Here is a 144,179-nt window from a genome sequence, read left to right as displayed (position 1 = left end):
AAATAAAAAAGACTGCATCCTGAAAGCAACTGAGGCTCCTGTTAATGGGCTGAAGAGCTAACTTCCCAGGAAGTCATCTGAACTAGCTGGAGATAGAGAAGAAAGCCTTTGGGGTGACTAATTTGAAGGCTTAGAACTTGAATATCCACAGGAGCGGGGGCGGGGAGAAACTCCTCTATTAACCCTCAACAATAACACACCTACTTTTCTTCTCAGTGAATCACCCTGAGTATTTTGCATCCTCCCATTTGATTCATTAATTCATTGTGGTGTCTGGTCTAGTAGTACACACAGTCCATACCTGTAATCCCAGCACTTTGGAGGCTAGAGCAAGACGGTCACTAGTTCTGTGCCAGTCTGAGATACCTTGTAATACACACACTCACAGAGAGACAGAAAGAGACAGAAACACAGAGCCTCAGAGAGACACAGAGACACAGAGAGAAAAAGATACTGAAAGACACAAGGAGGATGGGACAGAGAAAGAGACATAGAGACACTGAAATACATACACACAAGAGAGATACAGAAAGACACACACGGAGGAGGAGGAGGAGGACGAGGAGGAGGAGGAAGAGGAGGAAGAGGGAGAGAGAAAAAGCAGTAAAAATACACTGTCTGGCCCCTGTCCTTACCTCCCTACTGAAAGTTACAAAGCTGTCAGCACAGACCTGCAGTGCATGCTTCTTGGCATTTTTTTTTCTGAATTTCCAATTTAAGGATATAGTCTTCCTTGAGAATTTTCTCTTCTAGTCCATGCCATCAAGCTCTCTGCATTTTCTTTCTATTTCTCAGACTTTCAATCTTTAGTCTTCCCTAACTCCCTTCTCCCGTCTTCAAACTTGAAGCCAGTCCTAATTCAGATCTGAGATGCCTTACTAAAGCTTAGCCTCAGTCATAGCCTAGACTCCAGGCCCTCCAGTAGTGAAGGTAGATGTGCTGAAATGCCTGTGCAGTGTGAGGCAGGACTGGGAAGGCTAAAGTGAGAGAGAAAACTTAAATGTGTTTTCAGAGGACATAGGGTACAATGCTTCTACTAAAACAAAAAAAATAAATAAATAAAATTCTCTATAATTTCACTACTCAAGAGGCTAAGACAAAAGGACTGCCATGAATTCAGACCATCCTGGGTTGTACAGCAAGACCCTGTCTCAAAAACAAAGGGAGATCTTGGTGGAGTCATTATCTAGAATGTACAGTGCCCTGGGTTTGATCCCAAGCACCAAATGAATCTGGCATACAGGTACACAGACTGTAATTCATGCACTCAGGAGACAGAGTCAAAAGGATCTTTTGAAGTTTAAAGTTATTCTCAGTTACATCACAAGTTCAAGGCTATATGAGAGTGCATGTCTTAAAACAAACAAAACCCACAAAAAAAATGACTAATGATATAGCTAGGTGGTAGAACACTTGTGCAGAGTGCTCTGGATTCAATATGGAGCATCCTAAAAATAATTAATTACATAATTAATTAAGAATAAATGTTGTGCTGGGCAGTGGTGGAGCACACCTTTAATCCCAGCACTCAGGAGGCAGAAGCAGATGGATCTCTATGAGTTTGAGGCCAGCCTGCTCTACAAAGTGAGTTCTAGGACAGCTAAGGCTACACTGAGACACCCTGTCTCAAAACAAACAGACAAATAAATAAATAAATAAACAAATATTGTATGGGCTGGAGATATGGCTTGGTTGGAATGATTGCCCAGTATTCCTGAAGCTCTTGGTTCAAGCCCCAGCATCAGGTAAAACTGTAGTGGTGTAGGCACTATGAGTGTAAACAGATGTTTCCTGTCCCGACTGCCCAGTCCCAAATCACTGACTCAGATGCTGAATATAAATTATAAATGCTTGGCCTATAGCTCAGGCTTGTTACTAGTGAACTCTTACACTTAAATTAACCCATATTTCTATGTATGCTTTGCCACATGGCTCATGGCTTGTTACCTCATTTTTACATGTCCAACTTGCTTGGTGGCTGGCTGGTGTCTCCCCTAACACCACCCTCCTTCTTCCCATCATTCTCAGTTTGGCTTTCCTACCTAACCAACTTCCAGCATGTCAGCTTTTTATTAACCAATGAGAGTAATACATATTCATATTGTAGTAAAGGATTGTTCCACAGCAAGAGAGTAGCCATTGTTTCTTTGAGAATTTCAGACATGGTGTTTCTCCAAAGGCCAGGCTAGACAGAAAGAAATGATACTATAGTGAAACTAATTTCCACTATGTTAATGGTGGTGATAAATTCCACAAAGTTAGTAACCAGGTTGTAATAGTTACTAATCAAAGCAAGGTAGAAGTGATTACTCAGAGGTTTCAAATCTTTACCAGCCAGCAGGACACCCTATGGAATTTTTAGAGGTAACATCCTTACTACAGAATTTTAGTGGTAATGTAGCAGCTGACTACAGACAAAGTCGGTGACTAGAAAGCATAAGACAGACAGCCTCTACAGTTAAAAATTGCAATTGCAATCTTCTACCATTTAGATGAGACAGTGTCAACTACTGAAGAGGAGAATGACACCTTCTAAAGGAACATATACTATGCACACTACTGCAATAAGTATATGCAATAAGGTATCCCCAAATTCATTATGGAAAAGACCTATGGCCACTTGTCGTAGTAAATTGCTGGAGGAAAGAACTCTAACTTTTGCAGACTGGTTAGAAATGCAAAGGCTGAAGTGACAGAGCAACAAAGGCACATGAACTGCCCTGCCACTTCAGTGGAGCTCTTAAAGGTCACATGAATCCTACCAAAATCGGCTTCACAATGAACCCATAGATGAAATCTGGCATTTCCTCTGTCCTTGTGTGTATGACTGGGATAGCCATACTTTACAGCCAGCAAACACTCACACAATCCTCAGTTGTAAGGGAGGCCTTATTACATAAAAGATCAAGGCGAGGCTTTGAAGTCAGACATGGGGCTCACACCTATAATGCCAGCACTTGACAGGCTGAGGCAGGAGGGCTGATACCAGTTCAAGGCCAGCTGGGGATATATAGTAAGATCCTTTCTCAGAAACACAAAAATAAACCAGACGTGGTGGCATGTACCTGTAATCTCAGCACTTGGCACCTAAGGCAGGAGGATCATAAGTCGGGGCCAGCCTGGGCTACAAAGCAAAAACTTCTCTTAATAATAAACAACTATGTACATAAATATTTTTTAAATTAAGTTATGATTTCAATTTTCACATAGGTATATGTGGTATATTAAGCATAACTCCCCTATTCTGGCTTTCTCTCCCCACTATTTGTATCCTTTGTTCCACTAGACACTTTTGGAACTACATAAAATCCAGCAACCATAAATGAAAGACATCTAGGATATTTGTCTTTCTGCATCTTCCCTAATTTGCTTACTGTGATGGTCTCAGTTGCATCTATTTCCTCACAAATGATGTAACTTGTCATTCTTTCTGGCTAACAAAATTCCCATGTATGTGTCTCATTGTCTTTATTCATTTCCTCTGCTGTTCACTGTCTAAGCCCGGTTCTGTAACTTAGCTATTGTGCATAGTGCTATAGTAAACATTGATATGCAAATCTTTCTTTGGTATGTCAGCTAAGAGTCCTTCAGATAAATACACAGGAATGGTATAGCTGGATCATACGATAGATCTGCTTCTAGTTTTTTCCAGATCCTCCAAAATGATTTCAGTAGTGTCTAAATTAGTTTAAATTCCCACCAATAGTGTACAAAGGTCTCTATAGTCCTCATCCATGTCACTGTTATCAGTTTTCTTTTTCATTTTTTTAACTCTTTAAATGTGTGTGTATGTGTGTGTGTGTGTGTGTGTGTGTGTGTGTGTGTGTGTGTGTGTGGTTGTTATTGTTTTGTATACATGAGTGCGGGTGTCTACAAAGGCCAGAGCCATAGGATCCCCTGGAGCTGAAGTTAGAGGTGGTTGTGTCCCATGTGAATTCTGAAAACTAAACTCAGGTTGTCTATAAGAGTAGCAAATGGTCTTAACCGCTGAGCCATCTCTCCATCCCTGTGTTTGAACTTGTCAGTTGGTTGGTTTCCTTGAAACAAGGTCTTACTATCACTGGCTGGGTTGGAATTCTCATAGATCCAACTGCTTCTGCCTTCTGAGTGTTAGGTTTTGCCATCCTGCCCCGTTTGCCTTGTTTTCCTTTTTTTAGGTTTTTCAAGACAGGATTTCTCTGTGTAACAGTCCTGGCTGTCCTGGAACTTGTCTTGTTTTCTCTTCTGACTCCGACTGGAACAAGGAGGAATCTCGATGTCAAGGTTGATGTCTGCTTTGTTTTCTTTGGTTTGGTTTTTTGGTTCTTTCAGCTCATACAGATTTTCTCTCCTTTAATAACTATTTTGATTCTCATCTCCATAGGCCCCTTTCTAGACTGCTGTTAATTCATCCAGGATGCCACACAGACTCACAAAAATAACAGTTTCTTAATATACAATCATAGACACCAGCCCCTGATTCAAGGATCTCTACCTAAGCAACCATAGGATTAAAAGGGTCAGAGTTGGCCTTGGTTCCCCTTGACATCCTAATTCAGCAAAAAGTAGCCAGATCTGAGGACAATGTCATAAATCCCTTGGACCTCACCTCCCACTAACCCCTGTTCCATAAAGCTGTTTCTTTTTATGTAAGCAAAAGAGGCTGCTGGGCAGTGGTATCACTTGCCTTTAGTCCCAGCACTCAGGCAGGTGGATCTCTGAGTTCAGGGCCAGCCTGGTCTACAGAGTGAGTTCCAAGACAGCCAGGGCTACACAGAGAAACCCTGTCTCAAACAAACCAAAACAAAAGCTGGAATATCAGATCACAGATAATGTTGCTGTAGAAGGAATTACCCATTCAGTCTACAGCTTCTCTCCCACCCCAGGTAAAACAGGCAGGCTCCCAGCTATTACCGTCAGAATTGTCCAAACACAGGAAGAATGGGACCATAGAACCAGCTTCTCACTGCCCAGGCCCAAAATGACCTCCTTCATGCCCTTGTATCCTGTCGTACCTTTTCTAAGCTACCAGTACCTAGTGGCTCCAAGTCACATTATTCACCCTGTAATAAGGCCTTAGCTCTAGTCAAAGATCCTCTCCCTTTACAAGCATATGAAAGGAAGAAGTTTCTTTTGTTCTTCTGGGTTGTTGGATCTCCTATCCCAGCTGTGGGTGGCCAGCTTTACTAAAGGATATTCCACCTGAAATATAGCTCAGCATTCTCCTGTCAAACCTGAAAAGAATCGTTCTTTATTATGTAAAACAGGCTTTTTGCTTCCTTGGTTAGGTTGATGCCAAGATATTTGTTTTGAGCTCTTGTGAAGGCGATAGTTTCCTTGATTTCTTTCTCAGTGTGTTTGTCCTTGGTGTACAGGAAGGCTACTGACTTCTTATGTGTTAATTCTGTAACCCGACAGTGTTTCTCAACCTTCCTGATGCTGTGACCCTTTAATATAGTTCCTCATGTTGTAGTGATCCACAACCATAAGATTATTTTCATTGCTATTTCATGACTGTAATCGTGTTACTTTTGTAAACTGTAATGTAAATTTCTGTGTTTTCTGATGGCCTTAGGCAGCCCATACAAAAAGGTGGTTCAACCACCCCTCAATGGGTCGTGACTGCTTTGACAGGTCTCAGAGTTTTCCAGTGGAATCTCTCAGGTCTCTTACATAGAAAGCTATCATCCTGCAAATAAAGATACTCCACCTTCTTCCTTTCCTAGCTGTAGCCCTTATATTTGCCTCTATTACCATGTTGTTCTAGCTAATACTTCTAGCACTATACTGAAAAAGAGTGGAGAAAGTGGACACCACTGTCTTGTATCAGGTTTTAGTGGAAAGGCTTTCAGTTTAAAAAACAAAACAACAAGGTATTTAAACTAAGCTAAGATAGTTAATTGGAAGCAATACCGCACTCTTTTTTTCATTTTTCTTTATTAAGAAATTTTCTACTCCACATACCACCCCCAGATCCCACCTCCTCCCACCCCCCAGCCCTCTTTCCCAAGCCACCCCACATCCCCACATCCCCCAAATCAAAGTCTCCCATGGGGAGTCAGCAGAGCCCATCCCACTGAGCCTAGGCAGGTCCAAGCCCCTTCCCACTGCACCAAGGCTGCATAAGACGTCACACCACAGGCACTGGATTCCCAGAGGCCTGCCCATGCACCAGGGATGGATCCCGATCCCTCTGCCTGGGTACTCCCCAAACAGTTTGAGCCAAGCAATCGTCTTCCATATCCAGAGTGCCTAGTCCAGTCCCATGGGGGCTCCACAGCCACCAGTCCACAGTTCATGGGCTTCCACTAGTATGGCCGGTCATCTCTGCACGTCCTCCCATCATGATCTCAACCTCTGAAGAATCCTTCCTCTCTCTCATCAGTTGGATTCCTGGAGCTCAGCCTGGTGCCTGGCCGTGGATCTCTGCATCTGCTTCCATCAGTCACTGGACAAAGGCTCTATGATGACAGTTAGGTTATTCACTAGACCTGTCACCGGAGAAGACTAGTCCAGATACCCTCTGGACCACTGCCAGCAGTCCAAGGTGGGGTCATCCTTGTGGATTACTGAGAGCCTCCCCAGCACCCTGCCTCTTCCTATTCCCATGATATCCTCATCTATCATGGTATCTCCCTCCCTGCCCTCCCACTCTGTCCCTGTTCCAGCTTGACCCTCCCATTTCCCTATGTTCTCATCCCCCACTCCTCGCCCTCTGCCACCCCACACACACCCAGTCCACTCATGTAGATCTCATCCACTTCATACACTCCTCCACTGTTGGTGAGAATGCAAACTTGTACAGCCACTTTGGAAATCAGTATGGTGGTTTCTCAGAAAATTGGGAATAAGTCTTCCTCAAGACCCAGCTATACCACTCTTGGGCATATACCCAAGGAATGCTCAATCCTACTACAAGGACACATGCTCAACTATGTTCATAGCAGCATTATTTATAATAGCAAGAACATGGAAACAACCTAGATGCCCCTCAACTGAAGAATGAATTAAAAAATGTGGTACATATACACAATGGAGTATTACTCAACAGTAAAAAACAATGATATCACAAAATTTGCAGGCAAATGGATGGAACTAGAAAATATCATCTTGAGTAAGGTAACCCAGACTCAGAAGGACAAACACAGTATGTACTCACTCATAAGTGGATACTAGATGTGAGAGAAAGGATGGCCAGACTGTAACCCACAGCTGCAGAGAGGCTAGCTAACAGGGAAAGACCCTAGGAGGGACACATGGATGACCCTGCGAAAGAGAAGTGCAATATCACACTCTTAATACAGAGAAGAGGCAGGAACCATGGCTCTCATCATATAGCTAACATTATAAGAAGGTTGATTACCATGAAGTTACCAAATGAGAGCCTAAACTGTGTCTGTATCAGGTACATATGTTTACAAGAACCAATCACACCCTTTGATACAGTGGCCCATACATGTAGCTATAAACGTGCTGAAAACTGCTCTCTTGGATTCCCATCAATAATAACATTCAAAACTGAGAGTGGTGGTGGCATATGCCTTTAATCTCAGCACTCAGGAGGCAGAGGCAGATGGGTTTCTATGAGTTCAAGGCCAACCTGATCTACATAGTGAGTTCCATGCTACCAAGGCTATATAGTGAGACATTGTCACAATAGTAATAATAATTGTCTTAGTTAGGGTTTCTATCGTTGTAAAGAGACACCATGACCATGGCAAACATTTTCTTATAGATGAAAACATTTCCTAGAAAGAAAAACATTTAACTGAAGCACACTTACAGATAAGAGGTTTAGTCCATTATCATTATGGTGGGAAGCATGGCAGCAAGCAGACAGACATGGTGCTGGAGAAGGAGCTGAGAGTTGTACACCTGGATCAGCAGGCAGCAGGAAGAGAATGAGGCACTGGGCCTAGTTTGAGAATCTGACACCTTAAAGCCCACCCCTAGTGACACACTTCCTCCAACAAAGTTGCACCTACTCCAACAAGGCCACACTTCCTAATAGTGCCACTCCCTATGAGCCTATAGGGTCCATTTTCTTTCAAACCACCACAATAATGATGATGATAATAATAATAATAAACATTCAAAGCATTTCAAATTTATATGGAAAAAACAACAGTATACATGCACTGCCTTGTCCCAGAGCTGTGCTGTTTCTCCTGTTCTCTGTCAACCATATGCTGGTCTACTACATTGAAGACCTTGGAATGAACAGAAAGTGGTGAGTACTGGCATAATTGACCTAAGTTATATTGACATACTAAGACCACCTGTTCAGTAAGTCAGAGATTAAAAAAAAATACAAAGACTTGGGGCTTGCTACATAGTTAGAGACATGTTTGTTTTGTTTTGTTTGAGACAGGGTATCATGTTGCCCAGGCTGGCTTCAACTCATGTAGCCAACGGCAAGCACTCTACCAACCAGGTAACATTCACAGCCCTATTGTGTGTGTGTGTGTGTGTGTGTGTGTGTGTGTGTGTGTGTACCCACGCACATGTGTGACATCTGTGTTTATTATAAGCCCGTGGTCAAAATTTAGATATCTCTCTCTATCACTCTCCACCTATTTTTTAAGACAGTTTTTCTTCATGGAGTCTGAAGCTAGACTAACTGGCTAGCAAGTTCCCAGAATCTTCCTGTCTCTACCTCCCCACCATGGCCACTCAGTGCTAGAGCCACAGACTTGTGCTACCCCACTTGGCCTGTATGTGGCTGTTAGAGAATCCACATTCTGGTCTTGATGCTTACATGGCAATTGCTTCACTCCCTGAACCACGCCCCCCCCCTTTTCAGGGATTATTAAGGAAGCAATGATCTAACACATGTTGAGATACATCCACAAGCACTACAAAATGAGGAATAAACCACTGTGCCTTCTATACTTGCCACTAAGAAAAGTTGACACTTGATTGCTGCAGCAGATGCCCTCAGTCCATGCACCAGACACCATGCCCCTTTTCATTTTTGTGGGCAGAGGCCTGAATTCCTATATTTGTTTTTTTTTTTTAATTTTATTGCCACACAGTGGTGGTGCACACCTTTAATCACAGCACTTGGGAGGCAGCGGCAGGCAGAACTCTGAGTTCAAGGCCAGTCTGATCTACAGAGCAAGTTCTAGAGCTATACAAAGAAACCCTGTCTAGAAACACTCCCATCCCCTCACAAAAAAAGAACAGATTTTATTTATTTTTACCTTATGTGCATCGGTGTTTTGCCTGTATGTGTATATACTTATCGTATGCATGCATGGTGGCCAAAGATGTTGTAATTCTGGCCCTGGACTATGGAGAAAGCCATAATTACCAGGTAGTTAACACCTTCCAAGACTAACATTCAACTAGTAACTAAAAACAATTGTTGGTGGTCCCTTAACACTACATTAGGGTAAATCCTAAGAGCTGTAGTTCACAGACACTGTAAGACTTCTCCAGTAGAAATGTGCCTAAGTCACCTTCCTTGATCATTTGCTCGATTGATAGTGTTACCTTTATGAGATGAAACTCAGAGTTCTCAGAAATGCACAGCTGCTAATATCTGTGTTTGAAAAGGGAAAATATCTCAAATATCAATTCAGTGACTAAACTTCTGCCTAAAGTTAGCAAAGGGTTTGGAGATACATTTAGTGGTTAAGACCTGACTGATTCTCAGCACCCACATCAAGTGGCTCACAGCTACCTGTAATTCCAACTCCAGGGTATCTAATGCCCTCTTTGGCCTCATTAGGCAATGAAATCACATTCAGACATATACACACAGACACACACACATACATACACACGCGCACACACTCACACTATTTTTAATTATAAAATAAAATCATGTTTAGTGGTACACACCTTTAATCCCAGCATTTGGGAAGCAGAGACAGGTGGATCTCTATGACTTTGAGCCAGCCTGGTCTACATAGCTGGTTCCTGGCTAGCCAGCAATACATAGTGTCTCAAAAAAGTATAAAATAAAATCTTTTGATTTATTTTTAATTAAAATGGAATAATCCCCCCCTTTACTTTTCTCTCCCTACTCCTTCCATAAACCCTCCCCTTGCTTCCTCTCAAATTCCTGGTTTCTTTTTTATTGTTATTATTACATTTATATATAAATGCATAGATAGATAATTACAACCTTGGGAATCCATTTATGTGTTGCTTATATGTATCTGATTTTGGGGGTGACCACTTGGAATTGAATAGCAGATTAGGGGGCTTATCAATGCAGATGACTAATTCTCCCTCTGTTGGCAGTCTTTAATTGCCTGTAATCTGGGGTGGGGGGTCCCATGAGATTTCCCCCTTTCACAATAGCTTGTCAGTTGGTATTATCGTTCGTGAGGTTCTCTTTAGGCAGCAGTATTGTTGAGGTATGATAGGCGCAGCTTCTCTGTTGTTTCTGGAAGACTTGATCTCACCCCAGACTTCCTGTTCCTCTGGCACTTATCTTTTTGCCCTCTCTTCCCTGGGTTGTTTTTTGCTTGTTTGTTTGTTTAAAACTAGAAGAAAAACAAAAAAGAATGGGTGTGATAGTGCACACCTACAATCCCAGCACTTGGGAGGTAAAGGCAGGAGATGAAGGCATTCTGGGTCATCCTCAACTGCATACTAAGTTTGATGCCAGCCTGGGCTAAAGGAGATAAAAAGACAAAGTAGTAGGGAGGAAGAGGAGGAAGAAGAGGAAACTGGAAAACAAAGGAGCAAATGAAATCCCAAACTGAATAGAAACAAATACAACTGAGACTAGAAAGATCAGTAAAACTAGCAAAACTTTTACTTTAAATAAAGAACTGGAGGGGTTGGCGATTTAGCTCAGTGGTAGTGCAAGGCCCTGGGTTCAGTCCTCAGCTCTGGAAAAAAAAGAAAAAAAAAAGTAACTATGCTAAAAAAAGGAATGGAGAATGAAAGAGAGATCATAACTACCAACCTTTGAGAAATCAAAAGCATTTTAAGGGGCTACCATGAACAAACGTGTAACAACAAAGCAGACAACTTTCATGTACTATACCATTTTAGAAAACCATAAGGTATTTAGTTGTTCTTAATGTAAAAATACTCAACAAAATATTGGCAAACCAAATCCAAGAACATATCAAAAAAATTATCCACCATGACCAAGTAGGTTTCATCCCAGGGATGCAAGAATGGTTCAACATACGAAAAGCTGTCAATGTAATACACCATATAAACAAACTGAAAGAAAAAAAACCTCATGATCATCTCATTAGATGCTGAAAAAGCCTTTGACAAAAATCCAACACCCCTTTCATGATAAAGGTCTTAGAGAGATCAGGAATACAAGGAACATTCCTAAACATAATAAAGGCAATTTACAGCAAGCCAACAGCCACCATCAAATTAAATGGAGAGAAACTCAAAGCGATTCCACTAAAATCAGAAACAAGACAAGGCTGTCTACTCTCTCCATATTTATTCAATATAGTACTTGAAGTTCTAGCTAGAGCAATAAGACAACAGAAGGAGATCAAGGGGATACAAATTGAAAAGTTAATTAGTTGTTCAATGTCCAAGTGGAATTACTATATGACTCAGCAATGCCTATGTACTTACAAAGAATGAGATATGTACACACAAAAATGTGTACACCAGTGTTCCCTGTAGCTTCATTCATATGAATCAAAGTAGAAACAACTCAAATGCCTGTCAGTTAATGGATATAAAGCATAGTGCATATCCATATAAGAGTATACTTACCAATAAAAAGAAATGAGATGAACATGCTGTTGTCTGCCTATAAAAAAGACCAATAGCTGAAGGTCATCCTGGGTTACCTAAGACCTTGTCTAAAAACAGAAACAAACAAAACAGAAGAACAAGAAAAGAGATTGTACTATATAGCACAAACCACATGAGCCTAAAAACATTACGCTGGGTACAAGTAGCAAATAAGAAAAACCAAGTATCCCATTACTGTGTACAATGTGCTGGTGTGCCCATCCTAGTCTGATCCCCAGAGAAAGAGCTGATGAGAGCCTGTCAAAGTCCAGGCAGCTGAGGGAGCAGTGCGGACAAGGATTGCCAACAGGCATCAGGTTTCGGTTGGGGTACTGAAAACATTCTAAAGTTAGAGTGCAGTGACCTCATGCCTTGTGGCTGGCCATCTAGCTTCACAAACAGCCTTGCTGTGTCTCTGCCATCTTCTCTCACCTCTTCCTCTGCCTTGGTCCTTCTATGCCTTCCGTGCCTCAGTCCTGCTTTACACACAGACTCAAGCACAGTAAACGGCTCTCTGTCCCCTGTGTCCTCACATCGGAAGCATCCAGAGCAATAGGTACTGTTGTTTTCTCTGGACCTACCACCCAAATGACTCCTGTAGCCATATCTGTGGATATGCCCTTCAGAGCATGAACCACACATCTTCTCTGGGTCTCATATTGTTGCAAAACTCTTTCTAAGAACAGACATAAGTGTCTGAAATATGATGGACTTTGAACATTAGCCAAATTTTATCCCAATGTTAGGCCATGCCTGACTGGTAACTTAGTTCATACTCTTGGCCAAAAATTCAACTTTCTCTTATTCACTTGGTTATGGATTGTATTTGGGTCTATTTTTAATGACCTTTTAAATTACTTTATAGTAATAGTTATATAGACAGTGTTTCACTTTAATGAAAACAAGACTAAATGCATCATAGATAAGGTATGAAAGGTTTAATTTAATGCTGTTTTCTTTCTTTTAAAAAAAACTTATTTATTTTATGTGCATTGATGTGAAGTTGTCAGATCCCCTGGAACTGGAGTTACAGACAGTTGTGAGCTGCCATGTGGCTGCTGAGAATTGAACCCAGGTCCTCTGAAAGAGCAGCCAGTGCTCTTAACCACTGAGCCATCTCTCCAGCCCCTTAATGTTGTTTTCTGTTGCTGGAGGAGAATATTGGCTATAAATATCTGGTCTCCAGCAGTGTTGTTTTTTTTTTTTTTCTGCATAGAGCAACAGTCCTTTAGTGTGGATGATCTAACCTACAGGAAGCTATCTTTAGAGTTCACATTGGCAGGAAAAGGAGATAAGGACGAACTGATGGCACTGTAAGTAAAATGTCAGGAGTGAGTCTCACCAGGAGTGGCCGTCCTCTTAGAATGTATCACCTGTGTGACACTGGAAAATTTCCGGTTTGAAGCACAAAACGGTTTAGGTGACCAGTATCCCTTCATTGACAGGTGTCTTAGTTAGGGTTTCTATTACTGTGAAGAGACGCCATGACCACAGCAACTCTTATAAAGGAAAACATTTAATTGGGGCTGGTTTATAGTTCAGAGGTTTAGTCCATTATTGTTATGGCAGGAAGCATAGGGGCACGCAGGCAGACATGGTGCTAGAGAAAGAGCTGAGAATTCTACATCCAGATTAGCAAGCAGAAGGAAGAAACACTGTGAGCCATTAGACCTTGCTTGGGCTTCTGAGACCTCAAAGCCTGACCCCACAGTGACACACTTCCTCTTCCAACAAAGTCACACCCACTCCAACAAGGCCACATCTCCTAATAGGGCCACTCCCTATGGACCTATGGGGTCCATTTTTATTCAAACCACCACAACTGGTTACCATTAAGGAAACCATTGAAACCTATCTCTGCTTCATTTTTCATTTTCCTGAAAGACTGGTATTTGTGTTTGATAGTCTTTTTTTGTGTTTGTTTTTGTTTGTTTGTTTATTTGTTTGTTTGTTTGTTTGTTTGTTTGAGACAGGGTTTCTCTGTGTAGCTTTGGAGTCTGTTCTGGATCTCACTTTGTAGACAAGGATGGACTTGAACTCACAGAGATCCGCCTGGCTCTGCCTCCCGAGTGCTGGGATTAAAGGCATGTGCCACCCAGCGTGTTTGATAGTCTTAAGATCAAGAGACGGGTAAAGGCTGCAAAGATGGTTCAGAGGCTAAGAACACTTGTTGTTCTTCCAGGGGACCCAGGTTGAGTTTGTAGCACTCACATAACAATTCTCAACTGTCTGTAAATCCAGTTCCAGAGGCTCTGATACCCTCTTCCAACCTCTGTGATCACTAGGCATGTATGTGGTATGTATACGCACATGCAGGCAAAACACCCATACATATAAAATAAAGATAAGCAAATCTATAAAAGATTGGTCTGTAACCCTGAAAACATATCACTTCAGTTTTCATCCCACTCTGACACTTTGAATAAATTTAGAGGCCGAGGTGTGGCTTACTGGCAGATTGTGAGGACTTGAGTTTGAACATTAGCACCATAAAAATAACTAATCAATTAAAGAAACATCCAGAAAAGCTACTTCAAGCCTGTGCTTCCTTGTTTTCATTAGTAAAATGAGAACAGTGATTATCTATCACATTTAGTGGTACTGCAAAGATGAGTTGATGTGTTATGTGAACCAACTAGAACCACGCCAGGCAAAGAGCAGTAACTCAAGAAATACCAGATCTGTGGCAAGTCTACCCTTTGTAGGAGAGACCAAAGGTGTATAGAGTCTTGCTATGTACTGCACCCTGGCCTTGAACTGGAGCAATTCCGACTTCAGCATCCTCAGCACTGGGAATACAAAAACATACCACATGCCTATCTATGACTGTCACTTTATATCAACTAGAGGCTACTACTGTCCCTCAGGTTGTAACTGGTCCTCTTACTTCTTTGCTATCACACATTTTCAAGACCTTCATCATGCCTTCTCTTAGATGTCTGAATATTTCTTTGAGGAAAATATTAAATTGACGTTCAAGGAAAGCAAAAGACTAAAGAAAGCTAAGTTAAGAATCAGGATGCAGAGTCCCTTAAATTTTCTCTGTTACCAACTAGTTGTGGCCTCAGGTGATTTATACTCTCAGGATCTACATATGAAAACTGAGGGAGTATGTTTATTGTCTCTCAGGCCCCCCAGCTCAAACTTTCTATCCAATGAGACAACCCTTGACTCCATTGTCTTGAAGTAACTGTGACAGCATTTCATAAGAGAAATTTTCAACATGTATATTGACTGAAATATGTTATGCTCTTTTTACTTCTTTTTAAAAGTTTTAAAAATATTTATTTATTTTTATTTTATGTGTCTATATGTGCTGCATGTATGCCTGGTGCCCACAGAAGCCAGAAGAAGGCATCAGATCCCCCAAACCTGAAGGTGCAGATGGTTGTGAACTGCCATGTGAATACTGGTAACCAAACCTGGGTCCTCTGCAAGAGTGCTCTTAACCGAGAAGCCATCTCCCTAGCCCATCTTTTACTTCTTCTGAACCTCAAATCCAAGGTTTGTGTCAACCAAGCTAATCGGATCCATGAATATTGAACCAAGAATATAGTAAAATGCATTTTCCATCACAAATTCAAGGACACATAGTTGACTTAAAAAAAATATACCTCTTTCTGAAAAGATGTCTGCTGTGGGATGTTCTGTATGGCAAATGTGTTGCTGATTGGTCAATAAATAAATCACTGATTGGCCAGTGGCTAGGCAGGAAGTATAGGCGGGACAAGGAGGAGAATAAAGCTGGGAAGTGGAAGGCTGAGTCAGAGAGACACTGCCAGCCACCACGATGACAAACAGCATGTGAAGATGCCAGTAAGCCACGAGCCATGTGGCAAGGTGTAGATTAATAGAAATGGATTAATTTAAGCTGTAACAACAGTTAGCAAAAAGCCTGCCATGGCCATATAGTTTGTAACCAATATAAGTCTCTGTGTTTACTTGGTAGGGTCTGAGTGGCTGTGGGACTGGCAGGTGAGAGAGATTTGCCCTGACTGTGGGCCAGGCAGGAAAACTCTAGCTACAGATGTCTCAGTGGTTAAGACCACTTGCTGCTCTTGCAAATGAGCCAGGTTCAATTCCCAGCATCCACATGACAGCTCTCAACCACCTATAATTCCAGTTCCACAGGATCTGGCATCCTCTTCTGGTCTTTGCAGACCACAGGTACCCAGGTGGTACACAATCATACATGCAAGCAAAATACCCAAGCACATAAAATAACTTGAAAAAAAAATCATTTTAAAAAATTCAGTAGTGCAGAGCACATGGAAAATGAGAACTTCAGTTAAAACCTACCTAAACAAAAGAAACTGGGAGTGATGACAGACAGGTCTTACCACTAATGGAGACTGGAGTCTCACCTTGGAACATGCTTATGGAATCAGAGTTATCGTTGAGAGAAATCTATCACAGTGAGACAAAGCACTAGACTCGGAGAGACGACCACAAGAAACAAGTCAATTATAATTTTTAAATACTTTCTTGTTTATCTTTACTTGAAACGCATGAGTGTTTTATCTGCATGTGTATCATGAGTAAAGTGACTGCAGAGACCAGAAGAGGGCATCTGACCTCCTGGGGCCGGAGTTACAGGTGGTTTGTGAACAGCCATGGTACTGAGAACCAGCCTTTCATCCTCTGCAAGAGTAACAGGAGCCTTTACCTGTTGATCCATCCCTCCAGCTGTCTTAAAGACAGTTAGTTATCTCAAGGAAATATGCAAGCTTCTCTAGGAAGAAAAAAGTTCAGTGGAAAAAGGAAAAGAAAATTTAAATATGGAATTAAAAAGTGTTCCAAAATCCAACCCCAAATAAAAGATGAAGATGCTTTCCAGGGAAATAAGAGGATAGTGTGGAAGTGTGGGAGATAAAAGCACATGAATGGGGTTGGGGATTTAGCTCAGTGGTAGAGCACTTGCCTAGCAAGCACAAGGCCCTGGGTTCGATCCTCAGCTCAAAAAAAAAAAAAAAAAATGTGACTAAAAAAGCACATGAATGAAAAGCCACTTGCAAGGCACTTGACCAGTGTGGGGAAAGCCCCCGTCCAATTCCCAGTGCTACATCTTCCATCTGAAAAAATTAAGAGGAATAAGTTAGAGCCTAGAGACTTCAAAACATATGTCATGACTAAAAAAGCCAATGTGAGAAAACTGAACTAGATTAAAGAAAACTAAAAACAATGCATAAGCCACACTGGAACCCCAGATTGTAATAATTTGGTGTGGAGTATAGAGATACTGTATCTCTACAGTTTCTAAGAACAATAACAGTGTTGTAGTTATGCATTATTATTTGATGATATAAGTAGTGTTTAAAGACCAGTAAAGTCCTAGGATACTTACTGTCAATGAATTGAGAAAGAAAACATATTGTAATAAAGGACAAAGCCAGTCAATCCAAATTGACAATCCAAATGAAACACTCCTAAGTAGTCATTGTATCATATTGTCATTTGGTTGTAAGTTTGAGGTTTTAGAACTAAAATGTTTAGAGCTAGAGAGATGACTCAGCAGTTAAGAGTGTTTCTGGCCGGGCGGTGGTGGCGCACGCCTTTAATCCCAGCACTCGGGAGGCAGAGCCAGGCAGATCTCTGTGAGTTCGAGGCCAGCCTGGGCTACCAAGTGAGTTCCAGGAAAGGCTCAAAGCTACACAGAGAAAGCCTGTCTCGAAAAACAAAAAAAAAAAAAAAAAAAAAAAAAAAAGAGTGTTTCTGCTCTTCCAAAGGACCTGAGTTCAGTTCCTGGCAACTATGTCAGGTGTTGTGACCACCTGTAACTCCAGCTCTAGAGGATCCAATGCCCTCTTTTGGCCTCTTCCGGAACATAGACACATGTGGTATGCATTCACATATACATATACACACAAGTAAAAATAAAAATATTTTAAACACTAACCAAATAAAATGTAAAATGTTTTCCCAAAGTGAAAAACCTCACAAGGAATGAGCATGGGCCTAAAGTCCCAGCACTCAGAATAGTGAGACTAGAGGATCAGGAGTTCCCAGGCAGTCTGAGCTACAAAGTGAGACTCTATCTCACAAGAAAAAACCTCACATAACTGTTTAATAGGTAAGGTATATTGGGCATGCTAGTACATGCCTTTAATCCCAGCACTGAAGAGGCAGAAGCAGGCAGATCTCTGTGAGTTCAAGGCCAGCCTGATGTACATGGCAAGTTCAGGCCATCCAGACCTGTAAAGTGAGCCCTGTTTCAAACAAACAATAAGTAAGTTGTATACTGGCAAAAATTTAAAAAACCTCAACTATGTAACATACTAAGTTTTCAGAAGTGCTCCACATTTGTCCATATTCCTTCACCAGAGGGAAGGAGGATGCATGGGGGTGGGGGGTAATACTAATTATTGATGTATTCTGCTAATAAGAATGCAAGACCTTTGGGGGTTAGTGTTACTGTTCTAATAAGGACCACAGGGGTTCTCCCCTGTGAGTGTGGATAGGAGCAGTTACTTTGTGGTATCTATTGGGTAACATTGAGAATCAAAAATAGGAACCTCCAGATGCAAATTAAGCTTGTGGTTAAAAAAAGAAAAGAAGAAAAAGTTTAAAAACTTTTTTTGAAGTAAACTAGCCCAGGGGAATTTCTTTTCCTCAATTGAGGCAGCTGTGTGATTTCTTGAGGGGAAAAGCAAACAGGAGATTATGTGACAGGTACAGCAATTTATATCATGTATCTTAGGCAGATACGGTAGAGAATAAACTGATAGGTAGTCTGTCTCTAAAAAGAGAAGAAAGATGTATGTGTATGCTTCTCCAGTAGTCTAAAAGGTGTAAAACCATTTTTCTTTTTTATTATGATTATTAGCACATAAGGTAATGGGCTTCATTGTGACATTTTCATAATGTGTAACACAATATTTTTGCTTCCATTCACGCCTTACCTTTTTCTGCCCCCTCTCCCCCCTCTCCCATCCTCTTCCTCACCCCAAATAGCCCTCTTTTTGCCTTCATGTCTTTCATATGTGTGTATGTTTTGTTAAATGTAGTTTCCCATAAAAGCATATCAGTGTCTCACCCCTCCATCCCTCTCTGGTTCCCACCTCCATCTCCCTACGTCTCCCTCCACCCACACAGTGCCCCTTCAACTTTCATATCACATACATATTTTTTTAGATGGAAACCCTAAAAAGGAGTCTTCCCCCAAGGGAAGTAATTTCTATTAATGGGAAATCATTTACTATTATTTTAAATTATAATGAATAATTGCTAACCACGATAAGAAGAAATAGTAAGGCCAGAGAGCCATTACTGGATTCAGTGAAAACTGAGAAAGTACTTTGGGTAGACAATTTGGCAAGTGATTTCAAGAGTTACAATATCCTTAGCCGTTGATCACGTCTCACTGTTTACGCAGAGAGAGTGATGGGGCTGGCCAAACACAAGGGGAAGAAGCAAGAGGAAAGGAAGGAGGAGGAGACAGAGAATGAGCAATGCACAATGAGATGGTCATTCTGGCGTACTTACCGCAACAGAAAGGAAATACTCAATAATAAGGAAATGTTCCCTGTCTGCAAACCAGTACCAAACACACACAGTCCTCTTCAAACCCCAACACTGTGTAGAAAGAGAAAAGGCTAACACAGAGCCATGGGAGCCACAGCTGTACTTTGGCTCTACAGTGAGAAGGCTAAGCACAGAAGGCGACAATCTGCTGGCTTGTGTCTGACTCACTTGCTCCTACAGTCAGTAGAGCTGTAGGTCAGTGGCCTAGGACAGGGTGCAGCAAAGTCTACCAAACTGAATAAACCTTTCAAAGTGTCAAATACAAGTTCTCTCTTTACCTCTCTTGCATATTAACCACATCAAATTATTTTTAAATTAGTCCTCAGTTTAGTCGGGTATAGAAACATCTTTTCAAAGAATGACAATTACAGCTTTGAGATTATAAAAACTGCCTATGACAATTTGATGCAAGCAGTTATTTTTGGTCTGTATCTTTATTGTGCTTCTATTTATGGCTGTCCTTTAAAGGGATTAATTTTAGAAGAGCTACATTTTGTAGAGGGGCCTAGAATGAGGACTGGAGCATTATGTAAATTTGAGGTAAAATATCTTGCATCCTCTAGTTCTTGTGGGGGTGTCCTGTGTCAAGTTTCTTAATAATTCTCTGTACTTCTGACTCCCCATACGCAAAGTGAATACAAAAAGCATGCCTACTCTTTGAGATATCATAAAAATTAGATGAGTCAGCGTATGAGAAGTGTCTTCAGTCACATAGGTGACCATCAGGAATCATTGCTGTTTCTCTTTATTGTTTTTCATTTTTCACTACTGAGGACGGTGCCCAATGCCTTGCACCTGCAGGCATGCTTTATACACACTGTGCTACTGTCTACAGACACTGAACTACATCCCACATCCTGGTTCTTTTTAATATAGCACTTTTATACAACAAGGGTTTGTCTGTAGGGATGGTTAAATTAAGGCATGTCTTTTTTTTTGTTTTTTGTTTGTTTGTTTGTTTGTTTTTTTGTTTTTTCGAGACAGGGTTTCTCTGTGTAGCTTTGCGCTTTCCTGGAACTCGCTTTGGAGACCACGCTGGCCTCGAACTCACAGAGATCCGCCTGGCTCTGCCTCCCAAGTGCTGGGATTAAAGGCGTGCGCCACCACCGCCCGGCAAGGCATGTCTTTTTTATACTGTAGAAGGTGATTTTCTATTTAGATTTATTTCTGAAATAACCAGAGGATTCAGTGAGTAACATTCTTTGAAAAAATCTTCAATGCCTGGTTATATCACTATATAAAATATTATGTTAAACACTAAATAATAGGGTTGTGGGAATTTTTCCAGAAAAAACATGCAAATTTACAACCAGATACATCACATTGTGAGTCCCATAGATCATACAGGATTGAAACAAAGATGAAGATTAACTTCATGTCTTTTTGAGATGTGTCAGTAGTTAAAAACCACTAGTGGTTCTTGCAGAGGATCAGGGTTCTGTTCCCAGCACCCACATGGCAGCTTACAATCATCTGTAATTCCAGTTCCAGGGAACCTGATGCCCTCTCTGATCAGGCATGAATGTGGTACACATACATACCTGCAGGCAAACACTTATACACATAAAAATAAAATAAAATAAAATAAAAAGCTGAAAAGGCATTACTTCCTTAACACCTCTTACTTACTGTCCAAAAATTCAAATTTAGGGGTTGGAGAAATGGTGGTTAAGAGCACTAGCTGCTCTTCCAGGGATTTCCAGATACAATTCCCAACCCCCACATCATAGTTCACAGCCATCTCTGACCCTAGTTCCAAAATTCAAATTTGAGCTGTCCCAAGAGACTTTCAGACATTCCAAGTAATTATTTTTCTTTGCTTTTATAGAGAAACTAATTGTACAATCATTAATATGAATCAAAATTTTTCAGGGACATTGGTTTAACTTTCTAATGTAGGCATGATCAGGAAGATGAAGTGGGGACTTAAACATGATCGGGAAGTTGGGAGTAAAAAAATGTCTTTGGAATGAGCAGGAAGAATTCAAAAAGGACAAATATAAAGATGGAACTCCAGCCGGGCAGTGGTGGTGCACACCTTTAATCCCAGCACTTGGGAGGCAGAGGCAGGCGGATATCTGTGAGTTCGAGGCCAGCATGGTCTACAGAGTGAGTTCCAGGAAAGGCACAAAGCTACACAGGGAAACCCTGTCTCGGGGGGGGGGGGAGGGGGGGGGATGGAACTCCAATTTTACCCACCAAGCAACCATGGGCATTTGTAATAAACGAGTCTATGGTCAGACCCAGTATAGACCCAGGAGGCCCCACTTTTGCTTTCAGGTAGCTTACATATAATGTCACTTAAGAAAAAAGAGTCAGGGCTAGAGGGAAGGCTCACTGGTGAAGAATACTTGCTATCCTTTCAAAGTGCCTGGGTTCAGTTCCCAGCACTGACTGAAAATATAGTGGCTTAGAAATATCTATAACTCCAGTTAACTACAAAATTGGGTCATAGTTAAGCACAGTTCTTAATAAGATCCAAGTCATTAAAAGCTTCATTCTGGCAAGTATTATTTAGTTCTCACTGGTTCTACCAATAATAGCAAAGGTCTTGAACTTTCAACACTTCATTAACTCTTAAGACGAGACCAGCAATCACTGTGGGAACATGCCTGCTTTGTTTTCCCTGCTCTCTCTCTCTCTCTCTCTCTCTCTCTCTCTCTCTCTCTCTCTCTCTCTTTCTCTCTGTCTCTCTCTCTCTCACACACACACAGAGAGAGAGAGAGAGAGAGAGAGAGAGAGAGAGAGATATGCTGAGGATCAACCCAGGGCCCCCTGCACGCTTAGCAAGTCTCTACCACTAGCTACATCCCAAGGTCTGCCCTGGGTCTTATATCTCCCCATTTACCAAGGGTCTTTCTCTTCCCGTGTCACCTCACTCCCATCACTACATGAGGCTTTTTTTCCCCTTAATCTCTCCCAACCCCATCCCTCTCTACCAAGCACCTAGGACATGTGTTATGGGCATTCTGTATACCATTCTAGCTTCTGAAATGTAAAAACAGCCCCTTTTCTAAAAAAGCCCTTTTCATTTCTGAGAGGTCTGAATGGATTAATTGGACTCAGTAAAGTGTCCTTTGGAATACACCCTCTTGAATACATGTCTCTTCTATTTTACTTAATATCGTTGATGGAGGAACAGACGCATGTCTTTTACTTGCTCTGCTGTACAAATTCTAGATTTTATTTTATTATTTACTTGTTGGTACGGAGGATAGAACTCAGTCCTGATGTGAGCTAGAAAAGCTCTTTACCCGTGAGCCAAATCCCCAGCTCATAAGTAATTTCTTTAAAAAATCTTTCAGAAAAAAAAAATACCCATACGCGTAAATTAAATAAACACATTTTCGAAATCTTTCACAACTATAATGAATTTCACAATTCACTCTGTGTTTTGTATGTCTGTGTGGGGTGTGATATATGTATGATGTATGTGTGTGTATGTGTGTTCATTCATGTTCATGAGTGCCGGCAGATGCATGCCACAATGTTTGTGAGGAGGTCCAAGGACAACTTTCAGGGCTCAGTTTTCTCCTCCCACTGTAGTTCTAGGATTGAGCTGAGCCATCTCACTAGCAAAACCATAAAGACAGTTAAAGTCCTATTTATCTGTGTCAAAGAATTGAATCATGATTTAATTTATTTATAACTCTCTAATCGCTTTTTTTCAGAAGCCAGAAATGAATGTTCTAGTGGGCTAAAGAAGGAGATTGGTTATTACAGACACAAAAACCTAAATAAAGAAGAAACAAATGAACAAAAAGTAAGTTGGCAAGATGGCTCAGTAGACAAGGAGGCTTGCGCCAACTTTGACAACCTGAGTTCAAGCCCCAGAATCTGCATGGTGGAAGGAGAAAGTCAGCTGCTGCTAGTTGTCCTCTGGTTTCCACAGGTGAATGTCAGAATGTGCACAGGCACAGGCACACATAAATACCAAGTAGACAGATGAAAGATAGATAGGTAGATACAGACATACATACATACAGACATAGATAATTAGATAGATATATAAGTAGATAGTTAGATAATTAGATACATACATACACACATACATACATAATTAGATATATAAGTAGATAGATAATTAGATAGATACATACATACATACAAACACATACATAATTAAATAGATAGAAAATTAGATAGTTAGATAATTAGATAGATAGATAGATAGATAGATAGATAGATAGATAGATGATAGAAGGAGATATATAGATACATAGATGATAGATACAGAGATTCAGAGATAGATACATAGATGACAGATAATATAAAAATTTTTAAGTCAATTGGTCATTTCAATAGATAATATAAAAAATTTAAGTGTCATTTCAAAGTTACTTTTCTTCTAAAAGATGCAACAAATGTAATAATAAAAAATATATTAGTACTTGGGAGGCAGAGGCAGGCAGATCTCTGTGAGTTCGAGGCCAGCCTGGTCTACAGAGTGAGTTCCAGCATAGGCTCTAAAGCTACACAGAGAAACCCTGTCTCGAAAAACCAAAAAAAAAAAAAAAAAATAGATTAGTATGCATCAATCTTTTCTAGGTTCAATAGTTTGTTCACTTGTTTGTTTTAATTATCTGTTTATTTGTTTCTGAAAAAGAGGAGCTCCATTACCGTGTCAAGTGAAGCTGATTTCTTTGGGATATAGCTGCTGTCTCTCTAATTCTGATCTCTTGGGTCAGATGAACGGTGCAGCTTCAGTTTGATGGCAGGGAACTTTAACATGAATGACACCAGTTTGGTTTCCAGAAACTTAGTCCAAAACAAAGTTCTCTTGCCATTTTTATTTAACCAATTGCTTTTGTATATTCATCGTGATTTAAGCTGACCATTGCCAAGGTCATCGGTGACTGTCATAAGATTATAATCTAGAGGACACTGAAAAACACCTCCCCTCCCCGCAAGCCCGCTCTCTTAGGACCTTCTGTAGGCATACTTCAAAGATTCAAAGCTACAAGGCCAAATGACATGAGTGGTGACATGAGGTGTCCATGCCATGTCTCATCAAGAGACAAAGCCCATTCCCAATCTCCTTAAATCTGGGCTGGCCATATCAGAGACTGTGTAGGTTGTGGCAAAGGTGACATGTAACTACTAAGGTTGAACCTCAGAGGTCCATGCATTTTTGTTTTGTTTTGTTTTGCCAGAATGTTCTTTCTGAGCAGTGTACTGCCAGGTAAGAAGTACACCCAGAATGGGAAGAGGAAACCAGATCTGCCGAGTTGGCCCTCTACATGGGAGAGCACAGGGGTGCAACATGTGAGAGAAGAGCTCTTGAAACTTCTATCCTGTGAGTGCCACTGAGTGAATGACACCAGCTAGGGCCAAGACAGGCAGCAGCAGTAGGTTAAACTGCTCCTGGTTCCTGATGCACAGAATCATGAGCAAGCAGAATGGTTATTCTAAAGCACTGCATTTTAGGGTGATTTTTCATGCACCATTAGCTAACCAGATGACCTGGGGACCAGTCACTTTCTCCTCTATTGCCCATGCAGTCCCTCTCCTGTGAGATCTGTCTTTTGACTAGCTGTTCATCCTGATCTTGCCCTTACTGAGAAATTCTCCCAGAAATTCCCTGCCAAAATTCTGGAAGGAAAAGACTAATTGGATTAACTCATGGTCTGTCCTGAACATTTCATGATTAAACCCTCTTTAATTGAATTAAGCAATTATACAGTGTTAAAAAGCAGACACTTTCTGTACAAATGAAACTTCACATCAGTTGTATACACTTTCACAGGTCTATCAAAGGCCTCTGGTAAGATCTAGTTGGATCTGTACTTTAATGCGAAAAAGCACAAGAAGGCTTGAGATCTGTAGACACATTAGAGCCCAGGTTCTAGAAATGAGCACTGGATGGAAAGATTAAAGGCTAGTAGATGGTAAATTTTTTTTATTTTGTCTAGAGCAAATCTGACTTGTGTCCCAGAGCTGGCTTCCTAGGCATAGAGAGCAGCTAGGTGTGTAGGGCAGGCCATAATCCTAGCCCCTCTGGAGGCTGAAGAAAGAGAACCCTAAGTTTGAGGCCAGGATTGGTAACTCAGTGAGATCCTGTTTCAAAAAGAGTGTTTTTTAATTTCTGTATTCAATCCAAGGAGGTAGTTCATTGGTAGAATGTTTTCCTAGCATGTGTGAAACCCTTGGTTCAATTCCTGTATTGTAAAAGGAATACAAATCTTTAAATGAGGACAGGCATTTAGGACTTGGTTGTGGCTCTTTAGTATAGCAATACCTAGCACACAAAAGACTCAGGGTTTGATTCCCAGCACCACAGAGAAAAGAAACAAAAGGAAAGGAAAAAAGAAGGAAGGAAGGAAGGAAGGAAGGAAGGAAGGAAGGAAGGAAGGAAGGAAGGAAAGAAAGAAAGATGGAAAGAAGAAAGGAAGAGATATCATACATAGGTGCGTCATACCTGTAATTCCTACAGCTAAATATTGGAGGTAGGATAGTCGTAAATTCAAGGTCATCATCAGTCATATAGTGATTGGGAAGTCAGCCTGGGCTACAAAAGATCCAGTCTCTGTTTGTTTGATGTTTGTTTGTGGCAGTCTCATATGTAACCCTGGCTGGCCAGAAATCCTCTATGTAGACCAGGCTGGCCTTAAATTCAAAGATCCACCTGCCTCTGCCTCCCGAGTTTAAAGGACTGAGCCACCAAGATCAACAAGGCCCTGTCTTTAAAAAGGACAAGGGAGATGGAAGAGGGGTGGGGGAGGAGGGCAAGGAGGAGAGGCAAGCAGACAAGTGAGAAAGAGAGAGAGATGCAGATGGAAGGAAGAAGCTGGGCACAGTGGCACATGCCTGCAACCCCAGCTCTGGGAGGCTGGCCCAGGAAGACAAGGAGTTTGATCTGGCCTAGGATTTGCAGCAAGCCCTAAGCAGCCCAAGCCATGTATATCGATATAGATTAAAGATATACATAAATATAGATACAGATAGATCTAGAGATGTATAGATCCTGCCTCAAACTCAAAAATAGTTAAAAATAAATGCTTAAATATTACAAATATCTGGAAGATAAACTTTATTTTCCAGATGTACGGAATCACCTAAGGGATTTTGCATAAGGTAATAAGATATCGCAGAGCCATTGACAGTGTGGCCAGCAGCAGGGCTCATGAGCAACGCACATGCCTGGCCCCGCACAGCGAGAATCCAAGCATAGCTACGACTGAATTCCCATTCAGGGAAAACTGGTTTTCCCTTCATGCTCCGTGCTCGCTCGCTCCCTCTCGCTCTCTCTCTCTCCCTCTTTCTTTCTTTCTCTCTCTCTCTCTCTCTCTCTCTCTCTCTCTCTCTCTCTCTCTCTCTCTCTCTCTCTCGCTCTATCTCCCTCTGTGTGTGTGTGTGTGTGTGTGTGTGTGTGTGTTTACTTTGTATTGGATTTTATTGGTCTTTGATTTTATTTTTAGTTTGTTTTGATTTTCATTTTTTGTTTTTCCGTTTTCCTTTTTTTTGTTTTGTTTTGTTTTGGGGGGGGTGGTTTTTCGAGACAGGGTTTCTCTGTGTAGTTTTGTGCCAATCTCGCTCCGTAGACCAGGCTGGCCTCGAACTCACAAAGATCCGCCTGTCTCTGCCTCCCGAGTGCTGGGATTAAAGGCGTGCGCCGCCGCCGCCGCCGCCGCCGCCGCCGCCTTTTTTCCTTTTTTGAGTAAGAGAGAACATGAATTTGAGTGAGTAGGGAGGTGAGGAGGAACACTGAGTTGGGAAAAAGAACAGAATATAATTAAAATATATTGTATGAACATTATATCAATGAATTTCAAAAATCTGGCAAGAGAAAACATGCATCAATTCGCTCAAGGTCTTTCTTTCTCTCTCTCTTTCTTTCTTTCTTTCTTTCTTTCTTTCTTTCTTTCTTTCTTTCTTTCTTTCTTTCTTTCAAATAGAGCCTCACAATGTAGCCTAGGCTGACCTCTACCTCATGAAACTCCTGCCTCAGCTTTCTGGTCCTGGGATTACAGGTGTATAACACCAGGCCTTCCTGTTCCCTCACATTTCCCAAGGGCAATCATTCTTCCATTAATTGGACAGAACATCTTCACTTAACTTGATTATATAATCAAGCAGCTGAATGCTGTTTGGATGTCCTCTCTTACAATAACTGGCATTTTATGTACTCGGAGAACTATAATCAGCAATCTATCATGGCCCTCAAAACAATACAGACAGGGCTGGGAGTTCCATGCACACCTGAGAAGCCAACACCCAGGAGGCAGAGGCTACAGGATGAGAGAGAGAGAGAGAGAGAGAGAGAGAGAGAGAGAGAGAGAGAGAGAGAGAGGAGTCTTCACAAACTTAAACTTCCAGTGGCCCCCATCAAAGCTACCTTCTCACCCTCTTGCTGACCTTTGACCTTGCGTCCTTACCGTCTACTGCTGGCTCTTGGCATTTCTTGAGCACACTCATCTAACACATTGTAGTCACATGCCAGTCAGGCTTATCCTTTGGTTTGCTTTCATTCCTTCAAAACGCTCGAAACTAGGAAGTTGATATTTATTCCCCTGCTTACCTGATAACTGACTCACCTCATATGTGAGTGGATTTTAAGTTCAAGGAGAGAAAAAGGGAAGACAGATAGTGTTAATCAATATTGTTGAATAAATGGATAAATGCCTAAAATTACAGGGATGTGTGTGTGTGTGTGTGTGTGTGTGTGTGTGTGTGTGTGTGAACACAAGGTATTCTTTTTTAAGAGAAGTGGAAGGGGGAAATACCACAGTCAGTGGTGCTGGCCTGGTGCTTGCTACATAGAGCAGGCTAGCCTTCAATCTGTAGAAATCCATGAACTTCTGGCCTTTCTGCCTCTACCTCCTAAGTGCTGAGATTACTGACACGCAAGATAATCCCTAAGGAAGTGGAGTTTTAATCAAGTCTCAGAAATAGAAATGAAATGTATTCTGTGGCATGTCTCGTACTTCTGAAGACTGCTGGCACTATCCATTCAGGATCAGAGATGCTTCTACAATGTGAATATGTATTTATGTTTTGGGCTTGGTTGGATGGTTTTGTTTTTAATTTAATATTCCTCTTTCTGGTTTCTTGATTTATTTGTTCCTTTTCCTATACAGGGTTAAGTAAGGCCATTTTCATGCATGTATAAGGTACTTTGAGTGCACCCCACCCCCACCCCAACCCACTGCCCTCCTCCGTCTCAGCCTTCTCATGAGTCCTATTTGCTCCCCAGATATTTCATGTCTACTTCCCTGTCATCAGTACATACATGACAGTAAGCATTGTCTTAGGGTCTCTATTACTGTGAAGAGACACCATGACCACAGCAACTCTTGTAAAGGAAAACATTTAACTGGGGTGGCTCACAGTTTCAGAGATTTAGTCCATTACTGTCATGGCAGGACATGGCAGCATACAGGCTGACATGGTGCTAGAGAAGCAACTCAGAGTTCTACATCTGGATCTGCAGTCAACAGGAAGTGAACTGTCTACCACACTGAGCGAAGCTTGAGCAAAGGAGACCTCAAAGCCCACCCCAGTGGCATACTTCCTCCTACAAGGCCACACCTACTCTGACAAAGCCACACCTCCTAATAGTGCCACCCACTTTGAGGACCATTTTCTTTCCAACCACCACAGCATCTATGATGTCTAGGATCCACAAATGAGACAAACCATGTGACACATCTTTCTGAGACTGACTTGATTCACTTACAATGATCATCTTCAGGCACATCCATTTTCCTGCAAATAGCATAACTTTACTCTTCTTTATGGCTGGATAGATCCATGGTGTACATAAACTACATTGCCAGAGCCAGAGAGATGGCTCAGTCGGTAAAGGCATCTACCACCAAGACTGACAACAGAGTTCCATCCCCAGGTGAAGGAGAGTGATTTTAAAAGACTCTCCTCAGTCTCAGTTAGCTCTCTCTGCCTCACAATTGTAGATCATGATGAGAGCTCTCAGCTGTTCCTGCCCCTGGACTCTGATCATCTGAAACCCTGAGGAAAAGTAAATGCTTCCTTTTGTAAGTTGTCTTGGTCATGGTGTTTTATTGCAGAGTAGGAAAGTAACTGAGTGGTTTTGGTTTGGTTTGGTTTGGTTTGGTTTGGTTTGGTCTCTTTGTTTTGGTTTGGTTTTGGTTTTTCTTTTAAATTTGGGTTTGTTTGGGGAGGGAGATTGCAAGGGCAGAGGGCAGATTCCAGGGGGCAGGGAGATAAGTGGGATCAGAATACATGATGTGAAATCCACAAAGAATCAATAAAAGTAAATAAAACATGAATTAAAAAGGTAGCTATGCACTTATGCAAAATGAAATCTAAATAAAATGTAACAGCATATCTTCAGCAAGGACTCAGCTGGGTTTTGGCTTTCCCTTCTATGATGTTTAAAAAATGAGGTTTGTTGTTTGTTAGTTTGTTTGTTTTTTTGTACTAGAGATTGAACCTGGGGCCTCATAACTTCTAGGGTAGACCATGGTTCTTCCCTTCACTGAGCTATAGCTTGAGGCCTCATTTTACTTTTTATTTTAAGGTAGTATCCCACTAAATTGCCCAAGCTGGACTTGAACTCTCTGTAATTCAAGCAGGCTTTGAGTTTGCAATCCTCTTGCCTTAGCCTCCCAAGCTTGCAGGGATTACAGGCTGCTACTCTTCGTGTAGCATGTGACCCAGGCTGGCATGGAACTTGCAGTTCTCCCTCTGAATGCTGAGATTAAGGTCTTGAGCCACCATCCCTAACTTAATTCCGTTTAACTTAATCTAACTATTTATTGAGCATTTCTTTTTCCACAGGGTCTCACTCTGAGGCCGGGGCTGGTTTGGGATTGACTGTGTAGCTCAGGCTAGCCTCAAATCCAACAACATTCTTCCTACCTCAGCCTGAGTGCTAGGACTCTAGATGTCTGCTCCCATGCCAGGCTCTCACTTCTGGCTTTACCAGTCACCCTTTAAAAATCAGAAAAAGAAGCCAGTTGTGATGGGAGAAACCTCCAATTCCTGCAATTAGGAGATGGAGGCAGGAGAACCAAGAGTTCAAAGACGTATTCAACTAAATAGTGAGTTCAAGGCCACCCTAGACTTCATGAACTCTGTCTCAAAACAAAAGGAAAAAATTAAAGAGACAGCTGGAACTTCTGGCTCATGGCTGTAGTCCTAGATACTGAGGAGGCTGAGGCAAGTGGTGGAAAGAGACTCAGTTCGAAGTCAGTCAGGACAATTTAGTGACATCTGGTCTCAACTGAAGAGTTAAACCAGACCCGGGATAGGATTCAGCAATGGAGTATTATTTGCCCAACATGTGCATAGGTTCAATCCCAATATCATAAAACAACAACAAAAACAGCAAATAATAAATAATAATAATAGCAACAACAATAGTAAACAAATCATTTTAAAAACTACAGAGAAGCAGGTATTAGCAGGACATGATAGTGTATGCCTATAATCCCAGCACCTGAGAGGAGAGACATCAAAATCAATGGTGAATTGAACAGCAGTGGAGGGTTATAAACTGACCTTGACTTCATGTGATGAGGACTTTACTCCTCTAATGAATTAAAATGATTGTCTTTCTTTGGAGATCAATGTGACAGTCATCACATGATTGTGAAATGTATTCAAGAGATTCCAGGAAACACAATAGAAACAAAATCACTTACAAAATCAGTTTTCAAGTCTAAACTCCATTTGTCTTGAGCCCTCTGTGTTTTGAAATCGTTGGCCGTTGTCCCAAGCACCATGACATTATGGATGCAGCCAATTCCAGTGTGACTAAATGCACACTTAGATGATGGTTAAAAATAAGATGGGGAAGTTACTTTTTAAACTGTAGGGTTTTTTTTTTTTCTGATACTCCTGCTGATCCCCATAGGGAAATTCAAATTCAAGGGCAATCAGTGAGAAAACTCAAGAGGGTTATGCCAAGCCTCAGCCACTTAGGATTGGTCAGGAAAGCCCTTTTCCAAACAGAAGACTCTGTCAAACAGTAATTAGGCTTCATGCATATCCCCCTGTTTCTGCTCAATAGAAAACACTAGCTTACAGTGTTGAGATGAACTTGATGCATACTTTCCAAAGAAATATACCTTCGATGCTTCTACAGCTCACTTCATTTTCCAAGGATGAGTACAGTGAATTACCCCCAAATGCTCTGAGTTGATTTTGCAAATATCTCTGAGTCAATCATTAAGCAAAATTTCACCTACAAAATACAAAATCCAAGACTTTCAGGTCAGTCTTCCTCAATAGCACATATTAAGCATGAAGAAGGGAAAGGATCATTTTAACCAAGAATGAAATCATGGCTCAGAAGTTTCTAAAACTAGAAGGTAAGGAAAATATATGTATTTACTTTATATCAGCAGCCATGGAAATCACTAAACATTATATGCACCCCAACAGGAATAGTCAATAGAAATGTATTCTATTTTTTTCTAAATTATAAATTGAGATGAGTTTTTTTTCCTAATGATTCTATAAAAGGTTAAATTTGAGTGCTATATGTATGGCTATACTTACAAAGTTTGGTGAATTTTTTCCAAATATTTGAAAGATTATCTAGAAGGTGACAGAGTGTGGATAACATTGAGTTTGAAACAAAAATGCTACTTATCTTGAAAGTAAAAATTATATCATAATTTGACTTAGTCCAGCTTTCTATGGCTATGACAAAAGACTATGAACAAAAAGCAAGTTGGGGAGGAAAAGGTTTATTCAGCTTACACTTTCACACTGTTATTCATCAAAGGAAGTCAGGACAGGAACTCAAACTGGACAGGAACCTGGAGGCAGAAGCTGATACAGAGGCCATGGAAGAGTGCTGCTCACTGCCTTGATCTTCATGGCTTGCTCAGCTTGCTTTCTTTTTAAAAATTATTTATTTATTTATTTATTTATTTATTTATTTATTTATTTTTATTTGATGAAGATGATGATGATGATGACGATGATGATGATGATGATGATGGTGGTGGTGGTGGTGGTGGTGATTTGGCTTTTCAAGGTAGGGTTTCTCTGTATAGCCCTGGCTGCCCCAGAACTCACTGTGTAGACCAGGATGGTCTACAAACTCAGAGATTCACTTACCTTTGCCTCCCAAGTGCTGGGATTAAAGGCATGACCCACCACTACCTCACTTCTTTCTTATGGACCTCAGGACCACCAGACTAGGGATGGCTCTATCCACAATGGGCTGGGCCCTCCCCCAGTGATCACTGATTAAGAAAGTGCCTTAGAGCTGGATCTTACGGAGGCATTTTCTCAATTGAGGTTCCTTTTCTGGTGACCCTAGTTTGTGTCAAGTTGATATAAAACCAGCCAGTACAGCATTTTTTTCAAAAATCATTAAAATCCTGATTCAGCTCAATATTATCTCCTTCGAAGGACTTTGATAAGAAATGTGTGGTTTGCTGGGCGTAGTGGTCCATAGCTTTAATCAGAAAGCAGAGGCAAGCAGGTCTCTGTGAGTCCAAGGTCAGCCTGGTCTACATAGAGTGTTCCAGGCTAGTCAAAGCTATGTAATGAGACCCTGTCCTAAGCATTGGATTAGGCTGCATGTATGTATCTCACAGTAGTGTAATAGTGCCCTTGTATAAATATTTAATCTCCAGATTTCTCTTTATAATGAAAAGTAGATAGTATTTTCAACAGATTGTCAAGAAATTGGATGTTAAAAACAAATAAATGGGGCCTGGAGAGATGGCTCAGCGGTTAAGAGCACTGGCTGCTCTTCCAGAGGTCCTGAGTTCAATTCCCAGCAACCACATGCTGGCTCACAACCACCTGTAGTAAGAGATGGCGTCCTCTTCTGGCTTGCAGAGATACCTTCAGGCAAAACACTGTATACATAATAAATAAATAAATCTTTAAAAAACTAAATAAATGATAGGTAACAGATAAATGATATATAAAAGTAAAATATGATGTTATTGATTAGAAACTAATTTTCTAGTTATATTTCTATCAAACAACATGGAACAATTCCTGAGACTCTTTGTAAGGCATTTGTAGTCAGCATTGATGCCTGTCTGTCTTCATTGTTTCATTATCAGAATCTGGTCTCATCACTGATAATCAGTCCAGACGACCATCACATGAACATATCTTCCAGGGGGAGCCCACTCAAGCTTTCAGCCTTCCATTCTAGTCTTTCAGGTTCCAAAAGCAGGAACTGCCAGCACATAGAAACATTTGAGCTAAGAGAGGGCACCTCTTGTTTGAAGTCTCCTTCACGGTGTTATTGTGAGACTAGATTCCCCTCACTACATAACCCATTCCTCCCTTCCCTTACCCTTCCATGTCTTCTTCTCTCCTTTAATACCCATAGAGTTCCACCCTTGAAACAGGTAATAGGTCTGCATGTCTGAGTTGCAGGAAGCAGTGCTGGCTTGGTGAGCATCTCCCTGGTCCCTTTTTTATATAGGGCAAGGTTTTCACAGGAGCAGAACCAGTATCTGTGTCCACCAATAAGCAATAAAAGCACCTGTTAACCCCAGTTTTGCCAAATGGGGTAAAGTTACAACACACCTTCAATCAGGCCCCTAGGAATTCTGTCATGAGGGTTTGAAAACAGTTTCTTGATTAGAATGAATGCTAATTTCAGTACATGTAGTTGGAACCTGGGCCATATGGCCACCATCACTGGAAAAGGGATGTATAGATTCAGGGAAGAAAAAGATGATGGTACACTATATTAGTAGCATCCTTCTCCCTTGGAGTTATACCAGACTCTTCCTCCACTCCTTCACTACTAGAGCTACCAGGAATAGAAGGAAGTGTAATGCAGACACTCATTACATGAAAGCCAGCCCTTCAAGCCCCCTAGTTTAGACAATTAATGTTTCAATTACCTAGTTCACTTCTCTATCATTGCTCTGATGAGGGTAACTATGTGTGCATTGTTGGATACTGTCTTAGTTAGGGTTTCTATTGCTGTAAAGAAACATTATGATCATGGCAACTCTTATAAAGGAGAACACTTATTTGAGACTGGCTTACAGTTTCAGAAGTTTAGTCCATTATTGTCATGGTGGGAAGCATGGTGGCAAGCAGGCAGACATGGTGCTGGAGAAGGAGCTGAAAGTTCTACATCTTGATCCATAGGCAGCAGGAGGAGACTGAATCACATTAGGCCTGGCTTGAGCTTCTGAGACCTCAAAGACCACTCCCAATGACACACTTCCTCCAATGAGGCCACACCTACTCCAACAAGGCCACATCTCCCAATAGTGCCACTCCCTATGATCCTATGGGGCCATTTACCTTCAAACTACCACAGATAATACGGGATGGATGGTGTAGTTCTTAGTCTGAAGATGTGACGGTTAGTTGATCAAGCCTATACAGTATCATCTGTCCTAGTATTTCTGTGGAATTCTGTGAATTTGCATTTTTCTTCAGCTAAGCAAAGCAGGCTCTAGAATTGATGTCTATTCCTTCAGGTTCTGTTTGAGACCCCTAGAGCTATAAGCTACCAGCTACATACAGGAACTACCTACCCGTCAAAGAATCGGCTTGACTGCTGTCATCAGAGTCTCTTCGATGGCAGATAACAGTTCTTATCTGCATTTTGTACTACTGAGTCTGCTAAAGGGATATGTCGACCTATATCACAGCTCAGCATTGCTGCAAAACCCTCACTTATACTCATTGTGTGGACACAAATGGTCCCCTTAAGGGAACACAGGGGGATAGCAGCTTTTCTACACCAGTCTTTTTCCTAAATCCTAATGACATTGGCACGTCTTACTTTAATGCACCCCTCAAATTTCCATAAAGTCAAGTCCCTCATGAACATCCCTTTAGTAGGCCAACATAACAATATCTTCTGCCCAACTCTGTGACTAGGTCATTGTCTCTGTCCCAAGTTGGTGAATACCCTGACACAATGCTGATTCTTCAGCATGCAATTCAGCTCAGAGCTGATTTGTCACCTTTATCAATGTTTTCCTTGTAAAATGTCCACCTGCCTGGGAAGAATCAGGTCACCACCACCTCCATCTTTCCTGACTCTTCTACCAATTAACCAAAAGCTTTTCTTGCATCTACAAGACCCTTGAAGGGAAGCTGATTTAACTAATTTGCTGTGCTTCACTGGCTGAAGCCTATTTTGCACCCATGAGGTAACTAGAGGAGTGTGAGAGGAGCCCCCTTAACCACAGTGTTGCCATGACTTACCCACATCATAGAGCCCATCCCATACAGCGTGTGCACAACACATACCAGCTGCTTTCCCAAAGGCACTGCTCCACCAAGCAGTTACAGGAGGGGGCAGGCAGTCTCCCTTACAGTGGCTTTTATTCAGTCTACTGGGATTCCCTGGGGATTGACACCCTGTGTGTCTTCATCACATGCAGTTATCTGTGATTGTTCCAAAGTGGGCAAGCCCTACATCCTCCCTACTCTATATCCCTCCCCTCACACCGACAACCTTCTTGCTGAACAGAGATCATCAGTGTCTGTGTTGCTCTGACATAACTTTCCCCTTTATGAGTAGCTTTGAGGCTAGTGGCCTGAGCTTGGACAGACTGCCATGGGAACTAGGTCCAACCTTAAGGCCCAATCTAACATTCTTTTATTTCATTGTATTTGGTTTTTTTTTTAAATATTTATTTATTTTGTGTATATGAGTGACCTGTCTTCATGCATACCAGAAGAGGGCACCAGATCCCATTACAGGTAGTTGTGAGCCACCATGTGGTTGCTGGGAATGAACTCAGGACCTCTGGAAGAGCAGTAGGGGGCCAGCCAAATGGTTCAGTTTGGTTCATTTGCTGCCAAGTCTGACAACCTGAGTTCAAGGCATGGGACCCATATGATAGAGGGAGAGAACTGCTCCAGAAAGTTGCCCTCTGACCTCTACACATGCAAGCTTGAGTGCATATGTGGTGGTGCACATATATGAACACACAAATAAATGTTCATTTTTAAAATGATTTTTAATGGAACTGACAAGAGCTGGTAAAGGCACTTGCTGCCAAGCCTAATGACCTGAGTTCTCTCCCTGATAGACGTTTCAGGGTAAAATGAGAAAACTGACGACTCCTCAGTTCATCTTCTGACGTCTACAGCTGTGCCATCACACTGGAACCACACGTGCACGCGCGCGCGCGCTCGCGCGCGCGCGCACACACACACACACACACACACACCTAAATAAATTCGTAAAATTTGTTATAAAAGACAGCAGTAACAAAAGGGTTATATATTTAATATTTTTTCTTATTAGTTCAAAATTCTTTAATTATCCAGTAACCTACCCACCCCATAATTGGAGCTGTCTCTAAATTCCATGGGCCCCTTTGGCCTTTCATAACTGATTGCAGTTCAGTGACTACTCCATATAACATGGTGACCATGTCATCACCAGGGAATCAATGTTCCTCCCCCAACCCTTTCATTCTCTAGCTTCCCAAACCACATTTCTATCAATGAACCAAGGCTCTCATAGCAAACTCCACATAATGGATACCAAATCAACTAGAAAAAGGTAACTACTTCCCCCACCTACTCTCACACCATGATTAGCAGATGCTTTGGGAAGCTTTAAAAATGTAAGGATACTAGTTGGGCAGTGGTGGCACATACTTTTAAAACCAGCACTTTGGAGGCAGAGGCAGATGAATCTTTGAGTTTGAGGCTAGCCTGATCTATATACAGAGTGAGTTCCAGGATAGCCATGCCTACACAGAGAAACCCTGTCTCAAAAAAACAAAAACAAACAAAAAAAGTAAGAATACCACACACACTTCCTAACAAGTAAGTGATGCTGTAATGCTGTAGCAGTGGGTACCAGCCTGATGACCTCTAACTCAATCCAGGAAGACACCATCAGAACCTACAGGTAGAACGTTCAGTCCTACAGCTTTCCACCTTCTTTAGATGCCAGTCACAAGCTCCAGGGTGTTTCATCTGTGCTTCTGAACTACTGACCACAAAGGAGTTTCCACAACCCCTTCCTCTGGTTTGATTACCTTGCCACAGTGTCTCACAGAATTCAGGGAAGCCATGATTCAGATCCCATTTATTACAGAAGGCATGACAAAGGATGCAGATAAAGAGAAGCACAGCCTGCAGGATGGGAGAAGGATGGGGAGGCTCCGTGACATGACACTCAGACACCTTCGGGTGTTCAGCAATCCAGATGCTCATGTATGATATCGTAATAGCAGTACCATGGTCTAAAATTACTCCCTTCCTGTGGGAGCCCGTTTTCAGGTTCTTAGTGGCTTTACCCAGCAGGTCTGCATAGAGAGGATGATTGGACCACGGGCCTGAGTGCAAGTGTCTGAGACTTGCACTTGGCTGTGCTGGGGGAGGTCTTTTGCTCCACCCCTTGGCGTCTCTATAAAAACCCTGGGGCAGAGACAGTCAGGGCTTATTGGAATAGGTTCCAGGCCCTCTCGAGGTTATCCTTTATTTTCTATCTGTTTATCTCCCAATCTAACTCCTTCTATCTAATATTTCCTGCTGCTCGAACTCAAAAAAACTCTGGGGAACTGTGGGGTTGGTGGGTAAATGCCCTGCACCTTCCTCTGGGATGAAAATGCTTAAAGAAAGGAGAACATTTTTGACTGCTGATTAAACAAAGTGCCTGGGCATTTACGCACATATCAGGAATGACTAGTTTCACTTCTTTATTTTTGAATGCCATCATGTGACGTCCACATTGGATCCCCTTTTTCATGAAAGACATTTAAAGCCACTTTTCAACTGGACACAGTGGCCCCTGTCTGTTAGGAGTTCAACATCAGTCTCAGCTACAGATGAGGCAAACCTGGACCACAAGGCAACCTGTCTCAAAACTAATTATAAATAAATAAATAAATAAATAAATAAATAAATAAATAAATAAATAAATAATAAATAAATAGAGGGAGAAGGGAGGGAAGGAAGAAAGGAAGAAAGAAAAAAAGAAAGAGAAAGAAAGGAAGGAAGAGGGAAGGAAGAAAGAAAGAAAGAAAGAAAGAGAAAAGAAAAGAAAGAAAAAGGAAGGAAGGAAGAAAAAGAAAGAAAAAGAGAAAGAGTGGCCGGGGTGGCACATACTTTTAACTGCAGCGCTAGGGAGGCAGAGACAAGGGGATTCTTACAAGTGCACAGCCAATCTGGTCTGGCAAAATCTTATCTATAAATGTTTCCTAAAAGCCAGGCCATTGTGGGGCTAGAAAGATGGTTCGGTGGATAAAAGCAATGGCTGTTCTTGTAGAGGACATGGTTCAGTTCCCAGCATCTATCTGGCAGCTCACAACTGTCAGCAACTGCAGTTACAGGAGATCTAGTGTGTTCTTCTGTCCTCTGAGGGCACCAGGCACCCACATGGTACACAGACATATATGCAGACAGAACCCTCATAGACACAAAATTAAAAAAAAAAAAAAACATTTTAAGAAATCCTTAAAAGGAGCCAGGCATCCTGGCACACGCCTTTAATCCCAGCACTTGGGAGGCAGAGGCAGGCAGATCTCTGTGAGTTTGAAGCAGCCTGGGCTACAAAGCAAGTTCAAGGACAGAAAGGGCTGTTACACAGAGAAACTGTCTCAAAAACAATCCTTAGAATGGGAGGAGCTTCTGAAATGGCACCACAGGCAAAGGTACCTGCTGTCAGACCTGCAGATCCAACCCCAGGACCCACATGGTGAACAGAGAAAACGGACTCCCATAAGTTGTCCTCTGACTTGTGCTTGCGCACTTTGGCACATGTGTGACAGTGAACACACACAAATAAATAAATATTTTTTTAATAAGCCAAGCACGAAGGATAGTGTGTGCCTATAATCCCAGAACTGAGAAAAGGAAGACAAAAGGCCCAGGAGTTCCAAGCTAACCTGTGCTATGTGAGATCCCTTGTTAAGTTTCGCTCGTGCTCTGTATCTCTCTTTCACATACACACACACACACACACACACACACACACACACACACACACACACACAGAGAGAGAGAGAGGCTGCTTGCCTAGTAAAGAAACAGACCAGACTCTTGTTTTGCACCCCGGGCTTCACTTTATCAGCTATTTCGTGCCCTGACATAACATAGTTACTTTGAAGGAAACTTTTCCTTTGGCCACAATTTTCTTTTGATAGTATTTTTCTTGCACTCTGCGGAAGTGGAGTAAATTATTTGCAGACTTGGGGGGCACCCCACTTTCTTCACACACACAGAGTAGATGTCCAAGATATATAACAACAAAAATGAGAAAGCCATAAAGTAGAGGATTTGGGTATACTTATTTTCATTTCAGATTAGCCCTTATTTTCCATGGAGGCATTAATAGATAAAAAACACAGCTTGGTGGCGCAGGCCTTTAATCCCAGCACTCAGGAGACAGAGCCAGGTGGATCTGTGTGATTTCCAGGCTAGCAGAGCTACATAGTGGGACTCTGTCTCAATCAGACAGACAAAACAAAAGACTTTTTTCACCCTTCCTCAGATCCAAGGCCTTGACTGAGAGGATGACAATATTCATCTTGCTGTCTCATCATTAGAGAAATTTAGTGGTTCTCAAAACTGAGAAGATATGGAGAACTGGTCAGAGCTGCCCTCTGGACCATCTTCTCCACCTCTCTGTTTTCCTCTGAATCAGGCACACAGAAGGAGAGACGGAACTCCCCCACCTGGCTGCCAGTAGACTTGTTTTTTTTTTTTTTTAGTTCTCTCATACATTACATCTCGACCGAAGCTTTCCCTCCTTCCACTCCTCCCAATCCTTCCCCCACCATCCCTCTCCCCCAGATCCACTCCTCCTCTGTTTCCCTCTTTAAAAAAAAAAAAAAAAAGCAGCCCCAACCCCCGGAGATACCAACCACACACTGTAACAAGTTACAATAAGACTAGGCGCAAACCCTCATATCAACTGGACAAGGCAACCCAGTAGGACGAAACGGGTCCCAAGAGCAGGCAAAAGAGTCAGAGACACCCTTACTCCCACTGTTAGGAGTCCCACAAGAACACCAAGCTACACAACCATAGCATATAAGCAGAGGACCTAGCTCAGACCCACACAGGTTCCCTGATTGTCGCTTGAGTCTCTATGAGTTCCCTCTGAGCCCTGTTAAGCTGATATCTTGAAATGTGAGTAACCCTACAAAGATGTTTCTCCTTAACACAGGAACAGAGTGAATTTCATTGTAATATGTTGGCTTAGCTTGTCCAGTGGCTTCCCTGTCTTAATAATTTCTGTAGTGCCAGGCATGGTGGCACATGCCTGTAATCCCAGCACTCAGGAGGCAGAGGTAGGCAGACCTCTGTGAGTTCTGGGCTAGCTTGGTCTATACAGCAAGTTCTAGGACAGCCATGCATACATGGAGTGACCTTGTCTCAAAGAATGAAACCAAATAAGACAAAGAACTTCTGTGGTGGGGGAAGCCAGAGAGATGGTGTAACATATGAAGCCTGATAACCTGAGTTTGATCCCCAGGACCTACATGGTGGGAGGAAAGAACCAATTCCTGAAAGTCGTCCTCCAATTCCCATACAGGTGCCATGGAATGTGTGTATACATGCATGTGTGCTCACACACACACATACACACACACAAATAAATATATGTAAGTAAATAAATAAAATTTCTGTGGAATGCCAGGGATGTAGCTTAGGGGTAACTACAGGAGTAGAATGCTTGCTTAGCATGCATGTGACCCTCAGCACCACATAAAACTGGACCAGTGATGCATGCCTGTATTCCTGCACTCAAGTAGAAGCAGAAGGATTAGAAATTCAAAGTCATCCTTAGCTGCATAGTGAGTTCTGGCCAGCCTGGGGCTCAGAGGCCCCATTTCAAAAAAAAAAAAAAAAAAAAAAAAAAAAAAAAAAAAAAAAGAAAGAAAAGAAAAGAAGCCGGGCGGTGGTGGCAAACGCCTTTAATGCCAGCACTCAGGAGGCAGAGCCAGGCGGATCTCTGTGAGTTAGAGGCCAGCCTGGGCTACCAAGTGAGTTCCAGGAGAGGCGCAAAGCTACACAGAGAAACCCTGTCTCGAAAAACAAAAAAAACAAAAAAACAAAAAAAAAAGAAAAGAAAAGAAAAGAAAAGAAAAGAAAAGAAAAATGTGGCAAGAGGGAGGAGAGGATGGAACTGTCATTTTCTGATTGGCCAGAACTGGATTAGTTCATGTCACCTTCGTGCTTCAGGTAGAACAGCCCACCTGTGCTTCAAAGATCTTCTCTTCATATGCAAGTCATTATGTCACCAACCAGCAAAGGGGGACCCAGTACTTACTTTGTCCTGTGTGGTGTGGCCCCTGCTTTGGCCTCATTTGGTTGGACTGCCTACTTACCATGGACCCTCAGACACGCTGGTCTTATGTCATATCCCTTTTTGCTTTTGGACTTTCCACATGGCAGTTTCTCCTCTGAAAACAAGGCTCCTTCCCTTCGTGTCCTGTTTAACTGGCCCACTTCTACTTATTTTCCTAAGGGCAGCTTAAATCCTAATTTTCTCAAGGATATCTTAAATGACTCATAAAAGAAGTTACAGCCTTCTCTTCCCATTCCCCAACAGCCACTAAATATCCCCTTTGCAGCTTTTATCATAATCACAATGAAGTTTCAAATGAGTATTTTCTTTTAGTTCTGTGGGGTCAAAATAACTATAGAATTTAAAGTTTTTGTCAAATAAATGGATGCAATTCTTCACCAAATGGGTAAGCTAAAGGACTTTATCATGCTAAAGACAGTTTCTTGTTGTTGTTGTTTGTTTGGTTTGGTTTGGTTTGGTTTTTGGTTTTTCAAGACAGGGTTTCTCTTTGTAATTCTGGTGCCTTTCCTGAAATTCACTCTGTAGCCCAGACTGGCCTGGAACTCACAGATATCCGCCTGCCTCTGCCTTCCGAGTGCTGGGATTAAAAGTATGTGCCACCACTGCCCAGCTGAAGACGGTTTTATTAACCCCTCCCCCTGCTTCCTGCTCACCTGGCCCAGTTTTCTTTCATCTCCCTCCCTTACACATCAATACCAGTTTTTCCCTATGTTGGTTCTTCAATAATGTCAACAAAGAGGATATTTTAGTTCTGTAGCAAAACATCCCTATGTGGACATTTTGAGAGAATATAATTTCTCAATTAGTTATTTTTGTTTGGGTTTTTGAGACAGGGCCTCTTCCCATTGCCTAGACCTCAAACCTTTGGGATTATGGGACAGAGCTACCACCCTTGGCTTCAACTAGGTATTTCTGAAGGATCTATCAAGGCAGTCAGTGCAAAGTGCTCATACCCTGCCATACGTAAACCTAGATGGCATACTGGTTCAGCTATTCACAGGCTCCTTGATTGCAAGAGTTTATTTATTCTCTCTGAGTCTCCACTTATCTTCCCACTGTGGACAATAACAAAAATCTGATGGGGGTCTTGTGACAGCATAAAAATAATAAATGCTTTGTCCCCAGCACGAATCAGGCAATCGACATTTTTATGATTATTCTGATATCAGAAAATTGTCGCTGCTGTAGAAAGCCTTGCAGAAATCACAGCCACCCTGCACATCACTTGGACAGCATACCTTTGACACTATAAAAGAAGTGGGTGGAGAGGAGGGATGCACGGTGAACAAACTCAGCCTGTGTCGGTAGCCATGTGGTCTACACTAACCGGGGACCCTGTGTTCTTAGCATTAACTCCACAAAATTGCCTGAGCCTCAAAGTTGTAATGAAAACGTCACAATGGACCAAGCGGCCCAGCTTCCTTGCCCTCCACCCTACATGTCAGCAGAGTGAGCTTTCCCACCTGTACTCAGGAGTGAAATTGAGGCCTGGACTGTGCTACACAAGTACTCTGCCCCTCACCTTCACCCACAGGCTGCGCCTTTCGAAAGGGGATGATTTCAATAAATGGTCTTTTCTTCCCTTCAACCACCCACCTTGATTTGCTCCTATGGGCATTAAGCCATGTTCAAGTCTTTCCCTCTTTCACCCCACATCCCTCTTAGCTACTCTGTCCCCTTCCCCCCTGTCACAGTGAACCTTCTTTATATAGTTGTCTCCACAGCCTCACTTCCTGTTCAGCCTTCGACCTCAGGCGATCTGGCTTCTGGGATCAAGGCACTTCTGAAATTCACTTGGCTAAAGATCACAGGACTGTCCCACTGTGCATCCGAGGACAGTTCTCATCACCTGTGTCTGTGACAGCTTGATGGCTGGTGGCCCCTGCTGACCAGCTCATACATTCCCTCAGGAAGCATTTAAGCTATTCCTTCACCCCTCTCCCTTGGCACCAAGGACCCTCCCACCCAACCCCAGGGCTCCTTCTTGGCCACAAGGATGGAGTTTCATTTCTCCTCTCATTCCCTACCCAAAGCCTCATTAAGTGCTGTCTTTAAGGGAAGGAAAGACCATTTATTGAAATCATCTGTGGGTGGCCCACAGATTCAAACCTCTATTCCCTAGTCTTCCGAGTGTCTGGCTCAGACAACCACCCCTGGGCATGTCCACATGGATGCCTCTAGGTGCCTCAGAATAACTTGTTTACTGCTAAGATTTTCCCTCACAAACAGTCGAGTGTCCACTCCCAAGAGCACACCTGCTCCTTATTTTTAGCTCTAGGGATGATCACCAAACATCCCCTGGGCCAGGTGGGCGCTGTGAGTGGAATCCTTGGCTGTGCCCAGCTGCACACTACTGAAAACCCTTCCCTGTGATTTACATCAACCGTCATGGCAAAGTGCTACATCCTGCTCCCTGTCTTCCCTTGACTTCCTGTCCACGTCTTCTATTGCTGGAACACCTCTGGCTTGACCAATGATTCTCCTCCCAGTGACCTGATCTCCAATCCAGACCACTCTGGTTTTGTGTAACTCACTTTGCTCAGTGCTGTGACAAAATACTTACAATGGCAGTTTAAGAAAGGAAGGTAGCCGGGCGGTGGTGGCGCACGCCTTTAATCCCAGCACTCGGGAGGCAGAGCCAGGCGGATCTCTGTGAGTTCGAGGCCAGCCTGGGCTACCAAGTGAGTCCCAGGAAAGGCGCAAAGCTACACAGAGAAACCCTGTCTCGAAAAACCAAAAACCAAAAAAAAAAAAGAAAGGAAGGTATCCCAAGGTAGGGGGGCGGGCTTCGTCCTGCCTCAACTGAATGTACCAGGCTTTGCTGACTCCCCATGGGAGCCCTTGCCCTTTTGAGGAGGGGATGGAGGGTGGATGGGGGAGGGCAGAGAGAAGGATGAGGGATGAGACGGGGATTTGTGGTTGGTATGAAAAATGAATTAAAAAGTTTCTTAAATAAAACAAAAGTATATAAAAAAGAAGGAAGGAAGGAAGGAAGGAAGGAAGGAAGGAAGGAAGGAAGGAGGAACCATTTCTGGTTTCTGTCTCATAGTCCAAGGGTTCCACCCAGCATGGTGAGGAGGGCATGGCAGCCAGAAACCGAGGGAGCTGGTTCACATTGCATTGGAAGTCAGGAAGACAAGAGAGATGAATGCTGGTGTTCAACTCTCATCCTCCTGTTTACCCAGGACCCTTACACTGGGGATGTGACCGGCCATGTTTGGAGTGAATCTTCCCACCCCAGTTAACCCAATTTAGAAACTCTGGCCTCCTGGATGATTTGAGGTCCTATCCAGTTGAGGATCGACATGAAGTGTCTCAAGGATGTCCACTTTCCACCGTGTTGAAACAGTGTCTTTCCTGTTTCCACTGTAGCACCTGTTAGTCCAGGCTAACGCGCCAAGAACTTCCAGGCAATTCTCCTGTCTCCAAGGACTCCTAGAATTACAGATGGGTGCCACTACATAGTCACACGGGAACTTGGGTGGTCAGGCATGTGCACCTAGCACTCCTTCCCACTGGATCTTCTTCCTGCTCTTTTGTCTTCTCAATGCATTCTCCACACCATCTCACTGGGGCTGCAGAGGGACTTCCATGTTCCAAATCTGCCACTCTGATCATTTGCTTCTTCTCTAAAATCCATCTTGTTCTTATTGTTTTGTCCCCCCCTTCCTACGTGTATATATGTTTCTGTGTATGGGGGCACACATGCATATGCAAATGAGCACGCACGGGGAGGCCAATCACTCTTCTACCTTAATCTTTGTTGAGACAGGGTATTTAATCGAACCAAGAGCTCACCTCCATGGCTAGCCAGCTTGCTGTGGGGGTAGCTTGTCTCCTCCTTCTGAGGCTGGAATTACAGTTGAGCTGCTATGCTTACCTGGGATATGTGGGGTCTAGGGAATCTGAACTCTGGTCTTCTTGCTTACATGGCAGGCAATTGTTTTAATCACTGAGCCCTCTCCTCAACCTTTGCCAAAACTTTTTTTTTCCCTTAAGGTTTCACTGTGTAGCCCTGGCTAGTCCAAAATTCATTGTATAGACTAGGCTAACCTTGAACTCATAGAGAACCACCTGCCTCTGCTTCTTTCGTTTCAGATTGAAGAGGACAGACAAGGCACAGGATGGCCTAGAACTCATTATGTAGACCAAGCTGGCCTGAAACCCAGAGATCCGCCTGCCTCTGCCTCCTATTGCCAGGATTAAAGGTGTGCACCACCATGCTGGGCCTATTTTGTTTTTGTTTTTCACACAGGGTTTTGTATGTATCATAGGCTAGCCTTAAACTTGTTATGTAGTCCAGACCAGCCTCAGCTCCCCCACCCCCACCCCAACACTTGTCTTGACTTTCTCTGAAAGTCCTTTGGAATTAATTTCTTCAAGTACATCCTGTTCTCTTATGAGCAAGTTGTCCCTAGTCTTCCTCTTCAGGAAGTGCTCTCCTCTCACGTCACCTGTGACCTCGGTCGCTCTTGTTTCTGAGATCTATGTAAACATCAGTGCCAGGGGGAGTTTTCTCTGAGGCATCTGAGCAGTGGCACACCAGCACATCTTTTCTCACACAGCTTATACTGCTTCGTATTAACCCCTCTGCATGCCTGTTTGCCCACTCCTGCATAAAATCTCTTCAGGCAAAGGAACACAGCTTCCTCACCATCATATACCTGAATGAGGGAATCAGTGCATGAAAGAATACTGAAGACCGAATCTGAACATTGTATCGCCTGCTGTTTAACCCGACACAAGCTACTTAATCTTTCTGACATATCCCTGCTTGCATTAAACACGTGTCTCCTCATGCTAAAGAACAAAATTCAGTAAGACAGGGATCAACACAGTCTTACTTTAAAGACTACTGCAGAGGTAAGGAGCATAGCTCAGTAGTAGAGCACTTGCCCAGCACACTGAAAAAAGGAAAGGCTTTGTCAGGAGCAGAGTCCAGACTACAGTCCTGAATTTTGTCACTGTTCTGCAGCAGACTGAACTTGACTCTTCAAATGAGTGTACTTTTATCCGTTCTCTCTCTCTCTTTAAAAATAGTTACATTTCTAAATGTGTGTGTGTGTGTGTGTGTGTGTGTGTGTGTGTGTGTGCACGGACGCGCAGGTGCACCCTAGGGCATTCTACGGCATAGTTGTGTAGGTCCAAGGATGACTTGTGGGAGTTGATTCTCTTCTTTCTAGTATTTGGGTGGCAAGGATCCAACTCCTGTCCTCAGACTTGGCAGCAGGCACTTTTGCCCACAGAGCCATCTCACCAGCCCTCACTTTCTCTTCCTAAATTTTTTCAGTATCTTTTAAAAATAAAATAAAATGCAGGTCAACAAGATGGCTGAGCAGGCAAAGGTGCTTCCCATCCAAGCCTGCTGAATCTGAGTTGTATCGCTGGGTCCCGCATAAAGGTGGAAGGAGAGGACCAACTCCACAAAGTTGTCCTCTGGCCCCTGCACCCACATGGTCATATACATGTCACATGCACACACAGTATTTTAATAAAACATAGAATGCTTCAGAAGTTTGAGTTTAATCTCGGCACACAAACCACCATCTCTGTAATCTTCTAATGTTAGCAAATGTGTGGTCAAAGAAAACACTGCTGTTGTTGGGTTTTATTACTTATTACACGTTATTTATTTTGTGGAGGGGGGAGTGGTATACATGCTATGGTGTGTGAGTGGAGTCAGGGGACAACATGTGGGAGTCGGTTCCTTCCTTCTACCATATGGTTCTAGGGGTTTGAAAGCAAGCTGTCAATCTGACAACAGACAAGCATCTTTATCCAGCGCCATCTTGCTTGCCCTGCTGGTGTTAGTGACAGGGTCTCACTCTGCAGGGCAGGTTGTCCTCAAACATTATGTCTTGTTCAGGCTAGCCTCAAACTTGCAGCAATTGTCCTCGCTCAGTGCAATACCACTTTCTGAATTTTTTTTTTTTAAGCAGGGTATCACAGCTCAGGCTGGCCTGGAACTCACTATGCAGCTCAAGCCAGCCTTAAACTCATAATGCTCCAGCTTAACCTCCCAAATTCTGGCACTACAGGTATGTACTATTTCGTGTGCCTCTTAAATATCTATTTTTTAAGTGCATGTTGCCTGTGCCTTTAGTAGTCAACCTTACATGCCCCCCAGGATGTTTAACTTCACATTTTCCCAGACATTCAGTCTAGATAGACACTTCTAGTTCTTTCTTTCTTTCTTTCTTTTTTTTTTTAAGATTTATTTATTTATTTATTATGTATACAGTGTTCTGCCTACATGCATGCTTGCAGGCCAGAAGAGGGCACCAGATCTCATGACAGATGGTTGTGAGCCACCATGTGGGTGCTGGGAATTGAACTCAGGACCTCTGGAAGAACAGCCAGTGCTCTTAACCTCTGAGCCATCTCTCCAGCCCATAGTTCTTGCCTTCTAGAAGACTGGCTTCAGGTATTCTCTGATGTAAGTGCTTCAGGAACATTTCCTTCATCAAAGTCTACTGTCTGTTAAAATACACCATTTGGGGCAGGCAGGATGGCTCAGCTGGTGAAGCTCCTGCCAAGCAAACCTCATTACCTGAGTTTGACTCCCAGATCGCAGAGTGAAAAAAACGGACTCCAAAAGTTGCCCCCTGACCTCCGCACACATGTTGGCAAACACATTCACCTGTCTGCATATAGATACTACACACAGACAAGAATAAGGGCAATGAGAGTTTCTAAACTGTGTATGTGTACTGGCTGGGGTTGCAGCACTGGCCTCCCATTCGTGAGGCCCTGCTTTGGGTTCTCAGCACCACAGAAGTACATCGACTCAAGCAAAACGATCAGTGTGTACCTGAATGACATCAATCCGCGGAAACAGCCGTCTGCATCAGTTCCTTCCTTCCATCACCCTCCCAGTCTACGTCAGACCACCAACCTGAAACCTTCAGGAGAAGTGAAACTTAGGGACACGGAACACTCTCAGTATGACTCGTGACATCCTACTTTAACAGATGAATGTGTTTCTTTTCACCTTCCACAATCTTTCTGTTAGGGGCCTCTGGTTTGTAGTCAGTGCTTGAATATTAATTCATTCTTTGGGTGATACAAGCTGTTGTGAAAAGCAAGACTATGGGCTACTCATCATGACCAGTGTAGAGGCATGCCTACTTACTGACAGATCAAAGTGGTTCCTGCAGAATAGTAATAATGTTATGATCTAAGATATAAAATGAGAGGTTGGGTGTGGTGGTGGCACACACCTTTAATCTCAGCATTTAGGAGGCAGAGGCAGGCAGATCTCTGAGTTCCAGGCCAGCCAAGGATACATAGGGAGGCCTTGTCTTGCTCTGTAGATCTGGCTGGCCTCAAACTTGAAGAGTTCCACCTGCTGCTGTTTCCTGAGTGCTGAGATTAAAGGCATGCACCATCATTGCTTGGAGGCCCTGTCTCAAAACCAACCAACCAAACAAACAAAAAAGATATAAAACGAGGAAGCAAATTTAGTGGAGACTGGTTGGTAGTGCACGGTCTTGAAGGAAACTCAAACACCCATGGGCTCTGAGCTGGAAGTGAATCAGGTCTCATTAGCTTTTCTACACACTTGTCTAGAAAACACAAAAACAGTGCAGAAGATATGAAGAAAATCGGACATCCAATAATGTTATCCTGACTTTTGATTTCCATTTTTTCTTCTATTCAGAGTATCTGTAGTAAAGGAAATAATTTAACTAAGAGGGGCCTGAAATTAGTCTTGTTTAGTTCTTATTTGGTTTCCTTTTAGAGACTGGGCCTCACTGATATAGTCCAGATTGACCTGACCTCGAATTAAAAAATCCTCTTACTTCAGTCTCCCAAATTCTGAGACCAGAGAGGGAAGCCATCTCTGCTGACTTTTAAATGCCTTTATTTATTACAGTTTCCAGATGAGCAGTCCCAGTGGTTAAGTGATTATATATCTGACTCCTGCTAATCTGTTGAAAGGCCTGGTTACAGCAGTCTTTATCCCAGAGCCAATCCATAAGCTTCTCCTCGGGACCTCCAGAACTGGAGGAGTGGAACCCAGTCACGCGTTATTTCTTCCCAGTGCTCCCAAGGTGGTTCTCATTGTTTTTCCAATTGACACCATTCTGAGGACAGTATCTCCAAGGCCCCATGCTGAGCTAACAAGTTCAGCAGAGGGCGCTCTTTCCACCTTCCAACTTCGCTGCTTGACGGAATGGCTTTTGGATAACTCAGGAGAGTCAGGACCAGATAGAAGGGGCAATTTTGCCTTTTTTGGTCATCAATGAAGCTAATCCTTTTGTGGCTCTAACCAAAGCAAAACGCATAAAAGATAATACTCTTTTTTTAATTGAGACTTTATTTTTCACTTCTGTGTGTATACTATGTGGTGGGGGGATGGGGGAAGATGTGTCTAAGAATTGAACTCTGGTCCTCTAAAAGACCAGGAAGCCTCTAAACCCCTGAGCCACCTCTGCCCCACAAAAGGCATTCCAAGCACCTTCCCAGTTATGCAAGATGATTGTCTTCCCCTCTCCCCAAAGAACCGAGACCAAAGTACAGCACCCTATGATCTGTGGTCTATGCTCGTGAGAAGAGGTGAGAAGACAGACATGATGGCATGTGTCAGTTACCCTAGCATGTGGCAGGCTGAAACAAAATGATCACAAGTTCAAGAGCAGCTTGGGTACCTTAGAGAACTCCTATCAAAGACCTCCCTCAAACTCAGCAAAACAAAGCAGAGAAAAGACGAGATCAAGCAAAAGAAAGGATGAAGAGGCTTATGTTGTGTGCAGTGCGTGGGGGCTATGAAGAGCAGCAAGCTAGGGATGTGGTCCAGGCTTACACTGCACAGAAACTGCAGGATCAGGCTGGTGGTTCATTGTCCACATGAGCATCCCGCCCTGCAAGGTGTTTTTCACTAGGATGAAAACAGACAAAGGCTCTGTGAAGATACTTGAACAAAAAGCCAGATTTTGCCAAGCGGGACTGGAAAAGAAATACAAATACATAGAAGAAACAATCAAGAAGATCAAGGTTGCATACAACCTTGCATTAAAAATTGCTAACATGAAGGGAGGTAAGATGTAATTCACTATTACCAATGTAATAGATTTTACCTGTGCTTCTAGATGTGGTGGTGCATAGCTGTTACCCCAGTACTCAAGAAACAGAGGCCCAAGAATAGCCACAAAGTCACAAATTGAAGACCAGCCTGGTCTACTTAGTGAGTTCAAAGTCAACTTAGGCTGCATGGTGGCACCCTATCTCAAAAGAAAGCAAAGCTGGGTGTGGTGGCACATGCCCTTGATCCCAACACTTGGGAGGCAGAGGCAGGGAGATCTCTGTGAGTTTGAGGAGTTCAAGGCCAGCTTGGTCTATATAGAGAGCTCCAGAACAGCCAGAGATACATAGAGAAACCCTGTCTCAAAAAAAAAAAAAAAAAAAAAAAGAAGACACATGCCTGTAATCTCAGCACTTGGGAGGAGAAGGAAGGGCTCAGAAGTTCAAGGACAGCCAGGGCTACAAAGCCATATGGGCTATATGAAATAATTTTTTTTCTAAATTCTGAAATTTTTCAGAGATTGATATTAGCAACACATTTACAGTATTTCTGGAGAGTTTCCATGATATTTGTCCCAATAATGATCTTAATGGTCTCTTCATAATACCCCTGATGATATTTTAATAGAATTGGGGTAAGGGAATAGCTCACTGCTGCAGACATAAACCACATCAAACAAGGTCAGGAAAAAATAAGTACTGGTTACAGTAAGAGAATAGACTATCTAGGCCCTGATAACATGATGATCTCTGGCTTTGGAAAACAATGGTTTTATCATTATGGATAATTCATATCTCTATGCTAAGGGGCTCTGTGTAAATGTTTTATCTATTGGTGGTATCTTCTAATTAGCGTTCTATCTATGTTGATTTAAACAGGTGCCTCCTTGTGATAGGAAGGATAGCAGAGCTACTTCCTAGCAAAAGTGCTGTGCCCTCTGAAGGTCAATTGACTTTTAAGAATGCAAAAAACCTCTACCCTGTTATATTTCAGAAAAATGTTTTCAGAGTCAGGAAATGACAGGGAAGATTTAACGTTTCTGTGAAATCTCTGTAATCCTTTCAAAGCTGTAGGTAGCATAATTCTTAAAGTGAAAAATCAAATCTGTAAAAAACAATGTCCTACACTGCAGGCAGGGTGAATACCAAGTGTGTACCTAGTTCTTGTTGGTGTGTTGGCATTGTTATTAGCACAATACAGAAACCTCTGCACTGTAAGGAGGCTCTCTGGTAGACCGCAGCAGACAGGACATGACCTCCTCTCCATGAGGGCTTAGAGATGGAACAACTGACTGAGACAGCAGATGCTCAGGCCAGTCAAGTCAAGTCTTTGACACAGAGTGGCACGGCAAGGAGTGTGTTCTATTAGCAGCTCCCCGCTTTCATCAGGAAGCAAGGAGTTTGTGGTGTGGTAGAAGCACTCTTATTTCTAGTTTTTGAGAAATAGCAAAGAATTTGTAACAATTGGCTGTTGGTAAAACAGTAAATTATCTTTTAAAAACCAGATTAGCCACACCTATGGGGGGGATCTCAAGAATGCATAGTACTCATAAGAGCTGGCTCTGAATTATTCCTACAGATGGACCCTAATGCCAGGAAACAAGTGATTATGCACACTAGAGCCTTCCTTTCCCAGAAATAGCTAAAAAGGGAGGCTTTCTTTAAATCAACAAAACAAAAACTGAAAAAACAAAAATGCATACCTCCAGACTTTTATAGTTTCACTTCATTTTGCTGATGAAATGTCACAGTAGCCAACAGGAATAATGCATTTTCTTTTAAATTAACAAATGTCATGGTGGTTAAGGGTGGGTGAGGATGCAGAGAAAGAACTTGGCAAGAAAACGTTCAGAGCCTCTTGCAAAAGCAACTGCAACCCAAACATACTTCCAGCAGACAAGAACCACCTGCTGTAACAGAGAGGTTTTATAAGACAAACCAAGGAGACGGCCTTAAAGTTGTTTTTACCAATTTTAATATAAATAAAGGAACTTACAGACATATCAGATATATACCATGCTTCTAATTCCAGCACTCTGAAAGCAGAGCAAGCAGAGATCTGTGAGTTTGAGGCCAGCCTGGTCTACCTGGTGAGTTCCAGCCTAGCCAAGGTTATATGGTGATTCCCTGGGGTGGGGGGGATGATGATGAAGGGGGGTATTTGAATATTTGGGGGGATGGAGAGATGGCCAGGGAGTTAAGAATGCTTGCTGCTCCTACTCTTGCAGAGGACCTGAGTTCTCCTAGCTAGCACCCACAGTGGCCCCCCCACAACAGCTTGGAACTCCAGTTTCTGGGGATCTGATGCCTCTTCTGGACTTTGCAGGTACCTGCATGTACATGATGCACACACATACACCCTGGCCCACACACATACACATAAAAAAATACATACCAGCATTAGATTTCTCGTCTATTATTAAGCATAGAAAGACATATAATTATGTATATATTCCTGTAGTTAGTCAAGAAACACTCCTGGAAGTCGATGGCTTACTGCTGATAACAGTAATGAGTACCCACACACATACTTGGAGTCTTAGTTAATCCTTATAGCAGTGCTCTGTTTTACAGAGCTTAAGGGCTGAAAAAAAAAAAAAACCACACGAATTCAGAGAATTATGTAACATGTCCTGGTTCATACTACAAGAGATCGAGGCAGACTTTCTTCAAGTCTGCCCAACTCCTCAGCCCACACTTCCAGCAACTCTGTGATCCTATGCACTACATACATGTATGCCATGGTCAATGTAGAACTTCACATTCAAGTTAAGACAAAATAAATTACAGGGAATCCTCCTGGGTTTTAAAATTCATTGAAGACCTCAATGACACATTTGTGGACACACAGGCAGAGAAGACAGAAATTCAACTCCACATGAAATGCTTGGGGGAAGACAAACAATTTTGCTTGGTCAATACAAAGTCATAAATATGATTCTTTCTTTCTTTCTTTTCTTTAGTTTAAAATTAAATAATGATTATGGGCACCATTCATAGATTCCTGCCCTTTAAGCCATAACACCAGTGCCCTGCTAGCCCTCCTAGGAGCCATGTTCCCACTGGGGAATGGAATGAATAACTGTGAAATGGGGTGCATGGGGGGCTACTGGGCCCTTTAAGACTAACTGGAGGCCACTGCCAGCACCAAGGGCTAATGGTCTGAATTAACTGAGGTACAGAACATGAATATGAAGTGTGGGTGTGGAAGTACTGTGTTCTTCCCATGCTTGCTGGTAGGTACATGGGTGTGTGCACTCAACACTCAGACACCCACACACATTTTTTTTTTTTTTTTTTGGTTTTTCGAGACAGGGTTTCTCTGTGTAGCTTTGTGCCTTTCCTGGAACTCACTTGGTAGCCCAGGCTGGCCTCGAACTCACAGAAATCCGCCTGGCTCTGCCTCCCGAGTGCTGGGATTAAAGGCGTGCGCCACCACCGCCGCTGGGCCCACACATATTATTTTTAAAAATAAGATTTGTATGTGTGTGTGTGTGCGCGCATGCATGTGTACATATGTGTATCACAGCACAATCAGGAGGTCATATGATAACTTAGTAAGTCAATTCTCTCCTTCTACCTCCAGGAGGGCTCTGGAAATCAAACCCAGGTTGTACAACTTGTGTGGCAAACACCTTTCCATGATTTCTAACACCTCCTGGCCAGCATTCCAGAAACTCCCAGAGAGCCTGGCCTTGAGATGATAATTCAAGGTGAAGGTCAGCACATGTAAGTCATTGTATCTGTGGCCCATTGTATGTGAGCCAGACTGTGGTCCAAGGAGAATGCTATTCCTTTCTACTACTGAGGTAGTCCTGAGTGTGTTCTTACTGTCTGTTAGTGCATTAGACATTAAATGCTGGATAACCAGGGCAAGACCCCTAAACTACAATGGGAATGTCAGGTTTCTAACTGGGGGTTTTGTTTTGAGACAGGGTCTCATGTATCCCAGATTGGCCTAGAATTCAGTGTAGCCAAGTGAGTATGACTTTGGGCAGATCATCCTACGGTCCCCAGCTCCTGGAGGCTGAGGTCAGGCATGTCATCATGCCCAGGCTTGAGCTTCTCTGAGCAAGGAAGATAGAACACAGTCAAGGCCCAACAGAGCAGCAGGTTTGCCTGGATACTACTCAGATACCAAAGCTGGCTCCCAAGGGCACTGCAGACACCTGCCAAGGCTTCCGAGGCTTTCTCTGCCAGATCTTAGATCTGAGAATGACTCTGGTTTGGAGGGAGTCTCAATGGGAACAGCTTGGCTATTTTAGTCTTGCTCACTAGCAAGAAGTTTTGGATTTCCACACTAATTCAACAAACTCTTGGAGATGCCTGGTAAACAAATAAACAAGGTGGTGGGGGGTGGGGGATGGGGGGGGTGGCTGAAAAGATGGCTCAGCGTTTAAGAGCATTTGTTCTTACAGAGAACCTAGGTTCAGTTCCCAGTAACTACATGGCAGCTCACAACCATCTGTAAGTCCAGTTCCTTGGAATCCGACACCTTCTTCTTGACTTACTGGAGCACCAGGCACACACATGATGCATAGACATAAATGCCAGCAAAACACTCATATAAATAAACAAAACTCACCTGGGAGGCAGAGGCAGGCGTATCTCTGAGTTCAAGGCCAGCCTAGTCTACATAGTGAGTTCCAGGACAGCTAGGGCTACACAGAGAAACTCTGGGGGAGAGAGGGGAAGACTGGTACACATCTTTAATCCTAGCATTTGGGAGGCAGAGGCAAGCTGATCTCCATGAGTTCTAAGCTAGGCTGGTTTACATAAGCTAGGACTACACAGTGAGACCTAGCCTCAAAAAAAAAAAAATTAGAAATAAGGTGGAGCCCAGTTAAATGTTGATTACTGACTTGTGAGATCATGCCTTAGTGATTGTTTCTAAATGGAAGAAACAATGTTTCCTTAGAACTTACTTTAAGCATTCTTCTCAGTAACAATGTGACACATAGAGTTCCCGGCTTTGTCTGCGTGTGTACACATACATGAGAATATTTTACAAAGAGGAAGTGTTTCCATTTCATAAAATTAAGGGAAGGGGTCACAGCTTTTTCTTTATTTTTTTGAGACAGTATCACTATACCGCCCAGCTGGGTTCAAACTTCCAGACATCTTATTGCCTCAGACTTCCAAGGGCTCTGATTACAGGTCTGATCTTTTTCTTTTCAAAATGTATGTAGTGTGTGTGTGTGTGTGTGTGTGTGTGAGCATGGGCGCGGGTGAGCGTTAGAGGGGGGGTTGCGTATTTATGGGCGCATGCCACAGCACACGTGTGTAGGTAGGGTCAGAGGACTACTTTTGTGTAATTTCTTTTACCTTTACACGGGTTGTGGGGAAACTGACAAAAACAGTAGATCCTCTTCAGTCCAATACACTGTACTTGCTGGGAACAGAAGCCAGTGCTATTTGCCCTGTGTAGGACAATGGGAGCACAATAGTGACTCTTCTTACAAGAAAACAACTCTTGCTCATAGGACCACAAACTGCATGTGATTCAACTCCATTTCTGACTGGGAAACAAACGCTAGCTCGCCTTACCAGAAAAACACTCTGCTTTTGAGAAAAGAGCACTCATCTACTCTACTGTGTTTCCTATAGGGCCAGAACAGTGAGCTTGCTCAGAACAAAAAAACTGTGCTTCCTACACACGGACCATATCTAGTTCAACTCTGCTTAGGAACCTGACAAGAACAGTAGATCCCTCTCAGTCCAATACACTGTACATGCTGGGAACAGACACCATTGCTATTTGCCCTGTGCATGACAATGGGAGCACAATAGTGACTCTCCTTACCATAAAACAACTCTTGCGCGTAGGACCAGAAACTGCGTGGCATTCAACTCCATTTCTGACTGGGAAACAAACACTAGCTCGCCTTACAAGAAACACACTCTGCTTTTGAGAAAAGAGCACTCTTCTACTCTACTGTGTTTCCTAATTGTTCCGAACAGTGAGCTTGCTCACAACAAAAGAACTGTGCTTTGTACACACACGGTCCATATCTAGTTCAACTCTGCTTAGGAAACTGACAAGAACAGTAGATCCTCTTCAGTCCAAAACACGGTACTTGCTGGAAGCAGACGCGTGTTGTATTTGCACAGTGTATGGCAATGGAAGTGCAATAGTAACTTTCCTTACCAGAAAAAAACTCTTGCTCGTAGGACGAGAAACTGCATGGGATTCAACTCCATTTCTGACTGGGAAACAAACACTAGCTCACCTTACAAGAAACACACTCTGCTTTTGAGAAAAGAGCGCTCTTCTACTCTACAGTGTTTCCTATGGGGTCTGAACAGTGAGCTTGCTCAGAACAAAAGAACTGTGCTTCCTACACACACGGGCCATATCTAGTTCAACTCTGCTTAGGAAAATGACAATAAAAGAGCTCCTCCTCAGTCCAATACACTGTACTCGCTGTGAACAGACGCGAGTGCTCTTTGCACTGTGTATGGCAATGGGAGCACAATAGTGACTTTCCTTACCAGAAAAAAACTCTTGCTCGTAGGAAAAAAAACTGCATGTGATTCAACTCCATTTAGGCCTGGTAAACAAACGCTAGCTCGCCTTACAAGAAACACACTCTGCTTTTGAGAAAAGAGCACTCTTCTACTCTACTGTGCATTTTATAGGGCCAGTACAGTGAGCTTGCTCAGAACAAAAGAACTGTGCTTCCTACACACACGGGCCATATCTAATTCAACTCTGATTAGGAAACTGACAAGAACAGTAGCTCCTCTTCAGTCCAATACACAGTACTTGCTGGGAACAGACGCGAGTGCTATTTGCACTGTGTTTGGCAATGGGAGCGCAATAGTGACTTTCCTTACCACAAAACAACTCTTGCTCGTAGGACCAGAAACTGCATGTGATTCAACTACATTTAGGACTAGGAAACAAACGCTAGCTCGCCTTTCAAGAAATACACTCTGCTTTTGAGAAAAGAGCTCTCTTCTTCTCTACTGTGTTTCCTATGGGTTCCAAACAGTGAGCTTGCTCAGAACAAAAGAACTGTGCTTCCTACACACACGGGCCATATGTCGTTCTACTCTGCTTAGGAAACTGTCAAGAACAGTAGCTCCTCTTCAGTCTGATACACTGTACTTGCTGGGAACAGACGCGAGTGCTATTTGCCCTGTGTATGACAATGGGAGCGCAATAGTGACTCCTCTTACCAGAAAAAACTCTTGCTCATAGGACCCAAAACTGCATGTGATTCAACTCCACACTAACTTCTACAGGCTTGCAAGGCAAGGTCTTTACCCTATATGTTCCCACTATTCTCCCTTTTTCTTTTGACTGACTGTGCACCAAGGATGACCCAGGACTCCCTGACTCAAATGACCCTACTGTCATGGCCTCAGGAATAGCTGTGACTACCCCTAGGGGTCCTTTCTAAAGAAATCACACACGCGTGGTTTACGGGCAATATAATGACGTTAAGGCCGACTTAAAGTTGACTTTAGATTCTTGTGATCGCAACTGTTCCCAAAGAAGAGGTTCCCAAATTACCCACTTAAAATTTAAATTTCAGTGTCCTGAAAACTTAAAAGATGGGAGGGTGTATGCGTGCGCGCATTCTCTAAACTACTATCTCATGATTCCTATGAGTTTGTCTTGAGCTCACCTTCAAAAGTTAATGATTACCAAAAGGAGTATTTAAAAATGTAAGTAAAACTCCTCTGCAAGAAAAGAGAAAACTGCCCAGAGAAGAGCCGGTGTGCACAAGCCTTGAACTTCAGGGCAAACTGAGCGCGGCTTGGTCAGAATTCAGTTTCCCACAGGCGGTTTCTTCATTACTTAACCGTATGAGTGGAAATTTGTGCAGAATAGAGGAACTTACGGGGGCGACTTGAACATTAGAAACTGCAGACTGATTTCTTTCGAGTGACAAGTAGGGGCTCCGAGACACAACTCCTCTTGGCTCGGCGAGACTGCCCCCCTGCACGGCCCACGTGGCCAAAGTAAACAGAAGGTGGGCCTGGGCGGGGAGAACCCCGGGCGCTGCCGGTTTGCAGCCTTGTGGAGTCTTGAAAGCACAGGCCCCTCGAGCATTTTTGGGCACGGTCTTGGAGAAATGGGGAGCGGCTTGGCTGGCCGACCGGGAAGGGAGGGTGGCAGGGCGTGGGGAGAGAGCGGGGAGCGGTCTGGTGCGGTGCTGGGAGCGGGAGCGCGGGGCCGGGGGCCTCCACGGAGCGCGCGGGAGGGAGCGGAGTTTCCAAGTGCGCCCCGGGGCCCCGCGGGGGACAGAGGCGCGGAGGCCCACGCGCGGGGGTGCGGCCGGCGGGCTGGGGGGGGGGGAGGCGGCTGCCGAGAGCCCCCGGGGCGGAGCGGAAAAGCGGAGGCCCCGAGCCCCCCGGGGAGGGAGCGAGCGCCGAAGCCCCGGTCCCGCGTCCCCGCGAACGCGCGAGCGCACAGCCGGGGGCCCCCGCCGCGCCCCCCGCGAACGCGCGAGCGCACCGCCCGCGCACCGCCCGAGCCCGCCCGCCCGCGCCGCTCGCATGCCAGTCACGTCCGCCCCCTCGGCGGCCGCCCGAGAGAGCCGGCCCCGGCGAGCCGGGAGAACAGACGTCAAACTGCCTTATGAATATTGATGCGGAGGCGAGGCTGCTTTCGTAGAGGAACAGAAGGAAGCAAGATGGCTGCCCTGTAGGATTTGTTAGAAAGGAGACCCGGCTGCGACGGTGGCGGACTGCGAGGCTAAGGGACCAGAACCAGGTCAGAGCATTGCTGTCCGCGCCTGTCTCTCTCTCTCTCCCTTTCTCCCCTCGCTCTTTTCGGCAGCCGAACTGTCCCTTTCCAAGCCCCCTCGCCTTCTCTCGGCCTGGCGGGGACTGTCATGTCACCCACAAATACCAAGAGGGAAGAGGGAAGCCTCACAAATTACTGGAGCTTCTTCAACATGGCTGACAAATATAGTTTTAATTTAGCACCACCACCACCCCCCTTCTGCAACCTGCACTTCTGGGGGTCCCTTCTTCCTACGAATGCGTGTGCCCCTGCTTACCCAGAAAACTTACCTTTGTACCTCCCACCAGCCGCTCTCCCGGCCTTTGAGTGTCAGGAAAGTGAGTGTTTTCTGGGGGCTGCCTTTCTGAAAGAGCTCATCTTTGGGGATCACCACTTTTCTTTTTGATCCTCCTCCCCCCTGTCCTTAGGGTCAGTCGTTCGAGTCCCTCGTTTATCCTCAGACACCCCGGAAAGAACACTGACCCGGTGTTTTTGACTCTTTTATCTCCAGTAGTGTTTGTTTGGGTCCTGTTCTGGGTTTGTGTCCCCGGCTTCCAGCACGTCCCCCCCCCCTTCCCCCGTGGACAACTACACTAGACAAATGTCACAGTGAGTGGATTCGGGATCCACTACGTGGAGTTTTTTTTTTTTTTTCTTTCTCTCTTTCTTTTTCTCTTGAGTCCGCGCGTTTTGTTAGTGGCGCTGAGTGAGAGAGGAAAGAATAGTTTCTCTGCTCCCCCAAACAAGACCAGAACCCACTTTTCTCAAGGCCCACAAGCTCTGCGTGGGCTGTACCTTCCAGTTTAGGAAATGGGTGTAGAGAATCTGTGCAAATCTGTGTGTTGGCTTTGTGCTGCCCCCGAATCAGCTTCGTTCTGTTCCCCGGTAAGTGACAGGCACACACAAAGGCAGGCGCAGGCCGAGGGAGGGGGCGGGAGAAGCGTTCCGAATTGGAGACAGCAAGGTCAGGGGTGCCCAAAGAAATGAAACCCAATCCTGGAGAAGATCTAACAGTCCCATCCAAATTTCCTTAACTCTGGCATTCACTCTTTTGGGGGGTCTTTCACCACGTCTCCTCCCCATACTCTTCACTCACATCCTGATTCCACCAGAACTGCTTACTTACTGTTAGAAAGCTAATAGGGTTTCTATGGAGAGTTTTCTATGTATGGCCAAACCAAGTGTGGCCTGGACAGACTCCTTGGAAGGTCGAGTTTAAGACATGTAACTTGGTGGCTAATGCCTTCATGATACACTTTTGAGCGCTTTGAGTGAATTTTCTCTTTCTGTTAATGATTTGGAATAGAAATAGGTTATTGTTTTGTTTTGTTTTGTTTATCCCAAGTTGTTTGCTTATAATTTCTTGAAATGTTTTGGTGTTTGCCTATCTGAGGAGCAGAATACATCCGTGGATTTTAAAAAAGACACAAGTCACACACAGTACTTTTGCTCTAATTAAGAATTATAATGACAAAATTCATACTCAGAAATACTCATAAGAATAAGATTGCATGTTCCAGGAAGTTGAGATTCACAGGGAAAATATATTGGTTTGGTTTAAGACTGTGGGTATTGTTGCCTGGTTAATGAAATCATTACATCTGCATTTTAATGGAAAGTTGAAATACTGAAGGGGAGTTAAATTCTCCATGTTTCCATGTGTGTTTTGTAATGCATTTTGAATACAGTACAAATTACAACACAAATATTAATTTTGAAAAGTGTTGTTAGCAGTACAGTGTTTGTGAAGGATTGGGGGTTAACCTTAAGTTCAGGAGGGACTGATTTGATTTCAAGGTAGAGGGAAAGGCACATCACTGTACCAGTCAAACCTCCAAACCTGCTCACCCTCACTAATTCACTTCACAAGTCTTTCTGCATTGGTTTTCGGAAACATGGCTAAGCTTGCTTTAAGCTTGGTCCTAGGGGCTCTTCCACATGACCAGAAGGAAGAAACATTACTCATCCCTGAACAGAAACAGTTCATTGGTTCTGATTTGCCCTCAAGTAATAGAGAAAACAGGGGTTTTCCTCCACAAATGTTTGTTGTTGGTTGAGAAAACTATGGTCAATTATGCCAGCAATCTAGAATGTAAAAAGAGTAATTTGGCAGGGCAGTGGTGATGCACGCCATTAATCACAGCACTCAGGAGGCAGAGGTAGACAAGGATCTCTGTGAGTTCAAGGCTAGCCTGGTCTAGTGTGTGGTGACATCTTTGAGGGCATGTTTTCAGATTCGTGATCTTTTATGTCCTCAAACTACTCAAAAGTGTTTTCCATTCCAATCAATAAAAATACCTAAATTGGCTTATATTTTTTTATGTTATTATAGAGGCCTGCTCTTTCCTGTCATGAAATTTAGAATCTTGTTACTTTGCGCATCTTAGTTTTATGCTGAAAATATTTTAAGAGTTTTGGAGAGCTGGGAGTGGTGGTGCACGCCTTTAATCCCAGCACTCGGGAGGCAGAGGCAGGTGGATCTCTGTGAGTTCGAGGCCAGCCTGGTCTCCAAAGCGAGTTCCAGGAAAGGTGCAAAAGCTACACAGAGAAACCCTGTCTCAAAAAAACAAAAAACAAAAAACAAAAAACAAAAAAAAAAGAGTTTTGGAGAAAAATTGTGTATTATTAAACACTTTGAGTAAAAATAACACTTTCTCATTTCTTAGAGAATTATTTAAGCAAACATGGGGTGAAAGGTCTACAATAACCTTTCATTTTCTGTATGTGTGCAAGTACCACCTAGGTATTCTAAAAGTTCTTAAGAGCTAGCTGTCTTAGTTGATTTTACTTTAGAAAAAAAAATATTAAACAATAACAAGATTGGTAGCTTTTAAAAATGCATTGTTTTGCCGGGCGGTGGTGGCGCACACCTTTAATCCCAGCACTCGGGAGGCAGAGCCAGGCGGATCTCTGTGAGTTCGAGGCCAGCCTGGACTACCAAGTGAGTTCCAGGAAAGGCGCAAAGCTACACAGAGAAACCCTGTCTCAAAAACAAAAAAAAAACAAACAAACAAAAAAATGCATTGTTTTGCATACTGAACTAATGAAAACTTAACTTGGAATGAGACTTTGCTTTGTTTAAATTCACTTATTGGCCAGATATTTTTAAAGCTTTCAGTAGATGACTGTTGTTTCAGTCTGTGCCAGGAACCTGGGGGGTGGTATGGGTTCCATGTGGCAACATATGGCCCTGCACACTGGCATTGCCATCACTTCCAGAGCAAGTGTGTACACCTGCTTTGGGCTCGCTAGGATGACTTCCCCGGTCCTTATTGGCTGCTGTATATGTGTTTCATTCTGGTTTCACTTGTTGAAGCTAGAAATTCCCTATCAATTGCTCTTAGCTCCACCCAGACCCTGTTGTAAGCCAAGTGCCACTATTTCCTTGTTTCCTAGCCTCATTTGGAAACCCTTTTTATGAATCACAGGCACACCTACAAGAAAGTCTCCTTTCCATCATTACCTAAGCAAATTAGTCCACTTTTAGGAAACAACCATCAAGTAAAATGTCTTAGAAAATGTTTGAGCTGGGTATGGTGTGTCAGGTCTGTAATCTTAGCACTTGGCAGGCTGAGGCAGGAAGATGACTAAAAATTTTGGACCAGCTGAGGCTAATGAATGAGACATCTCCAAAAAAAAAAAAAAAAAAAAAAAAAAAGAGATGTCTGTATTTTAGGATGTCTGGTATTTTTTTATTAGATCTGATATTTATGCTATAATTGCTTCTAACTTTTCATTTGTTATTTTTAACAATTGTTGCTTTTTATATAGGAGTGTTTGCTTTCACGTTTGTATGTACACTGTGTACATGTTTGGTGCCTTTGGAGGCCAGAAGAAGATATTGAATCCCCTGGATCTGGGGTTAGGTAGTTGAGAACTGCCATGTGGATACTGTTTGGAACCCAGATCCTAAGCCAAGTGCAGTGAGCCTTGTTAACTGCTAAGCCATTCCTCCACCCCCAAATTTCATAATCTTACATAGCTTATTGCTAGAAGACACATTATAATTGTGTCTTGAATGGGACAGTATTGATTCATTAAAGCCATACTTTCTCAAGGATTATGCCACCATTGAATAGTAATTCCTGGGGGCAGCAACAGTACCAAAATCAGCATCAGGAAAGTGTCTCCTAAGCCAACTTTACAGTTGGAGCCTTAGCTGTGGGAGAGTCCAGTTGCCAAGCAGACTGGTGGTTATCCTGGAAACTGTGCTAAAGAACACAACCACAGTGATTGTTGCCAAACACACAGTATTTACACGGGTCTGGTGCTCTGGTTTCTATTACAGTTGACTGCCAAAACTTTGTGAATACTGTGACATTATTGAATGAGGTTCTACAGTGCATCTGTTGGTGTGTAGGGCTCTAGCAGGGGAGGAGGCGCAGTCAGAGCATGTGGGTCACAATGAGCACAAGCAGGAAGAAATGTGTACACTTTACACTTGCTCACTTCCAACAGTATTCTGACTGTAGAATGGACATTGCAGCAAATTCCAAGCTTAAGCTAGATCTATCATTTTCCTCAATAAAATTGACTTTGAGTTGCCATTTCCAGTGTAGCAACTTCTCGCTTTTGACTTTCTCCATTTGTTGCAAAAGGTATTTAAGGGGTTAGAGAGATGGCTCAGTAGTTAAAAACACTTTGCCCCATCCTGAGGACTGGAGTTTGAATCCTAGCACCTACATTGGGTGGCTTACAAACACCTTTCACTTGTAGATGCAAGTATTCCAACACCCTGCTTCAACCTCTGCAGACACCTGAACACACACAAATAAAAATAAATAAATCTTAGGCTGGACATGGTGGTGCACACCTTTATTTTGTTTGTTTTTTATGTATTTTTGTCTGTGTATATTGCACTATGTTCCTGCAGTGCCAACAGGGGACCAGAAGAGGGCATCATCAGATCCCTAGGAATGAGAGTTACAGAAGATCCTTAATCCAACAAGTGAATGCTGGGAACTGATACCAGGTCCTGGAAGAGCAGTCAACGCTCTTAGCTTCTGGGCCATCTCTTCAGCTCTGGTTTAAGACAGGTCTTGCTATGGAGCCCGGGATGGCCTGGTTATTCCTATGCTGGCCCCAGACTTACTGAAGTCCTCTTGACTCTGTCTTCTGATTGCCGAGGTTCCACGATGCCTTATGGTGCCTATGTAAGAAACTAGAACCCAGTGCTTTAAGCTCACGAAAGATTGTTGTTCAAAACTAATGTGAAATCATATTCTAAATAGTCTGAGAATTAAAATCAGATGAATAAACCGGGATGAAGTATTTTTGAGAGATAATTTAGGGCATAAAATAGATCTGTTGTACCAAAAATACTGCAAATGTTTCTTTTAAATTAGATTTCTTCCTGTCTGTTGAGAACTTGCTGATTTCTCTGTTTTTATTCACTACAGAATCTAGTAAAAACTTTTTTTTTACTAGAACATGTGTCATCTGTACTCAAAGCATAATGGGAAAATAATGTAAGAGGCCTTGGTGATGGTGTGGTGGTAGGTAGTGATGCTCTTTTTCCTGTATGTAATTTCTACAGGAAATGGAAATGGCTCCTGCTAAACTCACCCATCTTCAGCATGGCAGGTAGTGGCTTTTATTACATTTCTGCTGGGATTACATATTTTTAATTGAAGCTTTTATTCAAATAGTTGTAAAATCTATGCAGTTATATGAAATAATGGAGACAGAACCTGTGTACACCACCTGGTCTCCTCTAGGAGTACCATTTGCACAACTTTTGTACAGGAAGCCAGCCTTGATTCAGTTCTTTGTGATGTGTGTGTGTGTGTGTGTGTGTGTGTGTGTGTGTGCGCGCGCGCGCTTGCATATGTTGAGGGTCAAACTCGGGGCCTCAAACATGCTAAGCAATTACTTTCCCACTAAGAGATAGTGGTTTGTTTGTTTGTTTGGCCTTTGTTGTTGTTTTCAAGATAGAGCCATGCTCTGTACCCCAACCCGGCATAGAACTCATGGCAATCCTCCTGTCTTAGCCTCTGTAGTGCTGTGATTGCAGGCATCCAATTCTGTCTTTTTCTTTTCTATTTTCTTTTCTTTCTTTTTTTTTTTTTGAGCCAGGGTAGTCCAGGATGGTCTAGAACTTGGCTTCCTCCTACTTCAGCTTTCTGTGTGGTTACAGATGTGCCCTGCAAAGCATGTCTGCTTGTCTGCCTGTCTTACTCGACTTCCTCCAGTTTGGTTGTCCTCATTCATTCCTGTGGATACTTAGTTCTTTATCACATAATCTTGAGCCCAGAGAAGCTAGGCATGGTGCTCCATCATGCATGTGTTGTACCATTATATTTTAGCAAAATATATCCAGTTTTATATATACAGCCTTTTACAGTTAGTTAAGGAGAGGGGACCTAAGAAATAGTAAAAGGGGGGCTGGAGAGATGGCTGAGAGGTTAAGAGCACTGACTGCACTTCCAGAGGTCCTGAGTTCAATTCCCAGCAACCACACGGTGGCTCACAACCATCTGTAATGAGATCTAGCACCCTTTTCTGTATACATAATAAATAAATAAATCTTTAAAAATAAAGAAATAGTGAAAGGACTATCTGTAAAAATGGCTATCATTGTTTAAATGGATGGATGCTGAATTTATAGTGAGATCTGGAAATGAAATTTCTAGATTGAATATTTTAGTAACAAATTACTAGACAATTTTTGTATCTTATTTACCTGAAAACAGAGGGCATTAGAGACCATAGTCAGTTTCTAAAGATTGATTTTTTTTTTTCAAGACAGGATCTCACCATGTAGACCATGCTGGCCTCAGACTCATGAAGATCCCCCTGCCTCTGCTTCTCAAGTGCTGGGATACAGTCAAGGCATTCCCACTGCACCCAGCTCCCCGATTTCTCTTAGTACTTTGGGAATCACTTCAGGGACAGTAGGTTTTTATAGTCCAATCATTGTCCTTTTTAGTTATTTACTACTTTTTAGTATTCCGTTTTTACTTTTTTGTGTGTTTGTTTGTTTGTTTGTTTGTTTTTTGAGACAGGGTTTCTCTGTGTAGCTTTGCGCCTTTCCTGGAACTCACTTGGTAGCCTAGGCTGGCCTCGAACTCACAGAGATCCGCCTGGCTCTGCCTCCCGAGTGCTGGGATTAAAGGCGTGTGCCACCACCGCCCGGCCCCGTTTTCACTTTTACGAACTTCCAAAAGTTTATTTTTCTTCCTTGCAAAGTTGGCATATTTTAATTGGTTGTTTTTGTCTTACTAAGCAGTCCAGGCTGACTAAAACTCGATGTAGCACAAGATGGCCTTGGCATTCCTCTCTCTTCTCCCGCTTGAGACAGTGTCTTCTTATGGTACCATCAAAATAACAAGTGTCCCGCCTCAGGCCCCAAGTGCTAGGATTACAAGCACGTACCATGATGCCCTATTTGCCCTTGAACTCCTCCTGATCCTCCTGCCTCAGCCTGCTGACTGTCAGATTGACTGCATCTGTTGTTGATTTTTCAAAAGGTAAATTTTATGTGTATGACTATATTGCCTGCATGGATGTCTGAGGATCCTGTGTGTCTCATGTCTGAGGTCAGAAGAGGGCATCACTTCTCCTGGAACTAGATTAACAAACAATTGTGAGCCATCTTGTAGGTGCTGTGTACTGAACCTAGGTCCTCTCCAAGAGGAGCAAATGTTCTGAACTGATGAGCCATTTCTTCAGCCCCTGCTGTTGATATTTTTAACTTACTTTTATAAATAATTTCTGTGAAAAATAAAACCTATTCAAAACAAAACAATGTGTCATTATTTCTGCTGATGCACTGCTCTCTTTAGAGAGCACCACCTATGGGCAGGCACAGGTGGAGGCTGCCTGCCATTAAGGTATCCCCTTCAGTGCCCTGGGTTTTGGCTGCTGTGACTGTTCTGAGGTACCATATTTTGTTCTGTGGGCACTTCAGCCGCAGTAATTGTCATTGTCGTGGCTTCATGGACATTGCTAAAATGTATCAAATTGCCCACTTTCATCACAGAATATTGTACTTCAGTCAATGGAAACTATCCACATAACTGTCAAATAGGTTTTTAATTTCAGTATTTTCTCCTGAAATTTGTGTTTTGTCTTAAAAAAAAAAATAACAGGAGCTTAAATTATGATAATGGAAGCCAGGGGGTGTGAAATGATATCTGAGTTACTCTTCTCTTTTTCTTCCCTGTCTGTAGTTAGAAGGTCACCCCTTAGAAAAAGACCTTAATCCTTAAGGTAGACAGTGATGCCCAGCCACAGCTGGGTTCTGTCCTCCACACCCTGGCCCACTTCTGCCCGTTTGCTTTTGTCTGTCTGTCCTTTCTGCACGTCCCCACTGATGCACAAAGTCTCTGATCTGAAGTCTCTTCCTGTTGGCTGTAGCATGAACTCAGCTCTTTGTGCCTTTCAAGACTTTTGCATTAAAAGGCTCTCTTTGCCCAACCTGTAATTAGGTCAGGATGTTAGCTTTTGGTTTGTTTTATTGCATACATTAGAGTGAGAAGGGGTTGGGGATTTAGCTCAGTGGTAGAGTGCTAGGCAAGCACAAGGCCCTGGGTTTGGTCCTCAGCTCTGGAAGGAAAAAAAAAAAAAAAAAAGGAATGAGAAATCATTTCTGCAAATAAAGTGGCCAATCAACTGTCAGTTTCAGGCAAGAATCTATAAATAAATAAATAAATAAATAAATAAATAAATAAATAAATAAATACCTTTAAGATATGAGGGAAGAAGAAATCCCCCAACTTAGAAGTGCTTAACACATAATTTTTTCTTTTAGTAAAAACTTAGACAGGTGTATCTTAGGAAGAAAGAACATATTTTAAAATTGATACTCCCAGTTCTGCTTGACAAATTTCAGATGTCACCTAAATGATTAATTAGTTTTTGACCTGTGATATTACATTAGGTTTAGGTTGATATTCAAGCAAGACTATTTTAATTTAGAAATTTCTAATTCATGGGAAAACACTGGCAGAAAAAAAAGCTAGTAAATATTTCTATGTATGGCTCCACTTATCGATGGCTTGGTTGGTAATGCCCCTTATCAATCAATAGTTGGGATTTGATTACTACTGAAAATAGCCATTACCTTTGGGAACTAAACTTTCTGTAGCTTGAAGTGATCTCTTTCTCCTTTTAAAACATTTTTTTTCAAGTAAAAAATTTTATATGCATTAATTTTTTTTCCCACATACAATTTGAAGTCATTTCTACAGAGTGTATATATTTCTAGTGTTGAGATATAGGACATATCATTTTTAAAATTTAAGATTTGGGCTGGAGAGATGGCTCAGCCATTAAAGGCTAGATTCACAACCAAAATTAAAATTTAAGATTTATTTTTATTTTATTTTCTAAGTGTTTAGTCCACATGAATGTATGTGCACCATATGCAAGCCTGGTGCCAAAAGAGGGTGTCAGATCCCCTAGAACTTGAGTTACAGATGATTGTGTAGTGACATGTGGGTACCAGGTTGAACCCCAATCCTCTGGAAAAACAGCTAGTGCTCTTAACCACGGAGCCATCTCTTCAGCTCCAGCATATTTCGTTTTAAAGTGATTTAAACATCCAGGAAAGACTAAAGATAAACTGTCCTTATTAGAGTGGATTCCTTGTCATCCGCATGCATGTTTTTTATGGCTAACAGAGGTGTCTGTGTGCTACTGAAGCATTCAAGTCTTTTACAGCGGACCCTGTCACTTGGACACGTGGGCGGTGCTCAGGCAGCACTGTTTACAAACACTGGGAGGGAGGATGCTTTGTGTGTCTGGAGCCAGGTACCCACCCCCTTAATTAATAGTCACGAAACCCCTTTCTGGTTCTGACCAGGTCATAACCCCAAGATCAAGGTGTTTCCCTGAGGCCTGCCCAGTGCAAAGTCTACTTAACCAAAGCCTGGCCCAGCCTCTGTTCAAGGTTAGGTTAATCTTTTTTTTTTGCCTCTGGTGGCTTGCACAGCAGGTTGTGCTAGCCTTTTTGTTTGTTTGTTTATTTTGGTAGATGGTGCATTGGTTCTGTCATTTACAATTCCCAATGCATGAAGGAAGTTCAGCCCATTCTTGCAAACACCTTTAAAAAGACAATCAACAGTGATTAAAAAAAAAAGGAGCTAACTGAAGGGAAATTGTAATCAGAGTATATTGTATGAAGAAAAGCTTATCTTCATTCTGAGGTCTTGAGAAGTGAATCCGTGATCCAACTCCCAAAAAAAGTAGGAACTATGGCCAGAGATAGTTGATACTTTCCACCCCACACCCGGATCTGAAATCTACCCGCATGGCTGCTGCATTCCAGCTCCACCTCCCCCTGGGGTTAACACAACAGTAATAAAGCTTTCCCTTGATACTTAGTTCCTCCTTTCCCTAGTTGATTTCTGCAGATTTTCATTTGTATTTTTGAGGTTAAAAAAAAAGCATCATGAAATTAAATGTCTGCTCTTGTGTATGTTTGATTGTGTTACAGTTGTAAGCAGGCTGGTTCTGAAACGTAAAGTATGAGCAGGTTGTGAGTTGTGTTTGTATTGTATCCAGCCATGGTTTCCCTGACATTTCATCATCTGAAAGTGGAAGTTGCATGATTACTGCTTGGATTTTAACCACCTTCAATCCAATTTTAAATCATGTATTAGATCTGGAAAAACATAGCTCATGTTCAGCATTGTGCATTGTTACAGGATCATTACTTGGAGGAGTGATCCCTTTATTGCCTGGTGGTCCTTGGCACTGAACTTGACATAGTGCCTAGTCACTGAAGAGGTGGAGGGCCACTGCCATCTTTGTATTGTTGCAGTCAGATACACTAGCTCCTCTTGTCACCTGTTTGTGAGTGTCCACTGCTATCCTTGTATGGAAATAAACCTGTCTTTAGAAATATTAAATGATAGCATGCATGATTTAAAAACTAGTAATACTAAGGAGTGGGTGGGGTGGTGGCTCATGCCTGTATTCCCAGCACTTGGGAGGTAGAGCCAGGAAGATTTAAAATTCAAGGTCATCTGAAGGAGAATTTGAGGTCAGCCCCTTCTTCAGGTGTTGGGATTAAAGGTGTGCACCATTACACCAAGTATTTGGGTTTGTTTTCGTTGTTGTTGTTTGTTATGTAACCCAGGCTACCCTGGAGCTTGCTAGATATTGGAGGGTGACTTTGAACTTCTGATCCTATTGCCTACAAGTGGTGGGATTAAAGACATGCACCACCACACTTGATACAATATAAACATTTAAAATAATATAATGAGAAGTATGATTTTTGCCAGCTGGTGGTAATGGCACATACCTTTAGTCCCAGCACTAAGGGAGGCAGAGGCAGAAGGATCTCTATGAATTCAAGGCCAGCCTGGCTTATAGAGCAAGTTCCAGGACAGCCAGGGCTATGTAGAGAAACCCTATCTTAATAAATAAATAAATAATAAAAAGAAGTATAATATTTATTCTTCTTCCTTACCGCAGAACATTTAATTTTTAAAATTGAACAATGCCATATTAATTTCCCTGACCTTACCCCAATGTGTAAGATGTGAAACTTAGTATTTCTCATATCATTTCTTTTTTTTTCTTCCCTGCCTTCTACCATGAAATGTTTTCTATATTTGTTTATTGAAAGTATGAGGGAGAGTGTTTCACTGGCCCCCAATTTTCTGTTTTTCTATGCTATTATTTCTTATTGGTAAGTACATATTCTATCTTCTTAGGGCAGAGGATATAGCTCGTAGATCTTCAAGTGTAAGCGAGACTTGCTTCGGTATGATTCCAGCCACACAAAAGAAAAAATGATATTGTGGTGTGCATGTATAGCTGGTTTTCTTGTGTTTTGTTTCTCATTGCTAAAAAAGTACATCACTTAGTGTCGTGATTCTAATGTCTAGACCTGAGCACATGGTGTGGTAAAAGTGCAGAGCAGGAAGAGCAGTCCTGACATGGGATTTGGCTTGCTTCAGGTGCAGTATGTTATATGCATCCATTTAAGTAAATTTTGTTTCCTTATATTCTTGAAATTCCTTCAAATTATGCTCTATTTTAGCTTCCTTTATATCCAGTCTCAGTATTAACATTCACTTTCTCTTGGAAACTCTAGTTGCTTCTTTTGTTCTTTCTTAAATAACTGTCTCTAGTTCTGAGTGTGTGCCTGTGTCGGGGTCTGTGCGTTTGAGTGCTGGTACCCATGGATCTCTCATCTCCTGTTGTAACACTCAGGGTCTCTGTTCGGTTTTTCATCCTCCCTGTGCTTCCTCACGGTTCACTCTCTCATAGTCTCCTCTTCCACACTGGTCAACACCTCTAACCATTTTGGGAGTTCAGGAGATACTGTAAGTGCTTAACCTGTTCAAAATGCTTTACATTTTCCTGCATGGTTAATAGACAAATGTGATTAAAAATCATTTGGAGTAACTAAAAATTTTATTTTTCAGAGACAGTCTTACAGTGTAGTGCATGCTGCTCTCAAATTCTAGATCCCCCTGCCTCCGATTTCCAAGTAGGGATTGCAGATATGCACTACCACACCTGGAAGTTTGGAATCATTTTGACTAAGAATGTAGGAGACATTGGTAGATTACTAACCATCTGGTATTGCTCGTGCAATATCTGATGTCAACATTTAAAACATTCAACCGCTTCTTATGAAACTGGACTCTTTAGCTACAAAATCTTGTTACAACTTAAAATGTTCTTTTTTTGGCTGGGCGGTGGTGGCACACGCCTTTAATCCCAGCACTCGGGAGGCAGAGGCAGGCAGATCTCTGTGAGTTCAAGGCCAGCCTGGTCTCCAAAGCGAGTTCCAGGAAAAGTGTAAAGCTACACAGAGAAACCCTGTCTTGAAATCCCCCCTCCCCCCAAAAAAAAATCTTTTTTTTTTTTTTTTTTTTTTTTGCTTTTTGAGGCAGGGCTTCTCTGTGTAGCTTTTGGAGCCTGTCCTGTAACTCACTTTGTAGAACAGGCTGGCTTTGAACTCACAGAGATTCACCTGACTCTGCTTCCTGAGTGCTGGTATTAAAGGGGTGAGCCACCACCTCCTGGCATATATTCTTAACATTGTGATCATGTACAATCTTTTTGTTGTTGTTTTTCCAGGCAGGGTCTCACTATGTAGTTTACAGAGATTCGCCTTCCCACAAGTGCTGGGATTACCCTAACTCTATACAATCTTAAAATAAGAACCTTCATTCATTTCAAGGAATTTTTCTTCTGTTATCACTCTATTTCTTTACCTATTTTTCTTATCTTTGTGGGATTTCTACTAATTGTTCATTAAACCTGCCTGAACTGAATCTTCATGTTTGCTAAAGTCCTCACATTTTCACACTAGATTTCAAAAGTATCCATCCAATGTATGCAAGTGAAGCTGGGTTTGCAGATAGATACTGGTGCAATACAACTTCCCAGCAGCTGCTGGAGCAAAGGAAACATTTGTATCTAGAGTGCTCTTCACAATGGCAACTGTATTCTTTTAAGATGTTCTTAGAATGTTACAATATTCCAATTATATTATGTGCTTAAAAGGTCTTTGCAATAGCTTCAAAATATAAAAATGATTTGCAACATCACAATTGAGTTTTTTAATTTAATTTTTTTCATTTATTGTTATTTATTTATTTATTTTTCTATTATCAGCTTGGTACAGTACAAATTCTTATCCTAATAGTATGTTTCACTGAGGCTTGCCCAGTGATTGAGTAAAACCAAAACTTATTATAAGCCACAGTTATCCTAGGGTCCCCCCTGCTATGTAGCCTCCCTGGTTCTGTGGGTTGCAGTCTGATTGTTCTTTGCTTTATATCTAGTATCCACTTATGAGTGAGTACATACTATGTTTGTCCTTCTGGGTTTGGTTTGCCTTGCTCAGGATGATATCTTCTAGTTCCATCCATTTGCCTGCAAATTTCATGCTGTCATTGTTTTTCTCTGCTGAGTAGTACTCCATTGTATATATGTGCCACATTTTCTTAATCCATTCTTCAGCTGACGGGCTGTTGAAGATACTTTCTTTTTTCCATTGTATAGTTTTGGATTCTTTGTCAAAAATCAGGATTAATGTCAGGGTCTTCAATTCTATTCCATTGGTCTGTATGTCGGTTTTTATGCCAGTACCAAGCTGTTTTTATTACTATAACTCTATAGTAGAGCTTGAGGTCAGGGATGGTGATGCCTCCAGAGGTTGCTTTATTATACAGGATTCTTTTATATGAAGTTGAGTATTGTTCTTTCCAAGTCTGTGAAGAATTGTGTTGGGATTTTGATGGGGATTGCATTGAATCTGTAAGATTGCCATTTTTACCATGTTAATCCTACCTATCCATGAGCATGGGAGATCCTTCCATTTTCTGATATCTTCAATTTCTTTCTTTAGAGACTTAAAGTTCTTATCAAACAGGTCCTCCACTTGTTTAGTTAGTGTTATCCCAAGGTATTTTATATTATTTGTGGCTATTGTAAAGGGTGATGTTTTGGTGACTTCTTTCTCATCCCTTTTATCATTTGTATAGGAGGGCTACTGATTTCTTTGAGTTGATCTTGTATCCTGCCACTTTACTGAAGGAGTTTATTAGCTGTAGGAGTTCCCTGGTAGAATTTTTGGGGTCACTTATGTATACTATCATATCATCTGCAAATAGTGAAAGTTTGACTTCTTCCTTTTCAATTTGTATCCCTTGATCTCCTTTTGTTGTCTTATTGCTCTGGCTAGAACTTCTAGTACTATATTGAATAAATATGGGGAGAGTGGACAGCCTTGCCTTGTTCCTGATTTTAGTGGAATCGCTTTGAGTTTCTCTCTGTTTAATTTGATGGTGGCTGTTGGCTTGCTGTAAATTGCCTTTATTATGTTTAGGAATGTTCCTTGTATTCCCGATCTCTCTAAGACCTTTATCACGTAAGGGTGTTGGATTTTGTCAAAGGCTTTTTCAGCATCTAATGAGATGATCATGAGGTTTTTTCCTTTCAGTTTGTTTATATGGTATATTACATTGACAGATTTTCATGATTGAGTTTTAAACAACCTAACTATAAGCAGAGGGGAGGTCAGGTCTCCTACAAAATAAACATTACCTGAGATCCCCAGCTGATTCCTGCCTTCCAAGGGTGTGTTGGCTAACCTTGAGGCTAGGAGAGATTGTAGTCTCTTTCAGCTAGCTTGTCCTTGGTATTAGCAAGCAGTCATTAATGGGTGTGGTGGTGCACACCTTTAATCCTAGCACTTGGGAGGCAGAATCAGGTTATCTCTGAGTTTTAGGCCAGCCTGGACTACATAGCGAATTCCAGGATGGTCAAGGCTACATAGTGAGACCTTGTCACAGGGTCTAGAGGCTGTTAAGAGCTCTTGTTGCTTTTCCATAGGACCTGAGTTCAGTTCCCAGAAGCCACATGGCACATGGCGGCTCACAGCCATCTATAACGTCAGTTCCAGTGGGTCTGATGCATTCTTCTGATCTAGCACTAGGCACTAGGCACACATGTAGTTCATAGACATAGATGCAGATAAACCATTCATACACATTAAATACAATAAAAAACTTATTTTGTCTTAGATATTCTTCTTATTTATTATTATTATTTTATCTCCTGTGTGTGATATTTTCCTGCATGTATATAGGTGCAACACATATGTGCCTGGTGCTAACAGAGGCCAGAAAGTATTGGGTCTCTTGGAAATGGAGTTACAGACAATTATGATATAGGAGCAGGGAATTAAGCTCAGGTCCTCAGGAACAACAGCCAGTGCTCTTAACTCTGAAACATCCCTTGAAGCCCACAAAATAATTTTTTGTTTATTATTTTTTTTGAGACAGGGTCTCTCTACATAACTCTGGCTGTCCTGAAACTCACTGTGTAGCCAGCCTGGGTTCAAACACAGAGAAATCCACCTGCTTCTGCCTCCCAAGTGGTGAGACTAAAGGTGTGTTTTTTGACACCTTTCAAAATACGCCATTTTTTGACATCTTTCAAAATACAACTTTTTGCCAGCTATGGTGGAGTATGCCTTTAATACCAGTACTACAGAGGCAGAGACAGGCAGATTTCTGTGAGTTCTAGGCCAGCCTGGTCTATATAGAGATTAAAAAAAAAAAAAAAGAAAAATCATGTAAAATCAGTTAAAAAAATGACTTTAGGCCGGGCGGTGGTGGCGCACGCCTTTAATCCCAGCACTTGGGAGGCAGAGCCAGGCGGATCTCTGTGAGTTCGAGGCCAGCCTGGGCTACCAAGTGAGTCCCAGGAAAGGCGCAAAGCTACACATAGAAACCCTGTCTCGAAAAACCAAAAAAAAAAAAAAAAAAATGACACTTTATATATCCCTATGATTAATTACAGTTACAAAGTTGGGGAGCTGTTTTGTTTTTTTAGTTTTTAAAAGTGACTAAGCCCTCCTGTTTGTAGTCTGTCGTGTAGGAAGTGTAGAAGCACTACTCCATCCCAATGACAAGTAAAACATCGAAGAAGATGAAAACCAACAATTCCTGGTTCTGTCAAGAGATCAGAGGAAACCATGGCCCCCGTGTTCAGGAGATGCAGGCAGATACAGAGAAGTGTACTTGTCTGAGAAGTCCACAGGAAGAACTCTCTGGAACTATTGTCAGAGTGGGAAAACCTGCATAGTTATTGACTTGCTGGAGGCTTAGTGTGGCCGAGGAGCGCAGACTTCTGGATCATCTAGTCAGTGTGGTACCCCCTTCATGCCTCCTGTACCACCAGTGCTCCCAGCTCCTCAAAGTAGATAGTGTAGTACATCACCACATGCTTCCTGCAAGGGGCAGAAAAGGGGTCATCTTGAAATATGCCAGAGAATTTCATTAGACTTCTTTTTTTGTTGTTTGTTTTTTGTTGTTTGAGACAGGGTTTCTCTGTGTAGCCCTGGCTGTCCTGGAACTCACTCTGTAGACCAGGCTGGCCTCTAACTCACAAGAGACCTGCCTGCCTCTGCCTCCCAAGTGCTGGGATTAAAGGTGTGCGCCACCACCGCCCGGCTATCATTAGACTTTCAAGGCCCAACCTCCGGAAACTATTTAACAAAGCCTAAATTTCTGGATTTTCTTTCTCTTTGAGGCTAGGCTTCACTATGTAGTTCTAGGCTGGACTTGAACTGGACCTGCCCAGTGCTAGGATTAAAGGCATTACCATCTCAGCAATTTCTGGAATTTTATCAGATTCTAACCTAACCCTAACCTTGAGAAGAGAACTACCCGACGGCAGATGATCACTCAAGACATCCAGTCTTCCCCAGCAGGGGACGTATCTGTGAACAACACTGGTCAAGTTCATAGTACAAGATACAGGTCCACCAAAAGATCAGCTAGTCACTCCTGTTACAGCAGGCTCGCTATCTGACAGGTCTTTGGTTCTCTCTGGAAAATGTCTGTCTCTATGCCTGTTGAGGGCAGTTCTTCTTACCAAGAATATAGTGTGTGTGTGTCATTCAACAACAAAAATTACAAGGTATAGAAGAAGCAAGTATTCAAAATGGAATCAAATACAGTAGAAATGTGGGGATGATCAGGATTTTGATCCTATGTGTATTTAATTATTGTGTGTGAGTGTGTACACACAGGCACTGGAGGTCAGGTGACAACCTGTGTGAGTGTGTACACACAGGCACTGGAGGTCAGGTGACATGTCTGAGTGTGTACACACAGGCACTGGAGGTCAGGTGACATGTCTGAGTGTGTACACACAGGCACTGGAGGTCAGGTGACATGTGTGAGTGTGTTCACACGGCCACTGGAGGTCAGGTGACATGCGTGAGTCACTTCTTTCAGCACCTGAGGCTCAGGGGTAAAACTCTGGTGTCAGTTTTAACAGCAAGTGCCTTTGACCAGCTGAACCGTCTCACTGGCCCCCAGAATTTTTTTTTAATGATGATGCATGTGCCAGTGGATAAGTGGAAAAGTAGACAGGTGCAAGAGCACAGGTAGGTAATGTCAACATGGAGACAGACATTTTCAGGAGGAACCAAAGACCTGTCAAAGAACAAGCGTGCTGCAATGGGAGTAATGGAAAATGCCTTCAGTGGCCTCGTTAGGAAGCTGGCCAGTAACTAAAGACATGGGAGTAGGAAACTCAAAAGCTAAAACACACAAAGAAAAAGGGCTGGGAAGGGCAAGTAGAACACACCATTGGAGAGCTGCAGGACTGCTCCAAGGCTCATATTGTAAAATGAAAACCCAAGAAAGAAAAATGCAGTCGTACTGAGAAGTCTCAGATTAATGTCAAATACACGATTATAAGTCCAGAGCATCAAGTGGGGTAACATCCCACCCTCACCCCCCCTTAGGCCCCCATCCCCCACTGTGGCTAAAGTGAGTAACCTAACGGCCTTCTTCGTTGACCCATGGCATTGTTCATGATGAATAATTAACACTGATCTTTTCTTAAAAAGTGGTAAGGGTCTGCCGAGGACGGTGGGCTTTCTTCAGTTCCCTTCTTACGGTGCCCATGGCACGAAGGCTACAAGGCAAATTGGCATGTCCGCTGATGGCACAGTTAGTATTCCGGATGAAATATCCCGTTGGGGTTGTACTTTCCTCCTTGCCTCACCTCTTCATGCGAAAGTGAGTTCTTGTAATAGAAAGTTATTTGTCGACAGCTGTGGCGCTTAGTGATTTACGCCAGCTCTGACCTGCATTCTGTGTAACACGTAACTTCACCCGTGGCAGTGAGTAGAGGTGACCTGTGCCCCTGACCTGGCACACACCTAGTGCCTTAAGTAACTTCATCAGTGCTTGTTGCTAGAAGACTGACATCCTCTGGAAGGCTGTCTGCAGTGAGGTCTGTAAAGCAGGCCTCTTCGCAGTGAGAAAGGACCAGTTTATTGGGCTCCTATCTATGAGCAGGGAGAGTTTTCTTCTATTTGCTTACTTATCTCTGCTTTGATTTGTATCTTTGGCTGGCACTGAATTAGTAGAAATCCTCCTGCCTCGGCTTCTTAAGTGTTGGTATTAGAGGCCAGCTCATGCCCCCAGCTTCTCAGCACCACTTTCTAAGATGGTCTCAACACTTGATCTTAGCCAAAGGTCAAGAGGCGACAAGAATCTTTAGCCTTCGCCTGCGTGTTTGTTATTTGCATTTAGGAGAATCTATATAGGTGCCTATTCATCTTTGTATAGTTCGTAAATACTCCATTTGGTCAAAACTAATGTTCTTCAAGAGGGTTTTCCCCTCCTGAGACTGTCTTGGTGGTTTTCACTTTGCCCTGGGATGGAGTTTGTTGGAAGTGTTGAGCACCCCCAGTGCTTCTCTGCTCTGCTCCACTCTTCACGGCAGCATGGTTGGAGACAAGAACTCTTACAATGATTTCTACAACACACACGGTACAGGTGACTTGAACTTCTGCAACAAAGGACAGTCAATGGCCACACATTCTTGGTCTTTTCAGGTTTTATATCTATCTTGGAAGATTTAGGAAATAAAAATTGATTTTTGAACATTTAAAAAATGATTATTGGGGAATATATGTATATCATGGCATGTGTATAGAGGTCAGAGGACAGCTCTGTGTAATCTGCTGTATCCTTCCATTTTTACATGGGGTCTAGAGATCTGATACCTTCTTCTGACCTCCGCAGGCACACATGTGGAACACATACATACATGCAGGTAAAACACCCGTACACATAAAATAAATCAAATTCTTTTTCAGTTCACAAAGCAGTTCTGTGTGGCCATGTCCTATGATCTGCATCATGCTCCGATTGTTTTTTTTTTTTTTAATTTGTGCTGCTGTTTTTAAAAATGTCTATAACAAGTCAATTTGTTTGTAGTAATGGTTATATCCCCTTTGCATAACACAATAATAATACTTTCATTAAAATACGTCATAAGTTTGTTACATTTGAATTTCTTATCCATTTATATGATTATCAAACCATAAGCATGACATGAGCTTGAGTTCTTGGCTTTTTGTTTTATTTTGCTTGTTTTTCAGACAGGATCTCACTACTGCCTCCAATTTGTGGTTATGTGTTAAGATTACAGCTTTACACCATTATGCCAGGCTGAATTTATACCTCTTTCTTTTTTTTTGTTTTGTTTTTTCAAGACAGGGTTTCTCTGTGTAGTTTTGGTGCCTGTCCTGGATCTTGCTCTATAGACCAGGCTGGCCTCGAACTCACAGAGATCTGCCTGGCTCTGCCTCCCGAGTGCTGGGATTAAAGATGTGAGCCACCACCGCCCGCCTCGAATTTATACCTCTTTATGCTATCTGCCATCTTTACTTAGGGGCAAATACATTTAAATTCACTCAACTTGGCCCCAACTTGAAAATTTAGCCTCATGCTTCCATTTTTATTGAAGCTTCATAACATAATCTTCTGTATAACCCTAAGAGTATTTTTTAAAGTTTGTTATATTTAAATATGCTTATTCTTCCAAAGTTCCCTCCCCGTTGTCCTGCTCTCTAGCTATCACTAAAGTGAAAAGTGACATGTTCCCCCAGCAAATGTTGGGTTCAAAGAGACTTAGCAACCGTCGGTCTTTTTTGATCCCTTAAGATCCTGGAGAAGAAGTGGAGCCCCTGTGCAGCAGGTGCCTCAGAGTGGCCATTGAAGTGCTTCCAAGGGGTCTGGCAGTTCTGCTGCCTCAGCCACCGTGTCCCCTCCCTGCCACGTCTGAGCCTGTCAACTGCCCTGCAACTAAAATAGCACATGGCTTACAGGTGGGCTGCAGATGGCCGCGGGGCTCCTCCTCCATCCTCTGACCCATGCTTTGGCGTGCCAGATGTTAAACATTTTGTTTATATTGGTGTGTGTCAAGAGAGACGTTTGTTTTAAGTTCATGAGTGCCTCCCCTTCCCACTTCTCTTTGTTCCTTGGAGACAAAATCTTGCTATGTAGCCCACCCATGCTGGCCTCAAACCCCTGACCCTTCAGTGCTTTTTATAAAGTCTTCTTTTGGATGCGGTGGCATACACCTTTAATCCCAGCACTTTGGATACAGACACAGATGGATCTGTGTGAGTTTGAAGCCAGCCAGCTTTAAGCAGTAAGTTCCAGGCCAGCCAGGGTTACATACTGAGAACCTACCTAAATAATAATAATGACAGTAATGATAGGAATATATTGTGATCACAGTTTTTGTCTGTCATTTTGTTTGTTTGGGAGCTGTACCACACATCAGTGAACACAAAGGTGTATACACACACATGCACACACAAAGGCTTAATCTTGAATTCCTACCTCCTGCTCCTTCTGCCTCTGCTTCCTTAAGTTCTGGGATGACAGGTGTGAACCACCATGGCAGGATTGTGATAGAATTATTTTTATTTCATCTTAAAAATGAAATTCCTAGTTTGCAAAATGTATAATTTGTTTTTAACAACACAGATAAATACAACTCCGGAGTTTTCCTGTTTGATTTGATGTCTTAGAAATCCCTTTCATTGGCTTTTCTATTAGATATGAGGTTTGATGAGATCTACCTGAGTGCCGTGTTCTGTGGTTGTGCTCTGAATGCTAGGGATGCTGAAGGAGGATCAAGGTTGAAGCCAGGATGAGCTACGGAGAACCTTTGAGGCCAGCCTGGAATACAGAGCCAGACCCTGTCTCAAAACAAACAAAAGGGAATTGATAAAACCTGCTTGATTAAAATTCATCAATGTTGTTTCTTGAATTAATACTATGTAAACGTTTTTACAAGATTTTTGTTTTTAATTATGTGTAGCACTGTGATGTATGATATGTGAGCACAGGTGCTGGAGGAGTCCAAAGGCATTGGATTCTCCAGAGCTGAGGTTATAAGTGGTTGGGAGCTGCCCAACATATGTGCTAGGAGCTGAATAAGCGTTTTCTGCAAGAACAGTATTCGGTCTTAGTTGCCAAACTGCCTCTCTTTAAAGAAAACAGTAACAGATCAAAGGTCATCAGCTTCCCAGTATGGTAGTAGAGTGGGAAATTCCACTTCATCTGTAATTCTGCATCTCACCAGTCCTTAGAGTTAGTAGAGTTGATGCTTGATGTTGGAAATGCTGCTGCTGCTGTAATGGCTGTAAATCTTCCCTCCTGTGAGCATAAGATTCAAGGCAGGACTATGGGTCATTTATGACACAATTAGTAGTTTAACATTCATCCTGCTCATCTGTCTTGAAGAAATTGGAAGATAGGGTTAATATAAACCTCACACTTTCCTCAAAATATTGGAAAAGTAAACTATTTTTAATATCTAGGGTCATGTTACAGCTTCGAAGCAGCTTTATAAAGCACTTATGGTCTACTTATTGATCCTTAATGTGTGGCCACTATGAATGTGCAATCAGTAATTCAGTCTGGTTAAACCTTGGTAATAGACTCTTTCTCCCAGGAATCCACCACAGCACTTTATGACATGAAATTGCCAAATCTAAAGGAATAGAGCATATGTTATAAAATGTCTTTGAACCCAGTGCTGAGCATTATGACTGTGAGCTGGGGTTACACATTTCAGCTTAGAGAACATTCTTTGTTAAAAAAAAAAAAAAGTATTATTTGAGACTAGAGGTAAAGCTCCGCTAGTAGAGTGCTTGCCTAACCTGCAAAAAAGCCCTGGGTTTGATGCTTCTGTACTGCATAAGCTAGGCATGGTGGGAAATACCTGTAATCCCAGCACTCAAGAAGTAGGGTCAGGAGGCTGAGTAGCAAGTTCAAGGCCAGCTTGGGATACATGAGTCTCTGTCTCAACAATCACTTTCTTTTAGTACCATGTAACTGAGAATAAGTTGAGATAGTTGTATCAGTATAATGTACCTCATATTCCTATATATTATCTGCTCCTGCTTCAACTTTGAGATATGGTCTCATTACATAACACTGGATTGCCTGTAACTTGCCCTGTAGCTCAGCCTGGCTTTGAACTTGTGGCTATCCTCTTGCCTCTGTCCATTGAGTGCTTGGGTTACAGGTGTACACCACCACACCTGGCTGTTTATTTGATAAATGTATTTGTCCTACCAGGATCAAATTGGACAGCATCTAAGCCAGTGGTTCTCAACTTGTGGGTCACAACCCCTTTTGGGGTCAAATGATCCTTTCACAGGGGTCACCGAAGACCATCCAAAAACACAGATATTTACATTACAGTTCATAACAGCAGCAATATTAGAGTTATGAAGTAACAACAAAAGTAATTTTATGTTTGGGGGTCGCCACAACACAAGGAACTGTAGTAAAGGGTCACAGCACTTAGGAAGGTTGAGGACCACTGCACTAAGCCATAAGCTCCTAATGCCTTAGAGCTGGGCTAGAGCCATGATGATACAATGACACAATGTATGGGTGGTTGTAGTCCTCGGTTCCCTTAAAAGCTCAGCTGAATGTCATAAGGTTGTAAAGGAGCAGAGTCAGAATCAGAAAGTGAGTGGGCTGCTTCTGTGATAGCCTTTCTGTACCCTTTCTCCCTACTTTGCTTCTGAGGTTAGAGTTGGAAAGCAGTCTTGAGATTCAGCTCAAAATTTGCTCCCCGCCTGGTGGGGTGGCACCTGCTTTTAATTAATCCCAGTGCCTGGGAGGCAATGGCAGGCAGATCTCTGAGTTTGAGGCCAGCCTGGACTACAGAGTGAGTTCCAGGATGGCCAGAGCTGCGCAGAGAAACCTTGTCTTATAGCCCCCTCCCCCTGAAAAACATTACTTCCTAGTGGAATGATTGTCCTGTCTTCAACTGCATCAACATACCCACTGTACTAGTTACTGTTTGTTGCTGTCATAAAATGCAATGACCAAAGGCAGCTTATGGAAGAGTTTGTGTGCCTTGCGGTTCCAGAAGGCTAAGAGTCCATCCTGGCGGGAGGCATGGCAGCCATCAGCGGGCATAGTGGCAGGAACAGGAAACCAGCAGCTCACTTGGTTAAGTGCAGGTACAGAGCAGAGAGCGTGAACTGGAAATGGCAGGGGCTTTTTGTTCTCAAGGCCCGCCCACAGGGACATACTTCCTCCAGCAAGACTGCACCTCCTAAACATCCCCCAAACAGTGCCACAAACTGGGGGGCTGAGTGTTCAAATGCCTGAGCCGAAGAGGGGGGAATTTATCACTTAAACAACCACAACCATCATGCCTAGAGTTCTTTGTATGAAGAAAAAGGAAATGACAGATGAACCAATGAACCCAATGCAAACCTTGGGTCCTTTTCCTTCTCCTTCCCTTCTCTTGACACAGGATTTCTAGACAGAATCCTCAAAATTCCTGGATGTCTGGAATGGTGGGGCTGCTGTAGGAATCTTTATTTCCTATTTTAGTGGATTAAATGAGTTAAGGTTTTAGACACGCCTTCCATTGGCCCAGACTGGGACCAGAGGTCAAGTGCTAGCAAGTGTCTGAGTGTTGGAAATGTTTACACTCTGGCTCAGGATGCTTTTGTTTTGTCTGGTTGACTTTTTAGAAGCAGGGCAGGCAACGTTTTTGCCTCAGCTTCCCCTAGGCTGAGATAACGAACATGCACCACCACACCTGGCTTTCTGCTGTATTTTTGCTCATTTTCCTCTAACGTGGGTGTTCCATCTTTGTTCTTAAACATACCTACTATAGCTTTTTCCTCACAACATTCTCCTGTTTCTGCCGAGCATGTAAATTGACATATATATAATCTGTTCATAGTGTAGAATTTATATGTCTCTCTTATATTCCACTTGGCTCTTAGATAATCCCGTGGTGCAGCGCAAATACTACAATAAACAGCTTTTAACTGCTGGCTAATATTTCAGATTTGTCTGGGATTTCAGGTCTCTAAAGACTTGAGTAGAAACAGCTTATGTGGAGCATTTGTTTTTATTCTGGAATTTGTCCTGCAAATTCCTGCTGAATTCTTCCTTCGGAGACGCACTCTGTATAAGTTAGGAAGAACAAAAGCAGAAATACTTGAGGTCTTCTTTAATTTTCCTTTCATTGCTTTGTTTTTTAAAGCAGTTGTTTTCAGTATAATAATTTCTAAAGCATTAAGAAGGAAAGCCGTTGCTGCTGAGTTGCTGAGATTCTGAAATAGCACTTTCCTCTGAGAACCGTATGGCTGAGGTCATTGACTAGCTCTGGGTGTGCATGTCAGGGGAGAGCCATTTGTGGACACACCCTGCTGAGGTCAGTAACCTGCTGTGCAGTGCACTCTACTCTGACCCCATTTAGGCCTGGAGGACCACAGACAGTAACAGCATCTCTCCAGGAAGGAAGCAGCTATTGCCAGGAGGTTATAAAGACCAGGCACCGAGGGTGCCAGGAGCACAAAAGGGAAAAGATGGGTCAGACCCAGGATGATAAAGATGGAGCACTTGATGATATTTGCTCTATGGTAGATCCAGCTATTGAAAAAGAATGACTTTTGAGCTCTGGACATTCATGCCAGGGATCCCAGAACTCAATGAGCGGAGGCAGAAGGATCAGGGCAAGCCTGATCTACATGGTAAGTTCCAGGCCAGCATGGCATATAGAATAAGACAATGCCTTTAAAAAGAGAGAGAGAGAGAGAGAGAGAGAGAGAGAGAGAGAGAGAGAGAGAGAGGGGGAGGGAGAGGGGGAGGGGGAGGGGAGGGGGAGGGGGAGGGGGAGGGAGAGGGAGAGAGGGAGGAAGGAAGGAAGGAAGGAAGGAAGGAAGGAAGGAAGGAAGGAAGGAAGGAAGGAAGGAAGGAAGGAAGGAAGAATTTCAAAAGAAAAATCCTACACACAGTATACATAGCTTGTATGTATGTCCATGTTCATGGTTTGAGTGACTGACTTTCAAAGATTTCTTTTTCTTCTGTTAAAGGACGGCTTTGGGTAGGGGTGTGGCTTGGTGGATGAAATGCTTACTGCTCAAGTGTGAGGACTCCAAAATCCACATAAAAACATGCTGGAAATTGCCTGGAATCCTGGCATCAGAAAGGCAGATCCCCAGGGCAAGCTGGACACCTAGACTAGCTAGAATTGAAAAGCTCCTGGTTCAGTGAAAGACCCTGCCTCACTAAATGGAGAGTGATGGAGGCATGCACGCATGCACGGACGCACGCACGCACGCACGCACGCACGCACACAAACACGTACCTCCCATACATAGAAGAAAAAAAAAGGAAAGAAGGAAAGGATGTGGTCTTCTAGGATTTGAAATAGGAAATTGTTGGCTTTTATCAAAATGGGCTGTTTTTGCATTGAGCCTTCTCCAAGCCCACTGAGACTCTGAAGCATGGCAAGGTCGAGTCCAGGCTCTGGGGCTCTGCCACCAAATGCAGCAGACACTTTGCTGAACACTAAATGAATCCAAAAACCTTCAGTAGATCATAGCTTTTTTACTTATTAAGTCTTACCTTCTAGAAAATATAGCAGAAAATCTATTTTAAAATACTGAGTAACCAAAAATTAAAGTAGATTTCAATTTAAGCGGAAAAATCTGTCTAGGAACTACGTAATTTCAGAAAGATCACACTTTTATAGAGTCTGTATCATTCCATTGCATTTGTTAGTGGTAGAGTTTGTGCAGAGAGGTTGTTTGGGGCATAGGAAACTGGAACCTCATGGTTCTCTTTGACAGTTTGCCAGCTGGAATCCCAGGTAACCAGATAACTAGTTGTAGCAACACGCAGTCCTCTAGGACTCCTGAACCTCGGCCAGGCCTTGGAGGGAAGTCTCTCTGAGCACACTCGTGCCCATCTGAGAGTGGAGGGTACCACTGTGCCATGGTGTAGGCAAAAGTATTCCATCACAGTAGGCTTACAGATAAAAATCCTGAAACTATGTAGTATTGTTTTACTATTTTAAATTTTAAACAGAAATCAGGAAGGCAGAAACCCCTTTGCCTTCTTTAGTGTTCTGTAAGTGACTGAACTCAGCTGAGGGGACCTCAAGTATGAGTGTCAGGCAATGACAATGACCCTCCTGTAATACAACCAATATTTCCTTGAGGCCAGATGGGGAGAGAATGGGGTGGAAGTCGGAGTGGAGGAGGAGAGAGAATTCCTAAATTTCATCTTTCTTTATTTGAAATTCCTAGATTTCCTCAGGTGTACTAAGAATTTAGGTTTCACTTCAGCTTTCCTTTCAGGAATGATGCATTTATCCAGTTGATATCGTCACTGATACAGTCAATCAAAGCTCTGTCACTCTAACTGCCTCCTTGTTTTTTCTCATTTCTCACTTTGAGAATGTCGCTGAATTTCGTATTTATTTCCTTATAGTATCTCCCCAGCTGATCATTTCCTCTGCTACTCTCTTTTTCAGACTCCATCACTTCATGCATAGCTAAAGAACTAAAGTTTCTTCCCTAGGGTTATTTATAGCATCTATATCTTCTACCACTTACCACTCATGAGGATAAATATAAATAAAAGGACACACAACAACAAGTGTTGGTAAGGTTGTAGGAAAGTGGGAACCCCCAGATATTGCTTTTGAGAGTCTAAAAGGTGGCAGCCATGTTGCAGGATAGTTTAGTACTTCCTGTTTAAACAACCACAACAAAATGATAGAAAGAACTTGCTCAAAGCAGTGACACTGTCTAATGACCCAAGACCAGTTCCTAAGAGTCCAGGAACCTCACTAAAACCCCTGGAACACGCTGGCACTACTCTGGGTACTGTTTCGTGATGTTCCAGGGCCATTTCCAGTGTTCAGGATAATGCTACATTAGCTGTTTTGATGGAGCTCTTAGATTCTGTTTGAATTCTTTTTTCAAACATTTTCTCAAAATTTCTTCCAGTGCGCCGTTAGTGTAACCTCCATCCCCAGCCAGCGTCACAGAGTCTTGCTCCACCCATCCCTTACTCTCCATTTTTCTCTCGGTTAACTTCACCCTCCCCTTAGAAAACTAAACTTTCGCCGGGCGGTGGTGGCGCACGCCTTTAATTCCAGCACTCGGGAGGCAGAGCCAGGCGGATCTCTGGGCTACCAAGTGAGTTCCAGGAAAGGCGCAAAGCTACACAGAGAAACCCTGTCTCGAAAAACCAAAAAAAAAAAAAAAAAAAAAAAAAACTTTCTGTGTTCTATAGCACTCAAGACTTTTACTGTATCTTTGACTGGTGGGATACGTTATGTTTTCAAAGTATTTTTCTTCTCAGGTAGTCTTTTAAAAAAATGCATATTAGAGAAAATGAAATTTCCAGAACATAGGGACCACCTGTTGCAATGCCTTCCCCTTTCCACAGCACCCAGCACTTGTCTTTCACATGATGCATGCAGAATAAATGCTACGAGTTAAGTTAGTGCTTCATCTCAGTAAGTTCCAGGTCCCCACCTCTGGCTTCCCCATGATCCCCTGGGGACCAAGTTCTTCCGTAGTCCAGCAGGTCAGACTCTCGGGTGGAGGGCTCAGCCTTACACTGAGATGCTATTCTTACAGCCCAGGCTGAGGGGCACAGAGCCTGACAGATAAAGGAATGGAAGTCAGTGGTTAGGAAACCTAGTTGACCATTGCAAGGATTGAGGACCAGAATGCTTGCATTTTGAAGCTCTCCACTGATGGGGGTTTTGTTGGGACTTTTGAAAGTATCACTGCTTTGATAAGAATCTTTGCTGCAGCAATGTAATTGAGACAACAGCTCTAGGCCCCTAAGACCTTTTAAAAAAAGCACATCATACTTAGTAGTAGGTGTAGATGCCTTGATGCTCTTGGCAAACTAAGAACCAATGAACTTTTGTCTTCTCTAGGCTGGTAAACATTCAGCAGCTCACCCTCCCAAGACTCTCCATGTCCCTTGTTCCTGTTCCGCTGCGGTGCTTGGAAGCAGGAGATGGGCTCACACACAGTCAACCGGACGTGATCCTGGAGGAGCAGTGAGGGGCAGTGCTGCTGGTAAGGCGGGGAACATGGTGGATGCTGGACTTGCATGTTCACGGTTGTGTGTGGTTACACGGTTACTCCAGGTCACACTGTGAATCATGACTGTCAGCTGTGCATAAGACACAAAGATCAGATTTTAAGATAAATCCCTACCATTTATGCCTTTTGTATATGCCTTTTGTTTATGCCTTATGACTTTTATGCCTTTCTGTAGCTTCCTGGAGTGTTGTACGTTTATAGAATTCTTACCAGATTCTTAATGTCTGATTCTTACTAAAAAAGAAATAGCCTTCATATATAACTAAGCATGGAGAAGTGCGATGTTATTGCCACAGTATCCCTCTTTTCTCTCCATTTGTTACTCACATGTGGCCATGTTCCTCAGCCTTGTTAGGAAAAAGTCAGTGGTGTTTGCATTGGGAAACCCAAATAATTCCTTATGTCTTTTAAAATTAATCCTAATAAAGACCAGCATGCTTTTAATGCACCAAACTCTTAGTAAGTTTCCCAAACTAAAGGTTCTTAAAAGAAAAAGAGAAATTTTATTACATTTGTTTACTTAGGAGGCATTCCATATTTGTCTGTGTGTGTATGTGTGTGTGTGTGAGAGAGAGAATGTGTATATGTGTGTGTGTGTGTGTGTGTGTGTGTGTAGGTCAGAGGACAACTTGTAGTTGTAGGTCTGTCCTTCTGTTATGTGGGTTCTGATGATAGAACTCAAGTTGTGACCTCTGGCAGTCAACACCTTTACTCATCTTGCTAGCCCTAAACTAAGTTTAGTTTTAATTAATTTATTTATTTATTTTTATTTACTGTGTTTGTGTGTTTTCTCCTTCTACCATGTGAGTGGTGGGGATGGAGGTCGGGTTATGAAGGCTGCCAGCAGCGACATTTACCTCCTGAGCCAGCCATCTCTCTGGCCCCCTAAGTAAGGATTCTTTATAAAACCATTTTCATGTATTTATATGCATATATAGAAGGAGGGAACAAATGGATTTTCCCCCCACGGAAAATGAGAACAAGAATGCATTCTGCATACACTCTGGCCTGTGCTGGAAGCCAGCTGAAGTTTTAGGGGTGGGTGTTGTGGGCGAGCCCCGAAGGTCAGAGAAAGGAAAGGAAGATTTAGGCAATTCCCCCTCTGTAACTCTTGGCAGGTAATCCAGCGTCAGCGTGTCTTTCTGCATTCAGCAGATTGCGTCCTCCAGAAAGCTCTGCCCTCGTTCTCTGAGCTTGAGGATGTAAGCATCCACGCTGCCACTTGATACTTCTGAGATGATGATCTGATGCCGAGAAGTCCTTCTGAGTGTCCTCAGCTAAACCCTTGTGGCTTCAGAGGCTAGTGCCTCTGCCTAGGGCGGGTGTCAGCTCATTGAAAGGGAACTCTCAGAATGAAGATTTTCCTCTTGATTCTTAATATTCTTAGACTTCCTCTTTCCCTGCTCGTGTTGGAAAATCTTGGGTAATTATGAGCAAAGCATTCTTTACTTCCCCCGCCCCTCACTCAATGACTGCTCACTTCACCACGTGGGTGCCAACTGTGGCCACTCATTCTGCTCTTGTCCTTAACGTGAGAACTGAGAACATATATTTCAAGATGGAATTTTTATCTCTTTCGTGAGATCATAGTGTTACTCGGAGATTCTCTTCTTGGAGGTGGGGGGTGGGTGAGGAAGGGAGTGTACAAGTTTATGGAAAAGAGGATTAGAAATTAGAATGTTCGCCGTTTTAGAAGTGGCTTTCTGAGGAGCTCTTTCCCTTAGCACTCCCCCCATCCCCAATCCCCCTACCCTGCTCCAATCTTAGTTCACACTTAGTGTTTACTGTTGAATCAGCTCAGCCTAGGACTTAACTTTCTGCAGTAAATAAGCCTAGGGTGCATTTGAGGTCACTTATTAAGAGTATATTTAAGGTGTTTTGTTTTGTTTTTCGAGACAGGGTTTCTCTGTGTAGCTTTGGAGCCTGTCCTGGATCTCGCTCTGTAGACCAGGCTGGCCTCGAACTCACAGAGATCCACCTGCCTCTACCTCCCCAGTGCTGGGATTAAAGGCATGCGCCACCACCGCCTGGCTGAGTATATTTAAGGTCTCTAAGCCTTGCTTTACTTGGCAATTAGGAAAGAATAGACAAGGACAATAGGATGGTTTTAAAGATACTCTCTGTAGGGTCAGGCACAGTGTGAGTTCCCAGTTTTATACTAGCATATCTTTCATTGTTATCACCCATCTTAATGGTTCCTTCAGTTTTTATTTTGTTTCATTCCAGTATTTCTTCAGTTAATTCTCTATGTGAATGAGTGTTTTTGCATGTATGTCTGTGCACCACATGTATGCCTGGTGCCCTCGGAGACCGAAAGAGGGTGTTGGAGTCAGAGACAGCTGTGAATGTCTGGGAAGTGAACTGAGTCATCTGCAAGAGCAGCAGGTGCACTTGACTGCAGAGTCATCTCTCCAGCCCCACACTTACTATATGAAGTCCTGGGGACAGAACCCAGAGCCTTGATCCTGCTAGGCATGTGTTTTGCTAGAAAGCTATACACTTACCTCTCCTTAAACCTTGTAAAATAGGAATTTATTGTAAAGAATTTCTTGTATGCCTATCAAATACTAGACACACTTCTAGGAAACAGACGGAAATTTTTGTCTTTGGTGAGCTTAGGAGTCTGAAGGAGACACAGACAAAACATGGTAGGTTTATTTTTTGGAGCTGAGGATCGAACCCAGAGCCTTGTGCTTGCTAGGCAAGCGTTCTACCACTGAGCTATATCCCCAACCCCAAAACATGATAGTTTTAAAAAGGCAGTATGCTAAATACCAAGAATTATTAAGCATAAAATAAAGGACAAAGTGGGTGTGATGTTGTATGCTTGCTTTTTCATTTTCTCAGGAGGCTGAGGCAGGAGGGACGATTTGGGTCCAGGAGTTCAGAGCCTGGGCACTCTTGCAAGACAAACACATATACACAAGAAAGAGGATTTTGGGCATGACTATGAGATAGTGAATTGAAGACACAGCAGTCAGAGAAGCCATGTTGAGAAGATTAGATCATGGCATTGAAACAAACCATGAAGTTATGTAAAGCAAAACCTCTAAGTAATAGAAACAAGTCAAAAAGAATAAGAAAATGGTTTCAGAGGAAGCCAAAAAGAACCAGAGCACTAGAGCTTAAGGAAGTTCCATCAGTAAATGTTTGTCCATATCCTCAGTTAAGTGGGAATGGATGAGGACCTGGGGAAGTCAGAGGGCCTGAGGAAGTCAGAGGGCAGGGTCTGGGTCTCGAAGGACGGGAAGTAATAAGAGTGGGTGGCATCCTAGTGGAGAAATGGAGGCAAACATTATGGTGTAGTAGATTGATGATGTGGACTCTGAGGTTGGATGCCACCCTCTGTAGAACTCCTGTGGGCAGATGGTTCGAGAACAGGTGAGAAGCACAGAGAAAGAAAGGATCAGATCGACCTAAAGACTACTGTATAGAGTGAGTTTCAGGACAGCCAGAGCCACACAGAGAAACTCTGTCTCAAAGAAACAAAATAAATAAATAAGTAAATAAAAATTTATTTTTAAAACTTGAAAAAAAAAAAAACCCAGAGCCCGGCCACATGCTAGGCACATGTTCTACACACCTCATACCGATAATTTGAAATTGTATCAGGTTCCCTGTCTTCACCCCTTGGTGACTATGATCTACATTAAGTTTTGAGAAAATTTGATGTAAAAATATAGACTGGATGTGTAAAAAAAAAAGAGATATCTAATAAAGACATCACAATCTCAAAGGCAAAAAAAAAAAAAAAAAAAAAAAAAGACTACTGCACCCCATCCTGCAAATACTGGGGAACAAATGCCACAGTGGATGTGATCTTGACAAATTTAGAAGAGCAGAGAGTAGATATGGGAGTGATTCAGGGGTGAAATTGAGGACCTGCATTATGTCAAGAGATAAGCATGAAAAGGAAAAATAGACCTGATATATTCAGAGAATAATCAAGAGGATTCAGATGCTAGCTGCACATAGGAGATGAAGGAGACCAGTTTAAAATTTCCCCTTATTGTTTTCAAAGGGCAAATTGGGGCACATTTGAATTCAAAGTTCATATAAGATTTGAAACGAGCCGAAAAAGTTTCTAGGAGTCTCTTAACCATATATTAAATATACAGGTAAATGCTAACATATTGCAAAAGTTATCTGTAGAAAAATATGTTCAAGTTCTAGGTTTTTTTCTTCTACCAATACTTACTGGAGGTTCCTTATTTAAATAAATCATCTTTCTTGCTTCAGTAGTGTGAAAATAAATTGTTGGGTTTTGGTTTTGGTTTGGTTTGATTTTCAGCACAGGGTTTCTCTGTGTAACAGCCCTGGCTGTCCTGGAACTCTCTTTGTAGACCGAGCTAACCTTGAACTCAAAGAGATCCACCTGCTTTTGCCTCGGGGAGTGCTGGGTTTAAAGGCGTGTGCCATCCCTCCCAGCTGAAATGGTTGTTTTTAATGATGTGTTAATTTTCTGTTTATCTTTTGGGGGTGTGGTGTGCATGGTTTTCTTTTTTTTTTTTTCTCCCCCGAGAAAGGGTTTCTCTATGTAGCTTTGCACTTTTCCTGGAGCTCACTTGGTAGCCCAGGTTGGCCTCGAACTCACAAAGATCCGCCTGGCTCTGCCTCCTGAGTGCTAGGATTAAAGGTGTGCACCTAGCGTGCATGGTTTTCTTAAAGGTCTATAAAATCATTGACCCTAATTGGGCGGTGGTGGCACACGTCTTTAATCCCAGCACTTGGAAGGCAGAGGCAGAGGCCCAGCACTTGGAAGGCAGAGGCAGAGGCAGAGGCAGGCAGATCTCTGTGAGTTCACAGCCCACCTGGGCTACAGAGTGAGTTCCAGGAAAGGCACAAAGCTACACAGAGAAACACTGTCTTCAAAAACAAAAAAACAAACAAACAAAAAATTTATTGACTCTCTAGAAACAGACAACTCTGATTTTCTTGACATGGTTCCTGTTACTCTTGTTTTCAATCTCCACCTAGATTTAAGATGAAGATTTCAGTGTTTCTTCCTTACAAACCAAACCATTCCTATGAACTGAAGTCTGTAGTCATTTGTGTAATAAACTTCATCAATTTGTCCTTTGAATCTTGGGATAGTTTGTTGTTTGCTTGTTACTGACATGAGGTCATACTATGTTGCCTGGTCTGACTTAGTAATCCTCCTGCCTCAACTTCCCAGGTAGCTTGACTATAAAGTCACCACCATACCTGGCTACCACAGGATTTTTAAACAAAAATAGACACAACAGATCATCTTATGCATCATTTCTACAAATGATTTTTTTAAACCTCCTGTCCATTTGTTGTTGTTTGAATTTTTAAAAGTTTTGTTACATTTATTTTAGTTGTGTGTGTGTGTGTGTGTGTGTGTGTGTGTGTGTGCTATTGTACATGCCTTTGGAAGTTGGTCTTCTCTCTCTACCATGTGCGGTGGGGATGGAACTCATCGAGTTTAACTGCCTGGGTTGTCTTTCTGGCCCTAGTTTTTTAGTTAATTTTTTAAAATAAAATATAACTGTTAATAAATGAACAGCAGAAGTATATTTGGAAAGCTTGATTGTCTGCTTTCAAGAGCTCTATATTCATCTCTTTCTACTCTGCCCTTTCACAGCATGGTCTGAACACTGGCTGACCTATGGAAGCAGAACCCTGCTGTAGCTTCTCCAGACTAGCCTCTGTGGCCTGTGTTCCCCAGGGGACTGAGTGAGAGAACATGGATTCATGCGAGCACTTTGGCAATCCCTAAGTTCACAAAGAGCTGGGCGGCAGTTTTGCATTACCGTGTGTCCACATGTGCTGTGTCCTTTGCAGTTAGAACAAGTAGACAATACTAAAATAGAGCGGGCCTGAGAAAGTCATTTGCACTGTTCTTGTGTTTCAGTTTCCCCTTCCAGTGAAGTATCAGTTGCCTCTATTGATCTCATGGGATATTTTAAGCAGAAATGAGAGTCTTGATGAAAGCACTTTGTATTCTATAAGAAAGTCACAGTGCCAATGAAGGTTCTCGAAATGTTTACTCATTATTTCAGGTGTTAACTTACAAGATAGTTACTCAAAATATGAAAATGTTGTATGTTATCTTAGTTTTCTAATCAGGCCAGTAATAGTCTTCTTGTAGAATTTCTGTTCCTGTAGTGAATGTTTTATTTGTGTTTAAGGCTTTTGTAATTTTTGACCAAAGAATACACTGTCCTTAAATCTTGGTGAGGGTTTATACTTAAACACAACAACAAGAACTTGGTATTTATCTTGAATATTTACCCAAGTGAGCTAAAAATTTTTGTATCACCATAAAAACCTGAACAAATATGTTTATAGCAGCTTTTTTATGTATGAGTGTTTGGTGGGCATGTACATATGTTGTACCATAAGCATGCCAGATGCCCACAGAGGGCATAGAGAGTATTGGGCCCCCTAGAACTGGAGTTACAGACTGTTGTGAGCTGCCAGGTGGGTGCTGGGAAATGGACCAGGTCCTCTGCAAGAGCAGCCAGTGCTCTTACATGTTTAGCTGTCTCTTCCGCCTCGGTTTATAGCAGATTTATCTACAATAGGTAGTTGATGGAATGAGTCCTTAAGACTTACGACATTCTCGAGCCAGGTGGATCTCTGTGAGTTCGAGGGTAGCCTGGTCTACAGAGCGAGATCCAGGACAGGCACCAAAACTACACAGAGAAACCCTGTCTCGAAAAACAAACAAACAAAAAAAGACTTAAGACAGTCTACTGTGATTTTCCCTTCCCCTCTCCTTCTGTATCTGTCTCCTCCTCCATGATGAGAGCCCCGTTTCTCATTTCCCTGATCAGATCACATGTCGCCTGCTATTGCTCTCCTACCCAGGAGTGGTCCCTTTTTACTTTCCTGGTTTCTGCGGTTGCTCCAGGATATGCACTCAACTCTGAAGATTTGGAGCTAAGAGGGAAAACATGTGACAGTTGTCTTTCTGCTGTCTGGGTCTGGGTTACCTCACTGATTATGATCTTCTCTAGTTCTGTGCAAATTTCATGATTTCTTTCCTCTCTCTCGCTCCCTCCCTCACCCCCCCCCCCCCCCTTCCTTTCTTTCTTTTTAGAGGTAGCTAGCATCTCATGTGATCCAGGTTGGGACACTCTGTATCTGAAGCTATATCTCAACTCCTGATTCCCTGGCCTGAACCTCCCAAGTGATAAGATCACAGGCCTGGGTGTGTGTGTGTGCGCGCCACCACACCTAGTTCTCTCTTAAGCTATTGAATTTGAATACCAACGTTTTATTTTGGTTCCTGTGGGAACAAAAGGATTTTAAGACTTGAATTACAACTGACTGCATTTTGAGATGTGCTGTGCTCACTACCATTTTCAGGTGTTTATTGCAAAGTTTCACTTTCTTCTTTGACAGAAGAGTTGCACAGGACAGGAAACAAAAATCCCTTTAGCTTTCTTGACCTAGAATGAAGTCAATTTAGCAAAAAAAAAAAAACAAAAAAAAAAAAAACAAAGATTAAAGTTGTTTGAGATTAAACAGGATTACAGTCTGAGAAAACAGATTCAAGCCTTCAAAAAACGTGTCCAGGTACTAGATAATGCCAGCCATGTCTGTAGCTCAGAATCTCAAGTAGGGACAGGAGTGTAGTTGTGCTTATCAGGAATTGTTAATGCTGGTGGACATGAAACTAGCTTACTGGTTTGCGCCCTCTCTCTCTCTCTCTCTCTCTCTCTCTCTCTCTCTCTCTCTCTCTCTCTCTGAGGGGGTCCTGAGTAACACTGACTGGCCTCAAACTCACGGAGATCTGCCTGCCTTAGCCACCCAGATTAAATTCATGCACCACCATGCCCACCTGGCACATTAAGCGTTCTTTTAAAAAGGGAACTGGGGAATTGGGTCATGCATGCATGCATGCATTCATTCATTCGTATTCCTCTGCCTCTTTCTGTCTATCTGACTGTCTGTTGTTATCTCCACCCCTTTCTGCTTTTGAGCCCAAGCCTCAAACTCAAAATCCTCTTTCTTCATCCTCCTGAGTGCTAGGACTGTAGATGTGGGTTGCAACAGTTTAAGGCCAGACTGGGGGATAGACTGGGGCCAGACTAGGTAGTGAGGACCTTGTCATAAAACAAAATTTTCTGCTTCTAGAATAATTTGTTAAATTATGAACTTAAAGTGATTTTTCTTCCTAATTTGTTTTCAAATTTGACATTTACTTCTTTCAAAGTATATAAAAACTCTTTCTTGTTTGCCCATGAATGTGTCTGTGTATCTCTTTGTGTGTCTATGTGTATGTCTGTATGTGAGTGTCTGTGTGTGTTTGTGTCTTTGTGTGTATGTGCTTGAACTTATAGTTATACATTCTATTTACCACGGTGCTACATCCTTAGCCCCAAACCTTTGACAGGGTGATGTGACACATGAAGTCTATAATTGATTTATAAAATTATTCAATTAAGCAAATTATTTCAAAACATGTTCTACTGTTGAGTAATATATTTATTTCCTTATTTTGGTTGAAATGTCATTTTCCCTTACATTCTGTGATATTATGAGACATATGTATGCCAGTTTTATATGGTTTCTGACTTGTAACTCCCATCCCAAAGCAGGCCTTAGAAAGTTGAGTTTTGCCTGGTGGTGGTGGCACACCCTTTAATCCCAAGAGGCAGAGGCAGGCAGATCTCTGTGAGTCTGAGGCCAGCCTGGTCTACAGAGTGAGTTCTAGAATAGCCAAGGCTGTTATACAGAGAAACCCTGTCTTGAAAAACAAAAACAAAAAAAAAAAACAAAAAGCAAAAAACAACAACAAAGAAAAAAGGAAGTTGAGTTTATTCCCCCTAAGGTGGGTCATAGAAACTGGCTTTCTTGAGGAATGTGATCACTACCACCCATCCCCTAGGGAGGTGGGAGATGCCCAAGATACTGAAGAAGGAACCTCCCTAGATTTCCCCACCCAGTCCATTAGCATTGGCTGTACTGGAAGTCTTATAAGTGCCCTAAACAGCAGTGTCCTCCAGCATGTCACAGCTGAGAGCGGGAAGTCCGTGGAGTGTGTGTAGTATCTTGAAGAAGGTAAGGAAGCTTCAAGCCCGCTCCTTCTCTGTCTTAATTTCAGTCTTCATATCTCTTCTTCCATAGCTTTCTGATAGCTCCTTCATGGAAAATAGACGCACTGCCCTGAGCTTTGGGAGCTGCTCCTGCAAATGAATACCCAAGGAAAAGGTTGTGAAAGTTTTGATTGTAGCCTGTTGGTAGAGTTAAAATGATCAAGGCTTTCAGCTGGCATCTAATGGGGGGCCTGATAAAGGGGACCGTCTTAGGCCTGAGCTCTTGCCCTGAGACCTGATGTTCTACCCAGATGCAGAAGCTATGGGAATTGAACAAAAGGTGGCATGGTGGCATATTCCTGTAATCATGACACTTGGAAGGCTAAAAGAGGTTAATTTTGACTACAGAGAGTTCTAGGCCAGTCAGGTCTACATAGAAAGTGAGTCTATGTCAAAGAGGAAGAGGGCATATTACACCACCACCAGTCTGCATCCTGGTTGCTTGTTAATGGGGAGAGATGTTCATGCATCCTGTGGGTCACATAGTGGTATGAGAGCAAGGGAAAAATAGGCAGTTGGATTTCGTTTTTGCAACACAGGTATTTTGGATTTTTTTTTCTCCCCTGCTCACATATTCTAAAGGAAGAAGGATCTACTCTGTGTAGTAGAATCTAGGTAGCTGAGAAAGTCACTGAAGAGGGGCCTTTAGAAATTATGACTAGAAAACTTTTGAGGTTATTTCCTGTCTCTCCACTGTTGACTTTGTGTCCTCTAAACTTGTCCAGGCTTCTAGTCCAGGTCTATAGTTTGGTTATGCATGATATTCTCTTGGCGCTTCAGCTCACCAAGCTGAGGAAGACCTGTCACACTGGATCTCCCTTTCTGTGAGCCTTACCAGTATAAACAGTGAGCTCTGAGGTGACAGTTGAGTCCTTTCAGTGACGCCAGAGTAGCTCCAGCCATGTTGTGGGTGGATGGGACACTTGCTGCCTTTGACTACTTGGAACTTGAAGTCCTTGGTTTCTCCGGCTTGCTTCATCCCTTCCCTTGTAGCTAGCTGTACAGTGCAGAGCCTCTTGTTGGGAAGACAGCTTCCCTCTGTCTGGGTTAGCATTCCACATGTGACTGTGACTCAGGGATTGCACATGGCATCTGCATGTTCTCAGCTGCTCTGCACTGACTGAGGCCTTTGACTGCACAATCGGCTGTGAGGGTTGTTTTTTTGTTTTCTGTTTTTTTTTTTTTACTAAACTGAAGTTTTCCAAGACAGCAGAGCTTTGTGTTCAGTAGCATTCCCTATCTAGCTTTAGAAAAGAGCTCATGGTTGGACTCCAAGCAGTGTGGTGTCTCAACTTCAGATCTGAGCTTGTACTAGTATTGAATATATTCATATTATGAATTTTTGTTTTCCTTCAATCATTTTAAAGTATCTGCTTATGATATTTCTACTTCTATGCTTTAATTTTATCCATGGATGTCAAAAATGATCTCATGAAAGGGCTCTGTTGTTGGATACTGCTTTCAAAGAAACTTAAAATAGAAAGCATACTTGTAAGATAAAGGGATAAGAGGATGGGAAGGGGGGATGGGGATGCACACCTTTAATCTCAGCACTTCTGGCCTTTAATTTCAGCTGTTTAAGTAGAAGAGAGGCAGGTAGATTTGAGAGACAGCCTGGTCTACATAATGAGTTCCAGGCCAGCAGGGATGACATGAGACCCAGCTAGATAGACTCAAACACAAATAAGCTAGGTCTTATTTTAGGAAGCTTTTGAATTTGAATTTTTTACATTTCAAGTTACTAGGATTAAAGGTATTCAACCATGCCTGCCTCAATTTGAATTTTTCTTTCGAAACAGATTCCTCTCACTCTGTAGACCAGGCTGGCCTTGAACTTACAGAATTCTTTTTTTTTGGGGGGGGGGTTAAGACAGGGTTTCTCTGTGTAGCTTTGCGCCTTTCCTGGAACTCACTTTGGAGACCAGGCCAGGCTGGCCTCGAACTCACAGAGATCCGCCTGGATCTGCCTCCTGAGTGCTGGGATTAAAGGCGTGCGCCACCACCGCCCGGCGAATTCTTTTTTTTTTTTTTTTTAAGATTTATTTATTATTATGTATACAGTATTCTGTATGCATGTATATCTGCAGGCCAGAAGAGGGTGCCAGATCTCATTACAGATAGTTGTGAGCCATTTTGTGGTTGCTGGGATTGAACTGAGGACCTGGAAGAGCAGTCAGTGCTCTTAACCACTGAGCCATCTCTCCAGCCCTGAGACTTGAATTCTGAAGGTTGAGCTTTGGAGTTAAAAACTGAACCATAAGTGGTTTAAGCATTAATACAATGGTTCTCAACCTGTGGGTCTCCACCACTTTGAGGGGGTGTCAAATGACTGTTTCACAGGGGTCGCATATCATATCCTGAATATCAGATATTTACAGTTCATAACAGCAGCAAAATTCCAGTTATGAAGTAGCAATGAAATAATTTTATGGGTGGGGGGGTCACCATAACATAAGGAACTGTATTAAAAGGTTGCAGCATTAGGAAGGTTGAGAACTATTGCATTAATACACAGTAATTTATAAGTAATCTGGAAATTTTACATAGACCTTTCTAGAAAGGGTGACTAGATATCAAATCCCAGATCTCAAAGCTTAGGAATTGATGCTGTAATGTGTGTGGAAACTAAGGCAAAGATTAATTTATGGAGAACTGCTTTTTTGTAACTATGAAAGCCTTTTAGTACAGAAAAGAGTAAAGAATTGAAATTAGTGGTACAGGGGCCCTGATTCAAAGCGCACTGTAAGCATCATTCAGACCATCGCTTCCAAGCCTATGTCTGGATTAAGAAAATAACAAGGAATCCGGGGCAGCAGTGGCACCACCTCAGGAGGAAGAGCTAGGCGGATCTTCTGTGAGTTTGAGGCCAGCCTCGTCTACAGAGCCAGATAGATCCAGGACAGGCACCAAAACAAAAAAAACCCTGTCTCAGAAAAAAAAAAATAATAAAGGAACTGAAAAATGATAGTCCATGGTGGCAGCTTTGTCCTGGTGTGCCTCCACAGCTGGAAGAGTCCAACTGTTTTCTCTCTTCTGGGAAAGTCACTATGGTTGTCTTGACTTTGTGCTGTTCTTTTTGGTTTTTCGAGACAGACAGGGTTTCTCTGTGTAGCTTTTTGCGCTTTTCCTGGGACTCACTTGGTAGCCCAGGCTGGCCTCGAACTCACAGAGATTCGCCTGGCTCTGACTCCCGAGTGCTGGGATTAAAGGCGTGCGCCGCTGCTGCTGCTGCTGCTGCTGCTGCTGCTGCTGCTGCTGCTGCTGCTGCTGCCGCCGCCGCCGCCGCCGCCGCCACCATCACCCAGCTTGTGCTGTTCTTAAATGCATTATTATTATTGTGATAGGAATGGTAGACAATGTGGTAAAATGGTAGGAAATTCACTTAGCAAACACTCAAGTGGCAAACACTCAAATGGATGGACTCCCCTAAACCCAAAACAACCCACTAGGAGTCTCTGGGATTCCCCTCACACTTATTTTCAATTTTCTAGTTATTTTTCTTGTCTTTAGGGTATAAAGGGCACAAAGATTAGATTGATTTTTATCATGAAATAAGTTAAAAAAAACTAAGTACTGTGTTTCTATTTGGCCACTTTGTTGAATGAATCTTGTGGTCTTAGTTGCTGAGCACGCGCAGGCTCTTCCTGGCAGAGATTAACAGTGAAGTGGCCGTGGGTGAAATCCAGGGTCTAAGCAAGCCAGGTAGCATTTCCAATGAATCCTGAAGCTTGGGGGTAATACAGCATGCATTTTCTTCTTTGGTGTCTACCTGAACTTTTGACATGGTGACCTGCCATAACAAAAGACAGCAGGACACTTGATACCAACGAAAACAAAGGCTACTGAATGCTCAACTGTTAGCAAATCCAATCTCAAATTCAAGTGTCTAGAATCAAGAAGGAGATAATGGGCAAAGAAAGCTATTAAATTTTAGCTAGGGGGAAAAAGCGTGGGGCAGCTTCAGGTTCTTCTGCTTTCCTTTTTCAAACAAGGTTTCTCTTGTGTAGCACTAGCTGTCTCTAGACTTGCTCTGTAGACCAGGATGGTCACAAGTCAGACCACCTCAGACAGCAGGTGCCTATATCTGCCTCCCAATGCTGGAATTAAAGGCATATGCCGCCATGCCTGGCTCTGAATTTAATGGTTTTAAGAAGTCATAATTTGCACATAATAAAGAAAAATAGATGGTTCATACATGATGTGATTGTTTGGGTGAAGTCTGAAGTCTGTTGTTCACCATGGTTGTTTGTTGACATCAGCTACATAATCAGGATTCGTTTTGATTAACAATAGTTGAAGTTTGAATTTGTTCAGAGCATGTTCAGAGCAATGTATTCTGTAGACAGGAAGGAAACGTGAAGTTTCTTGCTTTAGACAGGCTGAGATACTCTAGTAAGTGTACAGAGTCCTCACTGTCTCTGGTCCTTCACATCCAATAGTCAGCTTGATTGATGGTAAGGCCAAGAGACCTAAATATTTGCTCTCTATGAATTGGGTTGCAGCTAATGTGAGCCATTTCCAACAATTGTGTTATACTAAATTAATACCTTTGCTGGGATGGTTTCTTCTCACAGTGGAAATTCAGAATAAAAAATGGACCCGCCGGGCGGTGGTGGCGCACGCCTTTAATCCCAGCACTCGGAGGCAGAGCCAGGCAGAGCCAGGCAGATCTCTGTGAGTTCAAGGCCAGCCTGGGCTACCAAGTGAGTTCCAGGAAAGGCACAAAGCTACACAGAGAAACCCTGTCTCGAAAAATCAAAAAAAAAAAAAAAATGGACCCTGTAGTTTGTTTTTTGTTTTGCTTTTAGTAACTTAAGTTTATTTATAGTCTTTCTGTCTCACTGTTTCTATTTCTTTGAAAAAGGATCTTACTAACTCTAACCCTGACCAGCCTTGGACTGCCTTCTAGAGATCCCACCTGCCACTGCTTCCCAAGGAATGGGATTAAAGGTGTGCCCTACCACACCCGGCTCACCTTGGCCCCAGTGTAGGTGAAAAGAATTCCTCAAGCCTCAGGCATCACCAGGCACACCTTCAATCTCCCAGCAAGTGGAGGTAGACAGATTTGTCTGGTCTACATGAGTTCTCAGGCCAGATATGGCCACTTAGTGAAATCCTGGGTTTTTTAGGTTTTATTGTTTTTCTTTCTTTCATATGAAAAACAATTACTGTTTTTTCTCCCGAGACAAGGTTTCTTTGTGTAGCCCTTGCTGTCCTGGAACTCACTGTAGCTAGTATTGAAGGAGCTTGCAGTCATGATGGTTGGGAGTGGGCATTGAATTCTGCGTTTGTGCGAGATAATTATAAGGATGAAGCTAAAGGATGATAATGGACCATCCACAGAATTATCTCAGCAATCTGGACCACTTAAGAATTTTTGCATCCATGTTCATAGAGGAAAATTGTCTGTAACTTTTCTTTGGGGGCTTTATGTGGTTTGGATATCAAGGTAACACATGGCTTACATGAAACAAACTGGACAATGTTCCTTTTGTTCTATTTGTGAATAATTTTGAGGATCTTAGACAGAAGCCTGGGCCTCTAGCAGGGGAGGCTCTTCTCAACACAGAATAGAACCAGTGATAGAGGAAACCCTGTGGGGTCACATCAGATATCCTGCATATCAGATATTTATGATTCATAATAGCAAAATTAAAGCAGCAATGTAGTTTTATGTTTGGGTCACCACAGCATGAGGGACTATATTAAAGGGTCTCAGCATTAGGAAGGTTGAGACCACTGGTCTAGACAGATGCTTGGAGCTGAATTTACCCATTAAGTATAATGAACTTTCTCACCTTGGTTTACTTTGAACTGTCTTTACATATTTCAACTGATTGAAATATGATAAGACTAGTGAAATCACACATTTATTTACAAAAATACAACTGCTAAAACAATAGTTTTTGCTAGTTGCAGATGTTGAAATGATTTCCTTGTCTATTCAATAACACTTGCCAATAAACTTGGCAACTACTGTGAATCTTCATGGTTCCATTTTTGTTTGGGTCTGATGGTATGACTAACCATGATCTATTCTAATTAGGAGAAAACGGACGGTACTGACCAGCAGACTACACTGGTGTGGTGTATTTTGTTTAGGTTTTGGTTTTTTGAGACAGGGTTTTTCTGTGTAGTCCTGGCTGTCCTGGAACTAACTCAGATCCATCTGCCTTTGCGTGCGCGTGCCCCCCCCCCCCAGTGCTGGGATTAAAGGCATGCATCACCACCATCCAGCTACAAACTTTTTTTTTTTTTTTACTGTACTTAACAGTTCAATAAACAATTAAGTTGAACCAGTGAGGATATGTGTATGCCATAAGTCTGCTTTGTATAGTGATGCATGGGATATGTATGATACTTGCTGTTAATGAAGTATACCATGAGACATTATAATATCTAATTTTCCTCAAATGGGTATCAATTCTCTTCAATCTTATGACTACTTACCAACCCATATTAGAAAACTAATGAAAGAGCTTTTTAAACATTGATTGACCCATGTTTATTACTGAAAAGCTCAAGTTCTTTATTCGGTGCATTGCAATTTCTACTAAAAATGTAAATTAGCTGGGTGGTACTTCTAAATATTTGAGATTGTTAGTTATGTGGTAGTCATCTGAAAGACATTGTGTGTGTGTGTGTGTGTGTGTGTGTGTGTGTGTGTGTGTGTGTGTGTGTTATCAACTTAGCACAAGCTAGATTCACCCAGGAAGAGGGAACCTCAATTGAAGGATCACTGCCATCAGACTGGCCTGCGGTCAAGTCTATGGGGGCATTTTCTTACTTGCTAATTGATTAGAAGGGCCCAGCCCACTATGGGCAGTGCCATGCCTAGGCAGGTGGGTCTAGGGTATATAAAGTTAGTGATAAATACTCATTTTTAAAATTAAAATGTATATGTGATAAATCACCCTAGTATTTAACTAATGTTATGTAAAAAAGCTGAAGCCAGGTGTGGCATATGCAAAGACAGGTGGATCTCTGAGTTCAAGGCCAGCCTAGTCTACAAAGGAAGTTCTAAGACAGCTAGGGCTGCACAGAAAAACCCTGTCTCAAAAAACAAACAATGAAAAATAAGGTGTTGGGGATTTAGCTCAGTGGTAAAGCCCTGGGTTCAGTCCTCAGCTCCAGGGAAGGGGGGCAGCAAAAAATATGTTAATTTTCTTTCATGTTTGATAACCTTCCCAGAGCCTGCTCTTTCTACATAGCCCTATCTCAAAAAAAGTCACTTTCTTTTTTTTAATAATTTTTTTTGAATAATTTATTTAACTTTATTTAATGTGCATTGGTGTGAAGATGTCAGATCCCAGGGAACTGGAGTTACAGTTGTGAGCTGCCATGTGGACCTAGGTCCTCTGGAAGAGCAGCCAGTGTTCTTAACCGCTGATCCATCTCTCCAGCCCCAAAAGTCACTATTTCAAAAGTTGTTTATGTGTAAAAATTTGTGACCAATTCGTATCCCTTCACTGAGAGAGAAATACTGAGTTAAAGGAAAGATATTTGAATACATTAGAATGCCAGTATAAATGGAAGCCATGACAAACTTTCTCCCACAGTTTTTGACATTAAAGCTTACACAGGTACATCTAAGTTTCAAGTGGTGACAACTTATATTCATTCCCCTCCTCCATAGATTCTCAGCACCTCAGGAGTGATGTATTTAAACCAGGCGTGGTGGCTCCTGTCTGTTCCCAGTACTGGAGGGACTAAGGCAGAATTTTTGCCAGTTCAAGGCTAGCATGGGCAATATAGTGAGTTCCAGACCATCCTGAGCTACAGCCAACCTTTTTGTTGTTGGTGGTGGTGGTAACTCTTTATTTTTACCATGTTGTGCATTTTTTACATTTATGAATTAGCATATGCATGCGGGCACATGCATGCCACTGTGCTTGTATGGAGGCTAAAAGACAATTTGTAAATCAGTTTTCTCCTTTTATCATATGGATCCTGGAGATCAAAGTTAGGTCCACCAGCTGGGTGGCAAGCGCCTTTACCTGCTGATCCACCCTACCAGTCCATTATGCACATTTTTTTACTATTTTGAGATAAAGTCTGTGTAGCCCTGGCTGGCCTGGAACTTGCAAGGTCCACCTGCCTCACCCTAGGATTAAAGGCTTTTGCATTACCACTGCAGTCAACCTTTTTTAATCCCAGCAGGTCTGAGGCAAACAGGTCTAGATAGCAAATTCCAGGCCAGGCAGGACTACACAAAACATTTAATTAACTGCATGAATTATTCATCTAAATTAGGGTTATAATGTATGCTATTCCATGGGATGCTGGTTTTGTAGACTGTTCTATAAATGCCCCACCTGTGCCTGTGAGAGGTGCTTGAGAATGCTCACTGGCTGCTTCTCAGCACATGTGGTGGCTACAACCATCAGTAACTCTTGTTCCAGGGGATCAGATGCCCTATTGTGGTCTGGATTGAGGGAAATTGTTTGAATCAAACTCAATGGAAGTGTTTAACATGGTGAAGAATTTAATATATTAATTTTCCTTTGTACTTACATTAAGTATTTCTGGGAGGTAGATTTTTAGGAACCACCAGCTCATTGTTTGGCTGTCCATGATACTGTTGCAAACTCCCTTGCTTCATAGGGGAATCTGTTTGTTTAGGGATTGCACTCACTGGTCAATTCCATTTCTTTTCCCAGGAGAGTACAGATATGGACAGCAAATTGATCATCTGAACTGGTCATCTGCATTTGCCTGTTTCAGATCTCCCTCTTCCTTTGTCAACTATTCCAACCACACTTTAAAATGACATGAAGTCACTCTGACCTGTATTTCAATGAAGCCCCAGCAGATAATTACACTAACACTACAAATTTCAGAGAACTATAATTGTATTTAAAAACAATTTAATTCCCATATTATCTCTCTCTCTCTCTCTCTCTCTCTCTCTCTCTCTCTCTCTCTCTCTCTCTCTCTCTGTGTGTGTGTGTGTGTGTGTGTGTGTGTGTGTGTGTGTGTGTGTCTGTGTCTGTGTCTGTGTTTTGAGACAAGGTTCTTTTGTGTAGCCCTGGCTGTCTTGGAACTAGCTCTATAGCCCAGGCTTGCCTCACCTGCTTCCTGAGTGTCCACCTTTTTTTCTGTTTGTATTTTGATACCATCTAAAAGGTATCATTTAGCTACATAATCTTAAAATGTTTATCAGACCTTTCAAGTTAGAGTTGTCTTTAAGTTTCTGGATATGTGGTTACGAAAGATCTCTTCCTATGCTTACTGGAGGATTTCTTTTAGTCAATTCTCTTAATAGACTAACCAGAGAACAGTCTCAACTAGTCTAGTCTGACCTTGAACTCTTCATCCTCTGCCTCAGTGGAATGTTATGGTTTCAAGTATTATGGCCAACCTGTTTTGCCTGGCTTCCTTAGGACTGGCATATAGTGAAGTATCTTGAAGCATTATAGCCCATGATGGACAATGCATTTATTGACATCTCTTACTGATTCTTAAGAATATCCCTCTTATTCTCAAGAGTCACTCTGTAGCCTTAATGCATGGTAATCATTTCCAAGACAGGAAGAAGAAAAATGACTAGATTGTCACTGATGTCAGTCAATTAAGATGAAATCAGTATGAGGGTGGAGCTGTTCAAGTTTGGACAAAACTTCTCAGACACCCAAATGGCATGTCATTTGAGGCAAAGTAGCAAGCAGAATATCTTTGAGAAAGAGCAGATTTCATGAGTATGATAGCATGTAATTCCTCAAATTCATATTGCAACTATTCACTATAAAGTTTTTCAGTAAAGGAGGCATTTTGTTTCTATTTCACATTTAAAGTGAAGCTCACTTTGGACATGATAATTAAGTTAAGTCAAACACTTTCTGCATTTTGTTCATGTATTTTGTTTTGCTTGTTATTTTGATTTTTGTGTTTTAGTTTTGTCTTTGAAGATAAGATTTCAGGTAGCCTACCCATCTCAAGTTTGCTATGTAGCTGAACATAGCCTTGAATCATCCTGCCATCACCTGATAGATGCCACCAAAACCAGCTTTCCCTTCCTTCCGTATTTTATTTCTTCCTTAACTTAGGAAGGTAAGAGATGGTACCTATATTAGGAACCAGTGCATTGAATTTTTTTTAAACAACCTGGTTAATTAAAAATTTATTGTCATTTGCCTCAAATTTCACTATATCGATGATACTTGTTCTAAGTACATAGTATTTAATAATGCCACCTGTAACCCTTCCTTGGAATACTTAAATCTGCATAAAATCCCTTATTGCTCCCTTCCAGGACTCTCTCAACATTGAGTTTATTATTTCTGTTTGAATATCAGATTAACAAGGCAAGGATATTTGTCTCCTTGATTCAGTGATGTATTGGTGGTTACAACAGTGCCTGACAAAGCAGTCTATTCAAAAAATATTTGTCATTGAAGAAAAAATGACTACCAGGATAATTATGCCATTGCTTAAAAATACTGAATGATTATAAAATCTATGGAGTTCTAATACTGTACTACTAGAAACCATTGTATTAGATTTACCTGAGCTATAAATATCTAGTTGTCCCATAAATACACTACAATGGTGTTTCTTCTCTTCTGTTCTTTCTCTGACTTGACATTTCATAATGTTTTAAAGTCCCTTTCAAGCTCTTGTACCTCAGCCCCAATATCTGCTGGCTTTAGAGAATCATGGTCTCACATTGTCTATGTCCTCTCCCTTCCTCTGAGATAGGGCAGACCTAAGGGAGAATTGAAGGGCACTTAGAGCTCCTTGTGTAAACCAGGAGGCAAATTTCGGGGCTCCTGCATTTGTGACTGACCTTGTTAGCTATTGGATGTCCTCTGTGCGAGATAGGCATCCAAATCCAGCCTCTGTCTCACAAACAGATTCTTCAGATAGGATGTCCCTGGTATTAGAACTTTCTCCCCTTTATCTGCTTATTACCATGTCAGTATCCATTTCAGTTTTGCCCACAAAGTCCACTCCATAGCCTCTTTCTGCTGTGGGGAGTCTCCTTGTCCCTTGGAAAGACTGATTCTAGATAAACTATCAGCAAAATTACATATATATAATACTTTCATTTTTAAATTGAAAATTTTAAGCACTGCATGAAGAATAACCATAAGCAAAGATAACCTGCTTATGGTTAGATTCTAGTGAGGAATGGAGTGAAAATGAAAATTTTGACTCTTAGTTTATGGATTATAAATATGCTTGTGACATTCCAACTGGATTTCATTTCCTCCCGGCCCAGTTAGTTTTTACAGACTGCAAATACTTTTTTAACTGCTGGGTGGCAATCTGAAGTGGAGTGATCTCTTGCTTCACTGTTAGTGACACCACCCTCCCTGCATTTGCCTCTTTCAGATAATCTCAAACTATTAAAATTCATCATCTATACTGCTAAACCTGGGCATGAAATGGTCCCAATGAGGATTCCTAAAAATCCCAACAGCCTCCCCTTCAAACTGTGGCACCCCAGGAAGGATGGATGCATGTGATTGTGTGTGTGTGTGTGTGTGTGTGTGTGTGTGTGTGTGTGTGTGTGTAAGCTCTTGTTTCTCCGAGGATGCTGACATACAGATTTTTTTCTTTTTTAATTTAAATTTTTTATGTGTGGCTGCTTCATCTGCACATATAACTGCGCCACTTGTGTGCCTGGTGCCTGTAGTGGCCAGAAGAGGGCATCGGATCCCCTGGAACTGGAGTTAACAGAAGATCGTTAGCCATGTGGGTGCTGGGAAATGAACTTGAATCTTGGAAGAGCCACAGTTGCTCTTAACTGCTGAACCATCTCCAGCCCCACGCATCCTTTTTCAAGAGATGAAGAACATGCCAGTTCCTCATTATTAAATGCTTTTATAAGATGGGTGATACGTTCTCCATATTCACCAATACATCAAACTACAATCTAGCCTGTTGGTATTAGCTTATAATCTCAGCTGCTTCGTTGAAGCAGGAGGATACACAGTTCAAGGACTATCTAGGCTACTGAGAAAGTTCCAGGCTTGCACTGAAAAGTTAGCAAGAACTTATTTTGAAATATAAGATAGGGTGGGAGATATGCTCAGTTGATTAAAAAGTACTTGGCTACCCAGCAGTGCATAGAATGGCTGTGATGGTGCACACCTGTAATCTTAGAGGTGCAGGCAAGAGGTCATCCTGCTGAACAGAGTTCAAGGCCAGCATGGGAATGAATAGAGGCAGCTGTTCAGTTCATCTATGGCCCATAAATTTTTCTTAGGCAAAAGTAGGAACCACACTGACATCCACTAGGAAAATTAAACTAGGGCTGCTGAGAAGACGCAGAGGTTGAGTGTGCCCACTGTGCCATCAAAGGACCAGAATTTGGTATCCAACACCTGTATCCAATCGCTTACAACTCTGATACCCTCTGCTGGCCTCAGTACGAGCATTTGCATGGATGCCTGTTACCCAGTGCTGGGGGAGTGGAGATAGGATTCTTGGGGTTTGCTGCCTCGAGAACAAGGTTGAGAGTAATAGAATAGGATCCCTGGTATCCTCTTGGCCTACACCCCACCCCCTACACACACACACACACACACACACACACACACACACACACACACACATATACATACACACATACACACACACACACACACACACACACTAAATAAATAGATATACAAATAAAATCTTTAAAAGGAAAGCAAGAAAATTAAATGGCAGAATTTGGTAGATTGAGAAGATAAGACTCCAAAGCAGCATTTGGGTTACAGGAGCCTTGTCATCAAAGACACTCACTAGTCATGCATGATGTCCATTGTCCTGCCCACTTTGAGATGGGCTTACTAAGTAATCCAGGTTGCCTTTGAGGTTTGGATCTGGGGTGATGGGCATTTACCACCACAATGGCTCACTGAACATATCTTAAAATGAATGTATACATGACGTAAATTGTGTTATACCTTGTTAATAAGACCATAACCTTGTTTTGGAGATTATTGGCATATATGTAAGAAGTGTGGCGCACGCCTTTAATCCCAGCACTCAGGAGGCAGAGCCAGGCGGATCTCTGTGAGTTCAGGGCCAGCTTGGTCTCCAGGAAAGGTGCAAAGCTACACAGAGAAACCCTGTCTCAGGGGGAAAAAAAAGAAGTGTAATCAAATGTATCACTTTCTCAGTTTTTTTTCCATGCCAAGAAATCATTCCTAACAATTTTACTAGAAGGAATAAAATTTGTCACTGGAAGTGACAGGGTGCCAAAGACTGATCCCCTAAGGCTAATGCCAGAACATGGACTTGCATTCCCCACCCATAACCAGCCATAAGTGTTTATACCTCCACTAATCTGAATAGATTCACACACAGACATGGTTCACCATTTGATGGCTGTGTGTGTGTGTGTGTGTGTGTGTGTGTGTGTGTGTGTGTGTGTAATATTAGGACAAAGAGTGAAAGGAGTATTTATAGGAAAAAAATTACTGCCTATTGTATAAATGTATTTGTACTTTTAGAGCTGGAAAATACATATCGCCTACTAAACCAGTAAGCCAAAAAGAAAACAAAAATCCCTCCAAATTTTGAGCATCATCTACAGTTTTCTATAGTGAGAGATATGGCTACCCTCTGAATGATTTGGAAAGAGTCAAATGGTGCGGAGCTACATTACAACGCTAAATGCACATTGGTGAAATGAGATGCTGATCCATTTGCACACTAATGTGCTATTTTTAAGTCATGCATCATAGTGTCTTGAAAGAGGACTGTCATAATTATGATGGATTAGACTGCAGAGTCAGCCCTCCGTGCAGTAATTGTTTCACAGATGCTGTCGATGTGACTTGAATTTATAATTAATTATTGTCACAGGCAGGAGAAAGCGCAAAATTAAACTCATAGGAAAACTGATGGCTAAGACCTGCCTTGTCTTCAGGAAACCAAAAGGCTAACTACCCCTCAAAAAAGCAGTATTTTAAATGGAGATAAATTTTTTGTTTTGATTTTTGAGACAGGATCTCTCTGCATATTCCTGGCTGTCCTGGAACTCATTATATAGACAAGTAGTAAGATTAAAGGTGTGCCATCACGCCCAGCATAAACATGCTTTGTAATCTTGGACCTCTGGTACAGTCAGCAATATTGGGTCAGTCTGTGACATTAGCTAATATCATGGAATGGGAATGGCCATAAGGATTACACATTCCTATATTTATGTTAAATTACTGTCTTATAATTCTACCCTTAAACTTTCAACAACAAAAAGGGATGTATTTATATTAATATAGTTGATATAACCACTACTTTTGATTCCTCAGACAGCCAGGCATTGTGAGGAATACTCAAGGATAAACATTAAAAAATATATATTGTGTATTGTGTTTGGCCTGCATGTATGTCTGTGTGAGGGAGTTGGACCCACTGGAACTTGGAATTATAAACAGTTGTGAGGTGCCATTGTGAGGTGTGTTGTGAGGGTGCTGGGAATTGGAGCCAGGTCCTCTGGAAGAGCAGCTGGTGCTCTTAACCTTGCGCCATCATATTTTAGGGAATCTGTAGCCACCACAGTGTAATCAATCCTAGCACTCAGTGAGATAGGAGGATCTTGAGTTCAACAGTATCAGAACAACTACAGGAACCTCACATTCCATATTAAGTGTTTGCATTTTATATTTATTTCAAACCATCTAAGGAAATGAGGCCTTGGTTAAGGATAAGTAAATGCCCATAAATCTGTTAATAACTACAGGTCAATAGACATGTATCAAACTACCTTTAGAGCATTAATACTAAATAGGCAAACAGGCCCAAATAAGGGCAAAATATGAATTTAAGGTAAAAATAAAACCTCCCCAAATCATGCATTTTCATGCTATGTGATGGGAAGGGCTTCAGAGAGCTGTCAGTACTTCTGCAGGGTCCCAGTAGGAGCCAGTATTTTCAAATGTAAATTCAGGTGGTTTCTCAGTATTCACATCTGTAAAGTGGGCAAACAATGAAATCCTTTCTGGTACTCTGAAATGCTTCATACATCATTTGGACTATAAGTACCTCATGTCCTCACTCATATTTGAATGTCATCTGAATGTCTTTCAAAGGTGAAAGGCCATTCTGTGATTCTGAGTTCTTTGTTAATATAATTCTGAAAGCCAGAAGGGCTATCCGAGTATATATGCTAAACTCAGGGAACTTGCATTTGATTTCCAAATAAACTAATAGTTGATCATTTTTCAGTAGCCCTAGGTATTAACTCTTAACAGAAATTGGTGGTGGGCAACTCTCAGTGTATGGTTATTCAATTTTTTTTCAAGTGTAGTTAAAATATGAGGTGTCGCCGGGCGGTGGTGGCGCACGCCTTTAATCCCAGCACTCAGGAGGCAGAGGCAGAGGCAGGCGGATCTTTGAGTTTGAGAACAGCCTGGTCTACAGAGCAAGATCCCAGGAAAGGCGCAAAGCTACACAGAGAAACCCTGTCTCGAAAAACCAAAAAAAAAAAAAAATGAGGTGTCATGTAAAGCAACCCTGGCAAGCTTAGCCAGCCAGGCTTGCAGGTTCCCAAAGGACATTTGGCCTATGCTTTTATATAAACTTCATAACTTTTTTAAAATAGCACCCTAATTTTGATTGGCTAATAATGTCCTCATGAGTGACATTGTCTAATCCCTCTTACAAAATTGCTGCTCAAGCTGGATATGATTGTCAGCATGGGCTCCAGAGTGAGCTCTTGTCTCAAAATTATAGTGATGATGATGATGGCATTGCTTCTCAGTGTAAATGAAAAATGTCTTCATGGAGCAAACAATATAAATAAATGGTTGCCATCTACAAATAAATCTCCAGTAATTGCATTACTTTAGAAGTGTCTAATCTCATAAATTATTTCTGTTTCTGGCCATTCACTTATAAGAGCAGATAAGAATAAATAAAATCTACATCTGTTATTATTTTCAACTGAGGAAGGAAATGCTATGAGATTTCCTGTAAAACATGGTTGAAATTTAATCCTCACTGGGTAACCTAGAGGGTAAACTTGGTATTTAGAGGTAGGCTCTTCGGAGGTGATTTAAAATTGGGATCATGGGGTGGGGTCCCCATGATGGAATCACATGATGGCAGTGTGGGGGTCAAATGACAACCTGCGGGGGTTCTAGGGTCCAGCCCAGGTCTTTTGGGATAGGGGGCTTCATAATGAAGAGGGAGAGACCAGCACACACACCACACACAGTTGCTGCCTTGGTGACATCATGCCCTGCACTGCCTCCAGACAAGAACAGCAGGCAGGCTGTTCCACTTGAGAGGGAAGAGCCAAAGTAAGCCTCTAACCTGCCCAACCCTGTGCTGGTAGCAATAGGAAGTGGACTGAGGAAAATCAGGCAAAAATAACTCCAGTAAAAGTTTATAGTTTTTTGAAAATGGCTCTTTGCTTTACAGTTTGAAAAATAACTTAATATCTTAACTGATTTTTAGGTAAATATCTCAAATACAACCCAAAGATTGACTTAACCATGACTCTGTCAGCTTTAAAAAACAAAACAACAGCCGGGCGGTGGTGGCCACGCCTTTAATCCCAGCACTCGGGAGGCAGAGCCAGGCGGATCTCTGAGTTCGAGGCCAGCTTGGACTACCAAGTGAGTTCCAGGAAAGGCGCAAAGCTACACAGAGAAACCCTGTCTCGAAAAAACCAAAAAAAAAACAAAAAACAAAAACAAACACACAAACAACAAAAGCCTGACAGCTGCAGCATCGAGGCTTCTTCATTCTCTCTGATTGATACGAATACTGCCCAAACCTGCATAATTGAAAGCACCGTACAAACGGGTATGGGATCCATAATAGTCTGAGTATTCACACAGTAAGTGGCTTAGGACTTACTAAAGCCAAAGGCAACATCACCTTTTTATCCTTGGACCCGGGCGTTGTTTCCCTGAACTATTAGCTTGCCACACAGCTACTGGGTTTACCCAGGAAATGAATTCTTGCCACAGAGTACTTCTGTTTAATTTGGTGCTTAAAACTGCTGTTGTGTTTAAGCCTTCATATTAATATGAACTTCATTTTGTTACCTTATTTCTTTGGAGCTATTATTATTATGTTTAAAAGGTTTTTGAGCTTCGTCTATTATAATTTTTACCCCGGCACTTTAAAGAATGACCAAAAATTACATGGAGTGGATTATGTAATGTATTGAATGCTTAAAATACTTCAATTCATAGCTGTAAAATTAGGTAGGACAGCACTGTATACAGAGCCTCAAGTCTTTTTTTTACCATCCCAAATGTACATATGTATGTAGCTGTAGATAACAGTTGATTGCTGTGTGTGTGGATTGGTTGTACAGTTGCCAAGAGTACATCTTTTCTTTCCTTCCCCTCCCTCAATCCCAGAACAACCCAAAAGAAATAGGATGTAATACATGATGTGGAACTTGAAATTTCCCCAAAAGGGAAAATTGGTTCTGTTTACTGTCATGCAACATAATTTATTTAATTTTTTGAGACATTTTGGTTTTAAATTCACTATGTAGCTGAAGACAACCATGACCTTGATTATCCTGCCCTCATCATCCTCTGGAGTATTAGGACTATTTGTTACCTGCCATCTGCCCGGGTTAATGTGGTGCTGGGGACTGAATGAAGCCAGCCAGGACTTTGTACATGGCAGACAAGCACTCGACCAGATGAGCTACATCCCTAGCCCATAATGGATATTTAAAAAAAAAATGAGGTCTTTACATTCTTTTTTTTTTCAGAGATGCTTGAAATCCAGTGATTCTTTTCATTCTTATGGCACATTTCAACTTAGAGTATATGTAGCAAGGGTGCAGGAGTTGAATGTGACCATGTATTCATGTCTATGTTAGGTGATGTCCATCTCACCTGTCATTTGGAACATAGAGAAAGATACTATTTTTCTTTGTGCAGTGAGGAAAATCTTTCGATTTGAATTTTATTAAGTAATGCACACTTAAAAGTATAAAAAGACAATTAAAAGCAATCCCCTTCCCATTGCTGTTCTTCAGCTGCTTTTCTGTCCATTTATGTATTTGTTACTTAGGTTTTGTGTATGTCGAAGCATTCCCTTTTTATGCAGCAAAAAGCATTCTATTTTTATGCAGCAAAAAGTTAGAAATCATATACAGTTCATCAATAAGATCTGTAAATTGTTGGGACAGCCATTGTTGAAATGAGTAAGGCATCTTTCTACGTTTGCAGATGGAGGTTCTATGTGAACGCTAGTGAGAAACTTGGGGGGACCTAGTAGAGTGGAGCTGCTGCTCACCACCAGACTGGCTGCAGTCCTTTCTCAGAACATCTAGCTGTGGGTTGTATTTCCTTCCCTACCTTTCTTTCACTCCTCAACTCTGTCCTCTATGGCAATCTTGTTGCATATACATGGAGAGAGCTTTTATAGTTTACTTGTTCTGCTACAACTGCAATATTTTATTGCCATAAAGCTTCGATTGCTTTTATGTTTTGAGGCTATAATTGCATTTTGGGAGCTACTTTACTAAATCTTTAGAGGTGATGACAGCATTTTAAGCTGGTTCTTCTCATTGACCAGTGTATAATATATTATCTTTTTGAGACAGAGTCTCAGTATACATATAGCCCTGGCTGTCCTGGAACTCCTGTCGACTCATCCATCCCCCTACCCATGTGGGGTTAAACATGTGAGCAACTGTGCCCTGCTAAATCTAATAATAAATAATTTTAGTTTTGCTTTTCAGCATTTCTATCTTATTTCTTCCTCTGTTCCATTTGTCTTGTCTAAAGAGTAACTACTAACCTAATACGACACTGTTTTAGTCCAGACAGAAAATAGTGCTCCCCTGACTATGTGTATGCCACAACAGGTGTAAAGTCAGGGGACAGTTTGTAGGACTTCACTCCTCTCACCTGGGTGCTGGAAATTAAACTCAGGTCATCAGCTTAGTGCCGAGTGCCCTTAACGCGCAGAGTCATCTCGCCTGCCCTAGACAGGGAATCTTATTCAAGTTGGTATCTTTTGCTAAAAAATCACCTAGAAGTGGCATGCTTGGAGGTGGTCGTGTGTGTGTGTGTGTGTGTGTGTGTGTGTGTGTGTGTGTGTGTGTGTGTGTTTCAAACTGAGTGTTGAACCTGGGGAGAGCTTCCTGCATGCTGCACATAATCACCTTGCAATGACTTCAGTCCATAGCCAAATGGGTGTCTTAAAGCTGATTCTTTCACCGCATCACCCCATAGTATATGGACAACATTGAAATGAGATGTGATGCCCCTCCCTGTTAAATGGAAGAGTTTGAAAACCACTGATACAGGTCAGGCAGAACTAACCAGGTATGATGAGGAGGGAAAATACCGGAATTAGATTTTAGAACATTCTTTTTTATCTTTGATAACAAATTGGAGGCAGCCTTGAAGAACTTGATCCAGTTTCAAAGAACTATTACAGAGATTATAAGACAAAATAGAACTGAGTGGATTTTAATATAGATGATTCAAGGAATACATAGGGAAGCAGAAATGACAGTTCCAGTAAGTGATTGGACAAATTGCTGGAGAAAATGATACTACTTACTGGTGAAATATAAACTTCTCAAAGAATCTGAGATTCCATTATTCCTTTTCTCCATGCTAGGAAGACAAGAGTAGCTGTTGGCTGCTAAAACATGAAAATGCGTATCTAGTTGCTATATGTAGGTATTGGTGGTGTTGTAATGCCTTTTCAATTTCTGTGTCTGTGTTCTTTAGGATTAATTCAAAGGGCAGCCTTGTGGATGGCCCCGAAGCAAGCCTGATGGAACAGGACAGAACCACCCATCCTGAGGGCAACAGACTGAGTCCATTCCTGATACCATCACCTTCTCCCGGATGCCAGACAGAACCTCAACTCCAGATTGGAAGCCCGTTAGCAGAGAGACATCATCCAGAAGAAGTAAATGCAGACATCAAGTGGCAGTCTTCCGAAAGCTATTATGGAGTACCCCCCATAAAAGGCAGCCAGAGCAGTCGTGAGAGTCCAGACTCCATACATGAAGGCAGAGGGTATTCCAGGTGCTTGCAAAATAGAGGCATAAAACGCACTGTCAGTGAACCATCTCTCTCTGGGCTCCATCTGGACAAGAAATTGAAGCTAGACCACAAAGCTAAGGGAGAAGGCAGTAACTTCGGGGAAAGCGAAGAGAGAAACCCAGGTGAAAGCAGCCATCAGCCCAGTGTCTCCAGTGTGAGCGAGAACAGAGAAGCTGTGCCCTCTGTAGCCCAGGGAAGTGCAGGTACAGCCATCAATAGTGCCCCGACTTGTAACTGCAATGGAGTTGAAAACACAGAGTTGTGGATTCTCAAGAATCAGGAAGGGGAAAACGGCAGGAACGTTTTACTTAAAAACAAGGCTGTGCTAATGCCTAATGGTGCTACAGTTTCTGCCCCTTCTGTGGAAAACACACACGGTGAACTCCTGGAAAAAACAGCATCTCAGTGTTGTCCAGATTGTGTTTCCATTACAGTGCAGAATACCACATCTCATGTAAATGCCCTGAACAGTCGGGCTACTAATGAGTTGTCTAGTGAGATCACTCAACCATCGCATACCTCAGAGCAGATCAATTCCCCACAGACCTCAAGCTCCCAGCTGCCTCTGGAGCCAGCTGCCATGGTGGCTGAGGCCTGTGATGCTGATACTACCAGCAAACCAGCTGGAGTGCTAGGTACCTGTCCCTTCCAGAAACCAGAACACCAACAAAAATCAGTTTTGGAGATAGGTCCATCTCCTGCGGAAAGCAAAAACATCCAAGGAAACATGAAGCTATTTGCTGAAGAATTCTGTTCCAGTTCCAACAGTGGTTTGCAAGCTTCTCATGGCAGCTCTGAACAGTATTTAAAGCGAAAGGAAATCAATGGTGCTTACTTCAGGCAAAGCTCAGTGTTCACTAAAGATTCCACTTCTGCCACTACCATGACTCCACCATTACGATTGCTTCTTTCTCCCCCTCCCGTCATTCTTCAGCTTCCTTCGGAACGAAAAGGCACTCTGAATGATGCGGCTTTGGAAGAAGAACACCACCATCCCTTAAGTAATGCACTGCTCTTAAGGGAAGGGAAAATAGAACATCAGCCTAAGGCGTCATCATCTTGCCAGAGTCCGAATCAGTCTGTTCATACATCCAACCCCTCATTGATGCTTCCAGAAGGGCATCAGAATAATGGTGTCTCAGTGCGCTCTGAACAGACAAGAACAATGTCAGAACATCTCAAGTATTACCCACCAAATCATGGCCACAGTGGAGACTTACAGGAGCACAACCTGTATCCGATGGGACACAGGGAACGAGAGATTCCGAAGGATGAAAACAGGGAACAAACCCAAGATTCAGTGCTGGCAGCCCAGCGCTATCTGAAGCCCGGATGGATTGAACTGAAGACCTCTCGTTTTCTTGAAGTGCACCGTCAACCACAAAAATATAAGGATGCAATGTTTCGATCAGTCCTTCGTTATCAGGCCAGCACTTCCAATCAGATGCCCTCTAAACAGTGCACTAGAAATTTGAACATGCCAGGATTTGCAAGTCTACCTTACATCCAGGAAACTGCTCAGCCAGAGCCGAAGTCACAAATGTACCAAGTGGAGATGAATCAAGGACACTCTCCTGGTATGGGGGACCAACATCTACAGTTCCAGCCAACTTCATACCAGGAGTGCATCTCCAGGGCAGATCCCTCTCCTGGCGCTCACGTGCAGGCCCCAAGTGCTCCTCTCTTTCATTTCCAGCAAAGAGCGAATCCCTCCACTGATGAGCACTTGAATCAACAGGCCACAGAGACTGAACCATTTTCAAACTTTTCACAACATAAGCCTCATAAGCAGGCAGCACAAACACAAGCATCCCAGAACTCAAATCTCCCTCAAAGCTGCCAGCAGCAGCAATTACAGAGGAAGACTGAAGAACAGATGCCTCAGACTTTCTCTCATCTCCAAGGTAGCAGTGATAAGCAAAGAGAAAAATCATGCACCAGCCAGATTAAAGTGGAAGAATGCTATAGTGGTAAAAACCAGTATTCAAAATCAAGTAATTTTCAAACTCATAACAATACCCAAGGGGGGTTGGAGCAAGTACAGAATATGAGTAGTAAAAGTTCTCCTTATGTGAAGATCTTAAAATCAAATATAAGCAAGCTACAGACTCCCTGTTCAAATGATACACACCCGGTTCCTGAACATCCTGGACTCTTTGCAGGAAATAAGACCCCAAACCTACAAAACATGCAATACTTTCCAAATGATGTGACCCAAAATCAGGACATTCATCACAGGTGCTTTCCAGAACAAGAACAGAAGCCTCCACAAACCCTGGCTCTGCAGGGATTTCAAGGCAGAAGCCAAGAGAAAGAGAGAGCAAAGCTAGCTGAACTTGCTCAGCAGAGGTACTTGGTGCATAATCAAGCAAAGGCACTCCTTGTGCCCAAGCAAGGAGGAAGTCAGATGCAGATCCCTCCTCAGAGGGACATTCAGAAGCATGCTGCTCTAAGATTGCTCCTCTTACAGAAGCAAGAACAGCAACAAACACAGCAATCCCAGGCTGACTCTTGTCCTAATCAGATGCAGAGGCCAATCAAGACTGAGCCTGGATCCAAACCCTCTTCCTGTAAACGCCCCGTGTTGGCACCCGAAGAAAAAATACCCAGAAGGATAAAGCTAGAGACTTCCCCACCACGCTGTGATCATGGGGTGCCCAAGAGCATCCTTGAGACCATGGAGCAGCATCTGAAGCAGTTTCAGCTCCACTCATTGTTTGACAATGCGACCCTGACTCTGACTCTCAAACCACAAAAACAAATCAAAGGAGAGACACCGGCCACCATCACTGTTCGTCCGATGAAAACCGAAGCTGCAGAATCTGAGAGCCATACCCAAGCTGCAGATGATACGCCAACCAAAAGAACCGGTGGTAACGCTCTCAACAATCTTTCAGAAGTACCTATCAAGACTCAATATGATTTCCCATCATGCAGATGTGTAGGTAAGCGCTAGTAACATACTGAGGCACATGGTGTCTTCCAGAATTAGCTAATTATCTTCATATTTGAGAGTTGCTTCCTGCTTAAAGCTGGAGTCTGTCTGGGAGCCAACTGTAAAGGCTCAAAAACTTGTTTTTGTCTTCACAGACACTTGTGTCATGCAAAGCAAAAAGTTCACTTGAATCCACCCCCATCCCCCAAAATACCCACTGAATATGTTCATTTTTCCCTCTAATCATCAGATCTTAAAAGCATAAATGTATTTTAGACCATTTTAACGATTTGTTTGTATATATTAGAATTTTGTCTGCACACCAGAAGAGGGCTTTGGATCCCATAGGACTACAGTTCTGAGCCACCATGGGGTACTGGGAATTCAAACTGCTTGATCCATCTCTCCAGCCCTAGATCTTGTTTTGTTTGTTTTTTGAGACGGGGTCTCCCAGCCCTGTCTGTCTTGTAACTCACTACTTAGATCAGCTGGCCTGCCTCTGCCTCCCAAGTGCTGGGATTAAAGGCATGCACCACCATGCCCAGCCTTGATCTATTTATTTTAACTCTTATCTCTTAGGGGAGGCATATAGGCAGGAAAATTTGTTAACAGGAAAAACAACTACTTCCTCCAACTCCTGGAGCTTTTTAAACAACAAAACAGTGCCATAAAACCATGTTTAAAGTTGTGGTTAAAGATTAGTAGATTTCTGGGGATTGAAGATGTTACTATCTTTAATCTTGAGTTGGAAAATTGCAAAGTTGTGAGTACTTAGTTACAAGGCTTTAAGTACTTAGTTAGCCCTTAGTGCTAAAGCATTGAGTATGTGCAGAAGCTCCTTTAGAAGCACTTAGTCCCTTCTCACTTTTGTGTCCCTTTTTGTGGGTTTCTTTTATTTTTTTTATAGAAATGGTATTTTTTAAACATGCCTTTTGTTAAGTTTGTGTTGTGGAATAGCTGTGCAGCTGGAAGACATCAATAGTATCTGGTCCCCATAGGTATAGTTGAAGACATTAGAAGAATGGGGTGCATTACTGTCTAGTGCCCCCCAACCTTGTTGTTCACAATGTACTGTGCTGCCGTCTACTTGGTAGACTGGTGGGGGAGGTCTTTCTGACCTGTGTGTGGCTAATCAGTTGCCTCACAGAGCTAACATGTAGCAAATGTCACAGCACCAACTTCTCACATTTACTCTTACAACTGGCCTTTTACTGGACTCGAGGATTCCCTCATAAAGTAATAACTTTAGAGTAGTGAAAATAGTTCTCATTAAATGTTGAGGGAAAATAGGAGTAGAGTAAATGGACTCAACAAGTTGACTAATCTGGAGTGGAAGAGGACAAGATTTTGCAATTTTCAAATGACAAGCATGATTCATCTTGGATTTTTTTTCTATTTAGAAAACTTGTGTTGTAGTTTATTACATATTTTAATTCCTTTTTTTATTTTGTCTATATACTTGATTTAAAATAATTTCTTATGTTATATCTGAAATGTCGTGATAATTTGCCAGTAGCCATTGTGTATGTATTACTTGGCACATTTTCTAATAGATCAAGCCACCAATGTACTCTAATTTATAGGAAAAAGAATGAAAGTTACTTAGGGCCATTAATGTGCAGCTGGGGGATAATCTTTGGATGTAGCCTTAATACTTAGTATAATTGAGGTCTAAAATAATAATCTTCTATTATCTCAACAGAACAAATTATTGAAAAAGATGAAGGTCCTTTTTATACCCATGTAGCAGCTGGTCCTAATGTGGCAGCTATTAGAACAATCATGGAAGAAAGGTAATTAACTCAAAGGCACAGGGCAGATTAACGTTTATCCTTTGTATACAGCAGTTTTTCCAGTTCCCCCACACAGAGCAGTAAACAATTGTAAATCAAGTAATTATCAGTAGGCTTAGCTATTCCAGGGTTGCCAACCCAACACACTGCTATTCACTACAGAGTCACAATATTTGACAGGACAAATAGTTGCTTAGCTGGCACAGGCTGCCCATTTGGAAATGGATGCTAGAAAACCCAGGCACGGACAAAAATCATCCAGCCAACCTGCCAGGCATGAGTGCTGGCCCAGGCTGTGAAGGGGTCTCACTCACTCTAGCCTTCTTCTCCTGCTACGTGGTGATGTGTCCAAGAAATAAAAAGGGGAGGCAGTTAGGATCATTGATTTAAGGCTTAACTTTGCAAATGAGTTCTTTCTCTTAGAGAAGAAAGCCTTAAGGGTAAAAGGTTAAATTAAGAGACTCTATTTGCTTTTCAAAACTATCAGTCCAAGATATCTACACTTAATTCCTTTATGTCAAAGACTCAGAAGGCCTTTCCTATAGATAAAGCTCCGAGCTGTTTTCTGTCTTGCTCTTAAGAAGCAGACATGTATTAAAGTGTATTTTCATATATGTGGGCAGCACACACAGTATCATTCTTGCATTCTTTTGTGGATTATGCACTTGTAATTTATTATGTGGAAATTCACCAGTAGTCCTACACCATGGCAGAGGTAGTGAATTTCTCTAAACACTTTCTAAACAGCATCTGGAGTACAGGGAATACAATCTATTTCTAGAGTTCTGACTTTTAAAAATAGCGGGATACTTTTTGCTGGATTTCTTTAGAAATACAAGATTTCTAAAAACTTAATTTCTCCAAGTTGTAAGATAAATTTAGTAAATTTGTGATAAACAAATGGTATATGGTTTCAAAAATTGAATTGAGCAAACTAACTTATTTTGTACTTTATATATAGAAAGATAGCTTTCCCAGTATTTTTACTCAACATATAATTGCAGAGTAACTAATTTTGGTATATTTAGATGCTGAAGAAAAGACTTAAGACTTAACCCATTACTTGGCTTACACCAACTTTTAAATAAAACAATGAATGTTTATTTAATAAGTTAAACCCCTAATTTTGATTGCCTCTTGAAGTAGTCTACTAATTGTGTGTTTGTGTGTGTATGTGTGTGTGTGTTTCTTTAAGGTTTGGAGAGAAGGGTAAAGCTATTAGGATTGAAAAAGTCATCTATACTGGTAAAGAAGGCAAAAGTTCTCAGGGATGTCCTATTGCTAAATGGGTAAGTGTGACATGTCAGTGCTCTTGCTATTCAGTCTTGATCATTTTGATTCATCTAACCTCAAGAATTGGCTTGCCCAAGCCAAAGAGTGTTGCCAGTTGGAATGAACATCCTGTGTCATCTTGTATTTTTTATAATTTATTTAACTTTATTTTATGTGCATTGGTGTGATGGTGTAAGATGCCCTGGAACTAGAGTTACAGACAGTTGTGAGCTGCCATATGGGTGCTGAGAATTGAACCCAGGTCCTCTGGAATAGCAGCCAGTGCTCTTAACCTGAGCCATTTCTCCAGCCCAGGTTATTTATAATGCCACTTAATGAAAACCTCAACTAAGACTTTACATGTCTTTTCTGTAGTTCTTGCTACAAGAGTAGCATTTAATTGCCCCACTATACCAGGCCTCTAGCCATTGAGGCTATTTTGTACTTTATCTTTTTGTGGTAGTTGATTAGGTGCTCACTGTATACCTGGGCAGATGGTGATAATTTTGATCAAGACATGAAAAAATATGCACATGCAAGTGGATACTTATTGGACCCAGCTGACCTTTGTTCTGTTTTGGGTGGGGCGGGACTGTTTGGGTGGGCTATTGATTCACACAGGTGCTCCGAAGAATGACCACGGAGGAGAAGGTGATGTGCTTGGTTCGAGAGCGAGCTGGCCACACCTGTGAGGCTGCTGTGATTGTGATTTTCATCGCGATATGGGATGGAATCCCAAGGACTCTGGCTGACCAACTCTACACAGATTGTTCAGAGATCCTGAGTAAACACGGTGCACCCACTAGTCGGCGCTGTGCCCTGAATGAAGAGTAAGTGGAGCTAAGACCCTTCCTACCCTCCAGGGATATAGTTGTGTTTCAAGCAGGACTTGAATTTGTCTATTGACATAAAGTGAGGTCACTTGCTTTATTTATTTCAAAATGAGTAATTCATAGTGATTTTTAGGAATATTCTGTCCACTTAGACCATAAGTCATTACTCAGCAGCAGTTTCTGGTAATATCTAAGTGTCTGCACCCACATGGCTTTAGGTAGAATTAGTTTTACCCTAATTTCTATTTTAGTTCCCATGCCATTTGACACTCTTTATCAATGTGACTACCACTTAAAGATTTGTAAGAAGTTCTGTAGAAACTGAAATCATTTTTCTATGTAATCTAGTTCATCACTTCTGTAGTACAAATTGCCTTCCCCTTTCAATACTGTTCCATATGTCACTGCTGTGTATCTGTTGTTACTGTTGTTGGTTTAACTTGGTCCCCTCTGCATGAAGACAAAGCATTCTCTCCGATGTTTTCTCTGTTCCTCTTCGGTGAATTTCCGCATGATGCTGAAGTACAGGAAGGCTCTCCTGCTACATTTTCTCACAGTTGGCTGAAAAATCATTTAAGTTTTTTACTTCTTCAAATCTACCTAATTCTAACTACAGAACCATTTGGGATTACAGAAGGATATGCCCATGTTTACCAATCCCATTGCTAATTGTTTATTATGCTTTTTCAGACTTGGTTGTATACCACTGAGCTGTGGCTGATTTAAGAATTTACCCCCCCAATTCAAAACTGACTTGATTTTGGCAGGTTTGATCAAAAAGTCTAACGGTCTTTGACTGCCCTCAGTTCAGTTCCTAGCACATGACTTGTAAATTTCTGTTGAACTGCTTCAGATGGAAAATACTGTCCAGTCTATCGGATTATTTTGTGAAGTGAAGGCGTGTTGGGCACACTTGCTGGGGAATTACTGTTCTTACACCAAAACAGTGGCTTCAGATTCTCAGCTGTTAAAGAACTTAAGAAATGATTTAGGGAAGGATACTTACTTGCACATTCACACTTGCTGTTTGTTGCTTTATGCCTAATAGCCAGGAAATACAACTAACATAGATATCCACCAACAGATAAATAGTAGTTAAAAAATGTCAGCTGGGTGGTGGTGGCGCACGCCTTTAATCCCAGCACTCAGGAGGCAGAGGCAGGCGGATCTCTGTGAGTTTGTGGCCATCCTGGTCTACAAAGTGAGTTCCAGGAAAGGCGCAAAGCTACATGGAGAAACCCTGTCTGGAAAAAACAAAAAACAAATAAAAAAAAAGAAAAAAGAAAAAATGTGATGCATGCACATAATCAATTTCTACCCATAGAGAAAGGAAATTATTTTCAGGAAAACAAGTGGAAATAAAGATGATTATGTAAACCAGTCTAAAACATTATACCAAGAGTGTCATGGCCATGACATGATAGTTCTCTTGAGTTTTTTGGGCATAGGTTCACGTTCTCACCTTCCCACATTATCAACATTGGTTTCATATATTTCCTTGAAAATTTTCTGACTTGAGTGATGTGGAATCAATCTCAAAGCAGTTTTAATGTGTGTCTCTTCAGTTCTAGCCTGCTTATTTATTGACTGAGTTTGGTTTTAGTATATACTTTTTGCAGTTCTTTAAATATCCTACATTTGATCCCTGTCTTGAGCCATATAATCTCACTATCATTAAGATTACCTCAGGTGGAGCTTATTGATTATTGTCAACCTGACAGGCTCTAGAATCACCTTGGAGATATTTCTGGGCATGACTAAGGGATTTTCTATAGATAGGGTTAATTGAGGTAGGTAGACCCACTCTAATGTGGGCAATACCCTTCCTGGCTGGGGTCCAAGACTTCAAACGAGAAAACTATCTACAAGAGCATTTGTCCTTTGCCACTGCCTTACTTTTATCCATATTGAAAAGAATTTTCTTCTGCAGCATGTGGATATTTTCCCAGAACCATTTATTCAGGCAGTAGTTCTCAAATTTGAATGTTGATAGCTCTGTTCTTATTCCACTGGTCTAAATGTCTGTTTTTGTATGAGTACCATGCTGATTTGTTGCTATGACTCTGTAGCATGGTTTGAGATCAGGTATTATGATACTTACAACATTGCTGGCTTCTGTTTAGGATTATTTTGACTATTTGGGACTTTCATGCTTCCATATGAATGTTTGGAACCAAATCATTTTTCTTAGGGTGTGAAGAATGTAATTTGAAATTTGATTGCTTTGACTCTAGATCATTTTCATTAATATAGCCAATTACTGATTATGCCAATGCATGAGCATATCTCCAATTTCTTGATTGTCTTGAACTTTCACCTCTGGTTAATTTTATTCATTTGTATTTTTTTAATTTGATTTGAAACTATTGTGAATAGGAGTTCTATTTCATTCTTGTCAAGTTCATTTTTGGTATATAAAGAAGCTGAGGCGATTTCTTTGCCATTTACTTACTTACTTACTTACTTACTTACTTACTTACTTATTTATCTATCTATCTATCTATCTATCTATCTATCTAGTAATTATCTGTGTGGATGTGTTCATGCAATTGCTAGTACCCACATAGGCCAGAGGACTTGGATACCTCTGGAGCCCGAGTTATATAGGTAATTGTGGGTGATAGAAACTAAACCTGTACTGCTATTTCCAAAATCCACTACTGGATTTTATTTTTCTTTTTATTTTGTGCTTTCCTGAAAAGACTGAGCATTGACTTAAAAAAAGAAGAGTGGTGCCGGGCGGTGGTGGCGCACGCCTTTAATCCCAGCACGCGGGAGGCAGAGCCAGGTGGATCTCTGTGAGTTCGAGGCCAGCCTGGTCTCCAAAGCGAGTTCCAGGAAAGGTGCAAAGCTACACAGAGAAACCCTGTCTCGGAAAAAAAAAAAAAAAAAGAGTGGTAATGAATAATCTTGCCTCATTCCTGATTTGAGGAAATGGTCCCCATATAGCATATGTTGACTGCGGCTTTACTTTATACCCATTATTATTGTGTTTGACATAGGTCCCTTCTATCCCTAGTTTCATTAGAACATCTCATGAAGGAATGCTGAACTTTGTCAAGGCTTTTTGTATGTCTGTTGAAGATCATGTGATGTCTGAACTTATTTGTGCATTGTTGGGATGAAACCAACTCTACCAGGATGTATGATGTGTTCTTAAATATGATTTGCAAAACTTTATCCATCTGTGTTCATCAGTTACATTAGATCAATAGTTTTTTTGGTTTGTTTTTTTTTTTTTCAAGACAGAGAGACAGGGTTTCTCTGTGTAGCTTTTCGCCTTTCCTGGAACTCGCTTGGTAGCCCAGGCTGGCCTCGAACTCACAGAGATCCGCCTGGCTCCGCCTCCCGAGTGCTGGGATTAAAGGCGTGCACCACCACCGCCCGGCCTAGGTCAATAGTTTTGTTCTGTCTTTAAATTGTAGAATGAGTTCCTTCCCCTTCCTTATCAAAATTTGTGTATCCAACAATACATTTATAAACAATGCACCAAGTGCATTTTAACTGAGCATGACAAATAATAATAAATAATAATAATAATAATAATAAGAAGAAGAAGAAGAAGAAAAAGAAGAAAAAGAAGAAGTTTGGAACACTAAAGTGAGAAAATTGAAGTGGACAAACAATACATGGAAACAAATATCTTTGACACAAAATTACATGAAATCTAGGTAGTTATACTCGGTCAAAAAAACTAAAAGGTAGAAATAATCCTCGCCGGGCGGTGGTGGCGCACGCCTTTAATCCCAGCACTTGGGAGGCGGAGGCAGGTGGATCTCTGAGTTCGAGGCCAGCCTGGGCTACTGAGTGAGTTCCAGGCAAGGCGCAAAGCTACACAGAGAAACCCGGTCTCAAAAAAAAAGAAAGAAAGAAAAAGAAAGAATCCCTATCTCCTTAAGACATGAGAATGCCTCAGTAACACAAAAGATAACGGTGGAGTTTGTCAGAAACTAAGGTGCTAGATGTCCTTCCTGAGGAGACAGTGTAGTGTACCTATAATCTTGCATTTTGTGCTTTGATCTCAGGAGAAACTGTGCTTGTCAGGGCTTGGATCCAGAAACCTGTGGTGCCTCCTTTTCTTTTGGTTGTTCTTGGAGCATGTACTATAATGGATGTAAGTATGCCAGAAGCAAGAACCCAAGGAAATTTAAGCTACTTGGAGATAATCCTAAAGAGGTTGGTTTGTTTCCTAATATATAACCTATTTTTCATATAGAATTAATGAGCATGGATGACCTGTCATACTCTCATTAACAGAAGGAATTTCATCTCAGATGAACCTACAAATTCTGGCTAAACCATAAGTACAAAATATTTTATAAATTTAACATAACTATGCATAGCACCACAAATTATTCCTCCCTGTGGGTTGTCTTAGCCAGGGTTTCTACTGCTGGGATTTAAAACACCATGATAGTTCACCTTAGGGAGGAGAGACTTATTTCACCTTAAAGCCTGTAGGTCATTATATAGGGAGATTAGAGAAGGAATTCAGAGGCACAGAACCATTGCAGAGGCCATGAATGAGTGCTGTTTGCTTGATCCCTATGGCTTGATTTGGGTTGCTTTCTTATAGCACCCTGGACCAGAGGTAGCACTGCCCACATTGAGCTCGCCCTCGCCAATCAATCATCAATCAAGAATGTGCACCACAGGCCTGCCCACAAGAAGGCATTTTCTTAATTGAAGTTGCCTCATCCAGAATGACTCTAGGTTGTGTCAAGCTGACAAAAACTAACCAGCCTTTACAGAATAGCCATGTGATAACTAAATTAGGTTAGGCTAGGCTGGACTAAAGAATTTGCTCTGTGTAAAAAAAAGTCTGTAATACAGTAAAAAAAAAATTTTCAATAAAAGTTTTTCTGTGTATCCCTGGCTGCCCTGGAACTCACTCTGTAGATCAGGCTACTCTTCTTGAACTCAGAAATCTGCCTCCTGAGTGCTGGGATTAAAGGTGTGCACCACCACGCCCAGTTTAGGCAATAATAGATTCTGATGTTTATAGCATTTTGATTTCTCTATGTAATTTTACACTATTTAGTATGCATAATGATGAGGTTCCATTAACATTACTATATTTCATGGAGTATTTGGACAAAAAACATGCCTATAATTAATATCTTAGACCAGATAAGAATTATTTGCATACTAAAATTTGTCCTGCCTGAAGCTCTGTGATACTGGGAATTGCTGTGACAATGTGAATCATGTTATAAACATATAAAAATCCTTGTGGCTTTATAGATTATATATATATATATATATTATGTATATGTAAATACTATTTTTTAACATAAGGAAGACATTTTAAAGGAAACTAAATTAGGATTTGCGATGTCACTCTTCCATGTCTGAATTATGGAAGTCATGCTTATAATATTTAGCAACAAGATTTAAGTTACTGTAGTGAATTATATTTGAGCAACTAAAATAGGTCAATTTTAGTTTACATGTTCCACTTAAAAATAAAATGAGCATTGGTTTCTTATTGAAGCCATCACATTTTTTAATCTCTTAAAATACAGATTCTTTGAAAAACATAATTTGTAAATTGTAGGATGCAAGAACATTTGAGTCTGCATGTAAGTTTGCCAACTGATCAAAAACCTCAATATATTCGGCATTTGTGTATTATTAGTTCATTCCATACACTATAACTATTGAATCTTAAGTATAGTTAAAATACACACATGGTTATTAAATTCAATATATTCCTCTAAAAGGGAAATGTTATCTGCAGCTATAATATTAAATAAAGATAAATGACTTAAATATTCTCAGGATATTTTCTCAGGCAGGAATGTGGTACAGCCATCTGTTCACCTACTGAAGTTTGCATCTCCTGATGTACGTGTCATTTGTGTGCGCACTCACACAGGGCATGAGGTGGGAAGCATAATTATTGATGTGAATGTATATGTACCACATATATGAAGGTGCCAGTGGAGGCTAGAAGGCATGTGATCACCTGAAACTGAGTTCCAGGTGGTTGTGAGCTGCCCTGACATAGGTGAGAAGAACCGAGTTTGGGGTCCTATAGAAGAGCAGCAAGTGTCTTAACAGCTGAGCTATCTCTCCAGCTTCCCAAAATTGTGTTTAACATTAGTAATTTTAAAGTGAGAATGTGCCTCGAGTGGTGGGGCACACCTTTAATCCCAGCAGCCCAGAGGCAGGCAGATCTCTGTGATTAGGAGGCCAGGCTTATGGAGTGATGTCAGGACAGCCATGGCTACACAGGGAGACCCCGTCTTGTCAGAATGGCAGTGGGAATTTACCTTCAGAAAGCCTATCTAAAAAACTTTTCTTCGTGAGCATGGAGTATTGAGGATGTAGCAATGTTATTAGAAGCAGTCATATTTTAGGATATATGAAGAAAAGCACTACACTTGGAAATAATACAACTGAACACCTTGTGTCTAAACGCACACAGGTTTATATATCCATGTTTAACTTGTTGAATCATTTTGTACAGGAAGAGAAACTAGAATCACATTGTCAAAACCTGGCTACTTTACTTGCTCCAATATACAAAAGAATGGCACCTGATGCATACAATAATCAGGTAAGTTTAAGTGATTATTGATGAGTCAAATATTTGTCCATTATTCATAACCTATCCAGTCCAGAAGTAATTTTTTTTTTGTTTTTTTTCAAGACAGGGTTTCTCTGTGTAGCTTTGTGCCTTTCCTGGAACTTACTTTGTAGACCAGGATGGCCTCAAACTCACAGAGATCCGCCTGCCTCTGCCTCCTGAGTGCTGGGATTAAAGGCATGTGCCACCACCGCCCGGCCACTTTTTCCTTTTCTTAATGTATATGAGTGCTACCCAGCATATAATATACATATGGAAGAAAATACACACACATACACACACACACACACACACACACACACACACACACACACACACGGTCCCCTGGAACCATGATTATAATGGATAGACAACTCTAAACCACTATGTGGGTGTAGGGTCTCTGCAAGAACAGCAAGTGCTCTTAACAGCTGATCTGTCTCTGCAGCCCCACTCTTTCTCTTAATTGTTAAAACTACTTGTAGAATTGTTCCTAGTATATGAATTTTGCCATCAAAAAGGTATACTCTTGGTCTTTTCAGCTTTAAAAGCCAAGTTTTTAGTCCTAACTGATGTTTTATCTACTAATTTATCTCTATGTGAAGATTTTGTTGAATATATTTAAATCATGTGACCCTGACTATGCAGTCTGTTTTCACAAGATTATCTTTATGTCTCAAATGTGTATTACATTTATTACACATGGGTCCAGATGTCAGATTTTTGCTAGGCATTGTGGATTTGCTTACTTCACAAGTACTAGGCTCACTAGTTAGCAAGGCGATGAGGTCAGAAATTGCTCCAGATTGATTCCCACAACAAAATCATCCAATGAACCCATGTGAAGACCTGCTTATAATATAACCACACAGAGGCATCAAGAGATCAGTGTGACTTCTACATGTTTAGAAATAAATTAAAAAACAAATATAAAACACAAACTGCAGCTGTCACATAATAAAAGCTAGGAAGGGATGTACACAGAGATAAAGCTGTTCCTAAGTATATGGTACAAAATTTACATGTGATATCAGCTTATAGGACCCATCAATCTACTTTTTGAGTGTGTTGGAGGTGAGAAAGGATGAAGTGATAGAATTTTTATTTGAAAAGCAATCTTAGACATTTTGGAAAGTAACCATAATCAGAGGTATCATCTACACAGATTTTCTTCCATCTTATACAGTTTCTTTTTACATGGGTTGTTTGCTTAACTATGTAGAAGACTTTAAATGTGATGCAGTCCTCATTTGTCTGTGGTGGGTCTAGCGAGAGCAGGAGGGAAAACCCCTGAGACTGGCAGAAAGACTGCAGGGAATGAAGAGTGTGGACCTGACTTTGTTTTTAGCAGTGGTTATGTGGGTATACCTAGATCAATGTTAGACTGAATTCCATAAATGCCACTTCACACATGTTCATGGGCAGGTTATGTTTAGGAATATAGGAAAAAGAGGCCATGAATTTGAAAGAGCGGGGGGTGGGGTGGGTTGGGGGATGGGGTTGGAGGGAGAAAAGGGAAGGGAGAAATTTGGGACCTGGCAGGGTAAGTCAATGCTCGGGTGCTTACTTCAGTATGTGAAGCCCTGAGTTTGATCCCTGGCATCACACAAGCATGTGCCTGGACACACACACATTTTTCCTCAGCAATATTGTCAAATGAAACTTGTGTACCCTATTTTTTGGCATTTCATTATTTTCTAGATATAAAAGTACAAATAGTATCAAATAATGTCAATAGTCTCTAGTACCTTCCCACTCACACACATATTCTTCTCAGATTGAATTTGAACACAGAGCTCCAGAGTGCCGTTTGGGTCTGAAGGAAGGCCGACCATTCTCAGGGGTCACTGCATGTGTGGACTTCTCTGCTCATTCCCACAGAGACCTGCACAACATGGCAAATGGCTGCACAGTGGTAAGTGGCACCCTATGATCCCAGCAACATCTGCTGGTGAAAAGCACAGGTTGTGTGGTGCTGGCTCAGAACAGATGTGAATTGTGTTCCAAAGTGACCTTCCTTGGGCACTACTAGCACTCTCTCTCTTATGAGTGGCACATTAGGAGAAACATGGACAACCACATGAGAGTTTGGGCATTCTTAGCACTAATCTAAATCATGTCTATACATTGTTATTTCAAATGACTTATGAAGAAAACCAAAGTTGGGGCTGGAGAGATAGCTTAGTAGTTTAAAGTGTTTGCTGCTCTTGTGGAGGACCTGGGTTCCATTCCCAGCACCCTCTCAGCCTGGCTCACAGCCACCTCTAACTCCAGGTCTAGAGGATTTGGTACATTCTCCTGGTTTTTGCAGTCATGCTAACATACACATAGACAACACATCCATACATACAGTTAAAAATCTTTAAGTATGTAGTGAATTATAACCAAACAAGTGGGAAAAGAAAACACACTCACACCTTCACTAGCATTTGCAAGACAAGGTACTGATTCTCCTAGCACAGAAATACAAATGAAAACCACGTTATCACTGTCGGCATGTTATCACCACCACAGTTTGTAATGCGCAGTTGAGGAAGTGGTTCAGCTTAAGCCTGACAGAACTGAATTGGATCCCCTGTGCCTTGTAAAAAAAAAAGCCAGTGCTGTAGCAGGTGACTAAGGATGCCTAAGCACTTCCTCTAGCACAGGGGAAGTAGAGACTGAAGGATCTCTAAAGCTTGCTATCCAGCTATCAAGCCAAATCCGTGTATTTCAGGCTCAGTGAGATAGTAAAATGGTAAGTAATTGACACCCAGTGTCATGCTCATGACACAAGCTCAGTAAGTCCAAAGGAGCTCAGGATGATGCCTACATATTCCACTCGACACGACGGATTAACACATCCTTGGTTATAAACATATAAAGCTCTGATGCAGAGCTATCAGCCCTAGTTAGATTCAGGAAAACAAGCTGCTCATCACCCTGGTCAGCCCCAGCCTTTGGTGACTGCTATACTCTGTAAGGTAGAAGAAACACAATAACTCAGCCATGCTGTCTGTTCTTCATTCCAGCAAGGTGATTGGAGTGGGAAGTGAAAGAGTCTGCCTTTGAGCGATCACAGGTTCTACAGGCAAGATGGAAAGGCACTCTCAATGAGAGCTGAGTAGTGATAGATATGCAAGGGAAATGTATTTGGAGACATGAAGTTTGGAAAGCATTCTTCACAATTCCTCACATTACTCATTTAGAAAGATCACATTCCTTTTAAGGGGGAAATCACCCACATTCATTTTTATATCTGTGACCAGGTCATTTTTATGTCAATTGGCATCTTGTAAATTTTTCTTTCTTTTTTTGGGGGGGTGGGGGGTTGTTGTAGGGGTAGGGTTCAAGACAGGGTTTCTCTGTGTAGACTTGCCAGTCCTAGAACTTGCTCTGTACATTAGGCTAGCCTCACACTCACCAAGATCCACCTGCCTCCTGAGTTCTGGGATTAAAGTCATGTACCACCACTGCCTGGCTGTAAAGTTTCTTGAGCATAGTAAATTTTTTAAACATGGATGGTTAGGAGTCAGGTGTGAGGGAAGCTGAACTGTGTTGTATTGTCATCCTTTGCCAGCCCACTGCAATATAGTGGTCACATGGTTAACCTCTTGAAAGAAAGAAATGATCTGTCATGTGGGAAGCAGGAGATTTCTTCATTTCATCTGGAAGAAGTAGATCCTCCCTGAGTTCTAGCTAGAAGTGCAGGATAGCCTCTTCAGAGCGATTCCTGATAGACAGACTTGAAAAAGTGTCAACGCGAGGTTGTCTATGTCCTCCACGTGTACGTTGTCTTCACTAGTGACAGGCAGATCTGTATGCATGCCCTTGATCCAACACACATGCAGATACTGGGAGGGAGAAACCTTAGCATGTACACTTTGTTTTGGTCCTGCACCTGAGCCTGGAACATCTTCCCCTCCCCATCAGGTGTGCACCCTCACTAGAGAAGACAATCGGGAAATTGGGGTGCGGCCTGAGGATGAGCAGCTCCATGTCTTGCCCATGTACATACTTGCTCCTGTGGATGAGTTTGGGAGTGCTGAAGGTCAGCAGGAGAAGATAGAAAATGGGTCCATTGAGGTTTTGACCTGTTTTCGGAAGAAGAAGATAAAGTTAGCCGTGCGGGCCAAGAGTGACCGACAAAGAAAACTGGAGGCCAAGAAAGCTGCAGCTGAAAAACTTGCCTCCCTGGAGAACTGCTCGAAAGGGAATGAAAAGGACAAGTCTTCCTCACGTACAAAGCAGATGGAAACTGCAAGTCATATGAAGCAGCTGCCAGGTAAACTCCATGTGACATGTGCTAGCTGTTACCTGGGGCTGTCAACAATCATGGTCTGAGTCTATACCACAGTCTTTGCTCAAGTGGCCAGGTTGAGGCTGCACTGGGGTTGTCAGAGTTTGGTGTGCCTTCCATCTCCAACTGGAAAGACATTATACAGGTCGTTTACATGTCGAAAGTAACGGGAGTCATGCACGGACAGTTCACCAAGGTTAAGGAGGGAGCATTTGGACACAGATCCAATGGAGCCAGAAGGAGGTCACAAGACTTCAACATGTCAGAAACTATGCAAGTAAAGCCTCTCAGAATGCAAAAACAGTAAAAGGGAAGACAGGAAACTTAGGACAACTCTAAGTCATTAAGCCTAGATACAGATAATTCAAATAGTACTGCACTGAAATGAGTTTGCAAATGCAATTTACAGGATAGAGGGGAAGGTGAGTATTTTTCCATAGACAGGTTTGATCTGGTTTAGGTAAGGTTCCACACTCATCAGAAGAATGGTAGTCCTACTAAAGAATGGACATAGAGCCCCTTGCTTTATGTCTACAATTAGAGCTACTAAACAGGAATCCAGTTTTTAGAAAGTATTGGCTTGACCCCAACTACAAGAATGTTGTTTAAATGTAGCTTACCACTGATTTGTTTACAACCAATCCTCTTTGCTTTGAGAGATGAACATCTCTTTCTTACTGGTTTCTGTGATGGAAAGCTGTTCATGTCTCAGAATTGCCACTGCAGGTCCAGTTTGTAGATTACAAGTCTACAAGGTGTTCTCTGCAATTGTATAAGATGCTTTTTAGAGCCAGGCAGTGGTGGCGCACGCCTTTAATCCCAGCAATCGGGAGGCAGAAGCAGGCGGATATTTGTGAGTTTGAGGCCAGCCTGGGCTACAGAGCTAGATCCAGGAGAGGCGCAAAGCTACACAGAAACCCTGTCTCGAATAACCAAAAAAAAAAAAAAAACAAAACAAAACAAAACAAAACAAAACAAAAAAAACCACTAAGGTGCTTTTTAAGTATAGATAGATAAATGCCATTCTTCTTGTCATTTTAATTCTACAACAAAGTCCTGTCAGATGCCAGATATTTGAGAGTCAAGTCAAATAAAACATGTTCCCTTCCTCCAGGAACAGTAGAGGTAAGGGGGGCACTATTATAATCCAGTCCCCCTTACCAGACTATGTTTACATAGAAGATGAGGATATGGCCTAAGTGGAGGAAAGGGAGGGAGATAGGTAGAGCAGGCAGAGGCATTTTCAGTGACTCTGGACACACATTTTTTTTTCAAAGTCCAGCATGTATTATTCTAATACTGCAGACACAAAAGATTATGTTGACAATATTCATCTTTGCTTGGGGGGATTGATTGCCAATGCTATTGCATGTATTTAAGTATCTCCACTAGAGCTCTTAAAATAACAATCCACTGTATTTGTTCCTGCTCTCTCCTTAGAACAATTGCGGCTTTCAGGATCAGTCATACAGCAGCCCCAGCCACTCCAGAGGTACCTTCAGCAAGTGCCACAGTCACACCAGCCACAGCCACAGCCACTACAGACACAGCCACCTCAGCCACAGCCACAGCCACAGCCACAGCCACAGCCACAGCATATCTTGCCCAGTAACACTCAGTCTGAGTCCATTGGCTCTTACTCCACCAACCCATACACGAGACGGCCCAATCCACTTAGTCCTTATCCAAGCTCTTCACACACTTCAGATATTTATGGAGATGCCAACCATGTGAACTTTTATCCCACGTCATCTCAAGCTGCAAGTTCATATTTGAGTCCTTCAGACCCCATGAACCCCTACCCTGGGCATTTCAATCAGAATAACCAATATGCAGCATATCAGTGCAATGGGACTGTGTCCGTGGACAACTGCTCTCCTTTCTTAGGTTCTTACTCCCAGTCTCAGCCTGGGGATCTGTGTAGATATCCAAGCCAGGACCATCTCACCAAGCTGAACCTCCCACCCATCCACACATTTTACCAACAGAGGTACTTAAGTTATGGAAACCAAAACATACAGGGAGATGCCTTTACCAACTGTCCCATAAATCCAAATGTACACTACCTGGCAACTCTTTCTGCTTATCCCACCCCTGAGATGGATGGCCATTTCATGGGCGCTGCCTCCAGATTACCACACAGTATGAGCAATCCAAACACAGACCTCAGAAACAGTGAGCATCATCCACCTTCTCACACGACCCACAACTACACCACAGCAGCTGCGGGCAGGACCGACGGCTCCAACGACGCCTTCCACAAGGAGGATGCCGTGCTCTCGCACACAGTTAATGGGCTGTCAAGGGTGCTTCCAGGGTTTAATCATGGTAGTACTGCTTCTGCCCAAGGTCTACTACCCAATCCAACTGAGAGCAGTCAGGAGAAGCAGCCTGGGACAGCAAGCCAGGACATGGCTTCTTCTGTGGAGGAGGATTCTTCTGTGGAGGTTTGGTCAGACAGTGAGCACTGCTTTCTGGATCCTGACATTGGAGGTGTGGCTGTGGCTCTAACTCATGGATCAATTCTCATTGAGTGTGCAAAGCGAGAGAATCATGCCACAACCAAAGTAAATAATCCTAATCGGGCTAAACCCACAAGGATCTCACTTGTATTTTATCAGCATAAGAGGCTGAATAACCCAAAACATGGTTTGGCTTGCTGGGAAGCCAAAGTGGCAGAAAAGAACCGAGGGAAAGAGGAAGAGTGTGGACCAGACCATGTGTCTCAGAAAAGCCATGGCAAAAGGGTAAAACGTGAGCCCACAGAGTTGCAGGAACCTTCTGAGCCCAGTTACCTGCGCTTCATCCAGTCTCTTGCTGAGAACACAGGGTCCCTGACCACAAACTCCACAGTGACTACATCTCCATATGCCTGCACTCGGGTCACGGGGCCTTACAACACATTTAAATGATGCTGTCCCTCATGCCAGACCAAGAACAACCTCTCTCTCATGGCATGGGCAGTAGGGGCAGGTTACAACATCCATGACAAATGCAGCGTGTATGTGGGGGGGGGGAGGGATGTCAGCTCACCAGCAAAATAGGGATTAATTTTACCATTGCACTTAATCTCCACTGACTTCCCAAGTGGTCACTGGAGGCGTTCAGGAAGAAGACCAAAGCATCCTATGCAAAGGGAAGATGGGAAGAAAGTGCTCTACAATTCCTATTTTCAAAACCACTGGTTCTCTTATTGGCTATGGTCTTTTGTGTGTGAGATGCTCCCTTCCCACTCTACACATGTGACCACTTCTGAAACCAAGTATGCATAGTCATGGGACACAGTACTGTAGTAGGACAGTTGCAGGAATCATCTGGTGCTGATCTATGATGTACCGAATACTGGAATCATGGCTTTTTAGCATGCAGTTTTCACTGTAATAGCTTAATATTAACTTATTTATCCAAGTAGCTACAGGAAGATTACGTGAATAATGGAAAAACACTGAATTCGTTTGTGTGTTACATGAAATGGTGCTACCAAAATGGTGTCTTTAATAGCTGAAGAATCGATGCCTTTTTATCACGCTACCAGTGCAGTCTTGGTGCCCTTGAAGAACTGGGGTACCTTCATTTACATTTCTGTCTTATTCGTATACAGCTTACTTTTTAAAATGTGGACATTTTAAAGGCCTGGATTGTGCTCATCCAGTGATGTCTTTGTAGGACTATAAACATAATGTATACATATACACATTTTTATATGTGCAAATACGTGTATATTGAAATATTTTAAGTGGTGTTTTAGAAGCACTTTGCCTACCTAAGCTTTGGCAACTTGAACAATGCTAAGGTACTGAGATTTTTTTTAAAAAAGTTTACTTTCAGTTAGGATTAAAAGTTTATTTTTTTTTAAAGGAAAGCTTTTAAAACATTTGCTTTTAGCCATGTATCTGCTGATGAGCAGTATTCTTTGTTGACACGGCCTGTAAAATCCAAACCGGAGCTGAACGGATGTGTTAGTCCACAAAACACATGCTTTCTGGTGCTCATCTTACATGCTATACTAATGGTATGACAAGTTCATTGCTTCTGTGCGTCCAGTTTCAGATTCTCTGCTAATGCAGGCAATAACTAGCTGAATGCTACAGAGCTGGCCAAGCTTGTCCACCTTAGCTGTCTGGTGGGTCTGTACACTCTTCAGGACAGCAGCAGGCTGCCTCTGTGTGACTCATGCATTGCAATGTCATTTCTTTGCTCAAGTGTTCAAGTTACCAGGAAGCTGGAGTGGACTGATGCCTGCGTCAGATGAGTAGACAGGGTTGAGTCCATGTGAATCTGTTGGTTACAAAACAAAATCCCTAAAGAAAATAGGCAGCTGGTTTGCTGTGGTGATTTCAAATCATAATTTGTATAAAAAGATAAAAGTTGTATAGTAAATTAAATTGTAAAACAAAACTTTTTTAATGAAATGCTTTAGTATTTTAGTACTGTAAAAAATTAAATATATACATATGTATATATAGTATATATATATATGAGATTGAAGCAAAATTCACATCACGATGGTGCTACTCAGACTGCTACACAGATGCTAATGTGAGCTAAGAATTGATTATAAGTTTGAGTGATGTTCCTACTTGTCATATACCTCAACACTAGTTTGGCAATGGGATATATTGAACTAAGTGAAAGCTTATAGCATTGTATACCACCATTTTTTAAAAAGTCTTTTTATTATTAAAACATACCGTTTTTAATACTTGATTTCTTAGCAAGTATAACTTGAATTTCAAACTTTTTGTTCTAAAAATTCAGGGATATTTCAGCTCGTTCTCCTTATGCCAACATGTCATCTGTGTTTATGTAAAGTTGTCAGTTAATATATTTTTCAGGGATTTAACTCTTATTTCAAATCCCTCCTATTTTGTTTGTACATGGACTGATAACTGAAACTAATTTTGTAAACTTGTTGAGTTTTGATTATAAAGAAAAGCATTTTTAAAGTTTGGAGAGTTTCAGTGATTTTAAAAGGTAAACAATTTAAAATAGAATACACTGACCTGATAAAGGGAAACTTGTGAAGGCAAAGGTCATCATGTGGCTGTTGGCCAATTCCTCAAAGGTTTTTGATCCTAGTAATGCCTACAGGTTCCTGTCCATGGGTGTCTAAACAGTGCTAGAACCCGGTGGTGTGCTGTGCAATAGGACTCTTGTTACATTGTGGCCTAAATATGCTGTTGCTTACTAGCTTTTCAATTAGCTTTGTGATCAGTGGAGACCTTTGTAATTAATTGGTCACATTTTGTCAATAAAACTTTCCAAATGTCTGCTTGGTGCACACCACACACACACACACAAAAAAAAAAAAAAAAAAAAAAAAAAACAACACAAGTTTAATGGTTTCCACACCATGATGTTGAGTTCACAACCTCAGGTTCCTGCAGGAGCGTTTGGCCATCTTGAGCCATCCATTCATAAGGCATGTTTGCTTTTACATGTTACCCACTGTCATTTGTCAAACTGCTGGCCAACAGGAGCAGGGAGTGCGGTTTAGAGAGGGTGGGTCGTGTACGAAGAGAGGCAATTAAATGACATGCAATCTCTCAATTAGATCAAACGGAAAGCAGCCCAGTGATTGGCTTCTACAGGAGTAGGTTGACTACAGAGCCATACTTGAAAGTGTTTCTGCATGGTGTCAACATTGCTTGAATGAATTTTTTCATCTTGATTGACGAACAGTGAGGGATAGTTCACTTTACAAAGGTAGTTGTTAACTTAGGAAAAGTTTTTGCAGTTTGACACTAAGATATTGAGCTTCTGTGTGCATTTTTCTATGGATTATTTTTTTAACTTAGTTTCATTCATGGGATACTGGGTTTGTTTATAAAATCTGAGGATGGTTATAAATACTGTAAGTATTGTAATGTTATGCAGGCTATTTGAAAGCTGTTTATTATATCATTCCTGATAATGCTATGTGAGTGTTTTTAATAAAATTTATATTTATTTAATGCACTCGAAGTATCCTATTGCAGAAGTTTCTGTTCTATAAATAAGGTAAAATGGAACGAAGTGTTTTTGTTTTTACAGTTCCTTTTATATAGTTCTTCCACATGTTCAATTAAATCTAAATGAATACCCCAAAGCTGTTTCTCTAGTCAGGGTATCTGCTCATCACCCCCTTTTCTTCTCTCTTTCAGCCTATTTATTTCCTCTATACATAAAGACAGGTAATCAGGAATGGAGTGATCACAGCAGCTGATCCTAGGATGTCATTTCAGCTGTCAGCATCAGCTGGTGCACGTTCTCAGCCTTAAGCCCTGGTCTGAGCCTGTTCATGCTCACTGCTAAATGTCCACGTCCTGCCTATGCAAGGCCTGCAAGAGTCTGGTGCAGGAAAGGTTGCCTGAGCAGTACCAGCTCTACCTGTCCCATGTGGCTCTGGGAGGCTTGAAGCAACAGTGCCTTCGGCCCCATCTACTCTTTGCATGTCCATCATGTCAGTTTGCAACCCCACAGCACTCTGGTTGCAATGCTTCCCAGATCCACGGGGCATGGTTAACAATTATGAGAGTCTTGTAGCTTAACTTCCCAAATTGGAGGGCAATCATTTTCATCATGCCTATAAGGGAACTTCCTTTTCCATATTTTTTATTTTGGCCTAGGGACAAATTTGACTCAAGTGGTTCAAGCTTTGGGCCCTGGTAACTTTCAGCTCACTGACAGATGCCTTCCAGGACTGCTCCAAGCCTGTATGCCATGAGCAGCCACCCAGCAACTTTTTAAAAGTTGGATGCCCTGGGCATCATCTACCCAAACCTCCATCAATTCCCACCGTCCACTTAATATAACGTCAGAGAGCAGCAGGCAAACACCACACACCTGAAAGTTGTTTTTTTTTTTTTCCCTGCTAGCTCCCTCCGCACCCTGACCCCACAAACTTTCAGAAGCTGGGCATGTTGTCAGCACACCACAGAAGGAGCTGCAGACAAGCTTGCAGCTGAGCTTGCACGGCACTCGAATGGCTAGACAGCTGACCGATGAACCAGCATTCGCCAAGTTTCATTGGCCCCTTACCTCTCCTAAAACTGCCCAAACCAAACCCCGGCAAAGCTGCCCTTAGTGTGTAAGCTGCTGCCTCCCCAAGCCTCGAGTTGCTTTAGCATCCAGACAGTTCCCACATCGGAGAACTGTACTTTTTATAGCTTTCACCCCTGCCTGATCGGCTGCAGGAGAACCAGGACACAGGAGAAAGGACTTGATTCAATAAGATGCATGCCCCGTGTGTCCCGCGCGCTCTAAATTGACGCTGTTGGTGTGCAAAGCCACCGGCAGGTGAGCATTCTGTCAGAGGAGAGTGGGGGGGGGTGGGGGCGGGGACATTTCTTTCCGGAATTAAGATGAGGGCTGCCCTTGTTCCATGAAACATTTGCTTGACTTCTATCACTCATCTGGCCAGCGGTGCCTCCTTCCAGGAGAAATGAACACAATTCTGAGAAAGGAATGAACTGTAATTTACATTATTCTGGTTTTTGCAGTGTGCTTCAGAACCAAGGTTCTTTTGTTCTGATACATTCTTCCTAACATACACATGAGCTGAATATGCTCTTGACAGCTTCTCTTTTTGCAACTTCAATGATGCTTAATCTACTCAACTTGACACTGTACTCTCCAATCAATTCTTAATTCAAGCTGAAATGAGAGTTCTACTTACGTATTCGGTGAAATGCACACTACAGAAAAGGACTTTGTTTCTTCTCCCCTCTCTAGATGAATCCAGATGTGTTAAAATCACAGGATTGAGGATTCATAGGCAAAAAAAACCTTTGCTTTTATCCCTTGCATAGGAGAAATGTGTGTTGATGTGATGCTCTAACCCAGTGGTTCTAAACTTGTGGGTTTAGACCAAATAAACTATCTCCAAAAAATTCTTACATTACAATTCATAACAGTAGCAAAATTATAGTTAAGAAGTAGCAATGAAAATAATTTTATAGTTGGGGTCACCACAACATGAGGAACTCATTAAAGGGTCGAAGCAATAGGAAGGTTGAGAACCATTGCCCTAACCGTCCCAGTGGCCATTTGTTGTTGTTTGAGACAGGATCTCTCTATGTAGTCTTTGCTGTCCTGCAGCTCCCTATGTAGGCCAGGTTAGCCTTAGATCTTCCTATCTCTGCCTCCCAGGTGCTGGGATTCAAGGAGTGTGCCACCATGCCCAACCACAGTGGCCTCAAAAAAAGATTTCATGTGTATAAATGTTTTGCCTACATGCACATGTATGTGGCAGGTGTGTGCCTGGTGCCTCCAGGGGGGGAAGAGGGTGTCATCCCCTAGCACTGAAGTTACACATGTCTACCATTTGTCCTGTGATGATGGGAACAGAACCACAGTCCTCTGCAAGAATAGAAAATGCCTTTCACCACTGAGGCATCTGTTCAGTCCCACAGTAGTCTCTTGATTGGAGCTTTAAGAAGTGTAATGTTGGAGACAGCATGTGGCTTTGGATTTAGTCTGATAGTGTCACTGAACCATATCTGGAAGATCAGCACACTGCAGCCACAATAGCTATGGTGAGGATCAGGTAGGAATATAATTTTTTTCTTTTATTTTTGAGACAAGGTTTCTCTGTGTAACAGCTTTGGCTGTCCTGGAACTCGCTCTGTAGACCAGGCTGGCCTCGAACTCAAAGAGATCTGCCTGCTTCTGCCTCCTGAGTGCTGGGATTTAAGGTGTGTGCCACCGCCACATCTGTCAACATCTCCTTTGCCTCATGCTTAAAGATTCCTTCTAGTGATAAGCTTCAGAGCTCCACTAGTAGATGCTACAGTGGACAGGATCCTGACTTCCTGCTTGAGTATTATGCTTTGAGTGACAAGGACAAGTGACCTTCACAGGTTCCTGTGTTTGACCCAATGGTCTCCAACAGATGGGGCTACTCTGGGAGTGTATGGAGTCTTGCATGCCCAGAGAAGGCTAAGGAGGACATCTTTGTATGATTCTGGCCTTGGTTCAACTTCTAGGAGTCCATTGTCAATAAAATATAGGGAGAAATACTATGGTTTCTGTTAATCACCTCTCAGTTTCTGCTAACCCCTTCCTACCCATGTTTTGAATGCACCTGTTGAGGAACTAAGAATGAGTTCAACAAAGGGGTACTGTCTTTCCTGTCACAGCCACCCCTATTGTTATAGCAGAAGTGGCTGGCCAGAGGACAAGCATTTCAAAGCCCACGGCATCTCAGGCTGTCAGTACCCATGGTCCTTGATAGTGGCTGGCGTGCCATCAACAGAGCCTGGGGAAACCCCCAACATTTAACTGAAGTCAACACTCCCGTTGTGGGAGCAGCCATGCTGTGCACTATACACATTGTTGTTCATACCATACCTGCCTGCCCCACTAGTGTTCTCTCTCTTGTAAACCACACAGAGGCTGTGGTCATCTTCTATGATACCATGGTGCCTAACATCACGATGCCACTATTCACAGCCAAAGAAAGGAAGAACAAATAAGGTCTGGTAAGAATCAAAGCCAATATTTTCTAAGAAGGTGTTGTGCCAAGGTACATTTTCAATGAAAAGTCCTAAAACT

General features: G+C 42.1%; 1 protein-coding gene across 1 annotated transcript; it reads left to right on the top strand.

The window, feature by feature from the left end:
* Window positions 1-59,104: 59,104 nt before the first annotated feature.
* Window positions 59,105-137,638, top strand: Tet2 (tet methylcytosine dioxygenase 2). Its single transcript, XM_059266286.1, has 11 exons — window positions 59,105-59,198; window positions 87,738-87,882; window positions 116,642-119,907; window positions 121,600-121,690; window positions 122,886-122,979; window positions 123,584-123,792; window positions 127,821-127,971; window positions 130,268-130,357; window positions 132,144-132,281; window positions 134,279-134,630; window positions 136,086-137,638. Exons 3-11 carry the CDS (start codon window positions 116,688-116,690, stop codon window positions 137,555-137,557), a joined length of 5,817 nt encoding a protein of 1,938 aa, XP_059122269.1. The 5' UTR covers window positions 59,105-59,198; window positions 87,738-87,882; window positions 116,642-116,687; the 3' UTR covers window positions 137,558-137,638.
* The last annotated feature ends 6,541 nt before the right edge of the window (window positions 137,639-144,179 follow it).

Source organism: Peromyscus eremicus, chromosome 6 (genome assembly GCF_949786415.1).
Source record: "Peromyscus eremicus chromosome 6, PerEre_H2_v1, whole genome shotgun sequence".
NCBI lineage: Eukaryota > Metazoa > Chordata > Mammalia > Rodentia > Cricetidae > Peromyscus > Peromyscus eremicus.
This window is presented reverse-complemented; position numbering and strand designations above follow the sequence as displayed.

Coding starts and splice junctions, on each gene's coding strand:
- Tet2 (XM_059266286.1), top strand. CDS start 116,688: ATGGAACAGGACAGAACCACCCATCCTGAGGGCAACAGACTGAGTCCA. Junction 122,980..123,583: donor GATGTCCTATTGCTAAATGG/GTAAGTGTGACA, acceptor TGATTCACACAG/GTGCTCCGAAGAATGACCAC. Junction 127,972..130,267: donor TTGGAGATAATCCTAAAGAG/GTTGGTTTGTTT, acceptor CATTTTGTACAG/GAAGAGAAACTAGAATCACA.